The sequence below is a fragment of the Patiria miniata genome, unplaced genomic scaffold, assembly GCF_015706575.1.
Source record: "Patiria miniata isolate m_02_andy unplaced genomic scaffold, ASM1570657v1 HiC_scaffold_1, whole genome shotgun sequence".
NCBI lineage: Eukaryota > Metazoa > Echinodermata > Asteroidea > Valvatida > Asterinidae > Patiria > Patiria miniata.
Genome location: NW_024037047.1, coordinates 31,633,336 through 31,770,568, shown reverse-complemented (window position 1 = coordinate 31,770,568; position 137,233 = coordinate 31,633,336). Strand labels below are relative to the sequence as shown.

Sequence of the window (137,233 nt, the reverse complement as noted above, 5' to 3'; positions counted from 1 at the left end):
ACAATCGCATGAAGTTTTGGCCGGCGGTATCCTGATTACATCAAGCAAGGTTTATGTTGTGCTGTGCTGAAGCAAGTTGTGTGCTTAAGCAGCTCTATGAAATTGCCCCGATATCATTATTCCGGATTCAAGTAATAATAAAACATTTACCAGGGGGAAAAGAAGATACATGTATATAACTTACGTGAAAGCTGAAAAAATACAATGGCAATCTTAAAGGTATTTCATCTGAAGAAAACACGACGGAAGATACATGTAAAATTGATCGACGTAAATAATTCTCTCGTTAACAAAGTTGCATATTAAACAACAGTGTCAAGTAACTACCTCCAAATTCCTTCTTTTAAAATAGCCGATTTGAGATGTTTACTTTAAATAGAATATCTATAGTTGTATTATTCATTTAAGTTCCCATGCCGCGGTGAAAATTGTATCCAATTATAATTATCTTAATTATCGATAATAACTTTGCTTTCCATTGAAAGGCACACTAACAAGTTTGTACTTCTCAAGTGCAAACATTACAGAAAGGTCTTTTTACTGTCGTATTTAATCGTCGGTGGAAAGATTTATCGTATTTACTTTTAAAAGACCCTAGGGCATGTTGAAAGTGATATTAAAGATACAATCGGTTTTATCGGTGGTATGGAAGACTTTACAATTGTTGACTGCTGTGATGTAGGATATGTCGTTTTTTTCGCCTCGGGTGCTATGCGCCCCTCGGGTGTTCAAATTGTTTTGTTATACCTCTGTCTTGGATTTTTGGATTTTGATGTAAAAATCACGAAAACAAACAGCAGTAAACACAACAGTCACGACAATCGCACGTCAACTCTCATGCACGTCGCGTGCTCAAAACAGCTGGTCCTCTGTTAGTTCGCTGCTACCACTCATGTGTGAAAACATAGTAAAAATAGCGTGGGTACCAACGATACAAGCATTTCATACCCTACGTACCGTACGTACGAAGTCATAGCACACTCCACGTGAGATATCATGCATGGAGGGATATCGTACGTGATATCCCACAGGGAGAGTGCCAAGACTTTTCATAAACTTAACACGTGATCGATCTAGGCCACTGACAACAGGCCTACAGTATCGAAGACAGAGTTATAACAAACAACATTATATTTTCTGGCATGTGTTTTTTATATACAATAAACCAAAATGCTTCCTTCTGATTTTTACTAAAGGTTATGAAAAGTAAACGCCTTGTGCCGAGGTGGGCCTCGCCCTAGGAATACCAAAATTGCCAGACAGGGCCCAGTTTTGCCAGTTGCCACCATTTTGTCGTGACGATGATTGTGGTGACTGTCTGAAGGTGACGTCAGAGGGGTTTGGACCCACAAGACCTCCGCTAATGTTGTAAGGCACAGACGCCGATCTTTGAGGGTGATTCGCGGCATAGGCGGGGGCTCGATGCGGGGAGTTGGGACGGGAATATTGCCCCATTGCAAAGGGTTTCTGATGGGGACTTAGGTGCGGGCTGCGGGAAACACATCCATCTCGCAGATTCTCACTGGAGTCCTCCACTCTGCGAGATTTAACGGGAATCGTGAGCAGGAGAAATACTGGCAGGAAGAGCAGGCCGTGCAGCGCTCCCAGGGAGATCACGAGAAACATGGTCTTGAAGAAAGTCCGGAAGATGTAAGAGTCCGTGAAGGCAAGAACTACGACACCGAGTAAGGTGGAAAGGGATCCTTGGACGATCGGCATGCCGAGGGAGTACAGGGCGTAGATGACGCTGTCACGACGGCAGCCTGTGTTTGCTGCTATGTAAGCATAGCTTATGTGGGCTGAGAAATCCACACTGAAACCAATGCAGAGTATGAGGTTGGTCATGGCGATGGAGTCGAGGTTGACCTGCCAGAGGGTCATGAACCCGACCACCCCTGTGACGATAGAGGCTACGGAAAGGGTGACCATGACAGAACAGATGGGGTTGGGGATCATGAGCAGAGCCACGATCAACATGGCGCCTACCGCAATACCCATGTTCTGTAGTGTGTTAGGCAGGATGGCTATGTATTGATCGAAGAAAATAAAGGCTGGATGGTAAGCTATAGCAGGCAGCTCTGAGTTCTCGGCTATCTCCCTCATATCCGTCATCATGAATCGCTCTTTGTCTGTGGAAACCAAGTCCTTAGTGGTGACAAAAAATCGCGATGCCGCCACAGTCGTGTTATCATCACTGAAGATGATATCTAAGGAGTATCTCTGGTAGGCGGAAATTGTCAGGAAATTCTGGCGCAGAATATTTATGAACTGAGTCTGGGTTGGATTACTGAGGCCGATGGTTTGCAGGAACTCCAGATAATCTCTCAGCCAAGACACAGTCAGATTCTGATCCTTACTGTACGTGTACTTACTCGCCTCCATCTTAGCTAAGGTCTCCTCCATGAGATCTTGCACCACTGGATTCCACACGTCTCTGGGCTCCGTGAAGACAAGCGAGACTTGAGGGCCGTAGGTCGTAAAATACTGCGATTCATCATCCAAAAAGTCGGCTGCGTAGGAGTTATCCCTGGCAAGGTTGCGGAGAGTGAGACCCTCACGAACCTGGGTGCATCCGTAGATGGCGGTGCCTAGGTAGCCCAGAAACAGTAATATTGTCAGAATCACCATCCACCAACGTGTGATAAAGGGGCCGTAGTAATTTTTGAAGAACAACATCAGGGCGTGGTCGTTAGTGTCCCCACCCTCCCTGTCAGTGGGTTGCTGGGACGAACCACCGGCGCAGAATAAGGTGTAGGCTGTGGACGTAGACCCACTCTTAGGTCGGACTTTGTGGCAGGACATACAGTGTCGGTTAGCTGCCTCGCGACGACCAGTCAGCACCATACAGGCGCCAAAGAAAGTGATCTGATAGGCGTAGTCAAAGATGACAGCCACACCCGTGTACATGCAGAATATACGGACGGATCTGAAGAACGTAATAGCGCCGATTCCGAAGGCCAGAGCATCTGTAATGGACGTGATGGTAATAGACATGGCAGCTTCAGAGAAGGCATGGCGCATGCGTCGTTCCACTGACCATCTGACGTCAGTCTGTCGCCAAGCAGCCAACATGATGAACATATCATCAACTCCAATACCTGTGAAGAAAGAGAAAAAAGTATTTAAGCAATTACAAAACTATTATCGTCAATGTCAAAAATTGTTAATATTAATACTTCATCTCTCAATGAAAGAAATCCATGCTTTCTAATCTCCTCTGACACCGGTTACCATGATCATGGGGAAAAATGCTTTCTCCCTCAATTCTGTCATTTGTCTTGTCTCACATTGTTAACAATATATTTTACAGCCAATTTTAGTTCCAATTCCAATTATGTTTGAAAAAAAAATCACCTATTGGACCCTTATTGGCACATTTTCCGCGACTACCAAGAAGATCACCAATCCAGTAGTAATGAGAGAACACTCAATAATATATCCTTTCGGTTTGCGGCAACCCCGTGTGGTAATAACTACTGCTTAGAAGATATTTAGTTCTGAAAAGAACTTGTCCTGCTTATTAGCAACTTCGCTTAGTAGTTTTATTCTGATAAGAACAGTCTCCTAACGATGACTAGAGCAGGCTAGTTGAAACGTTGAGACCAAAGACAAGTTCTTTAGAACTGAAAGCAGGACTGTTCTTATCAGAACAAAACTATCAAGAAGTTGATAATCAGCAGGACATGTTCTTTTCAAAACTAAATATCTTCTAAGCAGTAGTTATCACGACATGGTGTTACCGCAAACCGAAACGATACCGATACTCCACCATGCAAATCCTCAAATCTTATAACTCAATAATATAGTTTAATTTTAGGCAATTTCATTCCGTTGAATAGATGAATAGGTCTTTACTTTTGCCGTCAGGTTATCCATCTTGGAAAATGCATAACGCTAATGGAACCAGCTACCACCTGAGACTCAGTCTGTTCAGTCTCTTTTATGTTTAAGACCAAGCTAAAGACTTTTCTTTTCAAAAAGGCAATGTATAAGCTTTTACAATTATTTATTTTACATTTTTATTTTGTAATTTTAAGTATAATTAGTTTTTGGCAATGTTCTCTAATGTTTATGTTCAATTTTAATCCGTCATTTTAATATTTGTTAACAGTTGTTCGGATCTTGTAAAGCGCATTAGAACACTTTCATTGTATCTGCGCAAAATTATCAAAATGTTTAGTAATCATTGTTATCATTATTATGATGACAATGACAGAGGAAATCAACATTAGGTTCTAATTATTCTTTGTGAATCATGAAGAATTTTTTTTGTGACCTTTTTTGTTTGTTTTTCTTGAGTTTTGTTGTTTTCAATATTGTTCCAAGCAATGAATATTACACATTTCAACTTCGAACCAATAAATACATTACAATAATAAACCTGCAGCATTAGTAAGTGTTGTGATGGTTTCGTTTTTGGTTTTTGTTTTTAATGTCAAGAAAAAATGGTCAAGTACTTCTCCTCGGACTGTCTCTCCTTGGAACATTATCTGAATCTTGTTTCTCTTCTACCTTTAATCTTTCATAATTCAAAAAAATATGAACAGATATACCCTCTGTAACCTTAAGCCTTATTCCATTTTTCCTGTTTTTCTTAATTGTAGCCCACAACTAGCACTTCAAGTGGCCTCGGCATTGTGTTTGGTCAGGCGATATCTACAGAAAGGGTTGTTGTTTGCAATGTCAGCGAGAAGCCTTGTTTTGACCACCAGAATGCTTTTGGGTCAACTGTATTGTTCATGCAGTGCCGTTCCAATTTTCAACAGATTCAATTGTTTTCGTTATATAAATATGTTTTTAGCAACCGCAAATTTTCTTTTGTCAACAACAAAAAACACCTTCAGTTTTCCAATTCGGCCATTTATTGTGACGTGGGTAAAACACGAAGCGCGAAAACGGTCAAGGGTGATAACTTTGCTTTGTGTTGTATGACAAACTGCGCCTAGTTACTGCCAACAGTGGCCTCTAGACGAACCCGTTAAACACACACCGGGAGGATGTTCAAATACGAGGCAGGCTTCGAACGAGAAATGCTCGATTATAATTACGGGTGGTTGATATGATTAACATAATCATTTGCAGCATAATTTTCTGTAAATGGAGCTTTGAAAGTGCAGCTTTTTGGTTTAAAGACAATTTTATCTGGGCAATTCTACTCAAAAGAGGACCAGACTGAAAAGTAGAAAATATAAAATCTTCAAAAATATAAGCACTATCACCACATGTGGTATAGAATTAAAGGGATAATAAGACCTTTTATTTGAGTGGTGTGCAGGTAAGATGCAATATAGTCCAAAAATTCTTTCATTTGGGGTTAAAAACTGTAAAAATTATGGATTTCATTGAGTCATTTTGGAATCTTGTTTTCACATGCAAAATGCGAGTGGTACGTAGGCCTATCACATGCTGAATGAGTTTTCATGTTTAGTTTCTTATGTGTTTTAACTTGTACCAAAGCCCTATGTAGAAGTTTCAACTCAGTGGATATTATACTTTTCGAAAAAAAACCAGTGAAACTTTGCACAAGTATGTGGTCTTGAAACACACTTTTGTCTAAATAATTTTATTTCCAAAAAAAAAATCAAAAAAAAAATTCACTGATCTTTGGAAATCCCCAATTTTTGTTGATTGACGGATTTGATTCTCTGTGTCTTCTTCAATTAATAATGATAGTGCAACATTTAATAAATAGCTGGTGTGATGTATTTCACTGCCGGTGAACCCGACTACCAGCACCAGCCCCCCCCCCCCCCGCATCTCGGCTGTGTAATTACATATTTCACTGAAATTTGGTATGCATGTACGGAATCACTCATCTGCAATGTTTTAGCGAAATCTGACGATGCATTTTTGAAAATATGATCATAAATTCACACTACGTTGAGCTGTGAGTGAGCACTTACACCATGCGCACGTTCAGAGAAATCTTTACATTTTATGACATCCTCTGCCGAAGAAGTTACCATTTTTCAACGTAATTCATGTCCGGACTTAATGAAATTGATGTCAAAATGTTCATGAGACAACACCCATGAATTAAGGTCCGGCCAAAGAGAATGTTAATGCGTTGCTAGGAAACACAGAGGGGTCGGATTCTAACACAGCCGTGTGGTTCTGAAGGCGATTTCTATCAAGGTTACTTATTTTGAATGATACTACATGCACACAGACATGTTCACGTTGGCGGGCGAAATCTTTGATAATTAATTTCTCCCGTTTTGAAAACCGTATTTTTATGTAACTTTCAGAGTTTATTTCCCTTATAATGATGTAAGTATTTGATAAAAATTGTCGTGATATGTTCATTACTTTTTGTTGAAATTGGCAAAATAGGCCTGGATAAACGAATGAAGTTTAGAATGTCTTCTTCCGTTATAATTTTACATTTCAATTCAATCATACTGAGCATAATTATTTTCTGAGAAACAAAACTTTCAAAAGACTATGTTTTTGGGGTGCATGAATTTCAATGCTCTGTTAAAGCGTCTTAGTACGTAATCGGATTAACTTTGCTGATCAATGAGCCACGCTTCGCCTTCGCAACCACACGTCTGAACAAGGGGATTTTACGGTGACACAGTGCATGGCTCTAAATGTTTGACTTCCACATGTCTTGTTCCTGGTTCAAATCTAACCTGATGTAATTCCCCTCAAGCCTTTAATTAATTTTCTCGTTGTAGTTCACTCTTCAATGGCTGCCGGCTGCTGTACTGACACACCTCCAAACATGTTTAGATTACTGCCACGAGGCAATGAATAACAGAGGACACAATTTGAAGTTGATAACGATTTTACTTTTCACAAGTTCTAATTTCGTTTTATGAGAATGGGAGCCTTGTATGATGTAAAACATACATTCGTTTCAATTTTAATGTTTGCTACATTAAGAATTGCACTTAAATGGAAAGGTTTAAATCGCTATTCTGAAAAATAAAGCTCGAATGATATATGGACACCTCGTCATTACAAACTTTGGTTTCATTGACTTTTTGATTTAACTGTTTATTAGTTATGTTGCCTTTAAATTTAATTGTCTTCCCTGCTTTATGTTTCATATTAAATGTATATTGTTGGGCCAAATCATGTATTACATGCATGACTAAATAGGCGCCCTGCATAAATAAACGTGAAATTATGAGTCAATAAGTTTGCGTCTGATATTATGACGTCTGGTTAAATACCACTCTGATAATTATAGGCCTTCGTGTGTGAATATACGCCTACTACAGGGTGAGTAAATAAAAAAAGGAAACCCAAATGTCGGGACCGTTGTTTTAGTGAAGTTCTGCATGTAGCACTTTCAAAATCTAGGATATGAAAGCCCAATTCACAGGCTTTCTTTTAGAACAAGCATCCTTCAAATCGATCATGCAATTTTCAGGTTTATACGGAATTTTCAACACAACCACCGTTTTACAGTTCTGTCCACGGATCACAAAAAGGTAAAGTTTTCTTTCAGCAACACGGAGACAAATCACCTAGGGATGTGTGAATTGTTTTCGTTTTGCTGAAAGAACGCACACCTTTTTTGTGATCCGTGAACTTTAAAACGGTGGTCGTGTTAATACAATTCTGTAACTTGAAACGGACATGATTGATTTGAATGATGCTTGAACTAAAAGAAAGCTTATGAATTGGGCTTTCATATCCTAGATTTTGAAAGTGCTGCAGAACTTTACTAAAACAATGGTCCCAACATTTGGGTTTCGTTTTCTTTTCTCACCCTGCCTTACATTTCCACGGTGTGTTAACAAGTAAGCTTTGCTTACCGAGGATTAGAAATGGTGCTGAGCCGACGACATTAATGTATGGTACTCCAATGTAGCTCATCAGCCCGAATGATGAAAGCACGGCCAGGCCAGCAGATAGGACACCACATGCGGCCAGCCAGGGCTTGCTACGCACCCAGTCTAGCATCACGCAAGAACAGATACTGAACGTGATCACGATGGTGAACGTGATAGAAAAGTCCTTAATGACACTGGAACTAGCTTTATCCAACTCGCTCTCCAGAGTAGTAGACACCTCGCGAGTTACTGTGATGACCGATGACGTGAAGGCCTCAGCCACTTCCAGAAACTTGTCCTCCCACAAGGCGCTTCGCTGGTCCTCCACGCTGTCTTCGTATTGTAAGAAGTAGGACAACTGAATAGACTCAGCCGAGAGGACATCATCTTGAGAACCTGATACAAAAGTCACTCCGCCTAGTCCTCCACCGAGAAAATAAGTTACGATGTTATCGGTTGGTGAGGTATAGAGGGGAAATGTCAGGGTGGTCGACGGAACCTTAGACGAGTTGTAATCATAGGCAGCCAGTATGGCGTTCTCGTTACAAACAACGTCCCATTTCACGCAGAGATCGGTGAATGTGTAGTCCACGTTATCGTGAGTGATGCTGATGTTCATGATCTGTTCGTGTAAATCTAAAATGTCATCCATGGCCGCCTGTGTCAGGATGTTCTGTCCATCCTTGTGCCGTATAATCACGCTGCCAGCCCGACCAAGTCTCGTTAGACGTGACACCAGCGTGTCATTGTCACCGTGCTCGGCAAATAATGTTTCCACCGTGTTTCTGTCTGTCTTGGCCTGGCCATTTTCAGGAGTGTACAGGTTCTCCACGCTCTGTTCCTCCGTCAGAAACACCATCCCAGCGCCCAGTGCCCCGGCCAGCAGTGGCGGCACCAGCAGAAAGGGAATCGGGTGCTTCGCGATGAAACCCCCGTAGTTGAAGAAGAACAATTTGATGATTTTCTCGATGCAATCGAACGCCATTTTAATTCTACACAAGTGACAATCGACTCTGTTCGTGTGATATGGACATGGTATCGTTTAGTTGGTTTTACGGCAACCGTCCGTGTGTTCACGCGTTAATACGGTCGTTCAATGAACTATATGAGTAAAACTACAGCATGTCCCCAACACACGTATTAAGCCACTATTTTTTCCCCGAACAACGCTTTTGTCAATGGAGACCAAACCATTTCCCAAGGGCGGATCGATCGTTCACGCACAGCTATAGCTTTTGTGTTTGAGGTCATACGTACAATCATGCCCTTCGCTTCGTTATGCATAGTACGTGTGGTAGTGTAGCCAACTCGAAAAGGTATTGCTCATGCGCTGTAAGGCCGTGACAATGGTGAGGCCATCAGAAAATGTTCATGATGGCAGATGTTGCTGGTATATGAATCATTTTATTGTGGAGAGAAATAAAATACTAACAAATAACAATAGGCCAACTCTTTAATACACGTAATTAGTTTATTTGAAAGCAGTTAAAATTGTTCAGAGAGCTGTTACCCTCACAAATTGGAAATTATTTGATTATGGGGTCTTTAATGATCATTGTTTGTTCTTTAAGATCAATATGTCCATTCTTTTTTATTCATCATTTTATTTAAAATGAGTAATGTAATTTAACCGCAATTAAGCTTTTAGCTGTCATGGTTAAATAAAATAAACCATTTCAAATCATATCAAATTTCCTTATCGTTATAGTGTGTCACAAACCGGGCTCAACTATACGAAGTATTTATGTTTCTAGGACACGTCCCTGATAAAAAAAAGGAAATCTTCAGAAACAGATTTTGATATTTACAAAAGAAAATAAATATTTATTTACACTACCTACAAAATATACCAGAATTCAATGAATGGGGAGTACTGTTTGACTAATTCAATTCCTAGACCCTAGTTACTTTCCCAATACTTATAACTCTACAACCTGAGGATAATACTCAATCAGTTCACTGTTGGGTGAGCGATCGTCCAGCGGTCCACGAAGGGATCCTTGCACTGGCGAATCGGAGGTGGATGACGCTCCTTTACATGCGACTTGGCGGGCCAGATGTCCACGACCTCAGTGTCTAGAGCAGGAAGGCTCCACAGTGCAGTGGGATGAATCACAGCGGTCCCAGCCCATGGGCGGTTCCGATCAAACTTGTCTGGTGTGGTTCTAAATCCACAATAAGGAGCCCTGAAAATATTAAATACAATAATAAACACCTACTTCCTAGTATTTTCAGGCTTAACTTAAGTACATTAAATGGACCACAAAACAGTGTGAATATCCTCCCAAAAGGGGCGTGTCTCAAAAAGCAATTTACCATGTTATTAACCCATTCAAATATGCACGATCTACATTACAACAAAATTGACTCATTTACCGATGTTGAAATGAAATAATTACATTAAACTAATAAGAAAAATCATTTAAATACAACTTACAGTATATACTGGCACCTAAGACCCGGTACACCGTCAAGGGGTGCAAATCTCGCTGGCTAAACAGCTTGTGAGAAACAGCTATACACAGGTAACAAACGCTGAAAACAGCTCAAAACAGCTAACGCTGACACTTTGGCTAACACCAAAACCAGGATTCTCAAATCCGCAAAATGAAATCTAGTAAAAACTAAATTATCAGGAGCTATCGCTCAGTATGTGCTATCGCACCTCCAACCTGTTTGCTTCTCCCCTCAACCGCTCGCTAAAATTCTACGGCACTCAAAGTATGTGAATACTTCAGTAAGTCAGTCTAGAAAATGCAAATTCCAACCTTAGAAATTCACATACCACCCACAGCCCTCTAAATGTTATGTAACTTAAAAATCCACAAATTCTTTCAAACTTTCCAGCTACGGCCTTATTCGGGATACCACTCCCCAAAATCAATCATAATTAACATATTCACTATAGGCCGTATCAACAAAAGGGAGGCGGACCGTGAAGACCTAATGAATATTAAATATAAAGAAACAAAATTGCACCCTCTTGTGACACCACTCCCTTTCCAAGAAAAAAATTGTTGTTGTTATGGTTGTTTTTTTTTCTTTTTTCAAACCAAGCAATTATTTTCTGTATCTCTGATTAAATAAATTTATACATCATTATTCTTCTAATATATACACAGATAAACCTTTCTTCTTGTGAATCCATAAAATAATTGTCATTGATTTTCAGTGTATTTACAAAATGCAATATTTGCCATTAAACATAATTCTGTCATTTCTTGGCCATTATTACGAAAATTGTCTCAAGACCGTTATTTCCAAAGTTTAAACCATTTAGTTGGCATCACTTGTTATTTATACTATTCATACATTGTTCACCTAATTCTCTGGGCAACGGCTCAGAAAGTCTGCCCCTATATTGTCTGTGCCTTTGATGGCCTTCACTACATATCTGTATGGCTGCAACGCCAGTGACCATCGCATTACTCTACTGTTACTACTCTTAGCTTGGGAAATGTAGGTAAGTGGTGTATGATCAGTTTGTAAGATGAACTGTCTTCCATACAAGTACACCTTAAATTTCTCAATAGCCCAGACTAGGGCCAAGCATTCGCGCTCAATTGTAGAGTAAACTCGCTGTCTCGGCAGCAGTTTTTTGCTAGCAAAGCAAACAGGAAACTCTACGTTATCATGAGTCTGCAAGATGACAGAACCGATCCCTATGTCTGATGCGTCAGTTCGCACAATGAATGTTTTCTCTGGGTCTGGCAAGTGCAGTATAGGAGATGCTGCGACGCGGCTCTTAAGTGTAACAAATGCTCACTCGTGTGGCTCTTCCCAAACAATGTCCTTAGCGCTCTTGCCTTTAGTCATGTCTGTTAGCGGACAAGCAATCGCAGCAAAGTTGGGTATAAAACGCCTGTAATATCCTACAAAGCCTAAGAACGAACGAACTTCCTTCTTGGTGGTGGGCCTACTTACTGACATGATACCTTTGACCTTGTCTGGTTGCGGTCTAATGAGACCTTCACCTACAATATGACCTAAGAACTCTAGAGTCTCAAATCCTAAGTAGCACTTGGTTGGCCGAGCTGTTAAGCCAGCCATTCTAAGCCTAGTCATGACTTCCCTAAGCACATCTACATGTTCATCCCACTTACCTGAAAAGATGAGGATATCATCGATGTAATTGATGACATTATGCAGACCAGACAACAACTTGCGCATCATCCTGCTGAAAGCAGCGGGGGCATTGATCATACCAAACGGTAAGACGGAGAACTGGTAAAGACCATCTGATGTTACGAATGCTGTTTTCTCTTTGTCTTGTTGGGCGATGGGGATTTGCCAATATCCCTTCGATAAGTCTATTTTAGAGAAATACTTCCCTTGTCCTAATTTGGCCATCAAGTCGTCGGTGTTGGGTATGGGCTCTGGGTCGAACACTGTTACTTTGTTTAACTTGCGGAAGTCGATGCAGAACCTGTTGGAGCCATCTTTCTTGTGAACTAAGACTATGGGAGCGGCATACGGTGAAGTGCTGGATTTAATGACACCAAGTCTCATCATCGTCTCAACTTCTTTGCGGATGGTATCTTTGACAGCATGTGGAACTGGGTACGGTTTGGATCTGATTGGGGCATCTGTGGTAAGTTTGACTGTATATTCGACTAAATGTGTCCTACCCGGCATATCTGTGAACACGTCAGTGTATTCTTCAAGTAGGTTTCGGACGGACTGCGTTTCAGGCTCACTTCTGTTCTCGTCAATATGGACATCCGTTGAATACTCGTTCTGCTCTAGAGGAGGTAACTCGAGCGCTGGGGTGTCATCATCGAAGTCTTCGTCAGCTGCTTCTACAATTCCTGCACAGGCTAACGACAAGTGGTTGGAGACTGACATTACTTCTGACTTCTCATCTTCGCGTCTCACATATTTCTTCAACAGGTTTGTATGGTAGGTCTTATCCTTGTTCCCAACCTTGACTCGGTAATCGTGTTTGGCTATCTTCTTTGTGATTTTGAAGGGACCTTTCCACTGCATCAGTAGCTTGTTTTGGTAAGTAGGAAGAAGAATGAGGACTTCATCATCCCCTGCAAACTTCCGGTCACGACTTCTGACATCATAGTACTTGCGGTACCTCTTTGAAGTTTTGCTCAGTTCCTCTTGAGCCATGGTACAGGTAGCTTCCATGCGTTCACGCAGGTCGACTACATATTGGTAGGTTGATTTGACCTCTTCATCTTCGACATGTTCTGTAGTCCACAAGTCTCTAAGGATAGCCATTGGTCCTCGAAGAGTTCTTCCGTAGATCAGCTCAAACGGTGAGAATCCGGTGCTTTCCTGTGGGACTTCTCGGTATGCGAACAACAGGGCAGGTAGATATTTGTCCCAATCTCTTGGCCGTTCACTACACATGCGACGAAGCATTTTCTTAAGAGTACCATTAAACCTCTCGACGAGCCCGTTGCACATCGGGTGGTATGGTGTTGTGGTGAGCTGCTTGACCATTAACAACCGTCCAACCTCCTTCATCAGATCAGAGGTAAACTGTGTCCCCATGTCAGACAAAATCTCCTCTGGAACACCGATGCGAGAAAACATCTGCAGTAGGGCCTCAGCGACTCGCTCTGTTTCAATCTTCTTGAGTGGGAGTGTCTCAGGGTACCTCGTTGCGTAATCGACAAGTGTTAGGATGTAGCGATTACCTTGCTCTGTAATTGGAGTGATGGGACCAATCAAATCAACAGCCACTCTCCTGAAGGGGGTGTCGATCAACGGCATCTGTCCTATGGGGTGCTCTGGTGATGCTTCCTTTAGAAACGGTGCGCTGACACACATCACAAGAGACGCAGAATCTGTGGGAATCACTGTATACACCTGGCCAAAAAAACTTAGACAAAACTCTGTCAGCCGTTCGTTTAGACCCCATGTGACCTGCCATTGGTGAGTCATGAACTACACGAAGAACAAAATCCCTGAACTGTTTCGGAACAACCAACTGTTTGAATGTGTGACCCTGTTCTATTCTCGGTGAGGTGAACTCTCTATAAAGCAACCCATTCTTAACCATGAACCTGACTTCATTATCCTGACCTGACAACTTCACATCACCTGTCTCAGCCATCTTCCAAAACTTCTCCAAACTTGAATCTTCCTTTTGCGCCTTGAGGATCTCCTCACGCGTCCTCTCTCTTCATCTTTTGTCCTCTAGTCTCCACAGCTTGAGCCTCATTCAACGTCACAGCGTCGTCCTCGATCAGGTTGACCTCAGGTGTGCTGGTCTTTGCAGTATCGGCATGAACCTCAGCTGGCTTCACTGCGTCAGATTTGGTCTCGTTCGAGTGCATCTGGCGTGGAACCCATGTGTGATCGGGATCTTGTGCTGGGCTTGCCCCGGCGATGTTTCCGATGACTACGTCATAAACTGGATTTTTCATGCACAAAGCTTTAACAATGCCAGAGAAATATGGAGTGTCAAGTTTAACCTGGGCTACTGGATACTTACGTATTGTTCCATCCATCAGAACACATCCTTCTGTCACCCCTAACAACTGAGAATCATCTATCAAATTCTGCCTAACAACTACAGTACTACAACCTGTATCACGCATGACCCTAACTCTTCGGTTACCGACCAAACCATCAGTGACAGGCATAACATTATTTCCAGTACATGCTGCACTTACAATGGGTAAAGTATGTTCACAAATCATAACTACATCCTTGCCTACATGATCCTGACAATCACATAAACCTTTCTCTACGGGTAAGCATGCGTCAACAGTTTCGTTTGAGCTGTTGTCCTGAGGTAAATCATCAGAGCTACCAGTACTGACCTGATTATTCTCCTGAACAACTAAACTTGCACCTTTCTTGTAAGTTGTGTTTGCACTCTTACCCTGGCGGTTACGATTCCGACAGTTGCGGGCAATGTGCCCAAAACGTCCACACTCAAAGCACTTGTTTTCTGCCCTAAGCTGATCTATCCGCTCTGTGCTCACGTTTGGTCGTGATGCTGCGCCTGGCTTAGTCGCACTTGGCGCCTTACTACCCTTATTATCCCTACTAACACTAGGTCTAGGATTAAGGAGGTAACGGTCATTATGCGCCTCTGCATAGCGATCTGCTAAACCTACAAGTTCACTCAAACTAGTAGTCTTCCTCTCCTTAAGGAACAAAGCTAAGTCCTTGCTACAAACCTTCAAGATTTGTTCACGCGCTATCAATTCAAACAAACCTTCGTATGTCTTAGCTACACCTCCTAACTCAATCCACCTAGTCAAGTAGCCTGAAATCCTGTCTTCAAACTGCGTATAAGTTTCCGCAAACTCTGGCCTACTTGATCTAAACTTAATCGTAAATCTTTCCTCACTCAACAGATATCTATTCAGCAACGCCTTCTTAACAGCGTCATAATCTTCAGCTGCTTTACTAGGCATACGCGCATAGACCTCTAGGGCTCTACCTGTGAGCAATGCACAAAGAGAGGTTGCCAAATCCTCCTTACGCCATTTCATGATGGTTGCAAATCTCTCAAATCGCTTTAAGTACGCGTCTAAGTCGTCCTTGCCATCTTTAAACTCAGGCAGTTTAGGGAGCTTCGCTTGCGGCTTGTGCTCGGTTGCCGGCTCTTTAGTTCCCGCTTTCGTATTGATCAATTCTTGCTTCTTAAGTTCATATTCTTGCATCAGTTTTTCATGCTCTCTGCGATTCACGCGTTCTTCTTTCTCTCGTGCTGCCAATGCGTGTTCATAATCTCGCTTGACTTGCTCGCGTTCCTTAGCGAAGGCTATCAATGTGTCTCCCGTGAGACTTAGATTCTTTCCTAATGTCAGAAAGTCTTCAAATGCCTTGGCATGTGCCATCTTGACGGGATAATGCACTAGCAACAACAACAAAAGCGTCAAAAAAAAGACGAACAACTACCGTAACGCGCATCGAAAGTTATCTATCGCGGTGCCTACAACGCGTGCGAAACTGTCAACAAGAAATAAATTGTTCCCTGGGTCAGACTCATGATATGCATGCGCACTACTCCCTTCCTGAAATAACCCTGTACTTGTATAGAAAGAGAGTGTACCTTACATCTACAATCCTTTTAGTACAGCCAACAAATCTGAACAATTACAAACAAGTAAATGCAATGTCATAAAACCAATGCAATTGGAATATCAAATGCAATGTCAATATCAGAATGCAATCATAAAACCATCAGAATATGAGGGGAAAAAAAAGGAATTTGAAAATCAGGACGTGTTTCAGGTAAAGAATCCCCTAATATGAGGTTCTTTCCACCTGTTTGGCTTTAGTTTCCCGGACATGCCCCCATTGTCACAAACCGGGCTCAACTATACGAAGTATTTATGTTTCTAGGACACGTCCCTGATAAAAAAAAGGAAATCTTCAGAAACAGATTTTGATATTTACAAAAGAAAATAAATATTTATTTACACTACCTACAAAATATACCAGAATTCAATGAATGGGGAGTACTGTTTGACTAATTCAATTCCTAGACCCTAATTACTTTCCCAATACTTATAACTCTACAACCTGAGGATAATACTCAATCAGTTCACTGCGATCGTCCAGCGGTCCACTAAGGGATCCTTGCACTGGCGAATCGGAGGTGGATGACGCTCCTTTACATGCGACTTGGCGGGCCAGATGTCCACGACCTCAGTTTCTAGAGCAGGAAGGCTCCACAGTGCAGTGGAGTGAATCACAGCGGTCCCAGCCCATGGGCGGTTCCGATCAAACTTGTCTGGTGTGGTTCTAAATCCACAATAAGGAGCCCTGAAAATATTAAATACAATAATAAACACCTACTTCCTAGTATTTTCAGGCTTAACTTAAGTACATTAAATGGACCACAAAACAGTGTGAATATCCTCCCAAAAGGGGCGTGTCTCAAAAAGCAATTTACCATGTTATTAACCCATTCAAATATGCACGATCTACATTACAACAAAATTGACTCATTTACCGATGTTGAAATGAAATAATTACATTAAACTAATAAGAAAAATCATTTAAATACAACTTACAGTATATACTGGCTCCTAAGACCAGGTACACCGTCAAGGGGTGCAAATCTCGCTGGCTAAACAGCTTGTGAGAAACAGCTATACACAGGTAACAAACGCTGAAAACAGCTCAAAACAGCTAACGCTGACACTTTGGCTAACACCAAAACCAGGATTCTCAAATCCGCAAAATGAAATCTAGTAAAAACTAAATTATCAGGAGCTATCGCTCAGTATGTGCTATCGCACCTCCAACCTGTTTGCTTCTCCCCTCAACCGCTCGCTAAAATTCTACGGCACTCAAAGTATGTGAATACTTCAGTAAGTCAGTCTAGAAAATGCAAATTCCAACCTTAGAAATTCACATACCACCCACAGCCCTCTAAATGTTTTGTAACTTAAAAATCCACAAATTCTTTCAAACTTTCCAGCTACGGCCTTATTCGGGATACCACCCCCCAAAATCAATCATAATTAACATATTCACTATAGGCCGTATCAACAAAAGTGGAAATTTACATGTGAACGATACATCCTCAGTATACTTTCCAATTTGTACACGCTATAGTAAATGCTCCAAAGCCGCATCGAAGAATGTTGCGGAAGACAAATTTGTTGCTACACTTTTACCCTACCTCACTCTTATATAAAAACGTATTACCCGTTTTCCTCATCAATTTGATTTTTTCTCCAAGTTTTTATTATCTTAACGAACAAGACCGTACTTTTCGGTGTCTGCTTTTTATGGGTAAAACCGATCCGCCTAACAAGTAAACGGGTCCGTATATCCCTACATGATCGATTCTGATGGTGGGGCGAGAATAGTCTTCCCTACGAGTACTGAAATAATGGGAAAGTTGTACAGTGAATGACCTCTGTATGCCTAGTGCTAGTCAAATAGCAATTGAATAAGTATATTTTCAGGGTGATACGCGACAATAGCACACATAGTACGTCTTGAATAGTATCTGGTTAAGACTACTGATTGATATATGAAATTCGTATTACCTGAGGCAGGGGCGTAAATCGGGGGGGGGGGGATGTATATCCCCCACTTTTTTATAGGGGTGGGCTATTGGATTACCCCCCCCCTTCCCTTTCGTGATGAGAAACATAACAGGCTGAGTTTGAGGTATTTATCGAACAAAGTGTATTCGATAGTACATGTATACTGAAAAAGAGGAAAGTTATATAAAGGCTTTAAATGTGGCGTTTTGATGTAATATTAAGGGGCGTATGCATCATGAGCAGCGCCTACTAATGGCATGTGGTGTCCATCACACCCCCCCCCCCCCCCTCCCTATCTTTCGAAATTCAACGGCCGGGCATTTGTTTGATCTTGGTCATCCGTCACCCCATTCCCCAGCACCGATCTACGTCACTGACCTGAGGTTGTTCCTTTCATTTGTGTTAACGTTGACTCTTAAAATTCAAGCACCATGCGTTTTCGGTATAGATTATAGCCACTGACGGAACTGGGGTTCGTTTTCCAGGGGTGGGGCACGTTTTGGCCTCATTTTCTAGGAGGGCCACTCAATGTGTTTGTCCCTGACTTTATGTTCTTAGCAGGTGCTGGGGCATATGCTGAAGTGTGTGTTCCATGCCCCTCCCCTTAGTTACGTCACTCTGCATGGTTGATATTGGTGAAGTTATCTTCAGCCCTGAAAAAAAGTGTCTGGGTTAATTTTGCCAAAGAAAGGGTGAAAACTGGAACTACCCAAACTTGGGTTGTTCTATAACCAATTGTTTGGGTTAGAATTTCTGCTAAATTCATCCAAAACTTGAGGTCATTCAAGACCAAATTTAATTCAACATAAATTATGACCCAAATAATTGGTTATAGAACAACCCAAGTTTGGGTAGTTCCAGTTTTTACCCTTTCTTTGGTAAAATTAACAATTTTTGGCAAATTTTCAGTGAGTCGATAAAAAATTATGGATAGCATTGTAGATAGGCGTAGTCAAAAAGTTCTACAACACAAATACGTGACTGAGCAACTCTTTTATTTTTAATTTTCGCTCAATCACCGTATTTCTGAAACTTGTTTTCCCATGAAACGGTTGAAGCTTGTTCAGTGAGTCGATAACATAACAATTATGTATGGCATTGTAAATAGGCGTAGTCAAAAACTTGTTTTCCCATGAAACGCTTGAAGCTTTCGTCCTTCACCTTGTCTCCCGTCACCTCGTTTACCGTGCACTGCGAATTGGCGTCAGAACAAACGTCAAAGCGGTCAAGCCTTGAACTAACCCCCAAAAAGCAAACAAACTTGTGCATTCGAACAAAATAGTTTGTCCCAAGGGGATTTCTTTCTGGATCTTTCTTTTAAAGAGAGGTAATCGAATTTCAAGGAAAAATTCAGCCATGGATATGATACCTGAAGGCCGTTGGTTATTTCATGGATACTGTATAATATATGGAAATGATTTGGTTCATTGAACCTATTGTGTCGGTAATTTTGGAGGCACGTTTCCAAATACCTAAACGCAAAATATATTTCAAAATACATGTAATAAGCTTCAAAAGACGTTAAAGCGGAATGTCTCCCTATAAAACAATATAAATCCAATTAAGGCTATTAGAAACTTAATCGTCCGCGGCTGTATGTGTTTGCACAGTAATTGACCTATCAGCGTTTGCGAGTTAGCCCCGCCCCTTAGACAACCCTATGGCATTTTACACGTTAAGTTTTGCTTGTCTCAGATTTTGCGCGTTCTACGCCCATTTGTATATCATGTAGTTGGCCAATATTTTACAGGCTGCGTTGACGCGATTCTGCCGCGATAGGTTAATTAACAAGTTGAACTTGGATGTCTCACGGGACATAACGTGCAACGTGAGAAAAGACCGGATCTTTCCCATATAATGTGAAGTACGTCACAGCGTCTTTACAATTGGTGTTCGGTGACCTCGATCTGAGGTACGGTACGTAAGCCTATAATGACCAACCGTACCAGCGAGGTCAAAGAACAGGCCTATAAATACGGGTGATCGTACCGGCTTGGAGTTAGACAGTCATTGCGAGCCAATCAGCCAACCCGACTCGTGCAGAGAATTTGACGATTGTAAAGTCCGACACCAGTGCCGCCAAGCGTATAGGTAAGTTTTTTTAGACTCGAGACATTTATCACCAATTTGATATCAAAGGATACAATTGCATAATACCTATGTGGCATGGACAGTATACGATACATGCTTTCACGTCAGAGCAAAACAAGTTGTTTTATCAACGGATGTTTTTTTTTGTCATCTCTCTCATCAACCTCACTTCCTTTGGTGGATTTCGATACTGAACTTCAAAAAAGATTATCTAGATTACTGCACTATTTTCGTTTGAAACATTATGATCAAGCTGGAGTATTACATATGAAAATGAGTCCGTTCCGGAAGACGTTTTTAGGAATGTAAATGAGGAAACGTAATTAGTAAGTCGGTAATATGGAAGGAATGAAAAAGTGAGCGATTCTAATTTGGGAATAGTTTGCATTGACACATAGCAGTAGTCATTGGGAATTGCGCTAAAGACAAGACTTCTTGTTATGAAAAAAGTAAATTATTTAATTGAATTGGACCAATACTTACCGGGAGTTCTTTTATTGTCGTTTGGTGTGTACGTGTTGGTAATGCTTGTAAAAGTGTGCTTGTAAAAACAATAATTGCGTCAGATACTTTTTGGATAGCTGCCAATGATGGACTGTACCTAATAGTTTACAACTTATTCTCATTCAATGAAGGGATTTCTTAGAGGATCTTGCAACATACACAGCATAATATTTCAGTTGCTCAAAGCATTGTCGCCAAGTTATAAGTAAGGCCAAAAAAAGTCTCCGGTTTCTGGTAAACGCGCGCGTCGCCGTAGCCATGCGCGTCGGCGAAATGATTTTTTTTTTCAATGAAAGATGATGTCTCAAAACCGCCAAACTCACTGGTTTGACTGGAATCCTGCTGCTGCACAATTTTAACGTGTTTTAGATTGGGTTATGGTCGAGAATAAGCTTCATGTGGCCTCTCTGGACTCCCATATATTTGCACTAAGTTTAGTCGGGCACCATTTGCAGTCATCAGCCGACATTTGAAGCAAAACAATCAGGTAAAAAAAAAAAAAAGCCGCGTCGCCGCACCACTGTTTGGGCAAGCTCCATACTAGAAACCGGAGACTCTTTTTTTGGCCTAATCACATTATGATGATCACCAAAAATCTGCATGGTTTCAAAATAGCAGCCAGACCCAGAGCTGAGGACACTGTAATGTATACCTTGAACTAATAATCAAACATGACTGTGTCTATGAAATGACCAAATACCAACGTCGCCATCTCTGCAACCTTAAATACGGTCCGTAATTTCCAATCAATTCGATTTTTTTTCTCCGAACGAATTTTGACTATTATTTGATTTTAACGACTTTGTCCTTTTCTTCGGTGTCTGCACGTCTTTGAAAAAGGAACCTTTTCAATTTGGATTGTTAGTTGTTTACAAACACATGCGCCCTGCTACAAAATTGGTGGCTGAAGCCTGCATTATCGCTTCTACAATAAGAAAGAGTGGGAGTCAGGGTACCTCACAATAACTGACTATTGCCAGAATGTAAGAAAAAAAATAGAAAAAAACCCTCAAAATTTGTATTATTATTCCACACTTTGGGTGTTTTTCTTTCGGCCGATGTGCCATTCAGAATAGACTAATTTTTGTTTTGCTAGGAAAGTAGCAAACCCAAACAAACTCCCTCCATACGTTTTCGGGTTGAAATTCGCACGGATAGTTCATCTTTAAAAGTTATTCCCCAGCCTTGTTTTTTTTCAGTGAATAATGTTTTTCCTGTGTAACGATGCTCACCGTTTTGTTGCCTCAAATTCTCACGCTTTTGTTTATGTGTGTGTATTAATTTTATTTCTAAATAATTTAACATTTATCTTATAATATAATTAGTATTTGTTACATTTTATATGTTTTGACTTTTCGTCCCTCAAAATATAGGCCATGAAAACAATGTCATTATTACTTAAAACGTACATTTTGTGGATCTGAAGTATTTATGAAAGTGAAAAACAGCCCTTTACAGAAACAGACTTATTTTTGCGCCGGGAGAGACTCACTAAAACAAAACAAAATTACGACTCGACAAAAAAGCCAGAGGCAAACTTCAGTTTATTCAAACAAAGAACCTAGCATTTTCCAGAAATATGCATACACGAACAAGCTTCAAGCTTGTGGGCCCGAGCCTGACCCCAGGCCGACTCGGTTGATGAGGGGCTCGCATTCCGGGTTTCCCGGAGACAAATGTATTATGGAATGCGACACTGAATATAATTGGTCTACCTGAGAAAAAAAAAATTATGGTTGGATAAACTGACGTCACGTTGTTGACGAATCAAACTTTCGCGGACAATACAGGTAACGTTACGGTCACCACAATACAGCACGGGTTGTTTTTCATATTTTAAAGGACATGGTATTATTTCGGGTTGATTTACTTAATTTCAGTTAAGGGCTGATCCATAACACAATTTTGAAAAACAAAATGTAGGGGTGGGGGCAAAATACATTGGTCCCCCATAAAGTGGGGCTAAAAACATACGGCGTGGGGCTCGGGGCCCGTTTAAGGGCCCTGAAAATTGTTTGAATTCTAGATGCTCTGTGGTGCGATCTGAGGCAATTTCTGAGCACTTTAACCATTTTTTTGAGTAAAAGGTGGTTGTTTACGCAGTGTCTGCCTACATTGCGACGTCCACTTAAAAAAGAACACGTTCTTTTTTGGGGGGAGGGGGATAGCCTCCGTTACGCCCCCCCCCCCGATCCACCCTTTATTTCGGGAGTAATTTGTTTCAGAGTAACTGCTCTTAAGTTCCTAAAACTCAAATCCAAAATCGGTTGTCGTTGTCCCTTGAAGTTAAACCCTCTTTATCATTTTTTTCATCAGGTACGGAGTAGAAGACAAGCTGAGTCTGGATCACGTGGTACAAACATGGACGCGGGACTCTCCCGCCAAAACCAGAACGTTGCTATAGTGGGCATAGGCTGTCGCTATGGCAACGGGGTCGACAACGTCAGGAAGTTCTGGGAGATGTTGGTGAAGGGGTTGGACTGCACCACGTCGGTACCTGCAGATCGCTTCGATGCCAGCTACTTCCTAAGTCCTGGAGAGAAGAGGGCGGGCAAGATGTACATCAAGAACGGTGGCTACATCTCTCAGGACCCGTACATGTTCGACAGGCAGTTCTTTCACATGCCACCCGGTAAGCTCTTTGCGCCATACCATTTCAACGTCAGTTAATAATTGTACAGTCTTGGCCCCAGACTAACGATAGAGGGCGCTATTAACGAGATTCGTCTTGGGCCAAGAATAATAGTTCTACTGAGTTGAGACACTTTTTTAACCAGCGTTCAATTGTATATTATAAAATAATTTCGGTAATTTGTATAACAACTTTACAAAACTCTATAAAGGAATACAGCAGCTGAGAAGCTTTGTACGTGATTCTGAAACTTAGACGATCAGAAATGTTGACTTTTTGCACCAAGATAATTGGAAGTAAATGAATTAATGTTGAGTAAGTTTCGGAATTGTTAAGAAGTTGCGAGTGTTAGATGTCATTCATGTTGACTTTCTGCACCAAGATTATTGGCAGTAGATAAAGTCAACAGCTTAGTCCGCATTTCTGATTGAAATGACATAACAATTTCTAAAGTTGAATCCGATTGGATGGCGCGTGGGGTCGCATAACATCATTTTGCATGCTGGGATACAAGACGTATGTGGCTCTGCACACGTGAACGTCTGATGCTCGGACTACTATTTACCACGTACTTTGGTTTATACCATGTTTCACTACTATTACAGAATTTCAAGTTTTGATGATTACTTTGCATGGGTCAAATGCGTAAATTTCATAATTTGTTTCATATGACTTGTGATGTTAGTAGTTGCAGGGGCGGATGCAGGAATGTTCGTAGGGTGGGTTTTTTATCGTGGGGGAGGGGGGGGGTGGACTCGTACCATACTTTCAATGGGGGCGCTGTTCAAATCCGACGATTATTTACACAACATCGCAGAATAATATACATATACCCCGTAGCAAAGCTGGCTCTGTATGTATTTTGTGCCAGGCGTACACTTATACTAGCCACACAAAAAAAATCGGTGTCGCAGCAGGGGGGTGGTGGTGTTTCCGCATTTTTTCAGGAATTTTTATGGAAAAAAAATTGACAGAACTTGGGGAGGGGTTGACCCCCCCCCCGAATCCGCGCATAAGTTGCACTGACTCTTAACAATGTATGGGCTTGTTAAACCGTCCCAATATTTGGCCCATCACAATTTTAGTAACGTGATCATAATGATGAATTGCGATGCATTATTGGAATCAAATGTGACCAAAATTTATCCGAAACTCTGTTTTATAATTATTTAGTATCTCTGCATATTTGGTGTTAAGGCTACATATGGATGCGTTTTAAAGTTCTTACACTTGTACATCTAAACGTGTAACACTCTTATACGCTCATGCATTTATTTGAACCACTTTCCAATTAACATTTCTCAAATGGGTACCAAATTACAAAAAAGTGTTGTTTATTTACTCCCACAAATTTTTTTTGCAACCATGGGCCACTCTTTCTCCTTCATCCAAGTCATGTTACGAAACACTTCAAAACGATTAATGTCCACCGCTGTTCATGGAATGCCAATTGAAGCTATCGAGCTGAGTGACAATTACAGATTACACACAGGCATTCAAATGCAAATACGATTTTAATTATTGGTGTGAAGATGGAAACGTAATTTTTTACTGTCGGACTTTGGGTTTTGAATTCGAGGAACAAGTCACTCAAACATTTCGAATTCGGTCACTTTTTTTTTGACTCACCCTGTAGACTGACACAATGTCTTTTTTATGTTTCTGAGTTTGAGTGCGTATTCACTTTTCTAATCATTTTAATGCAGACGAAGCAGCTCATCTAGATCCACAAGTAAGGCTCCTTCTTGAAGTCACGTGGGAGGCGCTTGAGAACGCTGGAATGCCAGCTTCCTCTATACGAGGTTCCAAGACAGGTGTCTACATGGGCGTGACGGCACAGGAGTACTCATCATTTGCCTGTAAACCAGTCCACAATATGAATCAATACTCTAACTCGGGTACCAACTCCTGCATGGTGTCCAACCGCATCTCATACGAATTTGACCTGCGAGGACCCAGTTTCTCCGTGGACACTGCCTGTTCATCCTCCCTGTATTCGATCCATTTGGCGTGTGAGGCACTCAAGCAGAACTCCTGTACCATGGCTCTTGCTGGAGGAGTCAACTTGATCCTTACACCAGTTACATCCATTGGGTTTTGTCAAGCTGGTATGCTGTCAGGAGACGGAAAGTGCAAAAGCTTTGACCAATCAGCGGATGGATATTCCCGCAGCGAGGGTGCCGGGGTCGTGGTTTTGAAACCGTTGTCTGAGGCTCTGCGGAATGGGGATCGTGTTTACGCTGTACTGCGAGGAGGTGCACTGAGTAATGATGGCCGCACACCGGGCATTGCAAACCCTAGTTTCGACGCGCAGGTAGATTTGGTGAAGAGCGCTTGTCACAACGCCAGAGTGGACCCCCATCAGATTGTCTACGCAGAGGCTCATGGTACAGGAACACGGGTTGGGGATACAACCGAGGCAGGTGCCTTGGGCGAGGCTATGGGACGAAGACGAGGACCCAAACATCCTCCATTCTACATTGGGTCTGTCAAATCTAACGTGGGTCATTCCGAAGGTGCGGCAGGAGTCGCTGGTATAATTAAGACCGCCTTGTGCCTTTATCAACGTAAGATCCCACCAGTCGTGCACTTTAAAACTCCGAACGAAAACGTCAACTTCAAAGAGCTGAATATCAATATCCCTACCGAGCTGATACATTGGCCAGACAGAGACGGCCGCCTCTTGGCTTGCTGCAGTTCTTTTGGTTTCGGTGGAGCGAATGCTAACATTGTTCTTGAAGGTCCTACTAATCTCCATGGAAGTGGTCAGCTCATAAAGATTGGTAAAAAGCTGAGCTGCCTCCTCCTCTCTGCATCAAGTTCCGATGCTCTTCATCAGAAAGTCAAGGATTGGCTTGATTTCCTTACCGGCGACACTCAGATGACAGACGCTACTTTCTACTCGTGCCTGTACACAGCCGCTTGTCGTTCACAGCACTACACACATCGTCTGGGTATCGCTGTCAACTCCAAGGAAGATGCGATCCTCCAACTACGGATGAAGCTTGAAGCTGAAACTCAGCAGACCTCGGAAAGGTCTGTCAAAGGTGTAGCGCCGTCAGCCACAGGCAATGAACGGCAGATTGTGTTTGTCTTCTCTGGCATGGGGACTCAATGGTGGGGCATGGCGAGAGAGCTAATGCGTACACAGCCTGTCTTTGCTTCAAAGATGAAGGTGAGCACAGTACCTTATAGCTTTGCTGCTTAAAAACAGAAGAGTCTTCAGATTGGTATGGAGTGCATGGGATAACAAAAGTCCGGTAATTACTTGCCATTGCACTGGGAAGAGTACCAAAAATTGGGAACTGCAAGAAATACAAATATCCGTTGGAAAGATTCGGGTTTGTTTTGATATGTTTTCTTAATTGATCTGGTAGGTTATCGACAAGCTTTTGCAGAACTGTGGAGCCAAATGGTCATTGGTGAGCATGCTGTCTGAGGAAGAGGACCGTGAAAGAATCAATGAAACAGGTGAACATTGTGATTTTTGAGGGTAAAGAGACTTTGTGATACTTTTGAATTAGGATGGCCTAAAAGGATGATCTGGAAGACCATCAAATCTTACAAAACATGATTTCACATAAGTTGGTCAAACATTAAAGATTGTCTTTTACTTACTTTCTTCTTTCCAACAGAAATCAGCCAGCCTTGTCTGTGTGCGGTTGCGATAGGTCTTGTTGACTTGTGGAAGTGCCATGGTGTGGTCCCAGGCGCAGTGGTTGGTCATAGTGTAGGAGAGGTCGCATCAGCTTACGCAGCAGGTTTCCTAAGTCTTGGGCACGCAGTCAAGTTGATCCATCGGAGAGGAAGAGAACTACGTAAAACCAGTGGCTCAGGGAAGATGGTGGCTGTCTTACATCCTATTGAGGAAGCTCTCCAATTCGCCAGTCAAAGCAAGCATGGGCAAGTGCTCGATGTTGCGGCTTTCAATAGCCCCGGTCAAATCGTGTTTTCAGGTGAGACTTTGGCTGTTGAGGGTCTGGCTAACGAGCTGAAGTCAGATAACATAAATTGTGTGGTACTTAAGGTAAATAATGCTTTTCACAGCAAACAGCAGGAGGTTGTAAAGAACCCTTTTCTCAAGAAAGTGGGTAAGTTTCTTAAGGTACAAAACGCGTCGGAGAAGCGACGCACGATTCCAATGATGTCAACTGTGACTGGGCGTTATTTGACGCCTGAGGAGGCCAACTCTCCTGAGTACTGGTATCAGAATATCAGACAGAAGGTTTCCTTCATGGATTCTATTCAGAATCTGGCAAAAGATGGCTACCGTGTGTTCGTGGAGATAGGTCCTCATTCCTCGCTTCTGCCGGCCCTCCGAGACACACTGGCTGCCGTTCAGGCTACAGATGATGCATTTATCACAACTGCATCTCTGCTACGGCCCCGCGACACCACCACATTGGCCAACGATTCTGAGAATCTCCTGTTGGCGCAAATGAGGCTTCATGTGAGTGGCATCCCCGTGAAGTTCCATAGCTTGTTCATGTCCACGTTTCGCCGAGTCGTGTCGGTCCCACACTACCCATGGCAGCGAGAAAAGTGCACGAATGTTTCTCCGGAAGGAAAGGAGGACTTGCTCTTTCCTTTGATGGATGGTCACCACATTCTCCTTGGAGAGCCCGTGGATACAAGTTATCTTCGAGAAAGTCCAGTGAAGATATGGCGAGCTGACCTGAATGCATCTCGGGTACCTTGGGTTCAGGATCACGTCCTGCAAGGGGCTGTGGTTGTCCCTGCTGCTGTTTACACGGAGACAGCTCTTGCAGCAGCTCGATCGATGAACTCTGATCCCTACCCACTGATTCTGAGTGGACTGACATTCGATCGATTCATGTTTGCCTCAAACTGCGAAGGTACTTTGGAGACGACAGTTGAGGAGAAGACATCGGAGCAATTTCTCTTCACGCTACGGAGCCACGATGCGTCCCGAGGATCGTGGATACAGCATTGTCACCTGAATATCATCCCTCCATCTGTAGCCATTGTTAGTGAGTTGATGAACGCTACAGTTGATGAAGAGAGCATCATTGCAAGGTGTGGAGAGATCCTTCAAGGTGAGGAATTTTACATCAGGCTATCAGAATGTGGGTTTGAACTGGGATCGACATTTAGATGCGTTCAGGAGGTTTCAACGTCAAACGATTTTCGAGAATGTTTAGTGTATGCTGACGCCTCTCCCAGCTTGCAGAGAGAATTACATCGCTACGTTTACCATCCAGCTTTTATGGATAGTTTCTTGCAAGCCTTTGGCGTTCTCCTGAGTTTAGCGACAAAAGCAGAAATGGAGGCTTCCGGCAAGACATTCCAGCCTGTGTATAGGGTTCCAAAAAGCATCAAGACGTTAACTGTCTCTGCACCAACCTCACTGCATGTTTGTATCCACGCGAAGATTGGCGGAAAGGACAAGCGTTTTTGTGACATTGATGTGGCTGACGCAGACACGAAGAAAGTATTCTGTTCAGTCAGGGAGCTTGTGTTTGAAACAATTCAAGCAGACAAGATGGAGCCGCAGGTATGGGGTCTAGCTTGGAAAAATCACGGGTCAGTAGTTGTTACAAACGGAGCATCCGAATCCCCATGCGCTAAAAAGAAGTTGGTCGTCTTCCCAGATGATACAGAAGTAAGTAGTTCATTTGTTGATTCGCTAGTGAAGGTACAGGCCTGGGATGTTACAATCATTGATACGAAAAGGGTCGATGCTGTGCAACAGGCAGTTACCGTCGTTTCAGACAATAAAGAATCTGATGCACTTGTGATCATCATGAAAACAGAGATTTGTGATGTCGATTTGAATTCGGGATCGGTCATGTCAAGGAATCAGTTTGAGGAGTGCCAAAAAGGCATATTGTTTTGTTACTCTGTCTTAAAGACGTTACAGCAGGAGGGGATCAAGGCCAAGGTGATTATCATCACAAAGGGTGCGCAGCATGCAAAAGAAGAGGACGACGTCAACCCGTTTGCAGCGATCCTCAACACTATCGGAGTCACAGTCAGTCATGAAGAGCCTTCAATTAGAGTATTTACTGTTGACCTGCCCATGATGACAAGCAGCCTTGAGTGCTCCACAATTGCTCAGGAAATACTTAACAAGGAAGATTATTATCTGAAAGACGAAAATGTAGTCGCCGCAAGGACATCAAATTCCACACTCGAAGACGATCAAGCTCCCTTAGTGGATCTCTATTCACCTCGCTTGAAAATGGAAAATCTCTCCAAAGCTTCCGGAGTTGTGCCAACAAGGTTCTGGTCAGTTGTTGAGCGAAAGGTGTATGATCGTAGTCGTGTCTTCATTCAGAAAACTCCTCCCAATGAGTTTGATAACACCGATTCAGACACTGTCCGTGTGAAGGTCGAAGCTTTCAGTGTTTGTAACAGGCATGAGTTGGAAGGGGACAGCAAGGTAGGATCAAACACATTTGTGTACGCTGGTAGAGTCGACCCATCAGAATCAAAAGATGTCAGTGAAACGTACTTGGGTCTTACTTCTTGTGATGAAGTCAAATCGTGTATGAGCGCTTCGTCACATGATTTAGTTGAGGTGCCCTCCCATCTCACGCCCAAAGAGGCAGTGAGTATTGTTAACGATTACTTCCCAACCGCCGTCTTCTTCAATCAGGCTTTGCAAATATCTGCAGGTATGCGTCTTGGCTTTAAGTGCGACTCTCTTAGTAGTTGTGATATCGCAACGATTCACCTGTCAACTAAATTGGGAGCTGAAGCGGTCCTTTTAACTGATGATCGTGATTATCTCGCAGAAACTAAGACAGAAATACCTGTGAAGTGCCTCAGTGAGATAGATGAAGCCTCATTTGATGTGCTGTTTATGTCTCTCAGATCGTCATCCTTGGGTCGCACACTGCAGTCGTTGTTGCCAAAGTTGAGAAGAAACGCCACTGTTGTAATAATGCAAAGACTGAGACAAGATGAAAGACTTCTGATGCTTCCTTCAAAGATGAAGATTGTTGCCTTCGATACTGATCTCCAGTCAGCAGTTGATGGATTATCCGGTGCCGAGATAACAGCTACTCTGTCGAATCTCTGGGATATGTTTGTTCCGAATGTTGAAGGTAGTCACCTGACATGTAAAACCAACGATGTTAAGGGACTGTCTTCTCTAGCTGAACAAAATACTGAAATTCCCAAATCTGAGGTCATCGAGGTGGGATCAGCGGAGCTTATGTTGCCACCTTCTCTTGAGAAAGATGGTTTCGTTGCTGATGGAGAATCGGCCTACTTCATCACAGGAGGAACTAAGGGGTTTGGTCTCAGACTTCTAGAGTGGCTGATAAAAAGAGGAGCTCGATACATCTACGCTGGTTCAAGAGGGGAAATAAATGAGGAATTACAAGGGGTAATTCAAAAAGGACAGGAAGTCTCTGCCACAATAAGACACATTCAGTTGGATGTTTCTAATGCAACCGACGTTGAAAGGGCACTACAGGGAATGAAAGATGACCAGTGGCCTGCTTTGAAAGGCATATTCCACTGCGCTGCTGTCTTCAGTGATGGATTCATTCAAAATATCACAACAGAGTCTTGGAACAGTGTCATGGCTCCGAAGGCTTATGGGGCACTTCTCCTTCACCAGTTGACGCTTAAGCTTGGCATCGAACTGGATCATTTCATCATGACCTCTTCCATCGTGTCTCTGATCGGCAATGCGGGACAAGGTAGTTACTGTGCAGCCAACGTCTTCTTGAACGCCCTCGCCCGGTATCGACATAGGCGTAATTTACCAGCAACTGCCGTGCAGCTTGGTTTGATAAATGACGTTGGGTTTGCAGTTCGCCGTGGTATTGTTCAAATGTGGGAGAAGACGGGCGTAGAAAGCATGAGTCCCGAGGAAGCTCTTTGTGTTATCGGTTGTGCTTTGTCAGTTCGTCAACCCCAGCTGGGTATCTCAGGTTCCTTTAATCGGAAACTATACGCAGCGACGCATCAGGGTCTCATGATACAACACTTTAGAGAAAAGCATGGAACCATGTCCGTGATGAAAGATTTGTTTCAAGACAGTGACGTGTATCTAACTGCCACTAATGATACCCTGCTTCAGTCCATTTTGAAGCTTCCGTTCGCCAAAGCCAAAGAGGTAGTTATCGAGGCTTTGGCGAAACTTCTCAGTCAGCAGCTTGGGTTGTCTGATGAGCCTCCGCACGATGCCTCTCCCATTTCCCTTGGTTTGGATTCCCTCCTGGCTTCAGAGGTCAGCCAGATGATCAGTCAGCAGTTTGAGGTCACCATGGGAGCTGTGGATCTACTAAATGACAAGAACACGATCCAGGAGCTTTCGAAAAACATCACAAGACAAATACTGGCGAAGGCGGACTCAACCGCCCAGACTGGTTTTGATAATGAAGTCTCGTCTCTCTCCAAAGAGAAGAAAGTTGTCATCGAGGGTGATATGCCGATATCGTTTGGACTGAAGCTTGTGTGCTTTCCCTCCAACGGTGCAGGACCTTCGCTGTTTTCACACTGGATACAACATCTGCTACCATTTGGTATCCAAGTTCTGATGATCCAGCTGCCGGGTTGGGAAGGCCGTGAAAGCGAGCAACCACTAACAGAAATGAGCGATATTGCACGGCTTGTCCACGATGAGCTCGTACCACATCTTTCAGATATTCCCTTCGTATTTTTTGGTCACAGCATGGGTAGTCTGATCGCGTTTGAAGTTTCTCATCTCCTTCTAAAGGAAGAAAGCATCTGCCCTCGCCATCTGTTCGTCAGTGCTTGGTACGCACCGACAACACCTTATCCCCACCCAGAAGAGCTCAATATCTCACCCGCAACCTTTGAAAGGTTGAGGCAGACCCTGGAGAACCACCCAAAGCTCTTTGCAAATTTAGCGAAGATGAAACAAGTTAAGTTCAGTTTTATGGATGATGTGGCCTTATTCAATACCGCCCTCATGCGACGGTTGTTACCTTGCATTGAGGCCGCCATTCAAATGGTGAAAAGCTACGATGGCAAACACCAAAAGCCGTTGCCATGTGACATCACTGCTTTTGGCGGGAAACAAGACGGTTTTGTTCAACCTGAACTCCTGGACGGCTGGGAGTTGGAGAGGTCCAAGAAGCACAACTTTAAGAAGACCACCTTGCCCGGGAGGCATATGTACATTCTGACAAACACGGCAGAGATTGTGAAGGAAATATGTCTTACGTGCAAGAAAATAGGAGCTAACTGAAGTACTCAAGAATGTATTATGCTATTCGTTCCTGCAAAGTTAGTATATAAAACAAGATGGCTTGCTTTCGGTACGAATTCCACACCCCTTCACTGATTTCATTCTTCCTGCTTTAATCAAAATTAATACATACCGTGGAGACTTGATGGATTATGATTAGTCCGACGAGACTCGATTACGTGGGGGTATATTAACGGTGATAAAGACCGGCTTTATTAGCGAATAAATGGCCTTTGAACCAGCATTGATTCAGCATCATGTAAATTAACGTACCAGTGTGTTTCTGCATTTGCTTGGTAGGTCTATAATTTGATAGGGGTAAAGCTTACATACTTGACGCTTGTATCTTAAGTGAACAATCGCACTAGCGCTCAGAAAGAAATAGTGCCTGCTCAGTTTAATTATTTGCGCGAAACCACAATCAGATTCTTCTAGGTTTTTTATGACTAGTTTTTATTGTATTTTTTAAAATTCGATTGCAATGCAGATACTAAGTCTTGTAAAGAGAAAATTAGTATAAGAAGAAAAGTAAGTTGAGGTGGATAGATAGTATATTATATATTTTTTATTGAAAAAAAGATAGTATTCGTATTTTTACATACACAGTAAATGTTCCTAAAAATGGGTTTAACCAGATTTAAAACAGTTCACTTTGAATAACGTTACATACATTCATTAATGTTATACTTTATGACTAGGATACGCATCTAAAACATGTCGTTATGGATAATTTGACAATATATAGTCAAATCAATGTATTGCGTCATTGGAAAATTTGAGAGCGTAAAACACGCTAAGGGAATGGTGTTAAATTGTTTAGGATTCTAATTGAACGATATGATCATGCTTTTTAGTCTGTCAGTATGTAATTGGTGTTATTTTGAAGATTGTCAGAATATATATTATTCTTGATGCTTCAAATATTATAATAAACACATGTTGATGACACATTATGCATTTTAATATATCCACTGCAAGAGGATGTCTTGGTAAATAACATTGGGCCTTTGAACACAGACACGAGATTTCCTATAATGACCGAATTCTCTGTTTATAATTATTTGATCTAACACTAACTTGAATTTATGTTCTGCCGAGGAGACCACGCAAAACCAGTGGTGGGAACTTGTATCTCGATTATTACTTATACAGGCATATGCACTTCTTCTATTCCTAAATATCTTTGTCTGAAGCCAACGAGCGACACCATTTCACTGAAATAAATGATTGTAGGGAAAAGTAAGCTGTCAGCTACTGTTACTCAGGTGTTTTTCACAAGCTACGATTATGAAAAACAGGACCCATTGCAACCTACAGATGATGTTACTTATGCGATCGTATAGCACACTTTTCGGATACGTGTTTAGCAATTGTAATTGCTAAACACTCTTCTAAACACCTTCTTGCTATCACTTTGTAAACATGTTTCAATATTTAAGATGTTAAGGGTAAGGATGGATAGTGTTTAGCAATTGAACATTGATATTGAGGAATTGGACACGTAGTGTTTAGCTTCTATACAAACATGTACAGAAAGTGATAGCATGATTGTGTTTTATTGCTAAACACAGTTTGTAAAGTATATCAGGCAATTAATTACTATTTTAGTATTTTTGAAAAGTATAGGTGATCTTTAAAACATTTTCGGTAATTAGATAATTATGTCATAAGAATATGAAAGTGGCAGGTTGGCATTTGAGAGGGTGTATTTTTTTGTAGAGAAAGCTATTTTAAAAGTCATAATTTTTGCCTCATACGACCGCTTGATGCTACACGGTAACAGTGCAAATTTTTAGGATGCGGTGTTCCATTACTGTCCTTAACCCAGAAAAATGATTAGAAAATCGAATAGGCGAATATATCCATGTGATTAACGAACATGATGCCTTACAAATTTGTATTTTAATCGCGGATTGTCCCACACAACGTTTTTCAAGACGTGAACAAAACAGAGGATGTCTTTCTTTGTCATGTAAAGGTTGCATACTCCTTGCTCTTATAAATTGTTTCGTCTTTGACTACACGAATCATCCATTTCAAAGTTGTTATTGACTGGCAGTGAATAATTCGCAAAAAAGTAATAATTTGTAAAGAAATAATCCTGTCACTAAACGTCGGTGGATTATTTGGTCTAAGGTCTCATTCCAAATTGAACAACTATTATATTGCTTATTGCGACCTGAAATTTAAAAAAAGCACGAGGAATTATCTTTAAAATACTTTTTTTTTTATCATCAAAACAGTATATGTATTTTGAGATCAATATGTCTTGCAAACTCACCATGGGAAAAAAATAAGTATCATGTTTACGTGGTGTATTTTATTGTAATTAAAGAGGTTTTAACATACATTGTACTTATGTTTTTGGGGAAAAGTCTGTATTCCTAAAAAAAAACACGATCATGATCATTGTTTGTTCTTTAAGATCAATATGTCCGTTCTTTTTTATTCATCATTTTATCTAACATGAGTAACTCTCTAATGTTTTTTAATTGTAATTGAACCGCAATGCAGCACTTAGCTGTCATATTTAAATAAACATAAACCATTTCAAATCAAATCAAATTTCCTTATCGTTATATAGCTTAGATTGTAATTGCAAAGGCTATGATTCAAAGACTAAATCAGCGTCTTGATGACTGACTAAAATAGTGTTAGTTATGTCCATGCCCCGTTTTATCACCATCGATCCTGCCCGATGTGGAAATTAACATGCGAACGATACATCCTCAGTATACTTTCCTATTTTGTACACGCTATAGTAAATGCTCCAAAGCCGCATCGAAGAATGTTGCGGAAGACACATTTGTTGCTACACTTTTACCCTACCTCACCCTTATATAAAAACGTTTTACCCGTTTTCCTCATCAATTTGATTTTTTCTCCAACTTTTTATTATCTTAACGAACAAGACCGTACTTTTCGGTGTCTGCTTTTTATGGGTAAAACCGATCCGCCTAACAAGTAAACGGGTCCGTATATCCCTACATGATCGATTCTGATGGTGGGGCGAGAATAAGTCTTCCCTACGAGTACTGAAATAATGGGAAAGTTGTACAGTGAATGACCTCTGTATGCCTAGTGCTAGTCAAATAGCAATTGAATAAGTATATTTTCAGGGTGATACGCGACAATAGCACACATAGTACGTCTTGAATAGTATCTGGTTAAGACTACTGATTGATATATGAAATTCGTATTACCTGAGGCGGGGGCATAAATCGGGGGGGGGGGGTGTATATCCCCCACTTTTTGATAGGGGTGGGCTATTGGATTACCCCCCCCCCCTCTTCCCTTTCGTGATGAGAGACATAAAAGGCTGAGTTTGAGGTATTTATCGAACAAAGTGTATTCAATAGTACATGTATACTGAAAAAGGGGGAAAGTTATATAAAGGCTTTAAATGCGGCGTTTTGATGTAAAATTAAGGGGCGTATGCATCATGAACAGCGCCCACTAATGGCATGTGGTGTCCATCACACCCCCCCCCCCCATCTTTCGAAATTCAACGGCCGGGCATTTGTTTGATCTTGGTCATCCGTCACCCCCTTCCCCAGCACCGATCTACGTCACTGACCTGAGGTTCGTTCCTTTCATTTGTGTTAACGTTGACTCTTGAAATAGTTACGTCACTCTGCATGGTTGATATTGGTGAAGTTATCTTCAGCCCTGAAAAATTGCCTGGGTCAATTTTGCCAAAGGGGGTGAAAACTGGAACTACCCAAACTTGGGTTGTTCTATAACCAATTGTTTGGGTTAGAATTTCTGCTAAATTCATCCAAAACTTGAGGTCATTCAAGACCAAATTTAATTCAACATAAATTATGACCCAAATAATTGGTTATAGAACAACCCAAGTTTGGGTAATTCCAGTTTTCACCCTTTCTTTGGTAAAATTAACAATTTTTGGCAATTTTTCAGTAAGTCGATAAAAAATTATGGATAGCATTGTAGATGCTATCCAAGTTCTACAACACAAATACGTGACTGAGCACATTTTTTTTTTAATTTTCGCTCAATCACCGTATTTTTGAAACTTGTTTTCCCATGAAACGCTTGAAGCTTGTTCAGTGAGTCGATAAAATAACAATTATGTATGGCATTGTAAATAGGCGTAGTCAAAAAGTTTTACAACACAAATAAATGACTGAGCACAATTTTTTTTTTAATTTTCGCTCAATCACCGTATTTCTGAAACTTGTTTTCCCATGAAACGCTTGAAGCTTTCGTCCTTCACCTTGTCTCCCGTCACCTCGTTTACCGTGCACTGCGAATTGGCGTCAGAACAAACGTCAAAGCGATCAAGCCTTGAACTAACCCCAAAAAGCAAACAAACTTGTGCATTCAAAAAAGAAAAATTGTTTGACCAAAGGGGACTTTTTTCTGGATCTTTCTTTTAACCCTCCGACGCAGAAAGCACATTTACTAACACATCTACAGTAAGGGGTCCCCCGGGGATCCAAATATTTAGCGCCACGGTTTGAGGCTACACAACACTGAATCCACATGAACACAATCTTGCCATGTCTGTAGACTAAGAAGGTGTATTTGTATACATAGTCTGTGGTCAAGCCGTGCACTGTCTACCCGCAAGTGACCTTGTTTGTGCACGTGTATATGGTGGGTCCCCGGGTGGGCAGAAATTGCGTCGGAGTTGTTTTGTGCGCGTGTATATGGTGGGTCCCCGGGTGGGCAGAAATTGCGTCGGTCCTTAGCCCAGGTTGTCAGGCTCAGATATGCCTGACCCAGGGTCACACACTAAAGGTGACTGCATATATACGTAGTGGGTGTCTCTGGCTAGGATTACATGGAAGATCACCAGAATTGGTTTGAATTTTTTTTTTTAATTAAGGTAATTAACCAAATTGGGTCCCTAAAAGGGCGAGTTTCTGCGTCGGAGGGTTAAAAAGAGGTGATCGAATTTGAAGGAAATATTCAGCTATGGATACAATACCTGAAGGCCGTTGGTTATTTCATGGCTGGTTATTTCAATGATTTGGTTCATTGAACCTATTATGTCGGTAATTTTGGAGGCTCGTTGCCAAATACCTACACGTGAAATATATATACATGTACATGTAATAAGCTTCAAAAGACGTTAAAGCAGAATGCCCCCTATAAAACAATACAAATCCAATTAAGACCATTAGGAAAAACTTAATCGTCCGCGGCTGTACGTGTTTGTAAAGTAATTGACTAAGTAATCACCGTTTGCGAGTTTGTCCCGACCCTTAGACAACCTTATGACATTTTGCACGTTAAGTTTTGCTTGTCTCAGATTTTGCGCGTTCTGCGTCCATTTTGTATATCACGTAGTTGGCCAATATTTTACAGGCTGCGTTGACGCGATTCTACCGCGATAGGTTAATTAACAAGTTGAACTTTGAATGTCTCACGTGATAACGTGCCACGTGACAAAATACCAAATCTTTCCCATTGAGACCTGTGTTATAATGTGAAGTCGCGTATGTTCATAGCCTATTGCCGGTGTATTCACTTGTGGGTTACTTGCTGCACATCCTCAGTGTGAGACATCCACTAGTCTTCGCATGTTGGCGACATTTCACCAACATATTCTGGCGCTGTGGTGGCAATGTCCAAAATTTCCATTATGTGAGTTTTCCCAAAGTTATACCCCGAAAAGATATACTCAAAATAAGTTTCCAATCAAACTCACCATATAATCAACTGGGCTACATTTCTTTAAATGGAATATTCGTTGCTTTCTTTTTGCCATGCAAATTGACCGTGAATTATACTGATGAAGAGCAAATCAATTATTGTGAATACAAAAAATGTAGCTTCCTATATATCACCTGGAAGGGAACATTGACATTGCTGGCTTCACTGCCATACTTCAGCCAAAAGTCTCCCTTATTCCTAAAAACTTTTGAAGGGAAAAAAAATATTAATCAACGAAAATCACTGCTTGCGAGAAGACTTCTACATCATTTGAATACAGAGCATCAATAGAATTATTGAAACAAATTTAGAGTAAGAAAAGACTGTCATGGCATATTAAAGCCTTATGAAGGGACAAAGGCTGATGACCTCGATTGGGATACCTGCAGTTATGGGTACAATGAGACAACTAAGTGGAAGGCACAATCACGCGTGAAGTGCGTCACAGTGCCTTTACAATTGGTTTTCGGTGACCTCAATCTGAGGTACGGCACGTAAGCCTATCATACCAGCGAGGTCAAAGAACAGGCCTTTAAATACGGGTGATTGTACCGGCTTGGAGTTAGACAGTCATTGCGAGCCAATCAGCCAACCCGACTCCTGCAGAAAATTTGACGATTGTAAAGTCCGAAACCAGTGCCGCCAAGCGTATAGGTAAGGTTTTGAGACTCGAGACATTTATCACCAATTTGATATCAAAGCATACATTGCATAGTACCTATGTGGCATGGACAGTATACGATACATGCTTTCACGTCAGAGCAAAACAAGTTGTTTTATCAACGGATGTTTTTTTTTTGTCATCCCTCTCATTAACCTCACTTCCTTCGGTGGATTTCGATACTGAACTTCAAAATAGATTTTCTAGTTGACTGCACTATTTTCGTTTGAAACATCAAGCTGGAGTATTACATATGAACATGAGTCCGTTCCGGAAGACGTTTTTAGGAAAGTAAATGAGGAAACGTAATTAGTAAGTGGGTAATACCGAAGGAATGAAAAAGTGATGGATTCTAATTTTGGAATAGTTTGCATTGACACATAGCAGTAGTCATTGGGAAATGCGCTAAAGACAAGTCTTCTTGCTATGAAAAAAAGTAAATTGATTAATTGAATTGGACCAATACTTACCGAGAGTTCTTTTATTGTCGTTTGGTGTGTACGTGTTGGTAATGCTTGTAAAAGTGTGCTTGTAAAAACAATAATTGCGTCAGATACTTTTTGGATAGTTGCAAATGATGGACTGTACCTTAAAGTTTACAACTTTTTGTCATTCAATGAGGGGGTTTCTTAGAGGGTCTTGCAGTGCACACAGCATATATTTCAATTGCTCAAAGCATTGTCGCCAAGTTAAGTAATCACATGAAGTAATCACATAAGTAATCACATTAAGATGATTACAAAAAAAATCTGCATGGTTTCAAAGTAGCAGCCAGACCCAGAGCTGAGGACACTGTAATGTATACCTAGAACTAATAATCAAACATGACTGTGTCTATGAAATGACCAAATACAAACGTCGCCATCTCTGCAACCTTAAATACGGTCCGTTATTTCCAACCAATTCGATTTTTTTTCTCCGAACGAATTTTGACTATTATTTGATTTTAACGATGTTGTCCTTTTTTTCGGTGTCTGTGCACCTGTGAAAAAGGAACCTTTTAAATTTGGATTGTAAGTTGTTCACAAACACATGCGCCCTGCGACAAAATTGGTGGCTGAAACCTACATTATCGCTTCTACAATAAGAAAGAGTGGGAGTCAGGGTACCTCACAATAACTGACTATTGTCAGAATGTAAGAAAAACAAAATAGAAAAAAAACCCTCAAAATTTGTATTATTATTCCACACTTTGGGTGTTTTCTTTCGGCCGATGTGCCATTCAGAATTGACTAATTTTAGTTTTGCTAGGAAAGTAGCAAACCCAAACAAACTCCCTCCATACGTTTTCGGGTTGAAACTCGCACGGATAGTTCATCTTTAAAAGTTATTCCCCAGCCTTGTTTTTTTCAGTGAATAATGGTTTTCCTGTGTAACGATGCTCACCGTTTTGTTGCCTCAAATTCTCACGCTTTTGTTTATGTGTGTGTATTAATTTTATTTCTAAATAATTTAACATTTATCTTAGAAAATAATTAGTGTTTGTTACATTTTGTATGTTTTGACTTTTCGTCCCTCAAAATGTAGGCCATGAAAACAATGTCATTATTATTTAAAACGTACATTTTGTGGATCTGAAGTATTTATGTAAGTGAAAAACAGCCCTTCACAGAAACAGACTTATTTTTGCGCCAGGAGAGACTCACTAAAAAAACCATAATTACGACTCGACAAAAAAAGCCAGAGGCAAACTCCAGTTTATTCAAACAAAGAACCTAGCATTTTCCAGAAATATGCATACACGAACAAGCTTGAAGCTTGTGGGCCCGAGCCTGACCCCAGGCCGACTCGGTTGATGAGGGGCTCGCATTCCGAGTTTCCTGGAGACCAATGTATTATGGAATGCGACACTGAATATAATTGGCCTACGTGAGAAAAAAAATCATGGTTGGATAAACTGACGTCACGTTGTTGACGAATCAAACTTTCGGACAATACAGGTAACGTTACGGTCACCACAATACAGCACGGGTTATTTTTCATATTTTGAAGGACATGGTACTATTGCGGGTTGATTTACTTAATTTCAGTCGTGATCCATAACACAATTTTGAAAAAAAAAATGTATACAGGGGTCGGGGCAAAATACTTTGGGCCCCCATGAAGTGGGGCTATAAACATACGGTGTGGGGCTCGGGGCCCGTTTAAGGGCTCTGGAAAATGTTTGAATTCTAGATGCTCTGTGGTTCGATCTGAGGCAATTTCTGACCACTTTAACCAACATTTTTGAGGAAAAGGTGGTTGTTTACGCAGTGCCTGCCTACATTGCGACGTCCACTTAAAAAAACACGTTCTTTTGGGGGGAGGGGGTGGCCTCTGTTGCGCAGTACCTAAAACGCAAATCCAAAATCGGTTGTCGTTGTCCCTTGAAGTAAAACCCTCTTTATCATTTTTTTCATCAGGTACGGAGTAGTAGACAAGCTGAGTCTAGATCACGTGGTACAAACATGGACGCGGGACTCTCCCGCCAAAACCAGAAAGTGGCCATAGTGGGCATAGGCTGTCGCTATGGCAACGGGGTCGACAACGTCAGGAAGTTCTGGGAGATGTTGGTGAAGGGGTTGGACTGCACCACGCCGGTACCTGCAGATCGCTTCGATGCCAGCTACTTCCTAAGTCCTGGAGAGAAGAGGGCAGGCAAGATGTACATCAAGAACGGTGGCTACATCTCTCAGGACCCGTACATGTTCGACAGGCAGTTCTTTCATATGCCACCCGGTAAGTTCTTTGCGCCATACCCTTTCAACGTCAGTTGATAATTGTACAGTCTTGGCCCCAGACTGACTTTGGATTGTATTCGGCTCACGTACAGCCGGTTCCTAGCTGTGATGCATTGCGCTGGCAAGCTGCAGTCAAATGGCATCAACGGTAGAGGGCGCTATCAACGAGATTCGTCTTGGGCCAAGACTAATAGTTCTACTGAGTTGAGACACTTTTTAGCCAGCGTTCAATTGTATATTATAAAAGAGTTTGGGTAATTTGTATAACAATTTTACAAAACTCTATGAAGGAATACAGCCGCTAAGAAGCTTTGTACGTGATTCCGAAACTTAGATGATCAGAAATATTGACTTTCCGCACCAAGATAATTGGAAGTAGATGAATTAATGTTGAGTAAGTTTCGGAATTGTTAAGAAGTTGTGAGTGTTAGATGTCATTAATGTTGACTTTCTGCACCAAGATAATTGGCAGTAGATGAATTAATGTTGAGTAAGTTTCGGAATTTCCAAGAACAACAATTGAAGACCTTATCACATCCTACTGTTATCTAGAGTTCTTCTAAATGTTTGTGTTTGTAAAAACGGGCTTATTGTTGAAACATCACAAATATGAATAATCCCTAATCTCGTGTTTACTGCTTTTTAATATTCATGGAATGATGAAAACCAATTACTTTCAGTGGGTATAACTTGTCAGTCACTTGTCCAGCGGATAATGTAATCTGTTAAAATACTACTGAATCGCGCGGTTTTTGTACAGAGGTGAAATGTTATATTCAAAATACTTAAAGAAATGGAGCCATCAAAAAATCAAGACGTTCCCACTTTTAGGGTCCATGTTTTATTAGAATTCGGAGTTGTGCATGTTATATGTGAATTATGTACTCTGATACGATCATCTCTGCTGTGCTTTTGTATCAAATAAGAACCAGACTCAGTTGGCGCGTGGGGTCGCATAACATCATTTTGCATGCAAGGATACAAGACGTATGTGGCTCTGCACACGTGAACGTCTGTTACTCGGATTACTATTTACGTACCTTGGTTTATACCATGTTTCACTACTATTACACAATTTCAAGTTTTGATGAATACTGTGCATGGGTCAAATGCGTGAATTTCATAATTTGTTTCGTATGACTTGTGATGTTAGTAGTTGCAGGGGCGGATCCAGGAATTTTCGCAGGGTGGGTTTTTTATGGGGGGGGGGAGGGGGGAATGGGGGCGCTGTTCAAATCCGACGATTATCGCAGAATGATATAACTATACCCCGTAACAAAGCTGGCTCTGTGCGTATTTTGTGCCAGGAGGACACTAATACTAGCCACAAAAAATTGGGTGTCGGAGCAGGGGGGTGGGGATGTTTCCGCATTTTTCTTCAGGAATTTCTATGGAAAAAACATGACAGAACTGTGGGGGGGGGGGGGGTTGACCCCCAAACCCACCCCCCTCTGGATCCGCGCCTGAGTTGGACTGACTCTTAACTTTATATGGGCTTGTTAAACCGTCTTAATATTTAGCCCATCACAATTAGTAACATGATCATAATGATGAATTGCGATGCATTACTGGAATCAAATGTGACCACAATTTATCCGAAACTTTGTTTTATAATTATTTAGTATATCTGCATGTTTGGTGTTAAGGCTACATATGGATGCGTTTAAAAGTTTTTACACTTGTAAATCCAAACGTGTAACACTCTTATACGCTCATGCCTTTATTTGAACCACTTTCCAATTAACATTTCTCAAATGGGTACCAAATCACAAAAAAGTGTTGTTTATCTACTCCCACAAATTGTGTTTGCAACCATGGGGCACTCTTTCTCCTTCATCCGAGTCATGTTACGAAACACTTCTAAACGATTGATGTCCACCGCTGTTGAGCTGAGTGAGAATTATAGATTACACACAGGCATTCAAATGCAAAAACGATTTTTAAATATTTGTGTCAAGATGGAAACGTAATTTTTACTGTGGGACTTTGGGTTTTGATTTCGAGGAACAAGTCACTCAAACATTTCGAATTCGGTCACTTTCTTTTTGACTCACCCTGTAAACTGACACAATGTCTTTTTATGTTTCCGAGTTTGAGTGCGTATTCACTTTTCTAATCATTTGAATGCAGAAGAAGCAGCTCATCTAGATCCACAAGTAAGGCTCCTTCTTGAAGTCACGTGGGAGGCGCTTGAGAATGCTGGAATGCCAGCTTCCTCTATACGAGGTTCCAAGACAGGTGTCTACATGGGCGTGACGGCACAGGAGTACTTATCATTTGCCTGTAAACCAGTCCACAACATGAATCAATACACTAACTCGGGTAACAACTCCTGCATGGTGTCCAACCGCATCTCATACGAATTTGATCTTCGTGGACCCAGTTTCTCCGTGGACACTGCCTGTTCATCCTCCCTGTATTCCATCCATCTGGCGTGTGAGGCACTCAAGCAGAACTCCTGTACCATGGCTCTTGCTGGAGGAGTCAACTTGATCCTTACACCAGTTACATCCATTGGGTTTTGTCAGGCTGGAATGTTGTCAGCAGACGGGAAGTGCAAAAGCTTTGACCAATCAGCGGATGGATATTCACGCAGCGAGGGTGCCGGGGTCGTGGTTTTGAAACCGTTGTCTGAGGCTCTGCGGAATGGTGATCGTGTTTACGCTGTACTGCGAGGAGGTGCACTGAGTAATGATGGCCGCACACCGGGCATTGCAAACCCTAGTTTCGACGCGCAGGTGGATTTGGTGAAGAGCGCTTGTCGCAACGCCAGAGTGGACCCCCATCAGATTGTCTACGCTGAGGCTCATGGCACAGGAACACGGGTTGGGGACACAACCGAGGCAGGTGCCTTGGGTGAGGCTATGGGACGAAGACGAGGACCCAAACATCCTCCATTCTACATTGGGTCTGTCAAATCTAACGTGGGTCATTCCGAAGGTGCAGCAGGAGTCGCTGGCATAATTAAGACCGCCTTGTGCCTTTATCAACGTAAGATCCCACCAGTCGTGCACTTTAAAACTCCGAACGAAAACGTCAACTTCAAAGAGCTGAATATCAATATCCCTACCGAGCTGATACATTGGCCAGACAGAGACGGCCGCCTCTTGGCTTGCTGCAGTTCTTTTGGTTTCGGTGGAGCGAATGCTAACATTGTTCTTGAAGGTCCTACTAATCTCCATGGAAGTGGTCAGTTCATAAAGATGGGTAAAACGCTGAGCTGCCTCCTCCTCTCTGCATCAAGTTCCAATGCTCTTCATCAGAAAGTCAAGGATTGGCTCGATTTCCTTACCGGTGACACTCATATGACAGACGCTACTTTCTACTCGTGCCTGTACACAGCCGCTTGTCGTTCACAGCACTACACACATCGTCTGGGTCTCGCTGTCAACTCCAAGGAAGATGCGATCCACCAACTTCGAATGAAGCTTGAAGCTGAAACTCAGCAGACCTCGGACAGGTCTGTCAAAGGTGTAGCGCCGTCAGCCACAGGCAATGAACGGCAGATTGTGTTTGTCTTCTCTGGCATGGGGACTCAATGGTGGGGCATGGCGAGAGAGCTAATGCGTACACAGCCTGTCTTTGCTTCAAAGATGAAGGTGAGCACAGTACCTTATAGCTTTGCTGCTTAAAAACAGAAGAGTCTTCAGATTGGTATGGAGTGCATGGGATTACAAAAGTCCGGTAATTTACTTGCCATTGCATTGGGAAGAGTACCAACATTTGGGAACTTCAAGAAATACAAATATCCGATGGAAAGATTCGGGTTTGTTTTGATAAGTTTTCTTAATTGATCTGGTAGGTTATCGACAAGCTTTTGCAGAACTGTGGAGCCAAATGGTCATTGGTCAGCATGCTGTCTGAGGAAAAGGACCGTGAAAGAATCAATGAAACAGGTAAACATTGTGATTTTTGACGGTAAACAGACTTTGTGATACTTTTGAATTAGGGTGGCCTAAAGGGATGATCTGGAAAACCATTAAATCTTACAAAACATGATTTCACATAAGTTGGTCAAACTGAACTTGTTGATGGTCTTTTACTTACTTTCTTCTTTCCAACAGAAATCAGCCAGCCTTGTCTGTGTGCGGTTGCGATAGGTCTTGTTGATCTGTGGAAGTGCCATGGTGTGGTCCCAGACGCAGTGGTTGGTCATAGTGTAGGAGAGGTCGCATCAGCTTACGCAGCAGGTCTCCTAAGTCTTGAGCACGCAGTCAAGTTGATCTATCGGAGAGGAAGAGAGCTACGTAAGACCAGTGGCTCTGGGAAGATGGTGGCTGTCTTGAATCGTGTTGAAGACGCTGTCCAATTCGCCAGTCAAAGCAAGCATGGGCAAGTGCTCGATGTTGCGGCTATCAATAGCCCAGGTCAAATCGTGTTTTCAGGTGAGACCTTGACTGTTGAGGGTCTGGCTAACGAGCTGAAGTCAGATAACATAAAGTGTGTGGTACTTAAGGTAAATAATGCTTTTCACAGCAAACAGCAGGAGGTTGTAAAGAACCCTTTCCTCAAGAAAGTGGGTAAGTTTCTTAAGGTACAAAACGCGTCGGCGAAGCGACGCACGATTCCAATGATGTCAACTGTGACTGGGCGTTATTTGACGCCTGAGGAGGCTAACTCTCCTGAGTACTGGTATCAGAATATCAGACAGAAGGTTTCCTTCATGGATTCCATTCAGAATCTTGCAAAAGATGGCTACCGTGTGTTCGTGGAGATAGGTCCTCACTCCTCGCTTCTGCCGGCCCTCCGAGACACACTTGCTGCTGTTCAGGCTACAGATGATGCATTTATCACAACTGCATCTCTGCTACGGCCCCGAGACACCACCACATTGGCCAACGATTCTGAGAATCTCCTGTTGGCGCAAATGAGGCTTCATGTGAGTGGCATCCCCGTGAAGTTCCATAGCTTGTTCAGTTCCACGTTTCGCCGAGTCGTGTCGGTCCCACACTACCCATGGCAGCGAGAAAAGTGCACGAATGTTTCTCCTGAAGGAAAGGAGGAATTGCTCTTTCCTTTGTTGGATGGTCACCACATTCTCCTTGGAGAGCCCGTGGATACAAGTTATCTTCGAGAAAGTCCGGTGAAGATATGGCGAGCTGACCTGAATGCATCTCGGGTACCTTGGGTTCAGGATCACGTCCTGCAGGGGGCTGTAGTTGTCCCTGCTGCTGCTTACACAGAGACAGCTCTTGCTGCAGCTCGATCGATGAACTCTGATTCCTATCCACTGATTCTAAGTGGACTGACCTTCGATCGATTCATGTTTGCCTCAAACTGCGAAGGTACTTTGGAGACGACAGTTGAGGAGAAGACATCGGAGCAATTTCTCTTCACGCTCCGGAGCCACGACGCGTCCAGAGGAACGTGGATCAAACATTGTCACCTGAATATCATCCCTCCATCTGTAGCCAATGTTAGTGAGTTGATGAACGTTACAGTTGATGAAGAGAGCATCATCGCAAGGTGTGGAGAGATCCTTCAAGGTGAGGAATTTTACATCAGGGCATCAGAATGTGGGTTTGAACTAGGATCGACATTTAGATGCGTTCAGGAGATTTCAACGTCAAACGATTTTCGAGAATGTTTAGTGTATGCTGACGCCTCTCCCAGCTTGCAGAGGGAATTTCATCGTTACGTTTACCATCCAGCTTTTATGGATAGTTTCTTGCAAGCCTTTGCCGTTCTCCTGATTTTAGCGACTAAAGCAGAAATGGAGGCTTCCGGCAAAACTTTCCAACCTGTGTATAGGGTTCCAAAAAGCATCAAGACGTTCACTGTCGCTGCTCCAACCTCACCGCGTGTATGTATCCACGCGAAGATTGGCGGAAAGGACAGGCGTTTTTGTGACATTGATGTGGCTGACGCAGACACTAAGAAAGTATTCTGTTCAGTTAGGGAACTTGTGTTTGAAACCTTTCAAGCTGACAAGATTGAGCCGCAGGTATGGGGTCTAGCTTGGAAAAATCACGGGTCAGTAGTTGTCACAAACGAGTCATCCGAATCCCCATGCGCTAAAAAGAAGTTGGTCGTCTTCCCGGATGATACAGAAGTAAGCAGTTCATTTGTTGATTCGCTAGTGAAGGTACAGGCCTGGGATGTTTCAATCATTGATATGAAAAGGGCCGATGCTGTGCAACAGGCAGTTACCGTCGTTTCAGACAATAAAGAATCTGATGCGCTTGTGATCATCATGAAAACAGAGATTTGTGATGTCGATTTGAATTCGGGATCGGTCATGTCAAGGAATCAGTTTGAGGAGTGCCAAAAAGGCATATTGTTTTGTTACTCTGTCTTAAAGACGTTACAGCAGGAGGGGATGAAGGCTAAGGTGATTCTATTCACAAAGGGTGCGCAGCATGCAAAAGAAGAGGACGACGTCAACCCATTTGCAGCGATCCTGAATACTATCGGAGTCACAGTCAGTCATGAAGAGCCTGTAATTAGAGTATTTACTGTTGACCTGCCCATGATGGCAAGCAGCCTTGAGTGCGCCAAAATTGCTCAGGAAATACTTATCAAGGAAGACTATTATCTGAATGACGAAAATGTAGTCGCTGCAAGGACACCAAACTCCAAACTCGAAGACGATCAAGCTCCCATAGTGGATTTCTTTTCACCTCGCTTGAAAATGGAAAATCTCTCCAAAGCTTCCGGAGTTGTGCCAACAAGGTTCTGGTCAGTTGTTGAGCGAGAGGTGTCTGATCGTAGTCGTGTCTTCATTCAGAAAGCTCCTCCCAATGAGTTTGATAACACCGATTCAGACACTGTCCGAGTGAAGGTCGAAGCTTTCAGTGTTTATAACAGGCATGAGTTGGAAGGGGACAGCAAGGTAGGACCAAACACATTCGTGTACGCTGGTAGAGTCGACCCGTCAGAATCAAAAGATGTCAGTGAAACGTACTTGGGTCTTACTTCTTGTGATGAAGTCAAATCGTCTATGACCGCTTTGTCACAGGATTTAGTTGAGGTGCCCTCCCATCTCACGCCCAAAGAAGCAGTCAGTATCGTTAACGATTACTTCCCAACCGCCGTCTTCTTCAATCAGGCTTTGCAAATATCTGCAGGTATGCGTCTTGGCTTCAAGTTCGACTCTCTTGGTAGTTGTGATATCGCTACGATTCACCTGTCAACTAAATTGGGAGCTGAAGCGGTCCTTTTAACTGATGATCGTGATGGTCTCGCGGAAACTAAGACAGAGATACATGTGAGGTGCCTCAGTGAGATAGATGATGCCTCAGTTGATGCACTTTTTCTGTCTTGCAGATCGTCATCCTTGGGTCGCACACTTCAGTCGTTGTTGCCAAAGTTGAGAAGAAACGCCTCTGTTGTGATAATGCAAAGACTGAGACAAGATGAAAGACTTCCGATGCTTCCTTCAAAGATGAAGATTGTTGCCTTCGATACTGATCTCCAGTCAGCAGTTGATGGATTATCCGGTGCCGAGATATCAGCTACTCTGTCGAATCTCTGGGATATGTTTGTCCCAAATGTTGAAGGTAGTCACCTTACATGTAAAACCAACAATGTTAAGGGACTGTCTTCTCTGGCTGAACAAAATACTGAAATTCCCAAATCTGAGGTCATCGAGGTGGGATCAGCGGAGCTTATGTTGCCACCTTCTCTTGAGAAAGATGGTTTCGTTGCTGATGGAGAATCGGCCTACTTCATCACAGGAGGAACTAAGGGGTTTGGTCTCAGACTTCTAGAGTGGCTGATACAAAGAGGAGCTCGATACATCTACGCTGGTTCAAGAGGGGAAATAAATGATGAATTACAAGGGGTAATTAAAAAAGGACAGGAAATCTCTGCCACAGTACGACACATTCAGTTGGATGTCTCTAATGCCACCGACGTTGAAAGGGCATTACAGGAAATGAAAGATGACAAGTTGCCTGCTTTGAAAGGTATATTCCACTGCGCCGCTGTCTTCAGTGATGGATTCATTCAAAATATCACAGAAGAGTCTTGGAACAGTGTCATGGCTCCGAAGGCTTATGGGGCACTTCTCCTTCACCAGTTGACGCTTAAGCTTGGCATCGAACTGGATCATTTCATCATGACCTCTTCCATCGTGTCTCTGATTGGCAATGCAGGACAAGGTAGTTACTGTGCAGCCAATGTCTTCTTGAACGCCCTCGCCCAGTATCGACACAGGCGTAATTTACCAGCAACTGCAGTGCAGCTTGGGTTGATAAATGACGTTGGGTTTGCAGTTCGCCGTGGTATTGTTCAAATGTGGGAGAAGACGGGCGTAGAAAGCATGAGTCCCGAGGAAGCTCTGTGTGTTATCGGTTGTGCTTTGTCAGTTCGTCAACCACACCTGGGCATCTCAGGTTCCTTTAATCGGAAACTATACGCAGCGACGCATCAGGGTCTTATGATACAACACTTTAGAGAAAAGCATGGAACCATGTCAGTGATGAAAGATTTGTTTCAAGACAGTGACGTGTATCTAACTGCCACTAACGATACCCTGCTACAGTCCATTTTGAAGCTTCCGTTCGCCAAAGCCAAAGAGGTAGTTATCGAGGCTTTGGCGAAACTTCTCAGTCAGCAGCTTGGGTTGTCTGATGAGCCTCCGCATGATGCCTCTCCCATTGCCCTTGGTTTGGATTCCCTCATGGCTTCAGAGGTCAGCCAGATGATCAGTCAGCAGTTTGAGGTCACTTTGGGAGCTGTGGATCTACTTAACGACAAGAACACGATCCAGGAGCTTTCGAAAAACATAACAAGACAAATACTGGCAAAGACGGACTCAACCACCCAGACTGGATTTGATAATGAAGTCTTGTCCGTCTCCCAAGAGAAGAAAGTTGTCATCGAGGGTGATATGCCGAAATCGTTGGGACTGAAGCTTGTGTGCTTTCCCTCAAACGGTGCAGGACCTTCGCTGTTTTCACACTGGATACAACATCTGCTACCATTTGGAATCCAAGTATTGATGATCCAGCTTCCGGGCTGGGAAGGGCGTGAAAGCGAACAACCACTGACAGAAATGAGTGATATTGCACGGCTTGTACACGATGAGCTCGTACCAAATCTTTCAGATATTCCCTTCGTATTTTTTGGCCACAGCATGGGCAGTCTGGTCGCGTTTGAAGTTTCTCATCTCCTTCTGCAGGAAGAAAGCATCTGCCCTCGCCACCTGTTCGTCAGTGCTTGGTACGCACCGACAACACCTTATCCCCACCCAGAAGAGCTCAATATCTCACCCGCAACCTTTGAAAGGTTGAGGAAGACCCTGGAGAACCACCCAAAGCTCTTTGCAAATTTAGCGAGGATCAAACAAGTAAAGTTCAGTTTTATGGATGATAGAGCCTTCTTCAATACCGCCCTCATGCGACGGTTGTTACCTTGCATTGAGGCCGCCATTCAAATGGTGAAAAGCTACGATGGCAAACACCAGAACCCGTTGCCATGTGACATCACAGCTTTTGGCGGGAAACAGGACGGTTTTGTTCCACCTGAACTCCTGGACGGCTGGGAGTTGGAGAGGTCCAAGAAGCATAACTTCAAGAAGACCACCTTGCCCGGGAGGCATATGTACATTCTGACAAACACGGCAGAGATTGTGAAGGAAATATGTCTTACGTGCAAGAAAATAGGAGCTAACTGAAGTACTCAAGAATGTATTATGCTATTCGTTCCTGCAAAACAAGATGGCTTAATTGCTTTCAGTACAAATTCCACACCCCTTCACTGATTTCATTCTTCCTGCTTTAATCAATATTAATAATTACCGTGGAGGGTTGATGGATTATGATAAGTCGAGACTCGATCACGTGGGGGTATATTAACGGTGATAAAGACCGGCTTCAAAGACCTAGCGAATAAAGGGACCCTGAACCAGCATTGATCCAGCATCATGTAAATTAACGTACCAGTGTGTTTCTGCATTTGCATGGTAGGCCTATAATTTGATATGCGGTAAAGCTTGCAGACTTGACGCTTGTGTCTTAAATGAAAAATCGCACTAGCGCTCAGAAAAAAAAAGAAGGGCCAGTTTAATTATTTGCGCGAAGCCACAATCAGATTCTTCTAGGTTTTTTTATGACTAGTGTTTATTGTATTTTTTAAATTCGATTGCAATGCAGATACTTACTCTTGTAAAGAGAAAATTGGTTTGAGGAGAAAAGTAAGTTGAGGTGGATAGATAGTATTTTATATATTTTGTATTGAAAAAAGAGTAGTATTCGTATTTTTACATACGCAGTAAATGTTCCTCTAAATTCCGCAGGTAAATAGGTTTATACAGATTTAAAACAGTTTACTTTGAATTACGTTACATAAAGTTATAAATGTATTACTTTATGAATAGGATACGCATCCAAAACATGTTGTTATAGCTAATTCTACAACTGATAGTCAAATCAATGTATTGCCTCAATGGAAAATTTGAGAGCGTAACACGGTATGGGCTAAATTGTTTAGGATTGTGTTTGAACTATATGATCATGCTTTTTAGTCTGTCAGTATTTTAATGATGTTATTTTGAAGATTGTCAGAATATGTTATTCTTTATGTTTTAAATATTATAATAAGCACATACTGCTTTATTTTATATATATTTTAATATATCCACTACAATAGGATGCCTTAGTGAATAACATTGGGCATTTTAACACAGACACAAGATTTCCCGTGTATAATGGCCGAATTCTCTGTTTATAATTATTTGATCTAACACTAACTTAGATTTATGTTCTGCCGATGAGACCACGCAAAACCAGTGGTGGAAACTTGTATCTCGATTCTTACTTATATAGGCATATGCACTTCTTCTATTCCTAACTATCTTTGTCTGAAGCCAATGAGCGACACCATTTCACTGAAATGAAAGGACCCTTTGCAACCTTCAGATTATTTTACTTATGCGATCGTACTGCACACTTTTCAGATATACTGGGAAATTAAACACTCTTCTAAACACTTTCTTGCTATCACTTTGTAAACATGTTTAAATTCTAAACATGTTTAGCGTAGGATGGATAGTGTTTAGCAATTGAACATTGATGTTGAGGAATTGGACACGTAGTGTTTAGCTTCTATACAAACATGTTCACAAAGTGATAGCATGATTGTGTTTTATTGATAAACACAGTTTGTAAAGTGTATCAGGCAATTAATTACTATTTCAGTATTTTGGAAAAGTATGGGTGATCTTTAAAAGATTTTCGGTAATTAGATAATTATGTCATAAGAATATGAAAGTGGCAGGTTGGCATTTGAGAGGGTGTTTTTTTTGTAGAGAAAGCTATTTTGAAAGTCATAATTTTTGCCTCATACGACCGCTTGATGCTGCACGGTAACGGCGCACATACATAGGTAGAGTTATTTGGCAATATTTATTTCTAATTGTCTGTAAAAGACAATCCTTATTTTATCCCAAAAATGAAAGAACATTAGAACATATATTTTTGTATGCAGTGTTCCATTACTGTCCTTAACCCAAAAAAATGATCAGAAAAATGGAATAGGCAAATATATCTATGTAATTAACTACTATGTTGCCTTACAAATTTGTAAGGATTGTCCCACACAACATGTTTTTTTAAGACGTGAACAAAACAGAAGATGTTTTTCTTTGTCATGGTAAAGTTGCATACCCCTTGCTCTTAAAAATTGCTTCGTTTTTGTTCATTGAACGAATCGTCAATTTCAAAGTTATCATTGCCAGGTAGTTAATAATTTGCAAAGAAATAATAATTTGTAAAGAAACAATTCAGTAACTAAACGTCGGTGGATTATTTCGTCCTGGTCTCATTCCAGATTGAAAAATGAAGGAAAAATGAAAAAGGAAACAAAAACATATTTTTCGAGCTGACTTTCGAAAAAAAGGAAGAGGAATCATCTTTAAAATACGTACGTTTTAGTCATCAAAACAGTATAACTATTTTGAGATCAATATGTCTTACAAACTAACCATGGGAAAAAAATAAGTCTCATGTTTACGTGGTGTATTTTATTGTAATTAAAGAGGTTTTAACATACTTATGCTTTGGGAAATAGTCTGTACTCCTAAAAACACGATGTTTCCTCTAGTATTTATTAAAGTGTATTCACAAACATTTTGGAACCTCTAAAATAAAATTGAAATGGTATTCGTAAATTTTATGTAACAAGTTTATGTGATTTAAATAAAATAACGGGTTATCCACACCCTTCGTGGATCAAGCTCAAAAACTTTACGCGGAATGGCCACGTGGTGAATTTTATCTCTACATGTGTATATAGGTCACTAACCCTGGCATGCCTGTACATGCACAAGATATAGGTCATTCACGTGGCCAGGGATTGTTTACAACCTGTCTGCGCTCTGGGCGGCACGAGGGGTTGACACAAAGGGATCGGCGGCACTTAGGGGTTGGCCACTTAGATCTCCCATACTGCACAAAGGCATTGGGCGCCATCTTGGCTTCTGTCTTTCAACACTCCTTACTCCGGAGTGGCTAGGATCTGGCCAATGGGAGTCTACAGGCTTGTGGTGTATAGAAGGGGTGAGGATTACATGGAAGATTGGCGTAATTGGCCTCTTGAAAAAAAATTATGCCCATACTTGGAAAATGTGGAGAATTTTATCGTCCGCTCGCTGCGCGAAGGGTTAAAAGTTCCGCCTCGATTTTTTTTGTTCTTGCAAAATGAAAGTTATTCGCTTTTGAGTGAGACATCGACCGAAAAAAAATCGGCCCAGCAATAATTCCTTTCTCGCCAGGTAGGCTTAATTGCTCCCGCCCCGCAATCACTCGATGGACCTAGATAGTCGGTCCTATATTTTATTATTGACAACCCAACTCCAGCTACGATGGACCGGGAACCGTCTGCTCCAAAGCGGATCTGTTTGTGTCCAAAACAAAATCCTTTTTATTTCAGAGGGTTGCAGACGGCCAAAAAAAAAAAAAATGATGAAAAAGGAGGGTTTTTGGTTGACATAAAACATACAAGTTGAACGTTAATTTTACAATAGAACCAAAATATATAATTTGTTTAAGGGCACGGGGAACGCAAGAAACAAAAACTTTTTATTTCGCAATAAAAAAACCCAACAATGAACATCAAAGTTGTTGAACAGCCTGAGACAGTAAATTCAAGTGAATTATTTTTTTTGCAAGCGAATTCATTTATTTAGCGCCCTCCATTGTCGCAAATTCATCTAGTCTTGTATCCTGACTGACCTATCTAAACGATACAATTGTCTACGCATTTACACCATATACGTCGTACCGTGAAATACGCGGAAGATTCAAGTATTTATATCCTCGATGTTCGTGTTTTCGATGGTGTTAGGATGTATTTCAAGCAAGAGAAAAACACCAACAAAGCCTTCGGTTTCCAAATTGTTTGGGCTGGTGGTGGAACACGTACTGCACACATAACAAGTGGAGTGTCATGGCCTAGCGGTTAAGAACACCGGACTCATGCTCGACGCTCTGCAGTTTCAGTGGCGTGGGTTCGAGCCCGCCGGATGGACACTAGTGTGCCCTTGAGCAAGGCCCTTAACCATTATTACTTCGTCCTTCGGATGGGACTCAAAGCCGTAGGTCCCGTGTGCTGTGTAATCCAATACTCCCACGCGAAGTATTTGAAACAACTAAGAAGAACCAAGAACAAACCGTGGAGAAACAAACGAACTGGTTGTGTGGTACGACTCAGCGCTAGTGCGTCGCAATGCAATGGTTGCAACAACTAAAACAACTTGATGCCTCGAAATCAGTTACACGGACGATACTTGTATTTGTCGTGGAAACATGTCTACAACTTGAAGTTGATGGAGTATGCCTAGTACAACCTGAAGATTTTCAAGAAGAGCCAGAGGACTTTGTACATTGGCGAATTAATTTACGCGGTTTTCTCTGGTATTTGAATGAGACACTACTGGAGCGGGGAGGTATGTTCTATCATTTTTTTGTGTTCTAATCTTGTTCAGTGTGTATTAAATTACTAATTGATTGCTGCTACCCAGTAGACATGGCAGACGAACGTAGACGTACAATCCTCTCTCAGTGCATGTAGTGTATGCAGTCTTTAGTCTTAGGCTGGTGCCTGGTGGTACTATAGTATAATGAGTTTATTTCACCAAACATGTATATACGAAATCACGACAGACCTAAATTGATGTCGCATATACTAATGATATACCGCATCTTTCATCGGGAATTTGCACCACAGCATAGGCAGCAAGTTTCCAACAACAAAGCACTAACACTTTCAAGGGTTTGGGACAGAAACGTCTAAGGAAAGATTCCCATATCTGGCCATCACTAATTTTTTCCCTTACGGTGATCAATCAGACAGCGGAAAGTGATAATATGGCCTAAATAGTCAAATTTAACAGGGAAAATATTGAAATCTTTACTGACAAAAACTGAAATGTTCAGACCAGTCTAATAAGGTTTGAGCACAGGGTGAAAACTGATGGTCGAATATGGGAATCTATCTTTTGTGTTGTTGTAAACACTTACATTTTTGCGGGGAGAAGAGAATTGAAGAGCAATAGATATCCTCCATGGCTGGTCAAAACTAAACAAAATTGTGCACAGATACCATGTGTATGTCATGTGTTAGAAGTAATTATGTCGTGTTAATAAAGGCAGTGAACATGGTAAGAGGTGCTGTAAAACATGCAAAACAAAATCAGGCCAACTTTACCCACTCTTTGGCCGACAAAATCCTCCACAATTTCCATGAGGCAAAGACAAAGTCCTCAGTATTTCACCAACCAAGACCAAGTTTGAATTCTCAATTCAATTTTTAGAGGAGACTTTTCTTCACCATTGTGCACCTGAGAGGGAATTCAAGTGATATAAATTTGAGGCCAAATACTAGACTGGTACGTGTGCAACCACGGTCCAACTGTTTGAAAATACTGACCTCTTCTTTAATCTAGTGGCCGACTAAGGAGAAAATGTGTAGAAATGGAGACCATGTGCCAGACATGGCAGATGTTTCTTTCGGCACAGTTGATTGATGTAATGCAGCACTGATGGGGTGTTGGACTGGTTGTTTCAGGTGCCAGTATATTTTCTTTTGTTGCATGTTTTCAATATCTTAAGTTTTGAGACTCTCATATATCATACGCAGTATTGAGAGCCATGGGCGTCGCGAGGGGGGGAGGGGGGCGCCCCCCTCCCTGGAAAAGCAAAAAAAAAAAAAAAGGAAGAAAAAAAAAAGAGAAAAAAAAGAAAAGAAAAAGAGGCGCGAAGTCATAGTGGTGATTTAATGAATTGGGGGGGGGGGGGGGGCAAAATGTCCCTGCCCCCGTCTAAAACTGAGAAATCGAGAATTTGTTCAGAAATACAAGAATGTTTTGGGAAAAATATGTTTTGCCCCCCTCCAGAAAGAATCCTGGTGACGCCCATGTTGAGAGCCCCAAATTTTCGGATTAAGATGAGGCCTGAGAGTATCAAAAGTAAAATCCTTTAAAAAAGGGTAAAATCAATCTGCCTTCCCTTCCCACAATGCCATTTTGGCCACTATACAAATGCCTCAAATAGCAGGATGGACAACAAAATAAGGAATTTGTTTGAGATTCAACTTCTGTTAATTATGTGGTTGCATATGTTGCAGCATGCATAGCAACTAGTAGCTAGTTGCTTGTTTAATTGTTGTAGCAAGGGAATCCTAGGAAGAAATATTCAGTAAGATAGCAACACTGAGCCAGTCTAAAAGCTAACTAAAAGCTTAGCTGTTAAGATGGGGTCCGCTCATAAGTCCGACGCCTCATAAGTCCGAAATTTCGGACTTATGAGGCGTCGGACCTATGAGGCGTCGGACTTATGATACGGCCCCGTTAAGATTAGTCATTGCAAGATCATAGTCAAGAGAAAATATTGCAAAATATGATGCCCCGCCGGAAAAGCCAATAAACGAGGCACACTGTTTTTATATTTTGTTTTTCAAGGAATTGCCTCAATATGTGGCACTTGTTCGGAAAGTTCAATAGTATACAAATGATGCCACGGAGAGAACGTCCTCAGCAAAGCTCATGACACTTCGGCAACAGAACTCAATATGACAACATGAACAAATGTCATGGCCCTTCTTGCTACCATTAGCGAAGAATTCCCGCTTACTAGCAAGAAAATTCCGTGCTTACGGTTGGCATATTTCACGGGTTTAAAAGTGAGGATTTTTTAGCTTTTGTGCATGTGAACATCCTGTAACTCAGGGTGCTGTGATTTAAACATGCAGAATTGGCACAGATTTTTGTTTGTTAATGTTAGCGCTGTTAGTACATTGATCGCTGTAAGCGCAGAATTCTGTGGAAAGCAGAGCCATGAAATTGGGCACTTACATCACACAAAACAGTGAAACAAGCAGATGGTATTAAACCAGGCTGCGTGACATAGTCAGCATATAAACACACAGCCTGCGCAATACCTGAAAAATTGTCAAATACTGAAGGTTAACTGAATATCAAGACCAAGAAAATAAGTTCAATTGGTTCTTGTGAGGTCACGGAGTAGAGCTAATAATTGCACGTAGGACAATATACATGTATTTGGGCGTTTCTGAGTTTACACCGTGAGCTGTATAATAGCTGCTTTTGAATTTCCAACAGTGTTCCATTGAACAGTTGTTGGAGATTAAAAAGGGGGAAATTTGTCCAACCATTTTACATCTGTGTATAATCAAAATCCCGGGCCCTTTTCCCAAATAATTGTATCTCGTCTGTGGACTTATTGCGCAAAGTTTCGACGGAAAATCGTCCACTGTATCCGTAGTGCCCTGTAAAAAAAAATTACTATTGGAAACAGTCGTCTGCTGCACTCGCATGTGGTCATGGATCCCTAAACATTAGCTAATATAGACATGTAAATCGCATCAAGTCACTAGACGAATTGTTCGAGGACAAAATGTCACAAATATTTATCTGAAAAAAATGCTTGAAAACACCCTTCCACTTCATGGAAACAATTTGATTTTTAACATGTTGTTTGTGTATTTATGTAAAGTCGTTTAATGCTTGAATGGTTTCTATTGCAATTTGTTCTGGGTCTTAACTTAAATTGACCGGACTACAACGGCAGTATTTCATAGTAGGTGATTGGGCAAAGGACCAATCACAATCAACGCGTCCATGGATGTAGAGAACTCTCGCCCAAATAAGAACACACATCCGGGAGTGCGAGGCATTTGGAAGCCGTCGATTCCGAAGGCCACAACTAAAAATTGAAGTTCTGATCAACATTTCAACTCGTGAGAAGTGGGGTTTTCGAAACTCACCGTGAAGACCAGCACTTGCTGTTCAAGGAGCTGGTACAATGTATCTGAGCCGGGACACGGTGCTTGTGGTCTGTGCGGCCGTCGTGGTTCTGTGTGCTGTCCAACACGTCTTTGCGGTGCCAGGTATATAGCTTGAAAGTTACACCCCGTGCTCTTAAACATGGATTTGTCTTTCCTCCAAAAGAATTTTCAATTTGTATGTTCTGTTTTATTGACAAACAAATATTCTGATTTTAGGCGTCTGCCACCTTCTGAAAAAAGGGGCTTTCATTTTGGGCATATCTAGAGAGCGAAAGCGTCTGACAGCCAAAACTAGAGTTTTGCGAAGAAATAATTAAATAACTTAAATGTCGGTGGATTTTTTTTTTCCGTTCGATGTCAAACGTGAATTATTTTTATAATCCTAAAAAAATAGCCATTAAAAAAAATATATTTGTCGAGGTGAAACTCGAAAAAATTGCGTCTTTAACATTTTTCGTCGTACCGGTAGTAAAACATGCAAAGAATATTGCTAACATTTAAGAAAAGTTTCAAATGAATGAAACACTTCGTTCAAAACTTGCGAATAGTGGTCATATCAACATGCGTTTGGTGTCGTACAGAAAAGTTCCACTGCTCACCATCACAAATATCCATCACTCGACCAGTTCAGCACATGATCTCGCTCGGACTCGCTCAATCTCGCTCACTCGGACGTACTCTCCCGCTCGAACACACAACCACCAGAAATAGTCCAAGTCTGGAAAATATTCCAAACTGTTTTGATTTACTTGAGTCACACTATACTCTCAGCGTTTGTAACCATTCTCCCTGTAACTCTTCCCATTTTTTAATGAAGAATACCAACAGCTGAAATGCATTTTTTCAGAGCAAAATCTCACCACTTTCTGTGAAGAGTTCCATTTTCCCAATCAAATGATAATTTTAAATCTACTTCATCAACGTTAAAACAGCTCAACTATTTCGAATGTCAAAATCAAAGCGGCTCATCCGTGTTGGACTTAAATCAAATCTGATGTTCCATTAAAGTCCAATGGAAGGGCCTCAACTAAAAATATAATGCAGTAAGATGGTAAACGTTTGACCTGCAACTTAATATTCTGAAACTGAATGATCTCTGCCACCATCGACTGGGTATACTTATGTTTAAATATACTCACAACATGCTCCTTCCACTTTTTAATCATCTATTCTCATTTACTTCTTCTGTTCATTCATATGAAACACGTAGTTCATCGAAAGGTGATCTGTTTGTGAGAAAAAATAGAACTTCCTTTTTTAGAAGCAGTTCATTTAACGTGGTGTTATATACCTGAATGAACTCAACACTGGTTTAAAAGAGTGTACTACTGTTGTTTCATTTACCAAAAAAATTGAAAAAAAATCGATCATCAATACTTATACTTAACTTAAAAAAAAACATTTTCTTCTCTGCTTTGCTTAGTCATTATTTTACATATTGTACCGGGTCTCACTCTTAAACCTATTGTCCTGTCTTATTCCGTGTGTAGTTAGTTGTTTAAGTTTTGTCCTGTCCCAGGGAAAGGTACAAAAGCAGTGCTTCACCTTTTCCCTTTATGTTGACATCATTTAATATTTACACTTAATTACATACTGTCTGTGAAGAATGTTTTATTTATACATATATATACTGTTTTTGTCTGAATTGTTACCGAGGATGTCAATCTGAAAATAAATGTCGAATTGATTTGATTTGATTGGGAGCTTATATGCAGCAGAGATGATACTTGTCAGGAATTTTCCTGATTTCAGGATTTATGGAATCCCGTTTGAATCAGTGAAAATCTTTTTACATAGTGATATACATGTACAGCGAAATAAGTTGGTATTTACAAACCTAGACCAAGTACATAGCTAAACCATAGACCCTATACATTGCTCTGATGGGACCCTGAGCGGCTGTCACAACTACCCCCAGAAATTAGGGCAGTGGAATTTTTGGGACTGGTTTTCCCACCCACAACTTCGTGCAAACACCAAGAATAATCCTCTCAGACGTTCTGTATATTTACAAATAAGTTAATATGCACAAACTGTAAATTTACAGGCGACGAATAATCTTTACAAATATTATGTACAAATCCTTACGAATGTTATTTACAGAATGAGGCGATAGTGACCCAATAAATAATGTAGATCAAGGTCCAGGAGCCTGTGAAATACCTGAAATACCAGCGATGGGTATGAAACTAACCTTAGGTTAAAAAAAATGATCAATCAATTAAATGCAGAAAAGTTATGAGCTTGGAGTATAGAACTTATAATCAACCAAATCTATTTAAAGTAACGAAAATAACTAAATAGAAGTTTAACCTACGCTTAGAAGAACAGTTAATGAAGCAAACAAGAGCAAAAAGTTAAATCACCTAATTAAATGAACTTTACTTGTATTATATTAAACCTACTCTAAATCGGCAATACTTATTTAATATATTTAGGGAGCGTCTACAAATAATGCAAGTTCCCCAGATCAAAGCCTTGGATGGCGGGGGGGGGGGGGGGTGCCAATGAGATCATTTAGTAACAGCAACGCGAGGTCTGTTACATCCAAAGAATCGTTTTGTCGGGACTCAAGTATGCTTTTCTGGAGTAGTTCATTTCACTGTTGACTGTACAAGCAGATGTCTCAATCAATGTTAGTACCTCAATCATGATCTTCTCAATTTAGTTGTTTAAAGTTACTGTACCGTACTTATGAAAAAATGGAAAGTTCATGTACAGAACTACATCTGTTTCTCATCAACCTCGCCCATTAACTTTTTTTTCTTTGTGATCCAAGTATTTTGAAAGGTTTTGTTCTATATTTTCATGTACTTACAAAATGCACTGTAAGCTTCACAACCTGAGCCCAGTAATCCTTACTTTTCTTAACCAAATCCAACACATCATTTTCAGGCGCTCAATTAATAATATTTAATTAAGGATTGTCGCTTTACTTTAAAAACGGTCCATGTATGCACTGTCCAACCGTTTTCCACCTGTGTATAATCAAAATAATGTTTTAGACATCCCTGGCCCTTTTCCCAAATAATTGTATCTCGTCTGTGGACTTATTGCGCAAAGTTTCGGCGGAAAATCGTAGTGTCCTGTAAAAAAAAATACTATTTGACACAGTCGTCAGCTGAACTCGCATGTGGTCATGGATCCCTAAACACTAGCTAATATGTATGTAAATCGCATCAAGTCACTAGACGAATTGTTCGAGGACAAAATGTCACAAATATTTATCTGAAAAAATGCTTGAAAAACACCCTTCCACTTCATGGAAACAATTAGATTTTTAACATGTTGTTTGTGTATTTATGTAAATTCGTTTAATGCTTGAATGGTTTCTATTGCAATTTGGTCTGGGTCTAAATTGACCGGACTACAACGGCAGTATTTCATAGTAGGTGATTGGGCAAAGGACCAATCAACGCGTCCATGGATGTAGAGAACTCTCGCCCTAATAAGAACACAGATCCGGGAGTGCGAGGCATTTGGAAGCCGTCGATTCCGAAGGCCACAACTAAAAATTGAAGTTCTTGATCAAAATTTCAACTCGTGAGAAGTGGGGTTTTCGAAACTCACCGTGAAGACCAGCACTTGCTGTTCAAGGAGCTGGTACAATGTATCTGAGCCGGGACACGGTGCTTGTGGTCTGTGCGGCCGTCGTGGTTCTGTGTGTTGTCCAACACGTCTTTGCGGTGCCAGGTATATAGCTTGAAAGTTACAACCCGTGCATGCTCTTAAACATGGATTTGTCTTTCCTCCAAACGAATTTTTAATTTGTATGTTCTGCTTTATTGACAAAAAAATATTCTGATTTTAGGCGTCTGCCACCCTCTGAAAAAAAGGGCTTTCGTTTTGGGCATATCTAGAGAGCGAAAGCTTCTGACAGCCAAAACTAGAATTTTGCGAAGAAATAATTAAATAACTAAAATGTCTGTGGATTTTTTTTCCGTTCGATGTCTATTTCAAACGTGAATTACTTTTATAATTCTAAAAGCAAGCCATTACAAAAAATTGTCGAGGTGAAACTCGAAAAATTGCGTCTTTAACATTTTTCGTCGTACCGATAGTAAAACATGCAAAGAAAATTGCCAACATTTAAGAAAAGTTTCAAATGAATGAAACACTTCGTTCAAAACTTGCGAATAGTGGTCATATCAACATGCGTTTGGTGTCGTACAGAAAAGTTCCACTGCTCACCATCACGAATATCCATCTTGCCATAAATTATGTAACTTGATAATCCATGTGTTAAGGCTCTTTTTAGTTTAAACTTTATATGAAGTTGTGCATTTTTTTGTGATATTCAAAATCATTTTCGACTTTTATTAGTTACAACGTATCGTTTCAAATTCGCTGAACTTAACTGCTCTGTGGAGTACCAAACGGGTCCAAGTTAATGGATTTCAAACGCAATTAAAGTTTCTTGTCGGTTAGGTTTTGGAAATTAGGTTTTGACAGTTCTGCACAACTAGGTGGAATTATTAGCCGAATACGAAATATCTATCCACCACCAAGGCTGAGCGTTGTGAGTTCGCTGCCCGCCACGTATGATTCAGTGTCGCGTTATAATTTCGGGGGCCTGTTTGGGGTCAACGAAGGATCGATGCATTAATTGCTTCAAATATCGCGATCTTAAAACGAAGTCACAAAAAAATCGACGAAAAAGTGTCCGACCCGGAAGAAGACACCCACATTTTTCCACGGACGTGAAGCCGCGGTCTCGGATCCTTTCAGAAGCAAACATTTCTCGGAGGCCAAGTAAAACTTGCTCTTATATATAGATGGTTGAACCAACTTGAATAAAAGTTGAATCGCAGACGGTCTCGCAAATTGTAAGAAGTTCAAGTTTACGTTTGTTGAAGAGTCCAATACTGAAACTTAATTATGACCTTCCTCCATGATTCAGATCGTTTGTAATTTTTTGGTAACACTCAACATTTTCATTTTAAATGACACCTTCACGTTTTATTGCATTATGATTTATTGTCAAACTGTACAACCAGCCTTCGCCTGTGTACTACAGTAACCTTTTCACTACGTTTTCCAAATGCGACTGCCTCACAAAAAGCCAATTTAACAGACCAACGGCAACATTTACAGACAGTTGCCATGGTACATAATTATCATGTGCGTAAATCCACGGGGGACAGGGGACACCCCCCCCCCCCCCCACACACACACGCATTTTGAGGGGGGACATTGTTTGGTCTCCCCCCCCCCATACTTTTTCTTCCCCGAATAAAAATATTGTAGCCTACAATAATGATTCTATTGCTCAGATTACATGTAGCTGATTCAATTACTCAAAACTCAAAACTTTCACAGATGATCTTTTGCTCAAATTGGTTTTAGTTATCACAAATTGCCTCAGATCACACCACAGAAATTGCTATTCTTTAACTGCATGTCTCCCCAACTATATCCCCCATTTACATTTAACTCCCCACATTTTCATCCCCAACACTATGCCCTACCCGATCTATGATCGGGTAAACCAGCTTGTTATATATAAGAGCGGCAGCCTAATGAGTGCAGTTTTAATCCATTTCCAAACTAATTCTGTTTATGAATTAATTGAACAGTATGTGTTTTTGCTATGAATAGATCTTCTTCATGTAAAGACGGGCTCTCATAACCCAGCCGCATTTAGACTTAATCATAGGGTACCATATTGGCTCCGTCTGAATCCAAATGCAGCATTTGGCTGGTAAAATAAGAGCGTGTCGAGAACAACTTTTTTTTGATAAAACACTTTTCACTTCAGCGTGCACCATGGTAGAATGCACCGAAGTAATCGAGACTTTTCCCCGAGACTTTCGGAACCTTTTTATATTAGATCAGTTTTGTTTCAGAGACAAAAAAAAGTCAACAAGCAGTTTTTACTCGAAGTGTTACCCCACCCAGAAAAAATACCAATCGTGGGAACATGTGCGAGTTAGGGTGCGTCCTACCTACAGGGGAGTTGCCGGCCCGATCCATCGACCAGTGCGGCAGCACATGATCTCCCTCGGACTCGCTCAATCTCGCTCACTCGGACGTACTCTCCCGCTCGAACACACACCCACCAGAAATAGTCCAAGTCTGGAAAAATATTCCAAACTGTTTTGATTTACTTGAGTCACACTATACTCTCAGTGTTTGTAACTATTCTCCCTGTAACTCTTCCCATTTTTTAATGAAGAAAATCAACAGCTAAACTGCATTTTTTCAGAGCCACATCTCACCACTTTCTGTGAAGAGTTCCATTTCCCCAATCAAAGGATAATTTTAAATCTACTTCATCAACGTTAAGACAGCTCAACTATTTTAAATGTCAAAATCAAAGCGGCTCATTCGTGTTGGACTTAAATCAAATCTGATATTCCATTGAAGTCCAATGGAAGGGGCTCAACTAAAAATATAATGCAGTAAGATGGTAAACGTTTGACCTGCAACTTTATATTCTGAAACTGAATGATCTCTACCACCACCGACTGGGTATACTTATGTTTAAATATACTCACAACATGCTCCCTCACATTTTTAATCATCTATTCTCATTTACTTCTTCTGTTCATTCATATGAAACACGTAGTTCATCGAAAGGTGATCTGTTTGTGAGAAAAAAAATAGAACTTCCTTTTTTAGAAACAGTCCATTTCAACGTGGTGTCATATACTGGAATGAACTCAACATTGGTTTAAAAGAGTGTACATGTACTACTGTGGTTTCATTTGCCAAAAAAATGGAAAAAAAATCGATCATCAATACTTATACTTAACTTAAAAAAAACATTTTCTTCTCTGCTTTGCTTAGTCATTATTTTACATATTGTACCGGGTCTCACTCTTAAACCTATTGTCCTGTCTTAGTCCGTGTGTAGTTAGTTGTTTAAGTTTTGTCCTGTCCCAGGGGAAGGTACAAAAGCAGTGCTTCACCTTTTTCCTTTATGTTGTCTGAATTGTTACCGAGGATGTCAATGTGAAAATAAATGTCGAATTGATTTGATTTGATTGAGAGCTTATATGCAGCAGAGATGATACTTGTCAGGAATTTTCCTGATTTCAGGATTTAAGGAATCCCGTTGGAATCAGTAAAAATCTTTTTACATAGTGATATACATGTACAGCGAAATAAATTGGTATGTACAAACCCTAAATCAAGTACATACCTAAACCATAGACCCTATACATTGCTCTGATGGGAGCCTGAGCGGCTGTCACAAATGCCCCCAGAAATTAGGGCAGTGGAATTTTCGGGACTGGTTTTCCCACCCACAACTTCGTGCAAACACCAAGAATAATCCTCTCAGACGTTCTGTATATTTACAAATAAGTTAATATGCACAAACTGTAAATTTACAGGCGACGAATAATCTTTACAAATATTATGTACAAATCCTTACGAATATTATTTACAGAATGAGGCGATAGTGACCCAATAATTAATGTCGATCAAGGTCTAGGAGCCTGTGAAATACCTGAAATACCAGTGATGGGTATGAAACTAACCTTAGGTTAAAAAAAATTGATCAATCAATTAAATGCAGAAAAGTTAAGAGCTTGGAGTATAGAACTTATAATGAACCAAATCGATTTAAATTAACCAAAATAATTAAAATAAAAGTTTAATTTACGCTTAGAAGAAAGTTATTGAAGCAAACAAGAGCAAATAGTTACATCACCTAATTAAATGAACTTTACTAGTATTATATTAAACCTAAGTCGGCAATAGTTATTTAATATTTAGGGCCCACCGTACTTTACGGTTTAAGTTGCGTTGGCATGTGCATGGGTGAAATACTCTCTCGCACTTGGACCACTGGCTTGACGGTGCGCAGCCACCTCGACGGAGCCTCTGCTGTAGGCAGGCAGGTGATGTGAAATAAAACCGGGCGTCACGCTCACCAGCTTGGCGGCGGTGACGCTAGGTAGCTGTTGTCAGCCTGTCGCAGGGCCTGTCTGCCTCAAGCGACGGTGTTACAACTGATAATGTAGTAACCAACGGATAACGTATCACCAACCGATAATGTATCACAAATTGACCGATATTGTATCACTAACCGATAATGTAGCAAAAATTGACCGATAGGACGTGTCGACGGATAATGTAACTACAAAATAACTGTATCCGATAATGTATCACCTCGGAACGGATACTGTATCAACCGATAATGTATCAAAAATCAACCGATAATGTATCAGTATATTTGGAAAAGGTGAAAATATTGCAAATTAATTAAAGTCTAATAGTCAGGTTGCATACGGTTGGAATCGTGGCCGACTAGTCCAAAGCACCAAACTTGGCAGATAGATTCTTATAGCCCCAGAGAAGATATTTAGAAGAGGTGACACCTGAAATTCTTTTGGGTAGAGTGCCTAACTTGCATAAAGCGTTAATCCCTGTCGTGTAATATATCTATTCCCATATTTGGGTAGATTTTTTTTTATTTTTGAAAAGTATATTTTGGGAATTTACTTACATATCCTTACTTAAATAACATTTTCGGAGGATATCGGAGACTTGAAGATTATGAGGACATAATAAAGATCCATTTCCTTTTCCCTCGGATATTATCAAGTAGTTTGCCAAACCTCAGTATTGATGAACTTCAAATTCACAAAGTTACTTAATGACCCAGTTATCCTAACAAAAATAAATGGGAAATCATGTGAAAATTATATCATCTTGATATTTAGCCCACAAAAACAAAAAGGGGAGAAATGAGGTGTCCGTAAATTGGCTAAAATTACTTGAAGCCTGACGTGGAGGACTTGATCAAGCTCCCCGTTTTTGTGTTCTGAGCTAAATAGCCCAATGTTGTTGTCCACATGATTTTCCATGAAGTCTAAATCGAGTAACTGTGCCAGTTAGCAACTTGGTGAATTTGAAGCTCATCAATACTATTTGGCAAGACTACTTGATTATATCTGGAGACAAGGTTAATGAGCGCAACTTTAGAATGTAATAGTAGCCATTTTGAATCGTTACTATGTCCTCATAATTATCTTAAATATTTTAGAACATGTTATTGAAGTAAGGATGTGTAAGTAGAATCCCCAAAATATACTTAAAAAAAATAATAAAGTACTCAAATGTGGGAATAAATGTAATACACGGTAGGGATTAAGCAAATTAGGCACTCTTCCCAAAAGAATCTCAGGGTCACCCCTTCAAAATATCTTCTCTAAGGCTATAACAACATATTTGCAAAGTTTGGTGCTTTGGACCAGTTGGTCACGATCTTATCAAAAATTGGGTCTAAGCCACCTGACTATCATGAGGGGAAAAGAAAAGGCAGGAAAGTCGAAAACACAGACGCACACTTTGACACATGCTTTGGAGAGTCCCAGACGGTGTATAATCTGTGCTCGCTCGATCCAATATTTGAATATAATTGTGTAAGTTTAGAAGAGAAATCGGTCCTCGGATAGGTCAATCATCACATGGAAGCGCACATTATTAGAAACTGTGCATACTTTGGTGACAGCATTGTCTTGGTTCTCCAAGAAGAAAGCGAGGTAGAAGACAATACATACATTCATAAATCGTAAAACATATTTGCGTTTATACTCACGTAGTATTAGTATACCGGGCGTAAATGATTTTAATCATAGATGGCATAAAGCTAATAATAATTTACTAAATTTGTAAAGTTTTGATATTGTTTATCAATTTATAATAACAAAAAAAATGGTCCCAAGCTATTTTGAACCGGGTACATGTGCTAGCAATGTAAATGCAGTGCCAGGGAAGTACCGAGCCTAGAGACAACTATATGCCATTACAACGTTAAATAATTATATAAACCAATTGTGACCGCTTCTCATTAACCGACGCAAACCGCGGCAGCACAAATCGACAAACGTTGTGCCCCACGATGAACACTGCGCAAATATCGTTTCAACTGATGGGGGTCGTTATTCCCTTGGATTTCGGTTTTATCAAAAAACATGTGCATGTATTGAGAAAATCAAATCAACAACGCACACGTAGACTCCTGCAGCACATGTGCATGCATGCGAATAAATAAAGCAAACTGTGGCGAGGCGTTGTGAACGAGATCCCGGTTGCGACCGCTAAATGATGATGTAGGCCTACATACTCGCTTTTGGTATTTTCAACCTATTTGCACCGCTAATGACGTAGAGGGCGGACGAGTATACATCAGAAGTTTAACCCGGTGTCATATGAAAATCGGACTTGTATTAAAATCGGACTCTTTTTCCCTTTTATTGGTTAAACCCTCTCACGTGACCGGTCCCCCCCCCCTAATTATCCATGCATGAGCATGCGCAATATCACCAATGAGTCCGTATTTCATAAAACCTAAATTCATGCTGCACCGGCTGTGGCAGGGATGAACCGTGAGGTGAAGCAGAAGGGGTAAGGTAAAGGAGATTTAAGTTATCCTCTCGAGTTTGGACATATGGGGCGCCTGTTTTTTTTTGCCCCGCTCACCCTCCTCAGCAAGGTTGCTTGTTCGGACTCTGGTTTCTACGCTCGAATCTTTCTTCCCCATAGGCAGGGTGTGCATGGACTTATAAAAAGCCTATAGGGTCATTTGCTTTTCATGCATCTTGGTTGTTTCCAATAATAAAACGGGTAACACCACTCAAATTCTGTTGAAGTTTCAGCTCAGTGGATAGTACACTTTTCGAGAAAACAAAAACAATACACATGATCGCGACACACGATTTCGTCAATAGCACTCTTTTTTCAAAAGTCAGTTAATATTAACTGATCGTTGAGGTTCACCTACAATAAATTTCACGGGGTGTACGGTACTAGTCTATAATCCAAGACTTAGTAAGCTTGTCGATAATTAGTCGGTATTTACTTTTCGGATAAATGCAAATGATATATGCCTTTAACAAACGATATTGGTAATATACGAGACATTTCGATGTACGGTACTTTATCACAGATAATTATGAGTGGAAAAAAGACATTTGGAGAGGACCAAGTGTGGGTAATATAAACGGAAATAAGTTTTGATGTGTTTGATGCTTCCCCTTAAATTCTGTTTGTGTCATTACTGACCTCTTTGCGGCTTGTTTTGAATGAGAAAACAAACTGTAGAAAGGACCAAGTGTGAGTTAAATAAACGGAAATGAGTTTTGATGTGTTTGGATGCTTCCCCTTAAATTCTGTTTGTGTCATTACTGACCTCTTTGCGGCTTGTTTTGAATGAGAAAACAAACTGTAGAAAGGACCAAGTGTGAGTTAAATAAACGGAAATGAGTTTTGATGTGTTTGATGTTTCCCCTTAAATTCTGTTTGTGTCATTACTGACCTCTTTGCGGCTGGCTTTGTATGAGAAAACTAAACTGTAGAAAGGACCAAGTGCATGGGTACAATAAACGGAAATAAATTTGGATGTGTTTGATGTTTCCTCTTAAATTCCGTTCCTGTCATGTGACTAATTCCGTATGTCATGTAACTCCCATCTTTGCTGTTTTTTTTTTTTTTTTAAGTATTATCGATACATGTCACATGCCTCCCCTCAACCTTAAAGTGGCATCATCATCATTGAATTATGTCAACACATACGAGGAAACAAAGTGAAAACAAAATATCTGTATGTGCCAACTTGCACAGATGAGGGTGGATCAACTTCGTTATGTACAGTGGCGTAGCCGGGGGGGGGGGGGCGTGGGGGCGACTGCCCTCCCCATGAAACCTTGTCGCCCCCCAGTCGCCCCCCACTGAGATTTTGAGTTTCTAAAAAAAATATCATTGATCTACATGACGCCCCCCCCCCCATGATATGTTCCAGCCCCCCCCCCCCCCCCCCCAATGAAAAATTCCTTGCTACACCACTGATTATGTATTACACATTAGGGATTAAAGATTTATGCAAATTAGGCACCCTTCCCAAAAGAATTTCTGGTGTCACCCCTTCAAAATATCTTCTTTAAGGCTATAACAACATATTTGCTAAGTTTGGTGCTTTGGACCAGTTGGTCACGATCTTGTCAAATATTGGGTCTAAGCCACCTGACTATAATAAGTGCCTTTGCTATGATGAGTCCCCACTCGGGAAAGTTTATCATTAAGAACTTTTTTTTTGAATTTGGGAGGGAGTTGCTCTGGTTTGGAGACGCTCTACTTCCAAGTGGGCCTAGGCTAGTGGTGCACCCAGCTTTTGATGTCGGGGGTGTGTGTGTGTGTGGGGGGGGGGGGGGGGGTTAACCGCACTCGCACATCCGCGCCGAAATTAATGTGGACAAGTTTTTTTCTCCGGACACTTGGCCTCCGTATGGGCTCCGTATCGTGGCATATTTTCAACGGGGAGCGCTGATAAAATCCTACAATCATGTTCACTATATTACTGTACCGTACAAATGCCCCGGCTTTTGTTTTAAGGGGGGGGGGCACCGTTGGCATGTGACGTCATTTGTTATTTGTCCACCCACTGACAGTTTGCAGTCCAAACGTCACGAGCCTGCCTCACCCTTGAGGCCAACACAGGCACGGATCCGGGAGGGGGGGGGGGTTAGGGGTCAAACCCCCTCCCCCCAGCTGTAACACCCTCCCCCAAAAAAACATACAGGTATAATGTCCGCCTGTTCAAAATACGGACGGAGGCAGCTTAGATAGGGGTATTTGTACACCATTCTGTAAAACAGTGTAAATAATCGTCGAATTTGAACAGCGCCCCCTATTGAAATATGGTACCCCCAGTTTTTGATTTTACGGAGGCCAAGTGTCCGGAGAAAAAAAAATTAACGTGTGTACATTTTCAAATTTTTTTGCTGATGAAACCCCCTGCCCCTGCGAAAATTCCTGGGTCCGCCCTTGCAACAGTGGCGTAAATCTGTGCCGGGGACTGGGGCATGGGGGATAGCTAAAAAAAAAAAAAAAATCCGGCCGTGAAATTCAAAAAGAGGGGAGGGGGGGGGTGGCTTGCTGGAGACCACATGACACTGGGGGCGCTGTTCATAATACAAATGTATCAGCGGATTTCAAGCTTTTTGTACTTTTTCTCTCTTTCTCAGTACTATTTCGGCGGTTGGAAAGTTTGAAAAATACCTCAAAATCTGCCTTTTTTCTCTAAAGACGAAATTGGGGGACGGGTGATTCGATAGCCCAGACCCCCTCCCCGGTCAAAACGTGGGGCGGGATATATAGGACATGAAACAAACATTTGTGTACACCTTTTCCCCATACTGATACTTAATCGGTTGATTTTTGATACTTTATTGGTTGATACAGTATCCGTTCCGAGGTGATACATTATCGGATACAGTTATTTTGTAGTTACATTATCCGTCGACACGTGATACAGTATCGGATACAAATTTTAATGCACTATCAGTCAATTTGTGCTACATTATCGGTTAGTGATACAATATCGGTCAATTTGTGATACATTATCGGTTGGTGATACGTTATCCGTTGGTTACTACATTATCAGTTGTAACAGACGGTCTCTTTGGAATAACGGCTTCTAGCTAAGGCCAAAAAAAAGTCTCCGGTTTCTGGTATGCGCGCGCGTCGCCGTAGCCATGCGCGTCGGCAAAATGAAAACGTTTTTTTTTCAATGAAAGATGATGTCTCAAAACCGCCAAACTCACTGGTTTGACTGGAATCCTGCTGCTGCACAATTTTAACGTGTTTTTCGATTGGGTTATGGTCGAAAATAAGCTCTCTGGACTCCCATATAATTGCACTAAGTTTAGTCGTGCACCATTTGCAGTCATCAGCCGACATTTGAAGCAAAAAATCAGGTAAAAAAAAAAAGCTGCGTCGCCGCACCACTTTTTGGGCAAGCTCCACACCAGAAACCGGAGATTTTTTTTGTTGGCCTAAGCCAGTTTGCCATCAGCAAAATTTGTAATGGCGGATTTAAAAAGTACATGCGTACACCCTTACATTGTAAATAGTTATATCCAAATTGATCAAACTATTAAATGATCGCCAAATAATCATAGAGCCATATTTAAAGGACTCCAATAAAAGGCAATAAACGCTCAATTTAAGCCAGATATAAAACAGAGAATTAATCTACAAAATATATTCTCAGTTCATCCTTCAGAAACATGATGTCTCTAGGGTATTTACATAAACGCCTGATATCAAGTAACGCTCAAGACATATTACTGCCATCTAAAACACAATCAAAAGCATGTTTATTTAAAAGAAATCAAAACCTCAAACTTACGGTCTGATGGCAGATCAAAGTCCAGTTTGACTCTTGGAGTTCATCGCAGATTTCAAGACCTGGTCTACGGCGATATTTTGCTAATTTGCAGTCAGCAAAATGCTACACTTAATGAGTTTGATCGCGATCGGCGTTTTTTTCTGGCCTATCTTTTTTTTAAAACGCGCTGGCTGCGGGTCGCATGACAGGCAGGGTTTTTAAAGAATGCCAAGAACGTCATAAGAAACAAAAGATGAGACCATGGCAACATGAATATTGATAAGACACATGCATTATTTATTAGTGATATACTTACGAACACAAACAATACACACGGACTACTGGTACAAACACACCCAGACTTGTTTCACATACCTAGTGTGGACTTTCCTTTCTTTTCGTGTAGTTAAGGAACACCAGTGGAAAAAACTCATTTTTCTCAAACTGTGAAAACTCTTACAACCCAATTTGTTTTCAATGATTCCCTTTAGTGTTTCTCTTCATTCTGCTACATATAAACCTAACCCAAAAATGCCTCTAAACCTGTTTTCCAGAAATGGGGAAACAATGTGTGGACGTGGGCAAGTCCACACTTCGTCGCTGCTACCTACATTATGTGGACGTCTTTTGTTCGGAAGTCCACACTGCGTATGTAAGACAAGCTCACCCATACAGATGAATACGTCATCTAAGTGTTCGTGTTGCTGGGACAACGCTGACAGCGGACCCTAAACTCTATGTCTACCTGAATTTTTCATTCTCAATTATTTTTTTTTTTTAAATAGGAGAACCTCTCTAAGAACGCTTGTACTTGTATTTTATTGCCCGACATTGTTTAAGTCCTTTTTTAGAAAGGAAGTTTGATAGCTGGGCCCCGTGCATGGTACTTTTCTTCCCTTTCAGCCCTTGTGACTCAAGTTACATTCCCCACCAAGCCGAGCGTGGGTTGTCAGCTCCTACCTGATCCCGCGGATTTGCCTTGTATATTTGTTCCTCCCACCTGTACAAATGAAAGTTCCTTATTTCTTCATTGTCTTTTACTAGTTCCTTCCGTTTCATTACCAAAAGAAATTTAAACAAATCAAAACTCAATCAACTAATGTCTTTTCATTGGAATGTTGAACGCAATTTTTCTCTGACAGTTGGAGAACTTATCTCTCGGTTTGTCAAGAGACTGACTCCGTATCAAACGGGACTTTTTGACAGAAGATCTGGTACACTACCTTTGTGCTTAAATATGTTCGGTCAGTTTTGTATGATAAATAAATACTACATGTATAGCATTTTCATGAAACAGGGGGGTTTGAGTGAATGCGTAGGAACGAATTTCCAGAACGAGACGGCGTGCAGAACCTGACCCCTGGACAAATTTCCAATTATACATTTGAATAGACCAACTGAAGTATTTCGTTTCCAGGGCAGTCTTATGGCATTCATACTTTGTTGTGTCAATCTAAATATAATCCCGGATCTAAGTTTTAGAAACTGGTCACGGTGTAGTGAAAGACTATTTGATATATTTGGGCGTTTCTGGGTTACACCGCGAGCTGTATTAGGCTTAAAAAAGCCTCAGGTTTCTGGTTTGCACGCGGGTCAGCCGACATTTTAAGAAAAAAAGTCACCAAAAAAAAAAAAAAAAAAGCCGCGTCATCGCAACAATTTTGGGGCAAGCTCCATACGAGAAAACCGGAGACTTTTTTTTTGGCCTTAGCTGGTATTGAATTTTTTTAAAATATTGTTGCTGGAGATTAAAAAGAGGGAATTTTAGAGTTGGAGGTTTTATCTCTCGGTTTGTCAGGAGACTGACTCTGTATCAAGCGGGACAGTTTGACAGATGGTCTGGTACATTAGATTTGTGCTTATGGTCGGTCAGTTCAGCGTTTTCAGGGGGCGGATTTAGCTATCAGAGGGGGTTGAGTGAATGGTGTCGAAAGTACGCCTTGGTAGGGAGTCCGGAGATCCCCCACCCTCACGAAAACGTTGGAACCTACGATGCTCTCATCTGTGTGCAATTTGAGAATAATTTAAAGAACTTAAAATTCCATTTATTATTTCAGCTCGAAATTTATCATTTTCGCCGAGTAAACATAACATTGCGTCGTGACAAAGTATATCAGGCATTAACTAATTGCTTTGCAAGACTTCGACAAAATCACTGAGTCGTGTGGGACTCGAACCCTGAACCTCCTGGCTGCTTACTATACTTCAGAACATAGAACCATTTATCTGAATCTGTCCAATGTTTTTTTTTTTGACTTTGCCACAGGCTTAAAAGTTGAATTAAATAATCATTGATTATGACATAGTTATGTCTTTACAATAATCACCCTTTGTTACAAGCAAGGACGATCAAGCCAATCTGATTTAAGTGCAGCGTGGAAGCAAGGGCAAGCCCCCATCCAACCTTCCCATAAAAAAGCGTGGGGAACAAACATGCAATGACCAATCGGCCCACTGCGCAGTACAGTATCAAAAAATATACAGTATCAGAAAATAGTTCAAATAGCTCACAAAATGCTTGTGTCTGTGACAAACCTAAGGTAATCGATGGTGCAATATAGCTAGCTGCTTGCGTCAGATGGACAGTTTTAATTCGACTTTTGTTATTTATTGCCCTTTACGTTCTTCGCATTCGTTTTCAGTTCATAATTCAATCAACTAGGTTGAACGTTTTCGGTCCAATATGTAACATAACGTGGTATTTCCATGTCGAATACACGGGGCGTAAACTGTTCAGATAAATTAGTTGATTCTATGCCAATTTCATTTTTTACAGAATTTTCAGGCCCCGCTTACTAGGGGATTTCCCACATATTTCCCATTGGACAATGCATTATGCGAGCATAATGCTTTTGGGTGCTACCGGAATAAACTTTGAACTCGATTGAAATTTTAACAAATAACTAGCGAGTTTTAGTGAGCTTCCTGCCCCCGGCGGTAACCAAAATAGCTTCCGTTGTATATCACAAAAGATCGCATTCATTCATCTGTCACATCAGCACAAACAATTTTACAGGATTTACGACGCCAAAATAGTAGGTGACCGAACTCCACGAGGCAATAGTGCGTGGCCTTTGTGCTCCGTTAAGGGCATTAGCCGCTTCATACTTCATGCGAATGCGAATGCAAAGCGAACTTGACGTCACGAAGCATTCGCTGCGAAATTCGCCCGAGTTGAAATATGTTCAACTTTTACGAATTTGCAGCGCGAATACTTGCCACGACGTCACAAATTCGCGTTCGCTTTCGCTTTCGCGCCGAGTATGAACCGGGCTGAAACGTGATTCCGAAACTTTGGTTATGCGCGAAACGCGGCCGCTCAACGTATGCCTATTATTAAGAGTCATCAAAAAAGCTGTTTCTTAACAATATAGAAGATCACATTGCACCCCGTGTTTATGATATGAATTTTCATTTTAGATTATTACATGTACGCTGAATATTCATATGAAATGTATCCTCCTGATATCCTCCGATCCTCCCTTAGTGATTATAAAACGCCCGATATTGTCTAATGAATATTTGCTTTTCACAAGACACCCACCTTACGTTCAACTTCATTTGCACCAGGCCTGATTTGCATTTCCGAGAATAATTAACATTATAAAATAAATTGTAATTCTTAGCATAGGCTATGTCCACCATCGTAAATGAGTCAAACACCGTAACCATTGGACCATGGCATTTTAAATCAACTGTTGGCATTGAACGTTTCCGTCTTGCTTGTAAACTCTTATACGACGCTGCTAATAATTTCTATCCCCCTAATTCTTCCAAACCCCACCAATCCATCCACCCCGCCCCTGCTATCGGTGCGCATGCTCAACGATTCCCAGTCTACCGTAATGCCTCGCTTGTCCAAGCCTGTAAATTCGGTAATCTATACCATGATATTCCAAATAATGCGTGAGATAGGCTCAGAAACACGGCAAAAAGTTCTCTCTGGGCGTATCTGGGTTATCCATTGAACTCGTTTCTATAAGTTTCACCCCCTCACATACCAACAATATTGTTTCCAAAAAAAGAGAGAATCTTACCACTGCGGCAGAGACCGAGACTGATGTGTTTGCACTTTCTTTGTCCCTTACCCGTTTGGACGTTTTCTTTTCTTTTCTTTTTTCTTTTTGGGGATATGGCGTTTTTGCTCATATTTTTCGAATCAACGTTTGTGAGTTGAATATGAAAATAGGTAAGTAGGCGTTGTGATATCTCGATAAAAGAGGAGACCCTCTCTTTATTTAAAAAACTAAAAGTTTTCTCTTCCGGTGTAGCCTTGTTTCGAGTATTTTCGATATTGTTCTATCGATTAAGTACACCCGCACCATCTTATCTATAGCGCCTTCTACCCGCCGATGAAGCTTGACCGCTAGGGGTGGAGACTAGTACCCAAACTGCCGTAGACCTCAATGCTGAATGCCCCCACTTCAGAAATTCAGGAAAAATACTCATAGCTCTCCAAGGTGTTCGAGAAACACATCAAATTATAGCTTATTTCATCATATTTCATTTTCTTTTCAAACCGAAGATGATCAACCCGTAAAACAGTCCTGAAGCCCATCACCATTTTGAAAAACGGTGCCTACACTCAATTGCAAAAAAGAGCGCTTTTAAGGCCCAATTTCATCCAAATTTCACAGAAATACAAGCTCACGGTCCTGTGCACGGCTTCCACCCTTATTTTGTACACAATATGCTCAAATAAATCGTGATGAACCGATGAATGAACCGATTTACTGGCTGCACCCCTAGAGCCAATAACCACGTGGAAATGTCCATGGTACGTACCTAATTGGTCATTCACGGGTCCTCATTTAACAACAAACAATGACAAAACAAAACAGTGATTTCTTCTTGAGGTTTTGTGGTATGACACCAGAGTGATTGAGTGTGCTGTACATTTGTGTTGTGATTATTAAAATAACGAAATTTAAGCTGAGAGTCACTGCAAACCTTTCATTTGGGATTCGGCTACTAAAAATACGTCAAGAAGTCTAGGACTTGACGAAACCTCGGACTTGCTGTTATAGACTTGCGACTTGCCATGATACTTGCTGTTCTAGACTTTGAACTTTACTTGGTACTTTTTGTTGAAGATTTGGGACTTGACTTGATACTTGCTGTTAAAGTCTTAGGATTTGACTTGAGACTTGCTGTTGAACACTTGGGATTGACATGATACTTGCTGTTGTAGACTTGGGACTTGACTTGGTACTTGTTGTTGAAGACTTGGGATCCACTTGATACTTGCTGTTGAGGACTTGGGACTTGACTTAACATTTACCTTGAAAACTTGGGACTTAACTTGACACATGCTGTTGAAGACGTGGGACTTGACTTGATACTCGCTGTTGAAGACTTGGGACCTGACTTGACACTTGATGTTGAAGACTAGTTGGAACTTGACTTGATACTTGCTTTTGAAGACTTGAGACGAGACTTGAGACTTGCTGTTGAAGACCTGGGACTTCACTTAAAACTTGCTGTTGAAGACGTGGGACTTGACTCGAGACTTTCTGTTGAAGACGTGGGACTTCACTTGAAACTTGCTGTTGAAGACGTGGGACTTGATGTTCGTTGACAGCGGGGGGGGGGGGGCAGAACATTCCAGTCGACGATTGTTTTTGGAAAAATGAGTTTTGACATATATCTCGGTTCTTGAGTAGAAATGCTTGAATCTTGCTTGAATGTAAGCGAGTGCTCCTACTTGGTGCCAATCGCCTCTCTGCCGCAGTAACACATAGCTCACCATTTCTGATTTTAAAAAAAAGTTGTTGATATGGAGAGAGAGAGTGATTGTAGGAACAATGCTAGTTTCTGGGGTTTTTTTTTTCAGTTTAGTTTAGTCAAGCTTGTCCAATCCATAAGAGCTGTAATACATATATTCCTTATCCCGATCCCACAGATCCACCGTCTTACACCACGAAGCCATCTATTACTTGGTGCTTGTGTGATGGAACCACAGAATTCTCAACCACACAGATACCAAACACCCCAGAAACATCAGATTACACAACAGGAGTCCAAGAGTCAACCAATGAAGTCTTAAAGACAACCTCTGAAGAAACAGAGTCAACCGCTGAAGTCACAGCGTCAACCGCTGGAAGCACAGAGTCAACCACTGGAGTCACAACAACAGTCGCTGAAGCCACAACTACAGCCGCTGAAGCCACAACTTCAGCCGCTGAAAGCACAGCATCACCCGCCGAAGCCACAACTACAGTCGCTGAAGCCACAACTACAGCCGCTGAAGCCACAACTTCAGCCGCTGAAAACACAGCATCAGCCGCTGAAGCCACAACTTCAGCCGCTGAAGCCACAACTTCAGCCGCTGAAGCCACAACTTCAGCCGCTGAAGCCACAACTTCAGCCGCTGAAGCCACAACTTCAGCCGCTGAAAGCACAGCATCAGCCGCTGAAGCTACAACTACAGTCGCTGAAGCCACCAATACAGTCGCTGAAGCCACCACTACAGTCGCTGAAGCCACAACTACAGCCGCTATAGCCACAACTACAGCCCCTGAAGCCACAACTACAGTCCCTGAAGCCCCAACTACAGCCGCTGAAGCCCCAACTACAGCCGCTGAAGCCACAACTACAGCCGCCGAAGTCACATCATCAGCCGCTGAAGCCACAGCGTCAGCCGCTGAAGTCCCACAGCCAGCCGCTAAAGTCCTAAAGTCATTAACTGGAGTCCGTGAGTCAGCAACGCCCATTTGGTGTTACTGTGGAAGTACGTCTGAGCCAACAGTATCAACAACTGAAGGTAATGCCAATTCCAATTTGGAAATGTAAGAGGAGAGATGATAGAGATATCTCGCCATCTGTCTGGCTGTAAGCACGTACCTTCTGCTAACTAGCGCTGATGTCTTACCACTCGATCACCGAGCTTGCTGGGGTCGGCTGGCTTGTTAGAATCATATAGCAGCGGATACCGTAATGAAGAATTTTTTTCCCCACAATCACTCGGGGGCAACACTGGGTGTACAGTGTTTATAAAGTCTGTCGGTGAAGGGCAAAACCCAACATTGAATTCGCATCATCCATGGCGCGAATAAAACGCTTATTGCCAAACCAACAAAATACATTTCATTTGGTTCGCCTCTTTTTAGTAACTTCCCAGTTGCATGCCTGTTTGGAACGTTCCTTTTTGGAAAGTGTTGTGTTTCCAGCGTGTTGCCAACTGAAACAGGCCGTTTCCTAGTAAGCGTGCACACGCTTGGACCAATGTCACCGGGCGGAACAATGTGGGAACAATGCATACTCCTAATTGGAACAGGCGATGTTCTCCAGTTGAACGTTCCAGCGCATTCCAACTTTTCAGACTTTCCATTATTTCTCCTTGGTGATCGCCTGCCATGCCCCTGTTTGCAATTCAGAAGTGTATCAACTATCGTATCTGACAGGGTAGCAATGGGATCCGTGCCGCAACAAAAGAGGGCGCGTTTTTCAGAGTTGTTACCAAGTCATTTTTTTCCAAGCCAAGTCAAGTCCCAAGTCAAATTTTAGCAATTCAAGTCACGTCTCAAGTCAATTGTTTTCAAAGTCAACTCAAGTCTCGAGTCAATTTTTCAAAGGTCAAGTCAAGTCCCAAGTCAATTTTTTTCGAGTCAAGTCAAGTCTCGAGTCAAATATTGGATGCACATACTGCGTAAGGGAACCAGTTTATATGTTTGACGTCGGAGCAGGAGTAGAGATGGGAATGGGGTATATAAAAGTGTGCATCATGTAAGGAGATTAAAAAAAAAAAAATACTTTTGAAATATCTTCTCTCCAACACCTTATTTTTTATCTAAAAAGTCTACAAACGCATTTTGATTTGATATTTTCAAACTTGTTCAATCATGTTGAATGTTTGAAGGACGTCTGACAAAATGTCCTTCCGAACGTTTTCATTTAATGCATGATGTGAATTCTTGTTGCTTTATGGCGGATAAGGGGTAGTAGCCTTTTTCCAATTTTAGTTATTTGCATAATTAATTTTTAATACAGACTGGAAAAATCTAGTCAGATTGACTGATTTTCAGTTGCGCCCAACTGACGCTAAATGGCAAGTCAAATTTGACTGGTTTCTAGTCAAGTCTGGCTAATGTGTTTTTAGAGTGCACGGTAAACTACTCAATGTGTACGTGTAGCCTATAGTCTCTATTGAATGACCGCTCTATAACAACGGATGGCACTCACTACGCCACGGCACAAACTTACCTCGCATGCACGAGGTCGAGTATACGTTGGCCATAACACACGCATAATGCTAGTCATGTAAATGACGTGTGGCATGCTTAGGATGCTGGTTGCTAATTCGCTATGTATATCTGCATTCTTTTCAACCGACTATGCTGGTGCGCACGAACGCACGGTTTGTGTTTTTTTTTGTAACTTTAAGAAATGTGTTAATGTCAGCAAGTCAAATTTATTCCAGTCAAGTCAAGTCCCAAGTCATATTTTTTTCAAGTCAAGTCAAGTCTCAAGTCAATTTTACGAAGTCAAGTATGCGTGCTCATACTGTACTGTACTTGTTCGCGCCCGAAGTACGCACGACTTCCTGAATGTGCGAAAGTTACAGCCACCGCGTCTTCGCGTGAGCGTCGGGCGTCGGCGGTGCGTGAATACGTTCGAATTCAACTTGCAATGGTCTCCGTCGCGAGACTAATCCCTGCCTGCAATAACTTTGGATACCTTCAAAATACGCAATGGATGGGTCAGGAACCAGTCTAGGTCACCCCAAACTCTCTGTTTCTGTGCACAGAGCACATATCGTCACCGACACCACGAAGTAACACTCTACCGTGTTAAACCATATTTTTTTTGGATTTTCAGTTTTTTGGATTTTCAAACATTATTCATCAAGGCCTACCATTGTTCGAAGTTTCAAAGCTTCAAGAGCTTTACTTTACTAATTACGCTAAGTATCCATGGCAACTTTTGCGCAAAAGTGACAATTGTCGTTTTCTCGAAGTAACACTCTTCTTGTAATAAGTTGTATGAGCGCGCGCGCGCTGACCTGAAGGTTCACTTTCCTCGTGTTGTATACATTGAAGAGTGTTACTTCGTGAAAACGAAAATTTACAGTTTCGCAGCCTTTTTGGTTACACGAACTAAAACTCATCTTTTTTTCTTATTTCTTGTTTATTTAATACACAAACGGGTGAAAAACAGCAGATTTATTTAATTCAATTCATCAAGTGTCCACAACGAGAAACCCAACTGAAAAAAACTCTGTCGTTTTGAAGCAAAGTGTTGTTTTAGAAGGCGTTCAACTTTAGATGCCGTTTTCTCCAATTGCTAGTTTTTACCGGTATGTACATGAGTGTTACTTCGTGGTGTCGGTGACGATATGTCAACACATGTAGTGATCCAATTTCATATTGCATATTGGTTTGGGCCACATAAAGATTACTTGTTTACTAAAAGTTAGGACACATTGTCGGCCATTTATGTCTTTAAACAATGCTTACATCAACCACAGGCCCAGTCACATCAACCACAGGCCGGGGCACTGCAGCCATAGGCCCATCAACCATAGGCCTAGGCACATCAACAAACGGCCCATCTACCACAGGCCCAGGCCCATCAACCACAGGCCCGGGCACTTCAACTATAGGCCGATTAACCACAGGCCCATCAATCACAGGCCCAGGCACATCAACCATAGGCCTATCAACCACAGGCCCGTCAACCACAGGCTCAGGCACATCAACTTTAGGCCCATCTACCACGGGCCCAGGCACATCAATTATGGGCCCATCAACCACGGGCCCATCAACTACAGGCCCAGGCACATCAACTGTAGACCCATCAACCACAGGCCCATCAACCACAGTCCCAGGCACATCAACTATAGGCCCATCAACCACAGGCCAAACAACCACAGGCCCGGGCACATCAGCCATAGGCCCATCAACCAAAGGCCCAGGCATATCAACTATAGGCCCATCAACCACAGGCCAAACCACCACAGGCCCGGGCACATCAGCCATAGGCCCATCAACCAAAGGCCCAGCCACATCAACTATAGTCTCATCAACCACAGGCCAAACCACCACAGGCCCGGGCACATCAGCCATAGGCACATCAACCACGGGCCCATCAACCACAGTCCCAGGCACATCAATTATATTCCCACCAACCACAGAACCATCAACCGCTGTCCCAGGCCCATCAACCAAAGGCCTATCAACTACAGGCCCGGGCACATCAACTATAGGCCCATCAACCACAGTCCCAGGCACATCAACCATAGGCCCATCAACCACGGGCCCATCAACCTCAGGCCCAGGCACATCAACTATAGACCCATCAACCACAGGCCCACCAACCACAGTCCCAGGCACATCAGCCACAGGCACATCAAACACAGGCCCGGGCACATCAGCCATAGGCCCATCAACCACAGGCCCAGGTACATCAACTATAGGCCCATCAACCACAGTCCCAGGCACATCAACCATAGGCCCAGGCATATCAACTATTGGCCCATCAACCACAGGTCCATCAACCACAGGCCCAGGCACATCAACTACAGGCCCACCAACCACAGGCCCAGACACATCAATCATAGGCTCAGATACATCACGGACAACTGCATCACCCACAGAGACAACTGCGACACCCATAGAGACAACTGTGACACCCACAGGGACAACTGCGCCACCCACAGGGACAACTGCGCCACCCACAGGGACAACTGCGCCACCCACAGGGACAACTGCGCCACCGACGGGGACAACTCTGACACCACGCACCGGCGGTAAAAGTACAATTCATGCCTTTTGTTTTCCTAAGTTATTGATTGATTGTCAGATTACTTGAATGAAGTCATGAGTTCTTTGTTAATTTTAACGTTATAGGTATGAGATGCAATGTAAGAACACAAACAAACAAACAAACACCCCAACACCCCAACAAACAAACAAACAAACAAACAAACACACACCCCAACAAACAAACGCTGAGATGTAACCCATGACCAATGTAAACAAATTGTAGTATTTCAATATTACTTGAAAGTTCAAAGTTACAAAGGTTTCCGGTTGTTTCTGTCACTTTCTTGTCACTTTCTTGTCACTTGAACAAATGGTACCAAGTTAATTGTAGTTAGCTGTTTCGGTGTACACATCGAAACAGCTGTTGTTTTCGTTAATATTTTTTTTAGCTGTTTCGATGTACACACTGAAACAGCCCTTATTTTCGTTAGGACTTGTTTTTAGCTGTTTCGGTGACACACAGACACAGCTCTTGTTTTCGTTAAAAATTTGTTAAGCTGTTTCGGTGTACACCAAAAAAGCTCTGGTTTTCGTTAAGATTTTGTTTAGCTGTTTCGGTGTACACACCGAAACAGCTCTTGTTTTCGTTAAGATTTTTTTTCTTTTTTCTTTTTAGCTCTTTTGGCGTAATCACCGAAACAGGTCTTGTTTTCGTTAAGACTTTTTTCCCTTCTCCTTTTTCAGACTTGTTCTCCATAGGTATTGTACACGTTTCTTCCACCAGTCCACTTTGTCACTTTTTTTTAAATTCCGATCGATTTCAGACTTGGTTCATACGTAGAACACCACCCACAGATGATCCTAAAAGAAATTATATGAATCTACAGATCCATAGGTCTGATTCGATTGTAACTTGATAGGTATTAATGCCGAGATATGTTATAGATTGAAATTCAAGTGAAGTCATCATAAAATGTCATGTGATGTCCCTTATAGGAGAATTTTGTTCTTTATAGGCGTATATTTACAGACCTATATGATCGGTTGTAATTTGACATGTACTGATAATGTGCTGTTATAGATGACATTTTAGTGACGTCACTGATTGTTCATCACGTGCAAAGAGTATTTCAAATATCCGAAACATCTTTTGTTTCAGACTTGTTCTCCATAGGTTTAGCACACGTTTCTTCCACCAGTCCACTTTGGCACTTTTTAAAATCCAATCAATTCCAGACTTAATAAATATTTAAACCACTACTCACAGATGGTCCTAAAAGAAATTCGTGATCGTGACGTCATCAAGTGTCGGGTTACGTCACTGTAGCGGCAGCACTAAATCAATTTCGAGGTGCAGTGTTTTAGGTGTTCGAAGTGCTACTACTAGGGGTTTCGCAGGCGGTCACAGGTCACATCTAGGTCAAAGGTCGGTGACTAATAACGAGTAAGCAAGGGTCTCTACAGAAGCCGTTGATTATAACAACAAAGTTCTTTTTCGCATTTATTCCATGAAAATGATGATATGTTTTTCAAGTCTTGATTCCATGAAATGATTCGCACTGGCTTGTGAAATAATCCGCAGTGGCTTCGTGAAAACTGTGAATGTATCAACAAAGTAAATGTCCTTAAGTTCACAAAATATTACATGAATTATAAAAGCATCGTACATATATCATCACTTAATCCAAATTCCTAGATTCAATGGTTAAACATATACGAAAATCACACTCAATTTTATTTTGAGCTACAGAATGTCAAAACTAATCGCAGAATTATCTATAAAATGAATCAAATATATGGTTTACACTTCTTTCTCAAGAATTATTAAGAGTCTCTAAATTACCTCCTTGCATCTTTTCCCTCTTATTTCAGTTTGTTGGGTCTCAAAAGAGACAAAACCTCAAGCAGTGGCGTCGCCAAGGGGGGGGGGGGGGCAGGGGGGGGGGGGGCACGTGCCCCCCTGGAAAACCAAGTGCCCCCCGAGTGCCCCCCCCCCCCATCAAATGCTGGTGCCCCCCTATTCTCTGCAAAATTCTGCGCGTTGTTAAAATCATTACCTCAAAAATAGCAATTTCTGGAGATATCTTCAGATCGAATTTAGCATCAAATGTGGCACCATTTTGCATCTAGCCCATCCTCCGTATGCGAAAATTTTCCAAAGGGGAGGGGGGCACCCCCTCCCCTTAGACCCCTCCCCCGGGACGGCGATCCGTATCCACCTAAGTGACCCCCCCCATCAAATGCTGGTGCCCCCCGACTGAAAAGTCTGGTGACGCCACTGACCTCAAGTAATTCTCGGAAAATATCGTCGAAAGATGTCTGTTATGAAGAAATTTTACATGTCCTAATGTGTGTTTGTTCGTGGCTCAGTTGTGTTCTCCAAAGTCATCTGACAGAGGGCGCTATACACAAATGCAAACTTGTGAATACATTAACAGTCACATTAAAGCTGCATTTTCCCCATAGGTTTTGTACACGTTTAAAAGCACTCCACTTTGGGCACTTTCGTCAATCTGATCGATTTCAGACTAGGTACATAGTTAGATCACCACCAACAGATGGACCTAGAACAAATTCTTTATCGTGACTTCACCAACCGAAGATGGTCCCTGATGATTTTTGTAACGATGACGTCATGTGTCACGTGACGGCATATTAAATGTGCATTTTGCAAATCGCTTTAACTTCTGAAGTACAAGTCCGATTGATGGAAAATTGATAGGCACTCATAGCGAGTTGTGTTATAGATGAAAATTCAAGTAATGTCATCATGAAATGTCATGTGACATCCCTTAAAGGGGCATTCTTTTCTATTATAGGCATATATCTACAGAACTATATATGTTTCATTTGGTTGTAACTTGACATGTACGTATAATATGCTGTTATAGATGGCATTTGTAGTGACGTCACTTATTGTTCATCACGTTCACAGAGTATTTCAAATATCCGAAACAGCTTGTGTTTTTCCACAAACACATTTCTATTTTTTTCTTTTCTTTCTTCCACCAGTCCACTTTGGCACTTTTTAAAATCCGATCGATTTCAGACTTCGTACATACTTGGTACCACCACCCACAGATGGTCCTAAAAGAAATGTGTTATCGTGACGTCATCAGATGTCAGGTTACATGACATTAAAGATGCATTTTCCCCCATACGTTTTGTACACGTTTTAAAACACTCCACTTTGGGCACTTTCAGAAATCTGATCGACTTCAGACTTTGTACATTTTTAGGCCACCACCTACAGATGGTCTTAGAAGAAATGCGTGATCGTGCCGTCATCAGGTGTTAGGATACGTATCATTAAATATTCATTTTTCCCATATGTTTTGTACACGTTTTTCTTCAAACGGTACACTTTGGCACTTTCATACCGGGGTATGTCTTATTGACTTAACACTTGGCAGATATTTAGACCAACAGCCAAAGATAGTTTGGATGATTTTCGTAAAGATGACGTCATCATTTGTCACGTGATATCATATTAAATGTTCATTTTTCAAATCCCTATAACTTCTGAAGTACATGTCCGATTGGGTTGAAAGTTGGTATGCACATACACAGGATTAGTTTGAAAATTGAAGTGATGCCATCATGACGTTATGACATGTCATGTGACGTCACATTGAGACAGCATTTTTCTAAGGCCTATATCTACAGAGCCATAGGTGTGATTGGATTGTAAATTGATAGGTACCAATGCCGAGATGTGTTATAGATGAAAATTCCAGTGATGTTTTCATCAAATGTCATGTGACGTCCCTTAAAGGGGCTTTTTGTTCTTTATAAGTCTATATTTACAGAACTGTATGTTCGATTTGGTTGTAACTTAATATGTACGTATAATGTGCTGTTAACGATTAGTGACGTCAGTTATTGTTCATCACGTGCACAGAGTATTTCAAATATCCGAAACAGCTTGTGTTTGTCCGCAAACACATTTCTAGTTCTTTTTTTTCTTCTCCTTTTTCAGACTTTTTCTCCATGGGTTTTGCACACGTTTCTTCTACCAGTCCACTTTGGCACTTTTTGTTTTTATATCTGACTGATGTAAGACTTGGTACATACTTAGAAACCTACCTACAGATGGTCCTAGAAGAAATTCGTGATCGTGACGTCATCAGGTGTTGGGTTACGTGACATTAAAGATATATTTTTCCCATATGTTTTGTACACGTTTTAGACACTATTACTAGCAGCCGAAGATGGTCCCCGATGAATTCGTAACGATGATGTCATCATTTCTCACGTGATGTGACTTGAAATAGGCATTTTTTTTTCGAATCGCTATAACGTCGTTAGTACAAGTCCGATTAAGTTAAAACGTGTATACACATCCACAGGGATGTGTTATACATGGAAATTTAAGTGACGTCATCATCAAGTGTCATGTGACGTCCCTTAAAGGGGCATTTTATTCTTTTGTAAGACTACATGTACAGAACTGTAAGGTTAGATTTAGTTGAAACTTGACATATTTGTATAAGGTGCTGTTATAAGACATTTGTAGTGACATCACTAATTGCTCATCACGTGCACAGAGTATTTCAAATATCAAGCTTGTGTAATCCATAACGGCTCTAATACATATATTCCTTATCCTGCAACTTCAGATCCCACAGATACACCGTCTTACACCACGGAACCAACTATTACTTGGTGCTTGTGTGCAACCACACAGATACCAAGCACCTCAGAACCATCAGATTACACAACCGGAGTCAAAGAGTCAACCGCTGAAGTCAGAACATCAGTTGCTGAAGCCACAACTTCAGCCGCTGAAGCCACAATTTCAGCCACTGAAAACACAAAGTCAACCACTGAAGTCACAGCATCAGTTGCTGAAGCCACAACAGCCGCTGAAAGCACAGCATCAGCCGCTGAAGCCACAACTACAGTCACTAAAGCCACAACTTCAGCCGCTAAAAGCACAGCATCGGCCGCTGAAGTAACAACTTCAGCCGCTGAAGCCGCAACTTCAGCTGCTGAAAACACAAATTCAGGCGCTGAAAGGATAGAGTCAACCACTGAAGTCACATCATCAGCCGCTGAAGCCACCACGTCAGCCGCTGAAGTCCCACAGCCAGCCGCTAAAGTCCTGAATTCATTAAATGGAGTCCATGAGTCAGCAACGCCCATTTGGTGTTACTGTGGAAGAACACCTGAGCCATCAGCATCAACAACTGAAGGTAATGCCAATTCTAATGTAGAAATGTAAAAGGAGAGATCACAAAGATATCTGTCCATCTGTCTGGCTGTTTGCACCTTCTGCTCACTAGCGCTGATGTCTTACCACTCGATCACTGAACTTGCTGGGGTCGGCTGGCTTGTTAGAATCATTTAGCAGCGGGTACCGCAATGAGCTTTTTCCCCACAATGATTCGAGGCAAAACTCGGTGTACAGTGTTGATAAAGTATGTCGGTGAAGGGCCAGGTGAATGACCTTGTGCACGATTCTAGTGCACGTCACTTTTGGCATTTATTTTTGTCAACGTCATTCAAGTTAAGCATATGCATTGTCCTCATATCAAAGTTGTGTCCCGAAGAGTGACGTCATAAGTACGTAATCAGTGGTCACGTGACGTCATCACAACCGTGCATAATTCGAAGTCCTATATCTACTGAACAGTAAGTCCAATTAGGTTGAAACTTAATTTGTGCGTAGACCGGGATGTGTTATAAGTAAAAAAACGAGTTGACGTCATGATGACGTCCTCGTGCAATTTTATATGAATATTTGAATGTTTGGACCTTGAAGCCATATCTCAGAAAGCAACATGCGAAATTTTTATTTTTATTTTATTTTTTTATTTGGTTTATTAGGTTATAGGCATATGCACAACATTTTGAAATATGTGTGACGTCATCATAACCTCATCAAAAATGCGATTTTCGAAAAAATCAGAAAGTCCGTCATGAAACTTGGTGGATAGCTAGATAATGGTACTACATGTAGTATGCAAAATCCGAAATGAAGTCACCATGACGTCATCGGTTGATTTTTTTTAATGATTTTTTTTAAATATTTACAATTTCATTCCGCTTTCAAAATTGAACACAGATGAAGACATTGTAAGGCATGTGACGTCATCACAAAGATGCATTTTTCAAAGTCTCATTTTGAGAAAACTATCTGTCTGAATGGGTCAGAATTGCGAATGAACTTAGTCCGATACGTACGTGGTATACAAGTTATTTTACCTGAAGTCACGATAAAACATCATCATGCAATTTTATATCATAAATTTGACCAAAAAGTTCATTTTTGTAACGATTTTAAAGGCATGAAAATCTTCTGCAGATCCGTGGATTTTGAAAAATTTGGAAGATAATTTATGATCTTCCAAACTTTTGTAAAACTGGTGTACAGTTTATTAAAAGGAAGATTATTTCTGATCCTTACCTGACTCTTTTTATTTATCCTCTGCAATATTACAAGTGCAAGTCCAATTTGGTTAAAACTTGCCATGCACATTCACAGGGATGTGTCATAGATGGAAATTGAAGTGACGTCATTATCAAACGTCAGAGACGTCCCTTAAAGGGGCATTTTATTCTTGTATACCTCTTTAGCTACAGAACTACCGGTATAATGTCCTATTTGGTTGTAACATGACACGTGCTGTTATGCATGAGTTTTTCGTTACGTCACTAATTGTACATCACGTTCACAAAGTATTTTAAATATCCAAAACAGCGTGTGTTTGTCACCAAACATATTTCGAGTTTTTTTTCTCCTTTTTAGACTTTTTCTCCAAAGGTTTTGCACACGTTTCTTCTACCAGTCCAATTTGACCTTTTTTTTTTAAGTCGAATTGATTTCAAACTTGGTACATACTTAGAACACCACTCACAGATGGTCCTAGAAGAAACTCGTGATCGTGACGTCATCAGGTGTCGGGTTACGTGACATTAAAGCTACATTTTCCCCCAAATGTTTTGCACACGTTTTAAAACACTCCAGTTTGGCACCTTCGTAAATCTGATCGTCTTTACACTTAATACAGACTTAGACTACCCACAGATGGTCCCAGAAGAAATTTGGGATCATGACGTCATGAAGTGTCAGGTTACGTCACATTAGAGATGCATCGTTTCCCCATTTGTTTTGTAAACTTTTTGTCTCCAAACCATACACTGAATGACTTTACACTTGTCAGACACTAAGCCCAGAAGCCGATGATGGTCCCCAATTAATTCGTATCGATGACGTCATCATGTGTCACTGGACGTGGCATTAAATGTGAATATTTTTAACTCGCTATAACGTCGGAAGTACAAGTCCGATTAGGTTACATAGGGGTATGCACATTCACAGGGATGTGTAATAGTCATGGAAAGTGAACACATTTTTTCACAAATAAATCTTTCTGTAAACGTTCAGTTTTGTGAATGAATGTATATATGTTTCTATTATTGGACATATGAATTACTTTCCTGTTTTGTTTTAGATAATGAAGATCCAGTAGTTACCTGTCCAGATGACATTGAGCAATGCACAATGACAAATGATGTTGTAGTTAATTGGCCCACACAACCATCGGCAATGGATAATTCAGTTATTTCTGACATTAACACGAAGCCTCAAAGTGGATGTTTTTTCCTTGTCAAACGTTATTTATCAAGGCCTTACTTTCCTTTATGCGATATATTCCATCAAAGCATAAAAAAAACAGATCATCTAAGAGGCATTATTGTTCATTTCCAGTATATTTTAGAGATATTTAGGGTTTTGCAAAATTGTGAAAAAAAATTCAGCAATAACCACAAGAAATCACCTTAACATGATTTTTTGATTGTATATAATTAACTGAGGCTAGCAAGTGCCTGGTTTTGAAAGGACTCATCACATACTTGCAAGACACATACTTGCAAGACATACTTGCATCACATACTTGCAAGAAACGTACACACTTAGGGAACGTCTCAAAAGTTGGAATGTTCCACCAGTAAATATCGCTTGTTCTAATTGAGAATATCAGTTGTTCCCATTGGTAACAGCCCGGGAAAGCCAGGGTAATCTCGCGTGAGAACGTTGGTCTTTGAATGTCTGTCGTGCGAATGTCTGGTTTTGACAGGACGCATCACATACTTGGATAGGAGAATTGCACACCCTTATCATCGTGGGTGTATTCTTGTAAATAGTTCGTTCATTTGTCTTCACAGCCTCACCATCACTTGCCCTGCCAAGTGTAAGTGATCAAAACACTGATGAAGGTAAGTCAACTGCTACAGTCACCTGGGCTGAAGTTACTGCAACCAACTCTGACGGTCAACCCATTACATGTAAAGACTCTTCAGATGACGAAGTCAGTCTAACAGGAGGCATGTTTGAAGTTGGATGTCATACAATCACCTGCTGTGTCACTAACTTGGCTGGTCGCACTGTTTCAGAAAGCTTCACATTCAAGGTCTCAGGTATGTAAGTGGCCAATGTTAAAGTTTGTCACTTGAGTTACCCCATTTGCTATTTCTCGTGTCTGTAGCATTGCTAATGTTGCTAGTGCCGTGACTTTGGGCATGATTCATAGCTACATGATCAAGACAAATTGTTGTGTCGGTGCAAAAGCGTCGTAACTGCCAACTTTGTCAAAATTCAGCTCTTTGTGTAATTGTATCAAGATTTACCAAAATATTATTAAAGGAGAGTTTCAGTGAAAAATATTGTTTCATTATGACGTAAAGTTGATTAAAGTCACAAGGTCGTATCTCAATTACCAGCAAATGCATGAAAGCAGAACATTGTATCTCAGCGCGCTTATATGCAAAATGCCAAACGTTCGTGTTTGTGCATTTAAACGTCGTATCTCAAAGTCATCGAAATTCATGTTTGTGTACTGATTTGACACCAGATAAGTTTACTTTTGTATTTTCTTAAAACCAAATTACTACATTGAAAGAAATAACACAAAATATTGTTGTTTTATATTAAAAAAATAATAAGTTTGTAGAAAAGATGAGAATCAAAAATGAAGTAAATGGAAAATAATAGAACTATTAGACTAAACACGATTCCTGCACTAAATAAGATGCTACTGGGAATTACATGTATTAACAAACTTCTCGAACTGGACAAGCTAAACACAAGCACACTGTTCAATTCTTAGATATTTTTGAAATGATAGTAAAGATATTTCGTGACTTAAGCCAATTGGAGGTGAAAGTGCTAAAGTAATGGGGCCTTAGTGTGTGCTCATGCCAAAACGTCGTATCTCGACCAGTTATTAGTGACGTTTTGACAAAATTGTACATAGCGCCGCTATCTTAAGCAAACATGTTGTATGTTGATCTCATTCAAGTAAAAGATCTTTTATCCAAAATAACATGGGGCAACAAAGTATCCAACATGCTGAACATATTGTCTTGATGAGGTTACTTTACCTTTTAATGAACCGCAAACATTTAACGTGCCATCGCAAACCTATTGATGCATTTTTTTTCAAAACGATTAAAAACTGAGTTACGACGTTTGCACTTGCACTTATTGAGTGGGCGTCGCAACAGTTTTTTTCTGGAGGGGGCAAAGCACATCCCCCTCCCCGGAATCCATGTACTTTTCGAGCATGTTATAAAATTATCATTTCTCGAGGTTAGGCAGGGACATACTTCCCCCCATCCATTAAATAAACAGCAATATGACTTCGCTCCTCCTTTTCTTTCTTTTCTTTTCCTTTTTTTTGTTTGTTTGTTTGTTTGGTTGTTGTTGTTTTTTGGTTGCTTTTTTAGGGGAAGGGGGATAATTTCTGATAAGAAATGCAGCAAATTGCAGGTACTCATAGATAGCATGTGAAAAACTGCTTACATAAATAGATCTTTCTATATGTATGAGATATGTATTCCTTTACTGTTTTGTTTTAGATAATGAAGATCCAGTAGTTACCTGTCCAGATGACATTGAGCGATGCACAATGACAAATGATGTTGTAGTTAATTGGCCCACACAACCATCGGCAATGGATAATGTGGATGGTTCCATCAGTGTTAATGACATCACCTGTACAAAGATATCAGGTGGAGTGTATGCAACCGGAGGGACACCTGTGACATGCATGGCACATGACTCAGCATTGAACCAAGGAATGTGTACATTCACTATCACAGTCATTGGTACGTCAGTTTGAAATCACTTCCAAATCGTTTTAATCAGTATTTTTCTGTTTTAACATGAAGCACCAGTTGATGATTTGTGTCAAATGTTATTAATCAAGTCAAATGTTATTAATTTTGCGGTGTATTCCATAAAAAACATTTAAAAAAAAAAAGGCATCTTAGAGGCATAAATTATTGTTTGAAAGTTTCCAGTATATTTTAAAGACATTTAGGGTCTCGTAAATTTGTAAAAAAGAAAATCAGCAATAGTCACAGGAAATCACGCTAACATGATATTCTGGTTGTGTGTGTATTACGAACTGAGGCCATAAAGCGTCTGGATTTGAAAGGACTCATCACATACTTGCAAAACAGAAACATACACACTTAGGAAACGTCGCAAAAGTTGGAATGTTCCACCAGTAAATATCGCCCGTTCTAATAGGGAACATAAGTTGTCAAAACTGCGAACAGCCCGGGAAAGCCAGGATGATCTCGTGTGGGAATGTCGGTGTATGCGTGTGCACGCTTATTCAGGAGCGGGCCTGTTTGGAACACACAGTTTTTCTAAAAGAAACGTTCAATATGGAACGGGAACATTCCCACCCTTGAGACGCTTCCTAAAGTCATTGCGGCTGGGCAATTCCGAGGGTTACTACTTTTTGCCGATGCTCCAGTGTATCTTTAAATATAATGATTCTTTTTGTTCAACAGCATCAGCATCAGCACCACCATCACTGACCGTGCCAAGTGTAAGTGATCAAAACACTGATGAAGGCAAATCAACTGCTTCAGTGAGCTGGCCAACAATCACTGCTATCAACTCTGACAGTCAACCCATCACATGTTTACCAGGTGAAGTCAGTCTAACCGGAGGCATGTTTGGCGTCGGATGTCACACTATCACCTGCTGTGTCACTAACTTGGCTGGTTGCACTGTTTCAGAAAGCTTCACATTCAAGGTCTCAGGTATGTAAGTGGCCAATGTTAAAGTTAGTCACTTGAGTGATCCCATTTGCTATTTCTCGTGTCTGTAGCATTGCTAGTGTTGCTAGTGTCGTGACTTTGGGCATGATCCATAGCTACATGATCTAGACATATTGTTGTTTCAGTGCAAAAACGTCGTAACTGCCAAATTTGTCGAAATTCAGCTTTTTGGTAATTGTATCAAGATTTACCAAAAGATTATTACAGGAGAGTTTCATTAAAAAGTATTGTTACATTATGACGTAATTGATTAAAGTCATAAGGTCGTATCTCAATTACCAGCAAATGAATGAAAGCGGAACATTGTATCTTAGCGCGTTTATATACGTTCGTGTTTGTGCATTGAAACGTTGTATCTCAAAAGTCATTGAAATTCATGTTCGTGAACTGATGTGACACCAGTTAAGTTTACTTTCGTATTTTCTTAAAACCAAAATGCGTTATTTTATAATAAAAAATGATAAGTTTGTAGAAAAGATGAGAATCAGAAAAGAAGTAAATCGAAAATAATAGAAATATTAGACTAAAGACTATTCCTGCACTAAAAAAGATGCTACTGGAAATTACATGTATAAACAAACTTCTCGAATTGAACTAAGCTGAACACAAGCACACTGTTCAATTCTTTGATATTTTTTGGAATTATAATAAAGATATTTCGTGACTTAAGCCAATTGAAGGTGAAAGTGCTAAAGTAATGGGGCCTTAGTGTGTGCTCATGCTAAAACGTCGTATCTCGACCAGTTATGACGTTTTGACAAAATTTTACATAGCGCCGCCATCTCAAGCAAACATGTTGTATGTTGATCTCATTCAATTAAAAGATCTCTTATCCAAAATCACATGGGGCAACAGAGTATCCAACATGCTTAACATGTTTCTGACAAAATTGTCTTGATGAGGTTACTTTACCTTTTAATGAACCGCAAACATTTAACGTGCCATCGCAAACCTATTGATGCATTTTTTTTCAAAACGATTAAAAACTGAGTTACGACGTTTGCACTTACACTTTTTGAGTGGGCGTCGCAACAGTTTTTTTTCTGGAGGGGGCAAAGCACATCCCCCTCCACGGAATCCTTGTACTTTTCGAGCATGTTATAAAATTATCATTTCTCGAGGTTGGGCAGGGACATGCTTCCCCCCATCCATTAAATAAACAGCAATATGACTTCGCTCCTCCTTTTCTTTCTTTTCTTTTCCTTTTTTTTGTTTGTTTGTTTGTTGGGGGGGTTGCTTTTTCAGGGGAAGGGGGATAATTTTCTGATTAGAACTGCAGCATATTGCAGGTAGTCATGGTATGTGAAAAAACAGCTTACACAAATAGATCTTTCTATATGTATGAGATATGTATTCCTTTACTGTTTTGTTTTAGACAATGAAGATCCAGTAGTTACCTGTCCAGAAAACATTGAGCGATGCACAGTGACAGATGATGTTGTAGTTAATTGGCCCACCCAACCATCGGCAATGGATAATGTGGATGGTTCCATCAGTGTTAGTGACATCACCTGTACAAAGATTTCAGGTGGAGTGTATGCACTCGGAGAGACATCTGTGACATGCACGGCACAGGACTCAGCATTGAACCAAGGAATGTGTACATTCACTATCACAGTCATTGGTACGTCAGTTTCAAATCACTTCCCAAATCGTTTTAGTCAGTTATTTTCTGTTTTAACATGAAGTACCAGTTGATGATTTTTGTTAAATGTTATTAATCAAGTCCTTACAAAAACACGCTCTTCTCGCAGTTGGGAGTAATGTACAAATATACAGCTTCCCTTCTTCGAACATTGAAAGTTAATTTTAGAAAATGGACGTTCCTCTGCAAATAGAATTATTTCCATTTCAATTTGTGATATATCATAATAATGTAATTACAGAAATATTGTCTGTTCATATTAAGTTTTCTTCTTGGATTTGAAACTCAGCACATGCATAGAGCAACTCTTCCTAAACATGCCCAAGAAATTTCATGACTATAGGTCAAAGGGTTTTGGAGTTATGGCTAATTAATTATTCATATGTATGAATGGCAATTCTGCTCGGTGTACACGACATATATGCGAAAATTCAGTTTTTACGGCGCGTAGCGCCGGAAAATTTTTCGCTACAGGCTAACCCGTGGTCTGATTTTTATGTTTTTGGTATCAAAAGATGCGCAAAGCTCGAGGCTAAAAAGTCATAACAGCTCGGGTCGCGAAAAATTTTTTTTTAGAAGCTATCGCGGAAAATGTTGAGGGGGGGGGGGCGGATTCCGCCCCCCCGGCCCTTTTAGGGTTAAAGGAAAAGAATTTAAAAGATAATGAAATTATCTCAGACTTTTTTCAGTATATTTTAGAGATATTGAGGAACACACAAGTTTATAAAAAAAAAAATCAACAACAGGCTAAAATAAATAATCAAAACCTGCTTTATTTATTGACTGTTTATCCATTTCAACTTCTGCCCAGAGAATGTCTGGTTTTGACAGGACGCATCACATACTTGCACGGGAGAATTGTACACCCTTAAGTCATTGAGGATGCATGAGTATCCGTAATGGTTCGTTTATTTGACTCCACAGCCTCACCATCACTGACTGTGCCAAGTGTAAGTGATCAAGTCACCGATGATGGTCAGTCAACTGCTTCAGTGAGCTGGCCAACAATCACTGCTATCAACTCTGACGGTCAACCCATCACATGTTTAGACTCTTTAGAAGGTGAAGTCAGTCTAACAGGAGGCATGTTTGGCATCGGATCTCATACAGTCACCTGCTGGGTCACTAACTTGGCTGGTTGCACTGTTTTAATAAGCTTCACATTCACTGTAAGAGGTAAGCAAATGTATCAAATATATAGACAATTACTGTCACAGATACTTGGCAACAAACCTTTTAGCTATAAATAGGGAAATAAATTGGCTGGTTTCAAACTAAAACGTTTGAAACCGGTTAGGATCCCGGACACCGGTTAGGATCCCGGACACTGGTGCTAAATGTGAACCGTCACATTTGGTTCTGGGTCAGTTTGGATTTGGTACGGCAAATTGTATCCGAAATTTGGGTCGGTTTCAGTAGCAAATTAGAATTTCAAAACGAGATGCTGTGTGAGTATATCTGATAATCAATATGACCCAATCTTGTGCCAGAATAATCCCAGCCACACATTGCTGTTGCAAATCACATTGCATCAGGTGACGATGTTTATGTAAAGGAATTATAAGCTCAAAAAGTTGGCTGGCAAAAACAGATAGATTACCATCCAAAAGTCAGTGTGATGCACAGTGTTATGTGACTGGTTCCCAGTTAATTGCTGCTTGCTTACCATAGCTTAGCAATCATTTCTGCTAAACACATTTCTTTGCTGATTTCATGTGTAAAACTTGTTTTACAAATATTTCAGTAAACGTTCAATTTTCAGAGTGAAGGTTATTTTTATATCGTTATAAGAGAGTTGTATTATTTTCCTGTTTTGTTTTAGACAATGAACATCCAATAGTTACCTGTCCAGAAAACATCGAGAGATGCACAATGACAAATGATGTTGCAGTTTATTGGCCTACACAACCAATGGCAATAGATAATGTGGATGGTTACATCAGTGTCACATGTAGAAATCAGAATAGCAACGTAGTGACATCAGGTGAAGTGTATGCTATCGGAAAGACAACTGTGACATGTACAGCACAAGACTCAGCATTGAACCAAGGAATGTGTACATTCACTATCACAGTCATCGGTATGTCAGTTTGGTGTCATTTCTTCTATTAATGTTGTCATCATTTATTTTATTCTTTTATATCCGCAACAGGCTCATTGTATCAGGTATCAGTTGCAGGTTTCTGAACAACATCCCTGTTTCTTTCCGCAGAGGAAATATTGAACATTGTTTACAAACTTTGTTTTGAGAAGATTCTGAGTTATTGAGAATCCTGGAAATATGCCCAATGCAATCCAATACATCATCAACCAGCGATCCCATTCCAGTCTACACCTTCAACTTTCCCAAGCCCACGTACATAAACTTGTTACGGTCAGCGGGCATTTAGGAAGCATCATATATAAGTAATTCATTATTAATTTATTATAATACTTAGGAACATGTTGCAAATAAAGATGTTTGCAGTTTGTCCTGAATATTTAATGGTTGGCTCCTAATTTCCTGGCATCCCATGATGGTCCTATGTCTCGCCAATCACATCTTTTAAAAAAAACCCGAAATTCTAGTGGACCAATTATTTTCATCTTCCTTTATCATAGTCAGAGACTATGGTTGGTCAAAACTCTTAATTTTAAAATGGCGCTTTGAAGATTTTTTTTTTTTCAAAGCAACTCAAATAAAATGATCCTTACTTTAATGAGTATTTGGATTAACTATTTTTTTTTCCGATTGAAAACTAAGGAATCAACTGAAAGGTCAAGTGGATACTACCAAGCAACATTTTTAGAAAATGGACGTTCCTCTGCAAATAAAATGATTTCCATTTCAATGTGTGATTTATCACAAAAATGTAATTACAAGAATATTGTCTATTTATATTAGGTTTTCTTCTTGGATTTCTGCACATATTCAACTAAATAGATTAAAGGAAAATAACTTAAAAGATAATGAAATTGTTTCAGACTTTTTAAGTATATTTTAGAGATATTGAGGATCACACAACTTTATAAAAAAAAAACCAAATTAACATTAGGCTTAACAAAAATCAAAACTTGCTTTATTTATTGGCTTTTTGTCCAATTTAACTTCTGCCCAGAGAATGTCTGATTTTGACAGGACGCATCACATACTTGCACAGGAGAATTGTACACCCTTAAGTCATTGAGGATGCATGAGTATTCGTAATGGTTCGTTTATTTGTCTCCACAGCCTCACCATCACTGACTGTGCCAAGTGTAAGTGATCAAGTCACCGATGGTGGTCAGTCAACTGCTTCAGTGAGCTGGCCAAGAATCACTGCTATCAACTCTGACGGTCAACCCATCACATGTATAGACTCTTTAGAAGGTGAAGTCAGTCTAACAGGAGGCATGTTTGGCATCGGATCTCATACAGTCACCTGCTGGGTCACTAACTTGGCTGGTTGCACTGTTTTAATAAGCTTCACATTCACTGTAAGAGGTAAGCAAATGTATCAAATATATAGACAATTACTGCCACAGATACTTGGCAACAAACCTTTTAGCTATAAATAGGGAAATAAATTGGCTGGTTTCAAACTAATACGTTTGAAACCGGTTAGGATCCCGGACACCGGTTAGGATCCCGGACATTGGTGCTAAATGTGAACCGTCACATTTGGTTCTGGGTCAGTTTGGATTTGGTACGGCAAATTGTATCCGAAATTTGGGTCGGTTTCAGTAGCAAATTAGAATTTCAAAACGAGATGCTGTGTGAGTATATCTGATAATCAATAGGACCCAATCTTGTGCCAGAATAATCCCAGCCACACATTGCTGTTGCAAATCACATTGCATCAGGTGACGATGTTTTTGTAAAGGAAATATAAGCTCAACAATTGTTGGCTGGCAAAATCAGATAGATTACCAGCCAAAATGCAGTGTGATGCACGGCGTTATGTGACTGGTTCCCAGTTAATTGCTGCTTGCTTACCATAGCTTAGCAATAATTTCTGCTAAACAAATTTCTTCGCTGATTTAATGTGTAAAACTAGTTTCATAAATATTTCAGTAAACGTTCAATTTTTAGAATGAAGGTTATTTTTATATCGTTATAAGAGAGTTGTATTATTTTCCTGTTTTGTTTTAGACAATGAACATCCAATAGTTATCTGTCCAGAAAACATCGAGAGATGCACAATGACAAATGATGTTGCAGTTAATTGGCCTATACAACCATGGGCAATAGATAATGTGGATGGTTACATCAGTGTCACATGTAGAAATCAGAATAGCAACGTAGTGACATCAGGTGAAGTGTATGCAATCGGAAAGACAACTGTGACATGTACAGCACAAGACTCAGCATGGAACCAAGGAATGTGTGCATTCACTATCACAGTCATCGGTATGTCAGTTTGGTGTCATTTCTTCTATTAATTTTGTCGTCATTTCTTTTATTCTTCCACTGTAAAAAAAAAATAGGTAAAACACTGTTGGGCAATATAATTTGACCCAACATTGGTTTGAAATTACCCAATTTGGGTAAAAATTTGCCAACAATTTGGAAAAATTTGCCCAAGAGTTTAACCTGTTGATTTGTTGACCAACGTTGGTCTACATATCAGCCCATTTTGCCCAACGTGTTTACAGTGTTTATATCCGCAACAGGCTCATTGTATCAGGTATCAGTTGCAGGTTTCTGAACAACATCCCTGTCTCTTTCCGCAGAGGAAATATTGAACATTGTTTAGAAACTTTGTTTTGAGAAGATTCTGAGTTAATGAGAATCCTGGAAATATGCCCAATGCAATCCAATACATCATCAACCAGCGATCCCATTCCAGTCTACACCTTCAACTTTCCCAAAGCCCACGTACATACACTTGTTACGTTCAGCGGGCATTTAGGAAGCACTATAAGTAATTCATTATTAATGTATTATAATACTAAGGAACATGTTACAAATAAAGATGTTTGCAGTTTGTTCTGAATATTTAATGGTTGGCTCCTATTTTCCTTGCATCCCATGATGGTCCTATGTCTCGCCAATCACATCTTTTACAAAAACCCCGAAATTCCAGTGGACCAATTATTTTTATTTTCCTTTATCATAGTCAGAGACTATGGTTGGTCAAAACTCTTAATTTTAAAATGGCGCTTTGAAGATTTTTTTTTTTTCAAAGCAACTCAAATAAAATGATCCTTACTTTAATGAGTATTTGGATTAACTATTTTTTTCCGATTGAAAACTAAGGAATCAACTGAAAGGTCAAGTGGATACTACCAAGCAACATTTTTAGAAAATGGACGTTCCTCTGCAAATAAAATGATTTCCATTTCAATGTGTGATTGATCACAAAAAAAATGTAATTACAAGAATATTGTCTATTTATATTAGGTTTTCTTCTTGGATTTCTGCACATATTCATCTAAATAGATTAAAGGAAAATAACTTAAAAGATAATGAAATTGTCTCAGACTTTTTAAGTATATTTTAGAGATATTGAGGATCCCACAACTTTATAAAAAAAAAACCAAATTAACATTAGGCTTAACAAAAATCAAAACTTGCTTTATTTATTGGCTTTTTGTCCAATTTAACTTCTGCCCAGAGAATGTCTGATTTTGACAGGACGCATCACATACTTGCACAGGAGAATTGTACACCCTTAAGTCATTGAGGATGCATGAGTATTCGTAATGGTTCGTTTATTTGTCTCCACAGCCTCACCATCACTGACTGTGCCAAGTGTAAGTGATCAAGTCACCGATGGTGGTCAGTCAACTGCTTCAGTGAGCTGGCCAAGAATCACTGCTATCAACTCTGACGGTCAACCCATCACATGTATAGACTCTTTAGAAGGTGAAGTCAGTCTAACAGGAGGCATGTTTGGCGTCGGATCTCATATAGTCACCTGCTGGGTCACTAACCTGGCTGGTTGCACTGATTTAATAAGCTTCACATTCACTGTAAGAGGTAAGCAAATGTATCAAATATATAGACAATTACTGCCACAGATACTTGGCAACAAACCTTTTAGCTATAAATAGGAAAATAAATTGGCTGGTTTCAAACTAATATGTGTAAAACCGGTTAGGGTCCCGGACACCGGTTAGGATCCCGGACACTGGTGCTAAATGTGAACCGTCACATTTGGTTCTGGGTCAGTTTGGATTTGGTACGGCAAATTGTATCCGAAAATTGGGTCGGTTTCAGTAGCAAATTAGAATTTCAAAAAGAGATGATGTGTGAGTATATCTGATAATCAATAGGACCCAATATTGTGCCAGAATAATCCCAGCCACACATTGCTGTTGCACATCACATTGCATCAGGTGAAGATGTTTTTGTAAAGGAATTAAAAGCTCAACAAATGTTGGCTGGCAAAAAAAGATAGATTACCAGCCAAAATTCAGTGTGATGCACAGTGTTATGTGACTGGTTCCCAGTTAATTGCTGCTTGCTTACCATAGCTTAGCAATACTTTCTGCTAAACAAATTTCTTCGCTGATTTCATGTGTAAAACTAGTTTCACAAATATTTCAGTAAACGTTCAATTTTTAAGGTGAAGGTTATTTTTATATCGTTATAAGAGAGTTGTATTATTTTCCTGTTTTGTTTTAGACAATGCACATCCAATAGTTATCTGTCCAGAAAACATCGAGAGATGCACAATGACAAATGATGTTGCAGTTAATTGGCCTATACAACCATGGGCAATAGATAATGTGGATGGTTACATCAGTGTCACATGTAGAAATCAGAATAGCAACGTAGTGACATCGGGTGAAGTGTATGCAATCGGAGAGACAACTGTGACATGTACAGCACAAGACTCAGCATGGAACCAAGGAATGTGTGCATTCACTATCACAGTCATCGGTATGTCAGTTTGGTGTCATTTCTTCTATTAATTTTGTCGTCATTTCTTTTATTCTTTTATTTCCGCAACAGGCTCATTGTATCAGGTATCAGTTGCAGGTTTCTGAACAACATCTCTGTCTCTTTCCGCAATGGAAATATTGAACATTGTTTACAAACTTTGTTTTGAGAAGATTCTGAGTTATTGAGAATCCTGGAAATATGCCCAATACAAACCAATACATCATCAACCAGCGATCCCATTCCAGTTTACACTATCAACTTTCCCAAATTCCACGTACATACACTTGTTACGGTCAGCGGGCATTTAGGAAGCATCATATATAAGTAATTCATTATTAATTTATTATAATACTAAGGAACATGTTGCAAATAAAGATGTTTGCAGTTTGTCCTGAATATTTAATGGTTGGCTCCTAATTTCCTGGCATCCCATGAATGTCCTGTGTCTCGCCAATCACACATTTTACAAAAACCCAGAAATTCCAGTGGACCAATTATTTTCATCTTCCTTCATCATAGATCAAAGACTATGGTTGGTCGAAACTCTTAATTTCAAAATGGCGCTTTGAAGATGTTTTTTTTTTCAAAGCAACTCAAATAAAATGATCCTAACATTAATGAGTATTTGGATTAACTATTTTTTTTCCGATTGAAAACTAAGGAATCAACTGAAAGGTCAAGTGGATACTACCAAGCAACATTTAAAATGAGTATTTTGATCTTGCTAAGCCATCCTGTCTGAACTCGACCTAATTTGATTGACGTGGAATCTTAAAAGTTGATGTTTGTTTTCTTTTATTTGAGCAGCATCTAGTCTTGTTCCATTTGGGGTTGGAGACAGTGCACTCTCCAGTGTCAGTCAGCCAGTGAGTTTAATATAATTATTCTTTCAATAAAGCAACTGGACTTTCATGCTAGAGGCATTACAATGTTTACATTTAATCTGTCGGATTGAGTTCATACTCAGCCCATGCAGAATAGATGTTGCTTTCAACTCCAGATGTTTATAATTTTCTTAAACAGTTCTTTCTGCCTTCCAAGGATCGGATCTCTCCCACCTTTACTTCACGGCAGTTCTTTCCTTTTGGCAATGAGCTCTATGAGTTTGTATATGTAAGTATCAGCATGACCTGTGGAGTGCCGTGGCCCCGTGGTCTGGAGCATTGAATTCGTGGTCTGCGGGTAATTCTGCAGATTGTGGGTTCGAGTCCAGCCTGTGTGTGGGTGTGTGTGTGGGTGTGTCTTTGGGCAAGGCACTTTGTCACTCATTGCTTCTCCCCACAGAGAATATAAATTGGGTACCTGTGAGGGCAGAGATGGTTATTGTGGTTGATTCAGCTGCTGTGCACCCAAATGGCAGCATCGAGCTGTATAGTCCCCAGGGAGCTGAGATTGTCTTTGGAATGTTTCATTGGCCCAATGAGCAGGTTAATCCTAACTCCCTAGAATAATTTACTAGGAACCATACCCATCCTGGCAAATTCCAACACCATATGGGAAACTGCACACACAGATTTCTGACTTTGTTTCTGGAGGTGTGCCAACCCAATGTAAAAGACTGTCAGTTTAGGGGTACTGTACCTATCCTGACAGATTCCAACAAAACATACTGTTGGGGTTTGATGGGTTGAGTTATGTTAAGGTTATTAATGCAGGCATGAAACTTTTCCTCGGATTTCCTCATTTTTCGCTTCTCATTGATGCCATTACAAATTGAAAAATACTGTGTGAAGCCTTGTGTAGTTTGGAGTTTTTCTAAATTTCCAGTTGGATGCCAGATAATGAGGCAGTGCCTTGAGCACCAATACTAGTGGATACGTGCACTTTATAAATATGTATTATTATTATTTATATTATGACATTGCGATGTAATCTTCAGTCAGTTATGATAGTATTTTCTGCATTGGGGAGATGTACATTTTTAATATTTGGTTTCGCCCCGCACCGACGTAGTATTAATAAAAACTGTATACTCAGTGTTGTCCGAGAGCTTGCAAGAAATAACAGTACATATACATATACCCCAATATGCATGATGAATAATAAGTAAACAGCACTATTTTTGTAATTAGCAACAATTGTTTACATTGTTTTTTTATTCTTGTTATCAGTTCACTGACAACGGTGTGATTATCCTGTCCAATAATCGACGAGTCAGACGTACCATCTACAAACAAGCATTCCCGAGTACTTTTAGTTTCTCTTTCAACGGCAACGTGCAAATGATAGCTCCATTCTGGGCAGACGTCCGAGCCGATGCATTTGACTCCACAAACAATGTGTTTTGGCAGGTATGTAAGATGAAATCAGCCTAGGAATTGGGGCAAGGCAACTGAATGCTCACATCTAGCCAAATATTTTGTAGATGGAATTTATGTCATGTTCGACAAAGACTATTGTTGGAGTCAGTTTCGTTAAATCCAGGAGTAGGCTGCGTGGCCGCCTGCAGCAGCACATGGTCTCCCGCTCATCACCAGGACGAACCCAAACTCTGTCGGAGAGACTAAAATTATGGATTTTCCTCCTGAAATGGACCGTATAAACTGGGCGCGATCCGTCGCATAGCGCGATCGGTCGATTTTGTAGGATTTACTTTTTAAAAAGAAAATCCTCCAGAGCCGTTAATTAGAAAGAAAAAGTTTTCGACTGGTGGCAGTGCGATCGACCGATAGCATCACGATCGACCGATAGCGCAGTGCGACCGACATGGTCACGCACATCGACCGATCGCACCTAACATATATAATTCATTATTATCATGTTCAAATTTAGTAATTCCTCAATGTACTGCTTTTCTCCAAGTTATGCGATCATTAGCTTGATATTATACCAGCCCTCATGTATGTTGCCTGCTATGGTGTGTGATGACACCTCCACCTGTTGACTTTTGTCAGTAGTACCTTGTAATCACAGCATCACATCCTATGGACCATGTCACATCTATTTACAAAATCGGATGTTGCGGTCACATGATGCAAATAACTGTTAGCAAACTCAGCGCTGTCGTTTTAACTGTATTCTGTGGCCAAATGCAAAATATGCTCGAATGTTTTGGTTGCCTGTCCAAAGAGTTGCAGTGAGTCACTGTATTTTGTGACTGGAGTCTAGTCTTCTGATGAAGGACTCGATCCAGTTAAGTCATTTGCTCGTAACGACACGAGCCGAGTTGCATCGAGTTGCCAAAAATTGGGACTCGAGTCCAGTCATTGACTCAAGTCATTACAACTCTGTCTGTCAGTTGCCTGTCGGTATCACGTAGGTGATATATATGTCTATATTATTTATGTTGTTTTATGCTAGCTTTATGACAACCCTTCGACGGATAGTACAATGTTGCGTACTTTGAGTAATATCGTGTCAGCACAGTATGGCAGCTTCTTGGCCAATTGGGTCCTCGTCATCACGTGGAGTAATGTCCAGTCTGTCTCATTGTCTCCTGTAAGTATGTCTATGGTCATAATTCAATTATCTTGATTTTATACACCTTACGAAGGAGTATTTCTCCAAACGTGATGTCAGTCATGCAGATTTATAGCACTTGCCAAAGATAATTGGAGAGACAGTTTTTACTATAGTGTAAAGTCTATAAACTAATCTTCCTACTTTGACGGTCAACTGTGGTTCAATATGAGATTGTACTTGGATGTTCAGTACACAATTTGTAGAAGGATGGTTCTTGTTAAACAATATATATTTGACAATATTGGCTTACTGATGTTTTCAATATTGTGGTTTTTTTCCAGGAGACCAACACCTTCCAAGCTATACTATTGACAAACGGAGAACATAGTTATGTTATCTTTAACTACGATCCATGCGGCATGAATTGGGACCCAGCCTCCTTATTTAACCATTACGTCATCCAGGGTTTCACCTGTGGGCGGTTTGGACGGAAGGTTTATGTGGACTTACTGGGTAGATCCGTGTTCCGCCCTGGTAGCGTCGTAGGCAATTCTGGAATGATAGGACGTTGGGTTTACCAGCTGGATACACTCCAAGCCAACTTTATCAATCCTCGTCTCTTCTGCTATAATTGGTATTATCGACAGAGAAGTAGCTATATCTTTTTCCTGTATTTGTATCCTGTGAGGGTTGCCAACACCTGTCCATGCAGTCTGCAGAGTGCTCGTCGGGACAGGAGATGGGTACCTATTCCATATTCCTACGTACTGCCCACACAGTTTTCGCTACGATTCGGTGAGCAAAATGTGACGTCTTTATTTGAAAAAAATATCCAATTATCAAATTTCTTTATAGCATTGAACTTATTCGTAAAAACGTGAAATGGTTTACTATTCCTTTTGGTCAAGAGCCTGGCAGGGGGGTGGTTTTGAGCTGTTGATAAAACACCGACTGGCTAGTTTTAAACACTTTTCCTGTGTCACATGGAATTTGGACTATAAAATTAGGTCCCTTCTACCCTTTTATTGGTTGAACCTTCACAGTCCTCACTAAGGCATGCGCAATACTACCAGTGAGTCCGGTTATAAACAAGAAGGTTTAAAAACTGGCTTGTGGCCTGGTCACCGATAATTTACTTCGCCTTCGGCTTTGGCCATAATCGGTGTCCAGGCCCCAAGCTGGTTTTCAAACATACTTGTTTAAAACCGACTAAGTACATATTTATTCCCTTATTAAAGACATGAAATAGTATGGCTGCATTGCTAAGCAAGTATTTTGATTGCTATAGTGCTTTATTTTCATTCTTCCACTTACGGTATCCGTGTGTTATTTTTATATAGGATGCTCGATATCTATTTTTCTCTACTTGTTTTACTTCAGATACCATTTGCTACGTCCGGCGTTTGCAGTTGCCATGGTTACCCGGCCCACAATGTTGCTATAACATTCCCAGATGTGATTTTCTCAGGGGTGTACTGAGTGCCGGAGTTGCTTCAATCATGGAACCATTTCAATTAAGTCCTTTGTTCTTCTCAACCAGTCGATTTAACAGTTGGTTTGGTAGGTCATGTTCAATTGATTCAAGGAACTCATCAATGATGAGCCAATTTGTCTTCTACATCTCAGACTATCATCAATAAACTCTACACTGTATGTGTCCCTAAAAAATGTGTCTGTCAACATATTTTTGAAGTATTAAAAGCAAAATCACAAAGTAAATTTGGAAAATGTGTTCATTGTGCAGATACTTCTAATCCTTGGCCTAAACCTGTATGAGTTTTATGTACCCCACGCCTCACTGCACAATGGTCCATTGGTCCATTGGTCATAACATGGCAAGACATCAGTTTCATGCTCAAGGGCAAATGATCTCAATTTCCGAACCGCAGCCCCCCTTTTTTTTTTTACATGAAGCACTGACAATGATTAAGGTAGGGAACTTAGTCACAGTGCCCAAACATGTGATCAACTTACTATTGTGCAATGAGGTGTGAGGGAAATTAAACAAAACTCATAGGGTTTATGCCAAGGATTAGGAGTATCTGCGTAATTAAACATTTTCTAAATTTACTTCGTGGTTGGTATTTCAAAAATATTTAGACAGGTAGTTTTTTTGGGGGGAAATATATTGAGGTTTCAGAAAGTCTACAATCCGCTTAAGAAAAACGGTTCCAAATGCTCCAAATGTCAGCATAATCTGTTCTTCTGATTAGAACCAATAGCTGTGGCAAAGGCATTTATTTGTTACAGTTGATTCCCTGTTACTTGCATCTGGACTTGTTAATCGAATTATAAATTGGACCCGTTATGAGCAGTACCTCAACCTCAGCATTGTTACTACATTTGGTTCCCACGACACTTCACAGGCTGATTATTGAACCAAAAAAATATAAAGCAAACGTTTAGTAAAAATTACAATCTCTGATTGCAAGTTATACAGTGATCACAAACAGTTGTATGATTGAAACTTGACAGATCAAGGAGTCTTGGTGCGCTATTACTGCTGTGAGCAGTCTTCATTGTGTCGTCTGTACAGACGATGGAGACCAATTCAGAGCTGTCGGAGATATCGCCCGCCTAGGCGGGGTAAGTCATCTAGTTGTCTGGGGTTTTTTTTAACAACAGTGCAAATGTGAAGAGTAGCCAAATCAGACATCACTAAGGAGGTTTTAATAGCCTGAGCGTGACTGCTTATTTGAAATACATCTATCATTCCCCTGTCAATTATTTCGTAAATGGCTTACCGACAAGTCACTGACATTGGGCTCCGAGAGGCAATAGGTGTTGTTTTTTAACACCATTGAGAGCTTGTGACTCGAGATTCGGACTCGACGTTGGGTGTCGTCGGCGATGTCAAAGTCTCTCCCGATGGTCTCCCCAAACTCCCCCCTTCTTTCCGGTGGCAGACGGGGTACTTGCGCACGGGGCCCACCGGCAGATCCAAAGATGACTGACTTTGTAGAATAATTCAGTTACCCAATTTCATGGAGTTACTAAGGAAAAATGTATTTCTATTAAAGAAACTATATTTGTTAAGTAAAATCACAAAACAATGATTGGTGCCATGCAAAACATGAATTTTTTTGCAGAAATGCTGTAACTGATAATTCTTCACCAAATTGTAGGCTGGAACTTTGGCGACCCACACATGAGGACACTGGATGGTTTGGACTACACCTTCAATGGTCTGGGTGAATACACTATGGCTCTCATTGATGATGACGATGGACAGAGACAGTTTGAACTACAAGGCAGGACACAGCGAGCGTTGAACTCTGAAACCCAGCAACTCTCTGAAGCAACATTCTTTGCTGGATTCGCTGCTGAATACGTCGGTGATGCAAGGGTGAGCTCCTTTTTATCTGCAAGATGTTGTAGAAAGGACTTACTATTTGCAAATCAGTTTTCGATCTTGATGTTTCTTGTGTGTGATCCCATGCATGATTTGGTGTTCTGGTGTATGTGAGTTTATTAAGGCAGATTGTTTTTATAGTTTCCTTTTTTATTTGTCAATAATTTGTTCATCACAAGTCAGGTCACAAGTAAATCATGGTCGTCCTGTAACAAGTAAAGGGATAAACAACAACAAAGGAATGGCTTTGTCATTAGAATCTCATTTGAATAGCTTGAGACTTAACCTGTGATGGACTTGTGATGGACTCTGGCGTTAAAATCTTGTTTGTATTTGTTTCAGATTGAGATCAAACTAAACAGTGACGGAACCGATTTGGAAACCAAAGTTAACGGTGCGAGTGTCACACCCACAGCTGATGGTGAGAACTGGTTACATACCACGGACAGTGGTTTAAGAATTCCTACATGTACACATTAATAGTGGTGTTCCCTAACGTGGCGCGCTTCAACAGTTCTCCCAACTTTCCTCATGCAAAGTGTTGCCAAACTTCTTTGTTGGCAAAGATCAAACTCATTCAGTGAAATATTAGTTCGTTACCTTAATAATGCTCGCGTTGAACCTTTGTGAACAATTTCAGTGTCATGAAATTTAGTCCGCAATTCAAAAACGGTGGTGTCCGGAAGTTGGGCACAAAATCAGCTAAGTATTCCCTAATATGGCGCACTTGAACAAGTCTCAGAAAATCCCAAGTTATCATTTAAGAATGTCTTTAAAGCTTAACAATTCTGATAAATCATTTTTATCTCTATATTATCACATACCCTATTAGAAGTTTGTCAGAAATTTTTTTTTTTTTCCTTTTTGGGCGCAATTTTAGAGGGTTTATTGTGCACTTCGAAATAACTCAGGAAATCAGGCCAAAATACATTTTCCGCTAACTTTGTAACGAGTAGGTAAGCTCAAGATTTATGAATGGGAATGATTAAAGAGATTGATGAAATTTCACTCACTGTGAAATTTTAGGTAAATCTTTTGCTCTGGCAAGGGGCCAGAGGTGAAAAAAAACCCAAAGTGCTCCACGATGGGGCTGCGCCGCGTTAGGAGACATCAACAAAACTCGCGTACAAGTTTTTTTTATGAATAGAATAAGAAAAATTGGTATTTTCATTGTGGAGTCATTATTGGCGGTACCTATATGCTGTACATGGACACAGAGAACAATTGATACATGCACATGTGATCCTAGCGAATGCCCATGTGAATTAATAACATCATTACATATGCATGCTGCTCATTTTTAGACCCCTTAAAGTACCCATCAGCAAGTGTATTACATTGTATTACACTATTACACTTGACAAATCCATTAAAACATACTGTACTGTGGCAATGACGTGATGCCATCAGTACAGAGGCTTATTGTTTGATGAGTATTTAAATCTGATGATTTCAGGATTACTTATTGGCAATTTCACCGTACTAAGAGAGGAGGATCCAATCAAAATCATCGCAGTCTACCAGGCAGATATTCAGTTCTCTGTTGGAGTCAGTAACAGCTTTGCTGACATCACCACACAACTGAGTGAAGACTACATGAACAAAACCAAGGGATTACTGGGTAAGCAAAGCATTTGTGGCATTGCTAATTTGATGTCAAATTGCAAACTTTCATTTTATGCCCTGTGTAGATTTTATATCATTTGAGATCTTTGTGTGCACTGTAGCTTAGTAATGCATCTTAAAATTAATGTATTTCTTTATGATTATACACATTATAATATATGAGGCGTTCTGGCAAAATGAGACAGAACTAGGCACAGGCTGTAGTGGAGAAAAAAATTAAACAAAACAAAATGGGGGTGATTTTTGGTTTTTTTTTGGTGATTTCAGATTTAGTGATATTTTTAATCTTTGATATGATCTACACTTTTTTAAAAGGAAATAATATCTTTTCATTTTCATGACTACAAAACTTGCAATTTTAAAGAACTTTTTTCTCAGCATTTCACCTTTTCACATCGATCAATGGAAACTTAATACTTTACGACGAAATGTCCAATTGAAGTGCAACAAAGGGTATTTTAAGGAGTATTTTATTCTCTTTCCTAATATCCAAAAATCCTCATTTCGATCTCTGCCAATGCTTGATGTTGTTTTATAACCTCAAGGTGCAACATAACCTGGCACAGTGGGGCAAGGAGACGTGAACACTCATGATAGACAAACTACAGTGCTGAATTTACCACAGTGCCAGCTGCTGAAACTAATCACATGATTTCAGCAATAATCGTTAACCACTTGAACTAGTGTAATTGTCAGGGAGTATTTGCATGCATTATGTGCAGGTGTATGGGATGGGGACAAAGGTAACGATGCTCTGAGACGTGATAACACCCAACAGACAGTAACTGGTCCAAATGGAGAACAGTCTGAACAAGACTTCTTTGCATTTGGTCAAACGTGTAAGTCAATACACCCTTATTCACCAGTCATTTTGTAGGTTTTGGGGGCAACTATATAATTCAGTTACATTGAATGAGCAAAAGGTCTACCCTTACGTATCTTTTGAACAAACGCACACCAGAGGAAAGCTTCTATAAACCATCAAGCAGATTTGCTATAGTAATATGGGCTCCATGCACAAGTACCCCCTCCTTGGTAAGAAAGGGAGAGTTTGGGGAGAGACCATTTGGGAGAGACATTCAAATGCATTGCTGACAACGCCTGATGTTCACACGAAGACACTGTTGCTTTGTGCATATAAGTCAGAATAAAATTAGTGTTGCACATTTTGTGCCATACACGCGCGAGTCAGTACACACACGTACGCGTTGTGCCCCATCCACGGAGCTTTCAAAAGTGCTCATAAAGGCCTTCTCTTGTTCTTGCACAAAGCCCATATAAGTCATTAAATATGATCAATGGTGTGAAGTTTCATGAAGTTTAAATTTGAACCATAGCCGGCAGTTTGGCAAGCTTGGTGGTAGAGTTGCAGTACATTTGATTTCCATGGGATACATTACCACCTGAGTAAAATCGTAACAATATTTTTCTTGGGCTCTCTAAAAGCATTAGCATGCAGTACTTCTGAAATCATGTTGGTGAAATGCAAAACCCAAGTTTAAAAGACTGTATGATAAGGGCTAATCTGGAGCCAAAGCTTGTTCCTACATAGTTCCAATGGACAGAGATGCAGATGTAGTTCCATATTAGCCGTAGCCTATAAACCCGTGTCCGAATTACTTAGCTACGGCTAGGTATAACACACGGGTCTAAGGGAAGTGGCTGCAGCCGCTTCCATAGGCACGTGCGTTATTCTTATTGATGTATGACCTTTGACCTCATGCAGGGGCCATCTCAGAGAGTGATTCCCTCTTCTACTACGTTCCGCCGGGTGAGAGTTTTTCAAATATAAACGATCCCAGTTTCACACCAAAGTTCCTGGACAATCTCACGAGTGAAGCCGATCCAGCAAAGCTCCAAGCCGCTCAAGATGCCTGCGGAAATAACGAAGTGTGTTTGTATGATGCCTTGGCAACGGGTAGTACGGAAATCGGTGTGGCATCGATGCAACTCAGTGAGCAGAATACTATTGACATGATGGCAGCAAGTAAGTCATGTTCTGATTGGGCTTGATGTTGGAAATGTACGTAAAATGTAGCCGTTTTTATTGCAAGCCATTTTGGAGAAAACTGAATAAAACTCAATGACAACAGCTGCAAGCAAATTACATGTTTATCCATTCTTAATTCTTTCTTTTTTTCAGAGGTGTTGAAATAAAAAAAATGGGTGGGGGGCACAGGGATGGGGTTGGTCAGTTTTAAGCCGAACAAAAACTTGAAATATCCAGCTGACAAATTGCAAGAGCGGACAGGGAGGTTGGTACTGGATGTCCAGTGAATGGTACAAGCCTAAGTTTTTTCTTCTTTTTTCGGGGGGGGGGGGAGTCATGCCGGATGGGGGTAAAGATTCTTTGAACCCCCACCCCCACCGATGTTCGCGTAATCATTCAAACACTGCTCCCAATTTGTTCTAATTAATAATTCCCCAAATATCTACCTTTCCATCATTTAAAGATGATTGTATATTTTCCAGCCAATTTCCCGCCCAATGTCACACTGGTCGAGACAGTTGAGGTAGTTGTTGGACAACCCTTCATACTGCAGATACAAGCCGTTGATCCTGATGGAGATGACATATCATATGAGTTACTGGAGGTGATTCCAGGGGCGACTGTTTCATCGCCAGGTTAGTGTTACCTTAAACACCACTTTCCGGCTCTGCAACAGTTAGGGAATTGTCCTGAAAGTAGGTTGGAGTCAGTGTATGGTGCTCGCTAATGTCAGGATCCTTATAAACGAATGTGAATACAAATATATTGCCTTAACCCTACATTAAGACGTCCTTTTTGACACCAACATTGTTTGCTGTTAACTACAGGAGGCCAGTTCACATGGACACCAGCTGATAGGTCAAAGGTCACCCTCGGCTTCCTGGTGACTGATGGGAAAGCGAATGCAACATTGGAACCGATTGTCAAACTCTGTGACTGTAAGAATGCTGGTACATGCCTGTATGATGAGTATGTGGAGGGTACTAACGTCATCACAGATGGCCGCTTTGGGGTAAGGATTGTCACTGTGGTATATAACCGCAGTAACGTGCACATTAATGTTTAATGCAGCAGTGTTTAAAAGCTACACAAAATCTTTGAGGGTTACCTCATGTTTGCACACACAGTCACTTCTCAAAAGTGGGGGCGGGGCATACCTTGATCAGCACTAATGCAAGCGGGAAGCGCGAAGCCGTAATATAACATGAGGTTCGGGGCCCGCTCCAGGAGCCCGATAAATTTTTGATAAGATGCTCTGTGGTGCGATCTGAGGCAATTTCTGACCATTAAAACCTTTTTTTTTTTTGGGGGGGGGAGCAAAATATCATCTTTTAAACATCATTTTCGAGTTGTGAGTTATTGAATCAGCTATTCTGACAAACAATATGATATTACCCCACTTTGAAAAGTGAAGGGGGCCTGCCCCCCTCCCCCCACCAATTAACACCCAGATTTAGAGCTGAACAATTTTAAATCTCTGATTAATTAAAAACAAATTCAAATCATTTCATCTTTCTTATGTTCCCTTTTTCATGAAAATAATTATGACATTTTTGATTTCTTTGCCACCTTTGTTGAGTTTAAAACATTGGAAAAAGCATGCATCCACCAGGGCTGTGCATGGGTACCGGGTACCGTACCTGAGTACCAGAACGGCAGAACCCGACCATTAATGTCAGGAATCGGTTCCAGATTATGGGATCGGGTACCCAAAAGCAACTTCACAAATAACTTAGTAACTTCTCAGACATAGCCAGGCTACATAACAAACAAAGCATATTTTACGTTTAAGATGCCAAGGGCGGATCCGGGGGGGGGGGGCCAAAGGGGGCCATGCCCCCCCCCCAAAAAAAAAACGAAAGCATTTTTTTTTTTTTTTTATGTGACGTCGCAATAAAGGCAGGCAATGAGTACACCACCATCTTTTCCTAAAAAACATTGGTTAAAGTGATCAGAAATTGCCTCAGATCGCACCACAGAGCATCTAGAATCCAAATTTTTTTCGGGGCCCTTAAGCGGGCCCCGAACCCCAAGCCGTAATTTTTTTGGACCCACTTTTTGGGGGACCAAATTTTTTTTTGGCCCCCCCAAAAAAAATCGTGTTCTAGATCCGCCCTTGTAAGATGCTCACGAAAGTTGCAGTGCATTGATGCACTGCTGTGGTTATATTATCATATGGACCTTCATAAACTCAACAGCAACTTCCGAGATTTGAATTTTTGAAATGGGTTTTCAATCGGGTACCCTGTTCCCGTACTACTTCCTGTCAATGCACACCCCTAGCACCCACACAAGATACCTGCATGTGGTGAATGAATAACATTCTGGTCTTAATTTCCAGGTTGTGTTATGTAACTGCACACCTGGCTGGTCAGGTGACTTCTGTGAGATGAACTATGACGCCTGTCAAGACAACCCCTGCTTCTTAGGAGTGGCGTGTTTTGATGATGACCCACCATCTTTAAACTTCACCTGCGGATCTTGTCCAGAAGGAACGGAGGGAGACGGCAAGTCCTGCATTGGTATGCTGAGGATTTCTTGATCTTTCTCTGCAAGAACTTCATCTGAGCATGTTTATATGGACTCCCCCCCCCCCCACAAATGTGGATACGTAACTGCACGTTTACCTCCCCACACTGTCTCACAGTGTGTTGCAGTCTTGTGGCACATATACACTTTAGCTGTGAGCTCGGGTCTTCTGTTTACACTTGCATATTAAGCTAGTCGTCTATTTAGGAGAAGTATAGAACTAAAGTGGTAGGGATGAATACACGTTAAATAGCTAAAATCTCCAATTTTGTTTTCATTGCAAAGTATATATGTTTGAACCCCTCAAACAAATGTCATTAATCAGCCACGTCTAAATAACTTGGCTACTGATTGTAGTAACACACATGTCTATGGGATGTGGCTGCAGCTACTCCATAGGCGCATATGTAATTGCAAGCCATAGCCTTATAATTCTGAAATGACCATATTAAGAAAAATATTTAGAAGGTTGATGTTTTTGGGCAGTCTTTATAAGACGTGATTTTGTCAGTGGTTTGGAAATTGCTTCAAATATTACGCAATGTAGCTGTATTGCCTTTCTATACAGATATTGATGAGTGTGTTGTGTACAGAGATGAGCCAGCCAGTAATAACGGACGTGGATGTGATCAAAATTGTGTCAACACCCTGGCTAGCTTCAACTGCAGCTGCAACTCTGGCTATTCCTTGTTTGTTGACGGCAAACGCTGCATCGGTAGGTGATACTTGAGTCGGTTGATCGTTGAGACTTGCTGTTGATAGGTTCACTTCAGTAGTATTCCAAGCACATGCCTTTATGTCTTATTGCATGATTGACTTTTGCTTATACGGAAATGAGACAGGATGAGTTTGTACATCAGACACACACAGGATTGTAGGCAAGTATGAACTGACTGCATGAACCATTTTGCATGATATGCCAAAGTAACGTCTTGAGTCATCTTGGCCTTGCATTCGCCAAAACGTCTTAATTCGTACCTTAATCTAATCAAAATCTCTTGTATCCCGTAAAATAGGATGACACGTTGGTTAGAAAAATGTAATCATTGGAATAAACTATGAAGCAGTCCACAACAAGATAACGTTCAAGTCACATGACTGTAGTTAACTCACAAGTCTGTAATTCCATCAGTAGGATGAAGTCATTCAGTAATGATTGGGTTGGGTTTGGTTTCCTTTAGATATCAATGAATGTGACTCACAGACTGACGACTGTGCAGACGATGCGACCTGTAACAACACCCAAGGTAGCTATGAATGCAGTTGTAATACAGGCTTCAACGGAGATGGCACATCTTGTCAAGGTTGGTCAAAATAAAAATACATTTTAATTTTTCACCCCTTTTATTAAAAGATGTGTTTCCTGTGCAATTTTACAAGTTTCACCAAAAGGAAATAGTTTTGATTTTTCACTTGCTTTTTTCCCAGAGATAAAAAAATTGTTCACTTTTGAACGAGGCATTGTACCAAAAAATGCACAGATGTTCAGTTATTGAAATATTTTTCAACAAAAATCAAAATATTGGCTGTCAGACAATCATTTAGATGTCGCTAGACGGGTTTATTTGTGCGCTAGATAATTTTTTTTTCATATCAAAAATGTATTCCCTTTTGAATGAGACATTGTAAAAAAATGCACAGATGTTTAGTCATTGATTTATTTCTTTACAAAACTGGAATCATTGGCTGCCTGGTTCTCGCAGGGTGGGTCATTTGTGCGCAAAATAATTTATTTTTGTTTTCCTCTTTAAGCTTTCATCCCACAAGTTACTAATTAGTGAGAGTTGACTGAATCAACATCAACAAACATTTTTGTAGGTGTCATTCAAGAATCAAGCTTTAAAACAAGTTTGATAGTCTGAAGTGTTTCAAAATTCATTGGCACTGTCACTGTCATTGGCACTGTCTCAGTAAAAATGCCTGTTTTGGTCTGGGGTTTAGGTATTCTTCAACGTTTCCTGCACGTTAACAAACTTAATTCTCCAAAGTTTATTGTTAGAAAGTGTGCTAATTTAAATCTGTGCACATTAGCTTCATTTTGAGGATATTTTGTCACAATTGCAGATATCAATGAATGCATTGGAACAAATGACTGTGACAACGGTGCTGAATGTGCAAACACGATTGGTTCATATAGATGTCAGTGTCGCCAAGGCTATGAAGGTAGTGGCTTCACATGTACAGGTAAATAGGTTGTGTTTGGATGGAATTTCGAATTGACTTGGTGTTGATTCCCGGATCTTGATTTAATGTTTTGCCCCTCACTAATGGTAAATGTTCCTATTTGCCTAGCTATCATACTTGTTCGTATTTTGTTCAACATCCCTTCAATAAAAAAACTGACAAAATCCTTACCTGCCAAAATGACTCTGAATAGTTCAATTGGTAGAGCACCGGAACGGCAATCCGAAGGTCGCAGGTTCAAACACCATTCCTATCAATTTCTTTGTGCTATGTTCAAATGATTGTTCTTACTTTCTTAGATGTGAATGAGTGTAGCAGGAACACTGATGAATGCAACATCCAAGCAATGTGTGATAACACCGAGGGTTCCTATACCTGCACCTGTAATGAGGGATTGTCTGGTGACGGCCGTAACTGTACCAATGTAAATGAATGTGAGGGGTCGACACCAGTCTGTCATGAGAACGCTACTTGCACCGATATCCCCGGCAGCTTCAATTGCCGATGCAATGCTGGCTTTAATGGGAATGGTACCGATTGCCAAGGTAAGTCAAGTCTTGGTTTGGTTTAGTCTGAACTTTAGTCTTTTCTGGTTTGCACCGGCAGCATCACATGCTGATGCAATGCTGGCTTTAATGGGAATGGTACCGATTACCAAGGTGAGTCAAGTCTTAATTTGGTTTAGTCTGAACTTTAGTCTATTCTGGTTTTCACCGGAAGCATCACATTCTGATGCAATATTTGGAACGGTATAGTGGATTGCCAAGGTGAGTCAAGTCTTGGTTTAATCTAGTCTGAACTAGTCTGATCTGGTTTGCACCGGCAGCATCACATACTGATGCAATGCTGGTTTTATTAGGAATGTTATGGTGGATTGCAAGTGACACTTTGACACACCTAGTTCGATTTGAACCTTGGACAGTAGATGTTGAGTGGAAGAAACACAGGTCAAGTGTATTGTTTTTACTTATTCTTTTCGATGGCAGACATTGATGAGTGTGATTTGGAGATTGACAACTGCCTTCAAAACTGCAGAAACACTATAGGATCCTTTGAGTGTGTGTGCCATGAAGCATTTACACTGCTTGATGGCAGTTGTGTTGGTAAGTCCGTTGCATAGAGTAACTGTAAGGAAATCACTTTGTGCACATTTCTTTATGGGGATAATTCGCATCAATTATCATCTTGTGAATAATCAACTTGTGAACACACAGACACACAGTCAATTTTGTTTATGATGTAAATTGAGGATTTGCTACTATTCCTCATCGTCGATCTCTTGTTTATACTTTTTTGCAACAGCTCCCATTGGTTTTGAACACGTTTTCTAATCGAGGACGTCCTCAAGTTGATGTTTCACATGTGTGTCCTCGATTTACACCATAAACACGCCCAAACAGCTGTACTTTAACTCTCGAAGACAAGGCATTGTCTTTCGCTCTGTCCCCATACACTCTCCCATAAAGCACACTAACTCATGATTGAGAACTGTTTTCAACAAAAGATTAACTCCCAAAGAAAACAAAGAATCTGTTCTCCATCTGTCCGTATGTCCTGGGGGTGTATGTGAGGTACGTCCACACACACATCCTTTGACCTTTATAGGCGTGATTTTCTCTCATTTTTTTCTTGTTGCTTTTTCCTCACAGCTAATACCAACTGTTCTGAGAATTCTATATGTGTGAATGGAGACTGTTACGTGAATGGTGCAGATATAGAGAGGTGCCTTTGTTACCGTGGTTACCAAAACGCGTCTGATCCAATGGTGTGTGAAGGTGAGAATGAATACATCACAGGGCCTTCGGGTACATTACAGCTATAGGTTTATACTTGCAGAATGTCACCTTGTCATGGATAATGCATGCTTCAAAGAGTTCTTTACATTACCATTTGAGATTCTCATCATGACAGAGTGAAACCTTCATCATTTGCAAATTATTTGTATTTTTAGAATATTTCATTTCTTAAATTTGTGTTTAAAAAAAAATTGTTTGTTTTTGTTTTGTTATTTCAGATATTAACGAGTGTAATGCTACTGAGAGTTATTGTGGCCCCTCCTCAACCTGTAACAACACGGCCGGTGGTTTTGAGTGTTTGTGTTCAGAAGGCTTTAGGCAAGGCAATGACCAGCGGGATTGTCTAGGTAATCTACCATTTCTTTACGAGTAGTCTTTTCAGTTTGAATCAAAACTTATTCTGGGTTTTTTTCTGAGTGGGTTTGTTTGGTAATTCATATAGATTTCATTTCTATGCAACCAAAATCACCAGTTAAATTAAGCTGTCATTTGTTACTTTTTATTAAACAACAAACTCCCTTTCTACACTTATTATACCGTTACAAAGTTGAGAATTTTATTCAAGATTGGCTAATTAAGCCCTGAAACGTTGTAATCCTAGCAGACTGGAAAAGACACTCAACGCATCATTCGCTTTCTTGATTTGGTTGACATTTGTCCTCAGATATTGATGAGTGTACACTTCCTGTGGATGATCCATTGTACCCTGTTTGTATTGCTACCGCAAAGTGCTACAACAACCATGGCACATATGACTGTCGTTGCAAATCAGGATATGAAGGCAATGGGACACACTGTCAAAGTAGGTATAGATAGAACACTCAGCGGTCAATAGTAAAACTGTTTCACACAGCAAAATTCTGATGGCCCTTAGCCCTGAACTAGATTTTCCTTTCTGATCTTGTATTTATGGTGCACATCTGCTTTCTTCTCGAAGTCCAGTAAAACACCGAAAAGGCGTAAAATAAAACAAAGATCTGAAAAAATGAATGGAAAGTAACTATTTAAATGACAATACAGACTTTGCATGTTGTACTTTCAGAGAGTGTTTATTTACTTCACCTGGCAAAAAGAGACTCATCATTTTTGGAACCATCTCTCCATTAAAGCAGTAGTCTAGCATTATTACCAATCTTACAGTCCTTTGGTGAATTGGGAATCTCCCCTTGCAAGACGTGTTTCACCACAAATGAGTTTACAATTATCCCTTGAGAGTGATTACATGTTTATTTGTTATTGTTACAGATATTGACGAGTGTCAGAGTGGACACTTATGTGTAGCCAACAGTACATGCCTGGACAACGCTGGTAGTTACACCTGTCATTGTAACACTGGTTTCCATGGCGATGGACGTGTCTTGTGTATGAACATCGATGAATGTTTGGAGGACCCAGATATGTGTCACTCCTTAGCAACGTGTAGCGACACCGAAGGGAGTTACCAGTGTAATTGTGACTCTGGTTACCAAGGCAACGGAACATACTGTGAAGGTTAGTTGCTTACCTCTATCATAGGTTTTCAAGTTTGCAACTTCAAAAATATACGCTTCCATTATAAAAAAAAAAAATGAGTAAACCATTTGCATCTATCCAAAAATTCAGTGTGCAACATCAGCAATCGACTGAATGAGATTCATGTCCTGAATGCTGATTTCGGGATTGTGTCATGACTTGCAACTTTTGAATTAAATCCAGATCCAGAATATTGTGTTTCCTCATAATGTACAGCATTAACAGTGCTAAAGCTTGATCAGTTGTTTCATTGACACCCGTCTTTAAATTTTGACCAATGCACCAATGAGAAAATATAGTCTACTCTACATTGAAGACATCATATTAGATGAAAGAATGATCGTAATGTATGCCTTACATATATCACAATGCATTGAAACAATGACAACACATCGGAACCACTGAAAAGATTGAAGAGAGAATTGCCAACATATATGGGAACAGTTGAATAAACAGCCTGAGAGACCGACCAACAGACAGACAAACACATCTTTAAACGGCCAGTTCATACTTCACTCAAATGCGAATGCCAAAAAAAAAAACATTGACGTCATGAACCATTCTCTGCAAACTCCACTGGAGTTGAAATGTGCTCAATATTTGTGATGTCGCAGCGCGAATACTTGCAGTGACCACACAAATTTGCGTTCACATTTGTATTGAGTATGAACTTGCCTTAGCAGATCGTATTATAGCAAATTAAGTGGTTTTCTGTAACTCTTCACTAGTATTACCATGTTCATTCATTACAAAACATTTCTACGCAAAGTATTACAAGTATTCAAAAACTAGAGGTACAATAATGTAAGAATTCTTAAAAAGTGGATTTTAAAGTGTTTTATATCTCATCCTGAAAAATTTCGATAAATAGCAAATTTGTACGGGCCTATCTTCAGTAGTAATATATGCCTTCACAACCAAAAGTTACACTTCTGTTTGAATTCATTTTTGCTCGCATTTAGATGTTGACGAATGCATGACGGAAAGCCATGACTGTGCTTCAGGCAGAGCTCACTGTGTCAACAACGATGGTAGTTATACATGTACCTGCATGAATGGATACGTGTCTGCTCCAGGAATGCTACCAGGACGTCAATGTGACGGTAAATCACAACACTGTTTCTCATCTTTTGTAGTTCTCACCTTTTTTTTTGTCTGTTGAATTATCTCCTTTATTCTTGACTTTGTAAAATTGAGTGCATGTACATTTACAAGACAAATTTGACGATGTTCCAGTTGTTTTCTTTAGCCTGGATCACAAAAAGTGGATTAGTTTTTCTTCTAGTTAAATATATTCCCACTCTTAAATTGGTCACTAATTCTAGTGGATTCCTTTAATTTCCAGACATCGATGAGTGTTCTCTGAATCTGGATTCATGTGATCCATCAGTGAGTCAATGCAACAACACTGATGATGGTAGTTACATATGCAATTGTCTGCTTGGATTTGTAAAGGATGACATGAATCAGTGTATCGGTAAGACAACCAAACATATCAATTACATTGATGTTATTTAACCAATAATACTTGTACTACATTGTACATTGTATACATGGGATTACATTGCATTACATTGTATTACATTACATTAAATCGTATTACATTATATTTTTGTATTACATTGTATTACATTACATTACATTGTATTACAGTGTATTATATTGTATGACACTGCATTACATTGTTCCACATCGTATAACACTGTATTACTTTCCCGATGAATCAATCAAATCATATATCATATATTCTGAGCTTGGGACAGCTGAGGACAGTAGGCTACAAGAACCTTTAAATTATTTGGCCATACCCCAGAATCAGTCAGATTTAACTGCCAACCACTATCTCGTAGTTTTGGGATTAGACCAAGATACACTCTTTTCCGATAATGTACATTTAACAGTCCGTAGAAAACAATAAGAAAGTCTTCATCTTTTCTTAATTGAAATAGATGTTTTTATGTACATGTGTTGCTTGATATCTGTGTGGTGTTTTTGTAGATATGAATGAATGTGAGGATCCGGCTGCATGTGTGTCAAGAGCCAATACGGAGTGTGTCAATCTACACGGCAGCTATGACTGTCCATGTAGAATGGGATTCTATCTGCAAAACTCAGAATGTCTTAGTAAGTCTCACTGCCATCTCAAGTATAACATTGATATGTTAATAAACATGAAACATAACGTCGTCAATTTTGGTTCATATGTTCTCGTGTCCTTACAGAGAATCTTTGTGTCCATCAAAGTGAATAATGTTGAAAAGTTATTATCATTTTGGCAGGTGGTGTCTCATACAATGCGTCGGCTGTGTTTAATATCATCAGTGGGGATTTGGTTGGTGGGAACGGCTTTAATCTTGTCACCAACTACTTGAAATACAGAACAGAGTTAAAAGATGCGGTATGTATGCAGGGTGGATGGAACATTTCACTGTTGAGACAAACATTTCTGTCCACTTCAAATTGTCTCTTCCTTTTCAGTGATGCTCCTGTGTATCTGCTTGTAATCATCGTGTTTTGCTTGTTAGTTTTAATTGGTATTTCTGATCTTTGGTAGGGGACAATCTTTATCTTTTATGAAATGGTAATTTAGATAAGAAAGATTTTATGGATTTTTTTCAGATAATAAGTGTTGGTCAATGCTATGCTGTAACATGTAAAAAAAAAATACAATTAATATGTTTAACACTTCAAATGACTGCAGTTGGATTGTAGGATTGTCAATGTTTTCATCTTAAGTCAGTTGTTATGATTCTTCATTATAACCAAAGCAATTCTCAGACAAGCCATGAACACTCTAGCATTGAATTGATGCATCCTCCAACTTGCCCACCCTATGCAGAGACTTGCCCAATTAAGCCTTACATTTTTACAAGGTATTAAACAGAATCTCACAAGAATGTCACTGACATCTAGAGAGCTCCATTTCATTCACACACTTTTTTTAACAATCGTCATATTTTGCTAATTTGATTTCCATGTTAAGATTGAAGCTGCTTTCCGGTCCTCGGATTTGTCTGATAACTTGGGCGATGTCGTCATCTCTGAGATATCACTCCTCACTGACTCCACGGCCTTGTTGAGATTGGTCATCAATCTCAACATGTCTCAGCCAGAGCAGACCATCATCCAGCCCTTCCTGAGTCAGTTGACAGGGAGCAGTGGAGGTCAGTTGGCTCCAGACCATAGGCTGGTCGGCTCAACATTCATCATCGGGGATCCAAGTAAGTAGGAAAGGACCGTGTTTCCTAACAGGTCTCTCTAAAAGACGGCCATCTCTGTAAAAGAACTGCAACTGTGTATTTTTCGCAATCAAGCACGCATTGCGAAGTGTTGAGAATGTTCCAAACACCCGCGCTTGTTGCTCAAAATGTGTTCGAAATACGACGCAGCCGTTGCGCGTTATGCAAGTTGACGCTCAAAATGCCGATACAAGTGGTTGGTCTGTATGAAATTACGTCATTTGCGAGAGACCTGTAATTATGACAAAATAAGAATAGAAGAATAAAATGCTGCAGAAAATGTAGATTGTACTGTGTTGTATGCTTTTGAGAGCTAAAGTAAGGGCACGCTGTCCTATATGCCGAATGCAATTCCTACACTTGAAGTATATAAATGAAGTATATACATGTTCAAAATACATTCAAGATATGTCCAGATTGAATGATTACTGTGTAATGAAGTCCACATCACTGAACGGATTATTAGGTAGGCAGGTTTTGATGAATCCAATTGTACATTACACCGGTAGACACTGTGTATATGTAATGTACTCTCTTTGATTATTAATGAATTGATTGAATGTGTACTGCTTTCAGAATGTAACAGCTCACCATGTACCAACGGTGGAACTTGTGCTGATGACAACTCGGTATTACCCGAGGGATATACATGCACCTGTCTGCCAGGCTATAGTGGAAAAAACTGTGAAATTGGTAAGAATTGTAAATAGTCAGTAATAAAATGGCTGTTAAAGCCAAAATCATTCCTTCTGAAGGCTGGTTCACACTTAACATGACTTTCAGTGCAAAGCGAATTCATTAAGGTAACGACAAACCCACAATGAAAATCTAATTGTTGACATCTTGAAATTCGCTTCACTTTTTGCTTCTGCGTGTAGTGTTAACAGGCCTTTAGGGGCCATTTCTAAAACAGGCAGGAGTGGTGTACAGAAACTGAAAATAGACAAACTTGACATAAAGCCATCCAATTTCTAGACCCACATTAATAAAGACTGTACTTCAATACTCAATGGTCTGAACATTTCTTTTTCGTATCATTCATGTTAAGGAGTTAATAATAATACTGATGTAGTGCTTAGATAACGCTTTATACAAATTGCAAAGGGCTCAAAAGACTTCACAATTATTGCCCATGTTCATCCGGCCATGAAACCAGTTTTTGCAGCAGCTTGAGATCAGCGCATTCTGGTTTCTACCATTACAGGTACCCATTTATACTCCTGGGTAGAGAGAGGCAATTGTAGTAAAGTGCCTTGCTCAAGAACACGAGCATCATGTTCCCCATCAGTGTTCGAACTCACGTACCACGGCACGTGAGTCGAACACCGTAACCATTGGACCACAGCCCTCCACAGTTGGGTTGGCGCAGGGATACATTGCTTTTCACCCTTATGGTCTGGGCTCACATCCCGTCCAGGCTGCAGTTGGAATGATTGGGTGATTGATTGGATTTAACCTGATTCCGAGGGCTTTCCCTGGGAATATGCTTCAAGGGTTTTCCTCCCTCCTCTGTACATTCTGCATCATTTTCTCCCTTGACGCTTCATACAGCTTCCAAGATGTAGCACTTGTACAGTTTTTGGAAAATCTTTGGTTTTATTACAGGAAAGAATGATAAGAAATAAAATATTTTTTGAACTGCAAACTGATATCCTGCTATTCTTTTTTCATTTTAAATCATTTATACTAGTTCAACCCATTTCCATATCGTTCTGTGTTTGTCCTACAGCACCATGTGGCAACAACCCCTGTATGAACGACGGAACATGTCGTGTCGTTTCAACTACAATGACGGGCTATATGTGTGAATGTGCTCTGGGTTACTCTGGACCTCAGTGTCAAATGATAGGTAACGTACCTCAAATCAACAGTATAATGTAGACAGCTGTGCAAAACCTTCACTGGCTGAGCAAGGCCAGTTGATCAAAACTTGTAGCTAGCTTTTAATTCAAGACATTTTAATATGGTACTGATCATTGAAGGTCAGTGTAATCTTCAATAGTGGAAATTTGGACGAGCAAGAGATTGTCTGTGTCCCAGTGGTACATATATTGACTCTGACCAGTTGACGGGGGATGGTCAGGGGGTTGGACGACCCCCCCCCCCCTTGCGATTGACATTCGTGTTTAATTTACCCAAATGTGTATTTCCATGCATAATCAACTGTTTCTTGGACATGAAAAGACCACTTAATGGTAAAATTGACCCTCCCCTTCCACCAGGCAAGCCACAAACCTGCAATTGTGTGGATGTCTAACTTTTGGTAACACTCTAAATGTTATTATAACATCTTTGTGGTTAAGAGGCATTCTGTAATACTGTTTTATACAGATTTTGATTAAAGAGGTAATACAAAAGTTACAAAGGCATGAGGTTGCACAATGAAGATGCATTTATCAAATATCTCTATGAACATACATGTAGCAGGAAAATTAGGCTTGTTTGAAGTATGTCTTGCATATTTTTTTTCTAATTTGTCTTCCTTGTAGTTCCCTGTGAGCTTAGCAATGACTGCATGAATGCAGCAACATGTGTCAATGAGTTTGTAAATGCAAGAGGCTATACGTGTATGTGTGGTGACGGATTCATGGGCGAAAACTGTGAAAACGGTAAGAATATTTGTCTCATTTTCAACAAGTTGATATTCATCTTCATCGGTTTTTTTATTTTTAAACATTTTGTTGGTCCCTGCATTTTGAGTTTTACATTGTTTAAAATGGGGTTTATTATTATGCAGAAAGTTTTGTCCAAAATTGGTATGGATGCTGGAACTTTACAGTTGAAATGAATGGGAGATAATTTTAGGGAATTGTCGTGCAAAGTTTCTGTGAATGTGGCACAGATGTGGTTTTCATATAGCCATGGTAATCCCCAAGGAATAAGGAAGCAGTTTGAGGTGCAGATTTTGATTAATTTCTGTAGGACGGTTAGTATTGCAATAGCTTTATTTTTCAATAAATGAAGTTACAGTCTTAAGTTTGTTAACAAAGCGTAACCTTAAATTTGACAGGAATACCCAAAAGCCAACGTGTGTGGTTGGTGCAATTAAATTGAAATTAATAACTGTCGTTATGTTTTGCATCCCACCAACGCAAGCAAAAAGTCAATATTGGATTCATACTTCAAACTTCTTCAGAGAGATGATTGTTGTGCCATGCATATCTCAACAACGTGCATTTTGATTGTGTTGTCTAGAGTGTTCGTTAACATGTATGAATGGCGGAACTAGAGATCCAGCTACTTGCCAGTGTGTGTGCAGCCCACCATGGACTGGAGATACTTGCACAGGTAGGCTAATTCCAGCCCGACTTTGTGACTTTTTGCGATTGACAGAGAGGTAGTAAATCTAACAGTAAGGCCATGGGGGAGGGAATGGTAAGACTCAGCCCCAAAAGGGCGTGTGTCAATGGCTACGATCGAGGCTATGGACATCACGTGGGAATCATGATGTCCCACCTTCGATTGGCACAGCTTTCGTGGCTAATCCGTCTGCTTTTACCCGAGTTGATCCGAGTGAGCTACTCGAACACAGCCCTAATTGAATTCAAACCTCTTCCAAACAGTTCATCGCAGTGCCACACATATCTTACAGTATTTATCTCAATTTGTTGGGTTTTTTTTTATCAGAGTGTTCTTCAACTTGTATAAACGGTGCCACCAGAGATCCAGATTCTTGTCAGTGCATGTGCAGCTCACCATGGGCTGGAGATACTTGCACAGGTAGGCATTAAGAAACGAGTTGTGTCAATGCTGTGATGACATGGAAGACCTGTAAAACCTCCAGGTAAACCTTGAGTTGCCGCCTGATTGATTTCGCCTTCTCCACTAAGGCCAAAAAAAAAAAAAAATCGGTCTCTGGTCAGACCAAAGTTCCGGAATTGACGCGGCCACGCGGCTTTTTTTTCTTTTTTCTTCAAGCTTGGAACAAGGTGGGGTACTATTTTGCTTTTTTGGTGTCCTCATGTACATTGGTGTCCTCCATAATTTGCCTTGGTGCTTTCGATCATTTGCCTTGGTGCAATTTGCCATTCCTTGGTGCTCTTTGGTAAACAAACTTGAGGAGGTGCGGAAATAGAGGGCGCTGTTTGAGCTACCGAGGAACATTTTTGGAAATTTTTTTAAAAGATCGACGCGCATGATTAAAATCGACGCGCGCGCTGACCAGAGACCGACTTTTTTTTTTTTTGGCCTAATAATAATCATTTAACAATTGTTGACAGTGGGATGTGGCTTTTTGACACACGAGGGGCACATAGCACCTGAGGCGAAGCCGAGTCCGATTGCATAAGTCTGTAACACACGGACTGTTGAAGCTGGGAGTACCCAGCTTCTTCAAAGAGTTGATTGTCAACTGCTTCAGGGAGAATTAATTGTTGTGCCATGCATATCTCAACAACATTCATTTTGATTGTCTTGTCTAGAGTGTTCGTTAACTTGCATAAATGGAGGAACTACAGATCCAGCTACTTGCCAGTGTGTGTGCAGCCCACCATGGACTGGAGATACTTGCACAGGTATGCCAAAAACCAGTTATATCAATACTTTGATGTTCTAGAAATCCCGAAGACTACAATCAGTAAGTAATCATTTGATAGCAGTTACAGGTCATCAGAGATTGGTGAATGAGCAGGAGTGAGATTTATCCAGATTCTGTAGATTTTAGGAATTCTGAATTAAAAAAAAACCTACATGAAAATAATTTCTGAATTAAGTAAAACCTAAGTGAGAATTCTTATTTCTTTTTTTTTCAAATTGTTTTTTTTATATAAAAAAAATAAAGGACATTGTTTAGGAGTGCCTTTTTAAGGAAAATAATGTATACCGTAGACCCTGAGTTGATCTGGGGCTTCGATGGCATCTAAACCCTCTGCCAAATATTTTCTTGTGGATTTCTTTTGTAAATTTACCCCAAATCGTAGCCCTGATGGTGGGGGTACGAGATGAACCACCTGTCATCGTGTTCAGCATTTCACTAAGTTTATTAGGCAGTTTTTACCTAATGTTGAATTTTATCTCTTCCAGACAGATCACCATGGCGATATATACATATCTGAAATTACTCAGCTCAATTTTTTGTTTTGCAGAGTGCTCGATAACTTGTGGGAACGGTGCAACCAGAGATCCAGATTCTTGTCAGTGCAGGTGCAGCTCATCATGGACTGGAAACAATTGCACAGGTAGGCATTAAGAAATCGAGTTGTGCCAATGACCAAGAAACCCTTCAGGTAAACCTTGAGTTGCCGCCTGATTGATTTTGCATTCTCCCCAAATCAAATTTTCATTTAAGAATTGCTGACTACTGTGATGTAAGATATGATTTTGTTACACCCAAGGGGCGCAAAGCACACAACGTGAAACCCAGTCTGAACATATATTTTTAATAATAATAAGCATAATAATAATAAACCGTGCTTACAATGCGCACTTCACACAAGGTCCCAATGCGCTGTACAAGAGTTATTCTATTGTAAGTCTATAACGTACACATTGTTGAAGCTGGGAGTACCTTGAGAACACTGTATGTATGCTCCAAATTGAAAGTCAAAAAGTGAAAGGAATATTTGTTCAATTGGAAACACTCCCTTCAAAAACTCCACTCAGTGACTTACACGTATTTCTTTAAGTAAGATTTCAATTAAGATCATTGATTTGTATGTTTGTTAGAATGTCCACTGACAACAGCTAGCTGTCTGAACGGAGGCACTTTAGACGAAGAGTATTGTGAGTGTGTTTGTCCTCTGACTCACAGCGGGGATCTGTGTCAAGGTAATTATGGGTTTTTGTACAACTGTCAAATGAAATTAGTTTAGATGGATTTTGTGAATTTATTACAACTGGTGCTATTTTACATTTATTTAGTTCATACGAACATCAGTAAAAGACTTATGTTGTATTTTGCATGTTTAAAGACAATGTACACCATTTGCAATCATGAATTAGAATAAAAACTGACAAATTATTATCAAATACCTGACTTAACTGTAAGCGAATAATAGTCTCTAGCATCCTGTGAAATCAGTGTGCCTGTAGTTTTCAAGATTTTTGTATCATATTCCAACAATGGTTCGACCATACCATCATTGGAAAAATATTAATTCAAATACTGGCCCCAGTTGACCGAATTCAATTAATCTCCGTTTTGTTTGCAATCGGCATACTTGAATGGGCACATTGCCAGCTACTCTGGTTCCCTGACCTGACAATCCCTTGACCTCTGTAAATTGTTCCATTTCGTCTGAGGCATTAGGTCAGGGAAGCAGGTAACCACACTACCAGAACTTTGTTGTTGTTCTTTCCAGCATCCATGAACACAAACTTTAAAAATCAGTGAAACGATATTTGCTATAAAATGCTAATCCCCAATTCAGTGGCGCACCCAGTGGTTTTTTTTTTTTGGGGGGGGGGCACTTTTTTGACTGACAATTTGACCTTGGTGATATGTATGTGGCCTATTTTTGAATAGTATAATAGGGGTGTAAGTGGCGCCACCAACGTCAAAATTGTCCCCCCCCCCAAAAAAAAAGCTTTTTGGACCAAAAAATTGCCCCAAGTTGTCCATTTCTTAAAAGGCAGCAAAAGCAAATTTTGTATATTACCAGGTGTTTGATTGGGAGGAAATACCACATCCACTGTTTTATACCATGGTACTCAACAGTAAGTAATTACAAAGTCAAAGTAAAAGGGGTCCGATTAATATATCTGTCAAAATAATCCAATATCCCTAGATAATTATTGGCAGACAGATAACCTGCTGTAGTTTCAGCACAGCGTAAATATTACTAAATTTAAAAGCAAGGACACAGATGAGAGCTTGATTGTTCTTTAGATAACATGTTTCGCATTCCTTTTTTTAGATTCGAATGTGTGTTTGACCAGTGACCGGTGCTCGGATAATACAACAGGGCATTACTGTGTCCCATCAAATACTGCGTTCACATGCGAGTGTCGCACATACGATGCATATTTCATGGAAGGAGCCGCATGCGAAAGTAAGGGCAAGCTTGTGAAGTAAAACACACTGAACTCAACGTCTGGCTGTCTTTAAAAAAATCTAGTTTTAAACTAATTTTTTTAACATCTCATTGATGAAGGTTTTTTAAAGTCAACTGTTGGATCATTCCCATTGATTTAGCTAAGTCACCACAAGTCTGTCAAAAGTGAGAACACAAGTCATCCAGTCAAGTCACAAGCTGATTCAAATGGACTGTGACAAGGACGTTCCTTTGTTATTGTTTTTCCCTGATGTGAAGATACTTGTGACCTGTCGCAAGTTCCTCGACTACAACACAACCTGATTCTCCGTTATCTAACCATGTTGTACTTTATTTTTCAGACAGACGAAGGTTTGCTCTTACTGTGGTGATAACATTGTTGACAGAGACATACCGGTCAGTGTACATCAATCCGTGGTCTTCTGCATTCAGAGCCAAAGCAGCCCTTTATAAACGACTGGTAAGTTGCTGTTTTCAATGGGTCGGACAGTATACAATAAAGAACATAATCATTCACAGAGTTGAATTGAATCGATAACTAGTCCTCCTGTCCCAAGTTACGTCACAGACAATTCAATTCAGCTACAATTTTGTCATTGTTCATTCCTACACATGACTTTGACTCAGTTATAACCCTGGACAAAGTTCACATGATGAATTTAATAACTTGGGGCTTGTCATTCATGCCATTTCAATCAGGTTGAAAGGCGATTGCGAGAGGACCAAGTAACCAATGATGTGATATCCGCAGACTGTGTTTCAATCCAAAACGGAAGTGTTGTTGCTACCATGGTATTACGGTACCCAGCTGCGCCATCAACAACTGATGTACACAGAGTCTTGTTAGAAAACAGACCGTTGACCGATGGAGACGTAGCAATAACCACTGATCCACTAGCACTTCGAGTCAATGGTAAGGTTTCATTTCTATTGGTTTAATATAAGAGAGTCTTGAGCACCAATAAGTTAAGAAATATTTGATGACAATCAGTCAATTTACTACTCATTTATGCCTGGCAAAGTACCACTAAAGTCGGGGGTTTTGTTTGTTTGTTTTGTGTGTGTGTGAATTTTGGACAAACCTAAAACCATCAGAAGAAAATTGTCTTCGTACAAGGGAAGGATTCTTCATTACATAAGCCTTTTAGTAAGCAGCTGATGATCAACTTTCTCAGACGAAATATTTTCTGAATATTTTCAGAAGTAACAGATTGTCCGCCAGACTATTGTCAGAATGGTGCAATGTGCATGAAGTCAGGGTACTACGTGTCTATGTTCACCTATACCTGCAGGTAATCAACAATGATCATGACTTATCAAGCAATACAGGTGCTTAATCAACCTGTGTCAAAGGTGATTGAGCCCTACTACCCTGAACAACCAGTTTGAAATATGATTGAATGTGGTAATTAAATTCATTGTAAGTTTAATCAGCAACAGCGGTGAAAAGTCTTTGTTTCAATGTTGGATGTTTGATCTTCTGATATTTAGAGTAATATAAGAAATCTACTCCTGTCCCATCTGTTGTAAAGTTTATGTGCTCATCTTAACCAATGATATTTGTTGTTTTCATAATTTAGTTGTGGGTCTTCATTCACCGGCGAACGCTGCGAAACAGTCATTCCAGTCCCCACTGATGTTCCAACAGCGACAACAGAGTCACCAGGTGAAAATCGCCTCAGGCTGCTTCTGAATTACATGGTTAGGGCTGACAGTCACCCAGGCGACTCTAGGAAATGGCTATGGCTGCTATCATAGACGCATGTGTAATTGCAAGCCATAGCCAAGTAATTCAGACTCAGTCTTAGACTCCAGACTCTTAGGCCATGTCCCAATCACTCTGCTACAGTCACATTAGTCTTTGGGAAGAATGTTCGTGTCGGTCGAGATCGTAAGTGGGTGCAGAATTTTCAAGCCTTGGCCTTACTAAAGTCACCTCAAGCTCCACTCTGAATGATATTTTTGAGAGACAAAATTAAGGGGAACGAAGCGTCATCTGCATTATCAGCCGACATTTGAAGAAGACAAAAGTAGGGAGAAAAAAACCTGCGTCGCCGCACCACTTTGGGGCAAGCTCCATACCAAAAACCGAAGCCTTTTTTTGGCCTTAGTGTAATTCAATCTTTATTTTATTCCAGGTGGCCTATCAACTGAAGTAATCGTCATCATCATTGTTGCATGCGTTGTTCTCTTCCTGACAGTAGTAGTGATACCTCTGTGCCTCTGTCTTCTGATACGACGTCGTAATATTATCGAATCTACTCACGGCCGGCAAAAACCTGACAATCCGAGGATCAATCATGGTCTGTCTGAATACACCGATCAGAGTTATTACCAAGATAACGGCCATGATACATCAGCAATTCGAGATGAGGAGATTCAAATGGATCGCCTGATGAATGTTATGAGTCGTTCATCGTACTTACAGCAGGTAAGATTACAGTACTGGCACAGTTGTGTTGAGACCATCACAAGACCATCACATGTATAAGTCCATCACAAGTCCATCACAAAACCATAACAAGTCCATCACAAGACCATCACAAGTCCATCGCCAGTCCATCCCAAGTCCATCACAAGTCCTTCACAAGTCCATCACAAGACCATCACAAGACCATCACAAGTCCTTCACGAGACCTTCACAAGACCATCACAAGATCATCACAAGTCAATCACAAGACCATCACAATTCCATCGCAAGTCCATCGCAAGTCCATCACAACACCCTCACAAGTCTATCACAAGACCATCACAAGTCCATCACAAGTCCATCACAAGTCCATCACAAGTCCATCAAAGTCAATAACAAGGCCATCACAAGTCCATCCCAAATAGTTTGTGACTTGACTGGAGACTCATGGCTTGTGATTGACTTTTGATGGACTTGTGAGGACCTTTGAATGAATCAAGTACAAGACAGAGTACTGAGAAAGTTCTTCAAGGAATTGTGCTACATGTATATTCAAAACCCATAGTGGATTTCTTACTTCAACTTGTACGTTGTTGTGCATGTGCCATCCAGGGCATGTTCGGGTTTTTTTGTTCACGAGTGGCAAATTGGAGGTGAGAGTTTTCATTGGTTATTCGTTAAGACGTTAAGACGTAACAAGATCACGCTTCCTTTAAATATGTGCACAAGTCAATCAGAAGTCCTCCAGTCCCAAGTTAAGTCACATTTCTTTGTTATTTGTCATTCCCTTTAACTCTTGTCTGACTTGTGATAGGTACAACTCATGAGATAGAGTCCGACCACTTATTTACTCTCGGGGAAAAAATAATGCATGAATTTTGTTCTTTTTTTGTTGTTGTCAGGGTTTGTCAAGCAGACCTGATTTCATCAGACCGTACATCGTGACCGGAACGGAGGAATTCGATCAGGATGACCAACATTTTGATGATCCGAGGGTGAGTCGATATGAAGATATTATCGATGTAGAAATACACAGATATAAATCATATAAGATAAGATCTAACGATTTCCACGGCGAAGAGGGCAATAAGAGTAAGTTTAACAAATATAACAAATCTCTCTTGTATATGTGAGCTTCTGAAAGGACTAGGGGCAACTCAAAATTTCAGACAGTATGCAGGTGACAGATAAAATAAAATAATATCAGTGTTCTCCTTGTCTGCTTCTATCCACTACACTGACATGCCTCATTTATAACCTAGCATCCCCTACCCCCCCCCCCCCCCCACCCCCAGCTAGGTCTCGTGAGTCACAGCCGTCACACCTCCACGTTTATTCTCATTTCTGATCTGCTCCAAACGTTGAGCTTCTACCCCCAGCTAGGTCTAATTGAGTCACAGCTGTCACACCTCCAGGTTTATTCCCATTTCTGATCAGCTTCAAGCGTTGAGCTTCCACCCCCCCCCCCTCAGCTAGGTCTCTTGAGTCACAGCCGTCACACCTCCACGTTTATTCCCATTTCTGATCAGCTCCAAACGTTGAGTTTCCACCCCCCCCTCAGCTAGGTCTCTTGAGTCACAGCTGTCACACCTCCACGTTTATTCCCATTTCTGATCAGCTCCAAACGTTGAGTTTCCACCCCCCCCCTCAGCTTGGTCTCTTGAGTCACAGCTGTCACACCTCCACGTTTATTCCCATTTCTGATCTGCTCCAAGCGTTGAGCTTCCACCCCCCCCCCTCAGCTAGGTCTCTTGAGTCACAGCTGTCACACCTCCACGTTTATTCCCATTTCTGATCTGCTCCAAGCGTTGAGCTTCCACCCCCCCCCCTCAGCTAGGTCTCTTGAGTCACAGCCGTCACACCTCCACGTTTATTCCCATTTCTGATCTGCTTCAAGCGTTGAGCTTCCACCCCCCCCCCCCTCAGCTAGGTCTCTTGAGTCACAGCTGTCACACCTCCACGTTTATTCCCATTTCTGATCAGCTCCAAACGTTGAGTTTCCACCCCCCCCCCTCAGCTAGGTTTCTTGAGTCACAGCTGTCACACCTCCACGTTTATTCCCATTTCTGATCAGCTCCAAACGTTGAGTTTCCACCCCCCCCCTCAGCTAGGTCTCTTGAGTCACAGCTGTCACACCTTCACGTTTATTCCCATTTCTGATCTGCTTCAAGCGTTGAGCTTCCACCCCCCCCCCCCCCTCAGCTAGGTCTCTTGAGTCACAGCTGTCACACCTCCAAATTTATTCCCATTTCTGATCAGCTCCAAACGTTGAGCTTTTACCCCCCCCCCCCTCAGCTAGGTCTCTTGAGTCACAGCTGTCACACCTCCACGTTTATTCCCATTTCTGATCTGCTTCAAGCGTTGAGCTTCCACCCCCCCCCCCCCAGCTTGGTCTCTTGAGTCACAGCCGTCACACCTCCACGTTTATTCCCATTTCTGAACTGCTCCAAGCGTTGAGCTTCCACACCCCCCCTCAGCTAGGTCTCTTGAGTCGCAGCTGTCACACCTTTACGTTTATTTTCATTTCTGATCTGCTCCAAGCGTTATGCTTCCACCCCCCCCCCCCCAGCTTGGCCTCTTGAGTCACAGCTGTCACACCTCCACGTTTATTCCCATTTCTGATCTGCTCCAAGCGTTGAGCTTCCACCCCCCCCCCAGCTTGGTCTCTTGAGTCACAGCTGTCACACATCCACGTTTATTTTCATTTCTGATCTGCTCCAAACGTTGAGCTTCTACCCCCCCCCCCTCAGCTAGGTCTAATTGAGTCACAGCTGTCACATCTCCACGTTTATTCTCATTTCTGAACTGCTCCAAACGTTTATTCTCATTTCTGATCGGCTCCAAACGTTGATTTCCACAAGTTCTTCTCAGAGCTGCAACCACACAAACTCTGTGCAAACCTTCAAATCTTAATTGAAGCGATATATTTCTTGATATACCTTGATCGTGTTTTTGATTCACACAGGATGATGATGGGACAGTGGGTCGTGTTGCTTACAATCCAATGATCTACCGCTAGACTGAGGTCACAAGCTAACTTTGGCATCTGATGTTAGAATGTATATATATTCATCCAAATAGCTGAGTTTACATTCATTAGACCAATAACATTTCAAAATGATTTGAAATGGTGCATTTTTATTCCACAGTTATCATGTAAATATAAAAAAGTGAATAAAAGAAGCTGAAGTTTGGACCACCAAACTTTAATATTGACTATACTATTATCTTTAAATTCATCACATAACTATGTAAAGTTTGTATAAGAAATATATTCACTGTTCCTAATTCTACAATTGTTTGCATAT

The 137,233-nt window shown here is 40.7% G+C and overlaps 6 protein-coding genes across 6 annotated transcripts; 4 read left to right on the top strand and 2 right to left on the bottom strand.

The window, feature by feature from the left end:
* Positions 1–1,133: 1,133 nt before the first annotated feature.
* On the bottom strand, positions 1,134–9,008 carry LOC119728893 (patched domain-containing protein 3-like). The gene is made up of 2 exons (XM_038201330.1): positions 7,770–9,008; positions 1,134–3,098 (listed from the first exon to the last, which is right to left on the bottom strand). Exons 1-2 carry the CDS (start codon positions 8,770–8,772, stop codon positions 1,198–1,200), a joined length of 2,904 nt encoding a protein of 967 aa, XP_038057258.1. The 5' UTR covers positions 8,773–9,008; the 3' UTR covers positions 1,134–1,197.
* Positions 9,009–9,738: 730 nt separating this feature from the next.
* LOC119732846 lies at positions 9,739–13,514 on the bottom strand. Its single transcript, XM_038206454.1, has 3 exons — positions 11,891–13,514; positions 11,554–11,605; positions 9,739–9,952 (listed from the first exon to the last, which is right to left on the bottom strand). Exons 1-3 carry the CDS (start codon positions 13,512–13,514, stop codon positions 9,739–9,741), a joined length of 1,890 nt encoding a protein of 629 aa, XP_038062382.1.
* Positions 13,515–19,777: 6,263 nt separating this feature from the next.
* LOC119728882 (reducing polyketide synthase swnK-like) lies at positions 19,778–32,854 on the top strand. The gene is made up of 5 exons (XM_038201321.1): positions 19,778–19,858; positions 22,679–22,994; positions 24,701–26,169; positions 26,372–26,465; positions 26,630–32,854. The coding sequence occupies exons 2-5, from the start codon at positions 22,724–22,726 to the stop codon at positions 32,182–32,184; spliced, it is 7,389 nt and encodes a 2,462-aa protein (XP_038057249.1). The 5' UTR covers positions 19,778–19,858; positions 22,679–22,723; the 3' UTR covers positions 32,185–32,854.
* A 5,585-nt stretch (positions 32,855–38,439) lies between these two features.
* LOC119728873 (highly reducing polyketide synthase easB-like) lies at positions 38,440–53,321 on the top strand. The gene is made up of 5 exons (XM_038201308.1): positions 38,440–38,520; positions 40,930–41,245; positions 43,378–44,846; positions 45,050–45,143; positions 45,312–53,321. The coding sequence occupies exons 2-5, from the start codon at positions 40,975–40,977 to the stop codon at positions 50,864–50,866; spliced, it is 7,389 nt and encodes a 2,462-aa protein (XP_038057236.1). The 5' UTR covers positions 38,440–38,520; positions 40,930–40,974; the 3' UTR covers positions 50,867–53,321.
* A 5,190-nt stretch (positions 53,322–58,511) lies between these two features.
* On the top strand, positions 58,512–96,871 carry LOC119732840 (mucin-5AC-like). The gene is made up of 9 exons (XM_038206446.1): positions 58,512–58,596; positions 78,516–79,376; positions 82,080–83,360; positions 87,936–88,511; positions 91,489–91,740; positions 93,181–93,429; positions 94,126–94,380; positions 95,774–96,022; positions 96,855–96,871. The coding sequence occupies exons 1-9, from the start codon at positions 58,512–58,514 to the stop codon at positions 96,869–96,871; spliced, it is 3,825 nt and encodes a 1,274-aa protein (XP_038062374.1).
* A 71-nt stretch (positions 96,872–96,942) lies between these two features.
* Positions 96,943–136,944, top strand: LOC119732831. The gene is made up of 49 exons (XM_038206437.1): positions 96,943–97,219; positions 97,866–98,123; positions 99,255–99,506; positions 100,155–100,412; positions 101,733–101,984; positions 102,633–102,890; positions 103,701–103,759; positions 103,917–104,006; positions 105,005–105,184; positions 106,194–106,312; positions 106,545–106,554; positions 106,637–107,090; positions 108,771–108,881; positions 109,421–109,641; positions 109,990–110,068; positions 111,104–111,268; positions 111,996–112,112; positions 113,000–113,260; positions 113,746–113,898; positions 114,091–114,275; positions 115,605–115,785; positions 116,361–116,507; positions 116,974–117,096; positions 117,857–117,976; positions 118,276–118,521; positions 118,963–119,079; positions 119,626–119,751; positions 119,991–120,119; positions 120,437–120,574; positions 121,018–121,263; positions 122,247–122,387; positions 122,630–122,761; positions 123,283–123,408; positions 123,564–123,682; positions 124,268–124,505; positions 125,100–125,216; positions 126,253–126,372; positions 127,013–127,132; positions 127,719–127,811; positions 128,945–129,037; positions 130,188–130,289; positions 131,378–131,512; positions 131,857–131,996; positions 132,215–132,428; positions 132,717–132,807; positions 133,096–133,181; positions 133,654–133,946; positions 134,828–134,920; positions 136,891–136,944. Exons 1-49 carry the CDS (start codon positions 96,943–96,945, stop codon positions 136,942–136,944), a joined length of 7,839 nt encoding a protein of 2,612 aa, XP_038062365.1.
* Positions 136,945–137,233: the final 289 nt, after the last annotated feature.

Excerpts from the sequence above, each read along its gene's own strand:
- LOC119732846 (XM_038206454.1), bottom strand. The coding sequence starts at position 13,514 with ATGCCGTTGATCGACACCCCCTTCAGGAGAGTGGCTGTTGATTTGATT. Across the intron at positions 11,606-11,890 it reads TGATATCCTCATCTTTTCAG|ACATGACTAAAGGCAAGAGC; the intron begins GTAAGTGGGATG and ends GTCCGCTAACAG. Across the intron at positions 9,953-11,553 it reads GTTTGGGAAGAGCCACACGA|AACCACACCAGACAAGTTTG; the intron begins GTGAGCATTTGT and ends TTGTGGATTTAG.
- LOC119728873 (XM_038201308.1), top strand. The coding sequence starts at position 40,975 with ATGGACGCGGGACTCTCCCGCCAAAACCAGAAAGTGGCCATAGTGGGC. Across the intron at positions 41,246-43,377 it reads GTTCTTTCATATGCCACCCG|AAGAAGCAGCTCATCTAGAT; the intron begins GTAAGTTCTTTG and ends ATTTGAATGCAG. Across the intron at positions 45,144-45,311 it reads TGAAAGAATCAATGAAACAG|AAATCAGCCAGCCTTGTCTG; the intron begins GTAAACATTGTG and ends TCTTTCCAACAG.
- LOC119732831 (XM_038206437.1), top strand. The coding sequence starts at position 96,943 with ATGGTTCGTTTATTTGACTCCACAGCCTCACCATCACTGACTGTGCCA. Across the intron at positions 125,217-126,252 it reads TGGAAAAAACTGTGAAATTG|CACCATGTGGCAACAACCCC; the intron begins GTAAGAATTGTA and ends TTTGTCCTACAG. Across the intron at positions 133,182-133,653 it reads AGCGACAACAGAGTCACCAG|GTGGCCTATCAACTGAAGTA; the intron begins GTGAAAATCGCC and ends ATTTTATTCCAG.
- LOC119728893 (XM_038201330.1), bottom strand. The coding sequence starts at position 8,772 with ATGGCGTTCGATTGCATCGAGAAAATCATCAAATTGTTCTTCTTCAAC. Across the intron at positions 3,099-7,769 it reads AGCACCATTTCTAATCCTCG|GTATTGGAGTTGATGATATG; the intron begins GTAAGCAAAGCT and ends CTTTCTTCACAG.
- LOC119732840 (XM_038206446.1), top strand. The coding sequence starts at position 58,512 with ATGTATCTGAGCCGGGACACGGTGCTTGTGGTCTGTGCGGCCGTCGTG. Across the intron at positions 79,377-82,079 it reads AACAGTATCAACAACTGAAG|GCCCAGTCACATCAACCACA; the intron begins GTAATGCCAATT and ends CATCAACCACAG. Across the intron at positions 93,430-94,125 it reads ATTCACTATCACAGTCATTG|CATCAGCATCAGCACCACCA; the intron begins GTACGTCAGTTT and ends TTTGTTCAACAG.
- LOC119728882 (XM_038201321.1), top strand. The coding sequence starts at position 22,724 with ATGGACGCGGGACTCTCCCGCCAAAACCAGAACGTTGCTATAGTGGGC. Across the intron at positions 22,995-24,700 it reads GTTCTTTCACATGCCACCCG|ACGAAGCAGCTCATCTAGAT; the intron begins GTAAGCTCTTTG and ends ATTTTAATGCAG. Across the intron at positions 26,170-26,371 it reads TCTTTGCTTCAAAGATGAAG|GTTATCGACAAGCTTTTGCA; the intron begins GTGAGCACAGTA and ends TTGATCTGGTAG.